The 141,413-nt window shown below is 52.8% G+C and overlaps 1 protein-coding gene and 1 pseudogene across 1 annotated transcript; one reads left to right on the top strand and one right to left on the bottom strand.

The window, feature by feature from the left end:
* Positions 1-1,655: 1,655 nt before the first annotated feature.
* LOC112305310 (large ribosomal subunit protein eL15-like) lies at positions 1,656-2,267 on the bottom strand (annotated as a pseudogene).
* A 9,020-nt stretch (positions 2,268-11,287) lies between these two features.
* Positions 11,288-117,143, top strand: COL13A1 (collagen type XIII alpha 1 chain). Its single transcript, XM_053923437.2, has 36 exons — positions 11,288-11,417; positions 36,037-36,044; positions 38,290-38,316; positions 41,090-41,125; positions 44,102-44,128; positions 45,358-45,408; positions 52,544-52,579; positions 53,367-53,393; positions 54,257-54,283; positions 58,539-58,565; positions 58,662-58,688; positions 59,553-59,579; positions 61,443-61,502; positions 66,049-66,156; positions 68,473-68,499; positions 69,262-69,297; positions 79,629-79,673; positions 80,598-80,630; positions 81,331-81,348; positions 83,834-83,887; positions 84,759-84,845; positions 86,381-86,434; positions 87,983-88,051; positions 90,700-90,762; positions 91,304-91,348; positions 91,720-91,872; positions 92,471-92,569; positions 93,888-93,932; positions 96,321-96,362; positions 97,309-97,335; positions 98,137-98,217; positions 104,141-104,194; positions 104,745-104,798; positions 105,952-105,987; positions 114,930-114,968; positions 116,620-117,143. Exons 1-36 carry the CDS (start codon positions 11,288-11,290, stop codon positions 116,620-116,622), a joined length of 1,782 nt encoding a protein of 593 aa, XP_053779412.1. The 3' UTR covers positions 116,623-117,143.
* The last annotated feature ends 24,270 nt before the right edge of the window (positions 117,144-141,413 follow it).

The raw sequence follows: 141,413 nt of genomic DNA on the forward strand, positions 1-141,413 counted from the left end.
TTAACCTCTCTGAGTTTCCATGAGCTCATCTCTTACACATAAATAAATATCTTACAGGGTTATTGCAAAAGTTCTTGGTCAACTGTGGGGTGCTATACACATGAAAGCTATCAGAGGGAGAGGACTTAGATCTGCCCACAGTCCAGCGTACAATAGAAGGTAGGCTGTGTTGAGTGCCATAGGAAATAAATAAAGGGCCATGGACCATGGCAAAGGGAGTATTAATTACAAGAGGGGCGATGGTTGACTCCTTGGAGGGGATGTTTGAGATTGCTGCTGATCCTTAGGGTCAGAGGGCTTGGCACCCTGGTTTATGAAGAAAGACTCACCCCTGCACGTCACTGTCTCCAGCCACAACCGGTAGCAGGAACCTCTGGTCAGTGGGGGTTTTCTTAAAGGTGTTTGAGCCCTGAATCCATATGGACTCAGGCAACCGGCCTTACTCTGTCCCGAAAGGGGAAGGGGCCATGCTTGTAACAGCTGCTGATGGGGTTGGGAGTGACTCTGAATTTTGCAGGAACTCCAAACAACAAGGGACAGCTGTCTGTCTGGGTGGACTCGCAGTAGATGGCCACACTCGATGTGCGTTCCTTTTCCCCCGTCAGTCCAGCCTCCAGCCTCAGAGAGGCCAGCAGAGACCAGGGGAAATAAGAGACTCCCCAAGTCCCTGGAGGACCATCACTCTTGTGACAGTGCCACACATGCATATCACACGCTTACTGCCACAGCCTCTTCCTGAGCACCTGCCTTGTGAGGGCAGAAACTGGGGCCAGAGTGAGCCCCCACTTCCCACCCCCTTGATCCCAACCCAGCAGAGGCAGGCCAGGGACCAGCAGCCAGACTCTGGGCTGGCTGTGTGCTCTTCAGGGCTCCAAGCTGCCTGGATGCTATGTTGGCATGGGACTTGGGCCATCCATGGGTTAACAGCAGCTCCAGGCCCATGCTCAGTGCTGTGGGGGTATAAGGTAAAGCAGATCAGTCTCTCCAACCAGGGCTAGGTAAACACTAAGCACAAGCAGAAGCATCGCATTTGGAAAATGCAAGAGAAGGAATGATTACTTTAGAAGGGAGAAATCAGGAAAGGCTTCCTGGAAGAAGTGGCATTTGAAGCAGGCCTTTAAAGACAAGTAAGGCATCAGGAATTGAGTATGTATATAAGGGTATTGTAAGCAAAGGAAATGATGTAATGAAAGTATAGAGACCTAAGGAATGTGCTTTTTTTACTCCCCACTCTGGAAAAGGAGAAATAATCTAGAATGGCTATAGCAAGCTCACATGGCAGGATGTTGGCAGAGATAAGTCTGGAATGAAAAGTTGGGGGTGGGAGAAACAGACCAGGGAGAGAGTGGAACACCACCCTGCAGGTTCCTCAGAAAGGGTGTGACAGCGTCCAGCTGTGCACACTGCAGTGTAGCGGATGAACTTGAGTCAAGGAGAAGACTGAGACACAGAACAGCATGTGGAAGGGGCTGAGGGAGGGGGATAATTGCGGAGGTAAAACAGGCAAGTGTTGGCCACCCGGTAGGTGGGAGCCAGGGAGGAGTCAGGGAGGGTGAGCCCGTGAGCCCAGGGAAGTGACCGTGATCATGGCATGTATCTTCTTAGGCCGAGACTGTCCTGAACAACATGTTCATTAGATAAGAATTTTACAAGCACTATGTTAGCGGTGGCAGTGGAGCTGAAGAGCATTCGTTATACCTTCTCCACGCTGCAGGGTGAGAGCCACCAATAGTGTGCTGGGACTCGTGGCCATTTCCAAGGCCGTGGCTCTTGCTGCCTGCAGATGCCAACCCTCACACCTCCCTGTGAGGGTTGTGGACTGGCTCAGTGATCACCTGGGTGCCGGGATTCCATCTGATGGCCTATGGAGCGGATCAATAAGGACAACCTCAAAGAGTTTGTACATTGAATCTTCACCAACCCAGTAAGAATGCAGGACTCTCCGAGCCCCACAGTGGCATCTGGCTTGCTCCTCGGCAGCAGGCTGGTGTCTGCAAACTGTAGCTGGTGGGTACCATGACACACAGGCTTGCTGTAGGTCACACCCTGAAGAACTGGGCATTTGCCACCACCACAACGCACACAAATCCAATGCCTTGCCTAGCCTTGTACCCCAGCCTGTGTTATTCATTGGGCACGGTGGGGGTGGGGGACATGCGGAGCACAGCGAGCTGACGGTACTGCCAGCAAAGCACCCTGAGAAGGAAGCACATTATATCAGACTGCTTCTTCCTCTGTAGCTCCTGGATGTAGTCATAAGTGCCCATCTTGGCTTACCTGCTGGCTGTGGCTGGACGGAAAGGGGCGATCAGGGCTTTTGTTTATATAAAGAGATGGCATCATCCTCATGCTTTACATACAGTATTGCTTACACTCCCATCAACCATTCTGAGATGTAGGACTGTAGTCGTCCCCATTTCAAAGATGAGAAAACTGAGGATCACAGCTGTTCAGGGGTCACCCAACGTCCATGGCAAAGACACAGAGCCAGCACTCAAGCCCAAGGGTTTTCATTTTTTTATTTTTGGCCATAGAAAATTTATTTATTTTTTTTTATATATTTTATTGATTATCTATTACAGTTGTCCCATTTTTTTCTCCCCGTTACTCCCCTCCACCCTGCACCCCCTCACTTTAGTCCATGGGTTGTACATATAAGTTCTTTGGCTTCTCAATTTCCCATACTATTCTTAACCTCCCCCTGTCCATTTTGTACTTACCATTTATGCTTCTTATTTCCTGTACCTTTTCCCCAATTCTCCCCTATCCCCTCCTTGCTGATAACCCTCCATGTGATCTCCATTTCTGTGAATCTGTTCCTGTTCTAGTTGTTTGCTTAGTTCATTTTTGTTTTTGTTTTTGTTTTTTTAAGTTTGGTTGTTGAGAGTTGTGACTTCGTTGTCATTTCACTGCTCATATTTTTGATCATCTTCTTTTTCTTAGGTAAGTCCCTTTAACATTTCATATAATAATGGCTTGGTGATGATGAACTCCTTTAACTTGACCTTATCTGGGAAGCACTTTATCTGCCCTTCCATTCTAAATGATAGCTTTGCCAGATACAGTAATCTTGGATGTAGGTCCTTGCCATTCATGACTTTGAATACTTCTCTACAGCCCCTTCTTGCCTGTAAGGTCTCTTTTGAGAAATCAGCTGACAGTCTTATGGGAACTCCTTTGTAGGTAACTGTCTCCTTTTCTCTTGCTGTTTTTAAAGTTCTCTCCTTATCTTTAATCTTGGGTAGTAATGTAATTAAGATGTGCCTTTGTGTGCTTCCTTGAGTCCGACTTCTTTGGGACTCTCTGAGCTTCCTGGACTTCCTAGAAGCCTATTTCCTTTGCCAGATTAGGGAAGTTATCCATTATTTTTTCAAATAAGTTTTCAATTTTTTGTTCTTCCTCTTCTCCTTCTGGCACCCCTATGATTCGGATGTTGGACCGTTTAAAGTTGTCTCAGAGGTTCCTCAGCCTCTCCTCATTTTTTTGAATTCTTGTTTCTTCACTCTGTTCCAGTTGAATGTTTATTTCTTCCTTCTGCTCCAAATCGTTGATATGAGTCCTGGTTTCCTTCCCTTCACTGCTGGTTCCCCGCACATTTTCTTTTATTTCACTTTTCATAGCCTTTACTCTCCCCTCTATTTTGCGACCATAATCCATCATTTCTGTGAACACTGTTTACCACTGATTACCACTGTTTGGAACTCTGCATCTGATACGTTGACTATCTCTCCCTCACTTAGTTGTATTTTTTCTGGAGCTTTGATGTGTTCTTTCATTTGGGCTGTATTTTTTTTTTTTTTTTTTTTTGTCTCGGTGAGCCTGTTAAGTAGTATGGGGCAGAACCTTAGGTGTTCACCAGGGTGGGGCAACCCACGTTGCTGGGTTTTGGCGCTATGTGGGGGAGGGGTCCGAGAGGGAACAATGTTGCTTTCTCAGCTGTCTGCCAGCTTTCATTCACTTGCTCCACTACCCACAAGCAAATTGGGCCCTTCTGGTGCTGATTCCCAGATAGGTGGGCTTCTATACATTCTAGGACCCTGTGGGTCTCTCTAGGAAACTCTCCTGTGAGGCTGGGAGTTTCTCCCGCCGCCTCAACCCCCACAGATTTTTTCAATCAGAGGTTCTGAGGCTTTATTTCCCCACACTGGAACCCTGGGTTGTGCAGTCTGTCTTACTCCCCAATTGTTCCTTCCGGTTTGTCTGCACACAAATGTGCGACTGCCCACTCCTCCAGCCACCACCTCACCTGGTCCTCCAGCTGCTGCCTTGTTGCAAGTCCTTTCCACCCCGCTGCCCATCTCCACTCCTGCTACTGGTCTGGATGAATGTTTCTTCTGTAACTCCTTGGTTGTTGGACTTCCATATAGTTTGATTTTCTGGCAGTTCTGGTTACTTTTTGTTTTTAAATTTGTTGTTGTCCTTCTTTTGGTTGTGTGAGGAGGCCAAGTGTATCTACCTGTGCCTCCACCTTGGCCAGAAGTCTGAAGCCCAAGGCTTTGAGTACCAGCACCTCTGCCCCCAAGAACGGAGCAGATGGGAGTAAGGTAGAGAAAGACAAGCTAGGGGTCGGGTGGGTGGGGTTGCAGGATGTCCCTGTGGAAGTGCTGAAGGCCCTGCAAGGGAGAGTGGGGAGAGGGAAGTGCGATGCTGTGGCCCTAGAAAAGAAAGACCTTACCTGGAGCTGGCTGCCTGCCAGACTCCTGCTCAGGGCAGAGGGAGGGCAGGGGCGCATCTTGCTGGAAAGCCTGCTCTAGGCACCCAGGCTAGGGACTCTGTTCCCAAGAGTTCCTGCCTCTCCCAGGGTGAGCCTCAGTCCCATTTGGGCTGAAGAGCTCAAGGCTTGGCCCAGGCTGCCGAGGATGGAGAATTCACTGGCCTAGTCTCTACCCACTCTACCTTGAAGGGTCCCAGAAGAACGTTCTATCACCTTAATGTTAAAGAAATGCCGGGTGATACTTGAAGGAAGGGGGCAGTAAACAGGAAGAGCCCATGACCGTTATGAGGGACTAGAAAGTGGGCACATGGACACAACTGTCAGTTCCTCCTGAGGTCACCCAGCCACCCACTCCCTTGCTGACTGCCCCACTCCTTGTCACTACCGAGCCAGCCTCTCACCTCAGTTACTTCCTGGTAGATTCCCATTCCACCATCAGGGCAGCTTGGATGGTCTCCGACAGCCGCTAGCGTGACTGCCTGCTTTGTACCGTGCAGACCTCACGTCATCCTCCAACAGCTCCCTGAGGTTAAGGCTCACATTACCGCATTTTCCAGATGAAGACCCTGAAACGCAGAGTACTTCACTCAAGGGCACAGGGTTAGGAAGTGGCGGGGGTGGCACTGAAAGCCAGGTCCAAAACTTCAGCAGATACAGTAGGAAAGACATCCTTCTGATGGACATCCTACAGTGACCGGAGTGGTGCCCTGCAGCTCGCAGGGGAGGACTTGGCAGTGGCCCTAATGCTTGTCTGGGGAGGTGGTGTCCAATAAGCCTGGAGGACACTCATTAATAGTGATAATAGCAATGGCATGTTTTGAAGGCTTACTCAGTGCCAGGAACTGTTATAAGCACTTAATTGAATTATCTCATTTAATCCTCATAATTACTTTATGTGGCAGGTACTATTATTATCTTCATTTTTCGCACTCAGAAAACTGAGGCCCAAGGAGGTTATGTAATGTGGCCAAGGTCACAGAGCTAGTGGGTGCTGGCGCCAGAAGTATTTAAATCCAAGCAGTCTGACTCAGAACAGACCAGAGCCGTGTCAGAATGCAGGCTCGCTCTCCCTCCCTCCATCTCTCTGTCTCTGTCTCTTTCGCTCACTTACCGACTCTGCCTTGTTCTCAGGAACCTAGGAGGAGCACAGAGTCCAGGTAAAGGGATATACAGGTGAAGTCATGGCTGCAGCAGAGACCAAAGACTCATGTGGGAGCAAGCCCGCAGGTGGTGGCAGGTGGATGCCTCACATGGGACAGTCCAGATGCAGTGCTGATACCCCCACCCCTGGAGTCCCAGCTCCTGTGACATGGGGTACAATCAAGGCAGGGACCAAGATGGGGACAGCAACTGAGGACCACACTAGAGTCGGTGGCCCGCACAGCTGGCGTTTGTACCTAAGGCACCAGCTCCAGGGGGCAGAGAGAGAAGCAGCAGAGACCCCCAGCACAGAGACAGTGGCCCTGCATGGCCAGCAGGGGGGCGGACTGGCAGAGGGTACTGGGGCAAGGCAGGCAGGGGAGGCAGGGGAGGGCCAGAGCGGCACAGAAGAGTCAGACCCTCAGCTAGCTGAGTGGCAGCAGGGCTGGCTAAGGACCTTCCTGTCATTGTTTTCAGCTCACTTCACAAACTCGTTTTCAGCCTGATGCTTCCTCCCACCCCCCTCCAGCCTTTGCCATCTGTCCGTGTGTGGCAGGTATGGCAGGCAAGGCATTGCGGGAATGTCTCTGCCAGGGCAGGGGTGTGGCAAAAGGAGCTGGAGGTGGCTGTGCAGGCCAGATCTTCCATCCATTGGAGACCCAGGGAGGCTCCTAGAGGCTGGGCTGAGGGTCGAGCCTGCGCAGAGGGCTCCAGCAGCCCTCTACCTGCCCAAGTGGGGAGGCGGTGCCATGAGACAGCCAGGCATGGAGCGGTAGGACATGCCCCACAGGCGGCTGGTTTTAAGTGGACACCAGCTCCCCATGTAGTTATTCAAGCTGTCACGGGGGGCCTAGCACACTGTGACAGGCCAGTAAGGAGGGGTGCAGGACCCAGACTTCCTGCGGGCAGCGTGGACAGGACAGAGGGGCTGTGTGCTGGAGGGATCTCCAAGCTGCACCTCCAGGTTCTGGAATTCCCAGGGCCCAAGGGCTTTGGCAGCCTGCATGTCCTCTTCAGTTTGTTCCCTTTGAGCTTGGGACCTGGTGCCAGTCCTTCTCTAATGAAGAATTGCCTGTCCCTCTCGGTGCTCCTGAGTCTGGACTTGGTGGCTGCATCCACATTCCATGGTGACCTGACCCATTGATCACGGCTGCTCTTGGTTCTACTGGTGGGTCTCCACGTTGTTGTAGTTCCAGATACCTGACACCGTCACTCTGGCTGGGTCGTTCATTGCTGGTTGGCCCCCAGGGGCACCGACCTGTGTGGGACGGTCCGTTTTTACCTCAGAGAACGAGCGTGACAGAGGGCGTGGCGCAGTCATTGGACTGAACAGAAACAGTGATGGAAGTGCACGGAGATGTTTTAAATCTGTTACGTTACTCTTTTGGAGTCATGCGTGTCTTTCTCCTAAAAATGTGGTATTCTGGATAAAAGAGGCTCCTTTTGCTTAGTTGAGGCCATATGTATCTCTGGTGCTCATCGTGCCTAATATTTGGCACCCACAGACCAGTCGTTCCTCCTTCCTAACTCAGCCCTTTGTTTCTTCTCCACCAAGCACGAGAGGGAACTGGGCTTGGGGAAGTCCCTTCGGCTCGGGAAGAATCCAGCTCCCATTCCTTACAATCACAATGTTGTCCCCCAACTTAGCTGAGGAAGGAGCAGGAGGAGCAAGCTAGGGATAGGGAGGGAGAGTGAGAGGCCTTTAAGCTGTGGGGGGGATGTTGGCCTAACTCTGGATCCTGACCAGAAATGAGGGGGTAGATCTGCCTCCCCAAACCCAGTCCTGCAGGGACGGAAGGGGGCACATGCCTCCTCCTCTCGGCTGCCAGATCCAGACTGCAGCACCAAAGGGAGGTCAGAGGTCACCTTGGGTGGGCGGGGGTGGGGGCAGGGCAGCAGCAAACCCTTTCTTTGAAAGGGATCTTTCATGCAGCCCGAGAAATACCTCGTGCAAATGTAAGAGCAGAGCTCCCATGTAGAACTGGTGGGATTTGGTGCCCACGTTGTGCCCTAGTGGTGTCCCCCTCCAGGCACCTCAGAACTCCAGGAGCAAGATGTAAAATTCTCTTGTGTTATCCAATCTGTTCATTTTGCTTTTGGGGAAATGAGGCCCTAAGCCAAGGGTGTCAAACTCATTGTCACCAGGGGCCCCATCAGCCTCCCGGTTGCCTTCAAAGGGCCGAATGTAATTTTGGAACTGTATGAATGTAACTACTCCTTAAGAGTTAAGCGAGAGCTCGGCACTGCCACCAGCTAGAAACAAGGTGCCGGGCCGGACAAAACAAGGTGGAGCCCAGATTCTGCCCATGGGCCTTGTGTTTGCCACCTGTGCCCTAAGAGGAAAGAAAGGAACCGGCTCCAGCCTGCACAGCCACATGGGGACAAGATGGGTTCCCTCCACCATGTCTTGTCCCCTAAATGGGTTCAAGAGCCGCTGACGTGGTCACAGGGGCAGGAGTTTTACGGAAACTGAGGTAAGGCAGAGGGATGTAAAGCAGCCCAGTGGCCAGTGTCAGCCAACGCCGCGGCCCTGACGCCTCCTGAGGCCAAGAGCTCAGGCCAGGCTGAGTGCCTGGTTCTAGATTCATCTGTTCATGAGACAGCCCGTCCTTCCTAACCGAACAGGAGATACTGCCACATCCCTAAAACTGATTGGCTCCTGAAGCCACCACCTACCACGCAGCTACCTCTGGGGATGAAGTCAGACCTGATCTTCTCTGCACCCCGGCCCCTGGGAGTCTCTCCCTCTCCTCACTTCTGTGGAGGGCGGGGCTTCCCTTGAGAGTTAGAAATCGGCCTTGACTCTTACTTCATCCTCCGTGCCCCCCTTGTGGAATGGACACCTACACAGTAGGATCATGTTTCTGTAGATCAACAGTCTCAAAGATTCTGCTAAAAAAGAAAAGGAGAAAGACAAAGAAATAGACATTCAGAAAAGGAACCGGATTTTTTTATCCAAAGGAAACTCGGGCTGGAGATGCATTTCTGATGTTCCTTTTGGCAGCTCTGCGGTGGGGCTGGGTGTCACTCGGAACACGTGCCCACCTTCACCTCCCCGTCCCCCTGTGGTTAGGAGTCACTTTCTTGGCCTTGGGAAACTTCAGGACCTCCCAGCCTGTCTTTAGTCCCATGCAACCCTGGTCTTGGTCACCTAGCCCGCACAGGAGGCCAGCGCTTTGTGGACTGGGCACCCCCAAATTAGTGACACTCCATCCATGGTGCCCTGGGCAGCATGGGGCCCGCCCTTGCTCCAAGCCACCCTGGCAGCCCTTTCCCCACTTTGCAGGGGACTGCAGGAGGGAGCAGCAGCCACACCTCTGCTTTCTTCCCTCCTCTGCTCGTATCAGAGCCAGATGGGGTCTAGTAACCTGGGCTTTACAGACAGTCTAAGACGCAGAGATAAGAGTGTCTTTCAGGGTCACCTAGCCACATCTGGAAGTGTCTCTACTAACAAGTGGCAGGATTGTCTATTGGCTGGCTGAATTTCGGAATCCTGCTGTGTTACAATGGGCAAGTGGCTTAACCTCTCTGAGCCTCAGCTGGTTTTGTCTTACGTCTTTTCACCGCAGCCCTAAGAACCTACCAATGACGTGATGCTGTTGTATGAGCACGGGCGCTCCGCTGGACACGGGCCTTGTAAAGGCTTCAGAACTGCACTGGAAGGTGACGTGAGCCCCGGCTCTGGCGCACACCGTGTGGCCCTGACTTTCTGGGGCTCAGCTCCCGCATCTGTCAAGTGCGGCTACGACAGCCTCCCTGAGTGGCTGGGAGAGGCCAGTGAGTTCATGAGTGGGAAGCTCCCTCAAAAGCTCTAAAGTGGATTGCCGTTTGCTACAAACGTGCCAATTTTTGTTTCCTATTTATGGACAAGACCTGACCCCGCCCTCTCTAAAAGCCCATCCCCTGACCAGGCCCCTGAGCAGCATCCACAGAGCTCCTCTCACCGCTTACCCTGTAATTCGTAGGGCCAGCTGTGGGGTTAGAGAGCGCGGCGGTCTGAGAGCCTCTCTGGCCGGCTGACCCGTCTGATGCATTCTCCCCGGCCGGCGTCACGCTGGGCTTTAGGAACCTGAGTCAGCCTGACAGGCGGGCCTTGCCCTCCTGGAGCATCCGGTCTAGTGGAGGGCTACGTCAAGACAGACCAAGGCATATTTCCCGTAGGGCCTATGGGGGAGCAGTGGCGCCCCTGTCATTGGTGGTGGTCAGGGGAGGCCTCCATGAGAAGGAAACATTTGAACTGGCAAGAGGAAGCCGAACATGCAAAGAGTTAAGAAATTATTTAGAAGTTGAAAAGGCAAGCCTGGCACAAAATAAAGCACTATAAATTGTCTATTAAATAAGTTAATTGAATAACTAAGCCCAGACCAGGTGGCTCAGTTGGTTGGAGCATCGTCCTGTACAACAAAAGTTCGAGCACAGTCGGGGCACAGACCTAGGCTGTGGGTTGGCTACCCGGTCGGGGTGTGTATGAGAAGCCAACTGAGCCATGTTTCTCTCTCACATCGACATGTCTTTCTCTCTCTTTCTCTCTCTAAAAGCAATGAAAAAATTGTCCTTGGGTAAGGATTAAAAAAGTTAAAAAATAACAATTAAAACAGAGGATGGGGCATGAGCATTCCAACCAGCAAAGGGTGCAAAGGCCCTGAGGTGGGAACGAGCTCAGTGTGTCAGCAGCAGAGAAAGAAGGCCCGAGTGGCCTGGTGGAATGAGGGAAAGGGAGCGAGGAAGGAAGTCACGGGGCCAGCTCTGTGGGGCCTCGCGTGACACTGGCCTGTGGGGTTTGTAAATTTTGCCCTCAGTGAACCAGGAGCCGCTGGAGGGTTTTAAGAAGGAAAGCCACATGCTCAGATTACATTATGCTTTACTCTTGGTGCTGGTTGAGAACAGATGGCTGGGTTGAGGGTGGGAGGGGGGCAGGGGGGCAGGGGGGCAGGGAGAAGAGAGCCTGTGGTGGGTGTCCAGGTGAGAGGCGATGGTGGCAGACTGGGGATGGAAGTGAAGCTGGCAGGCCTTGCAGATGGACTGCTTGTGGGGGCCAGAGACGGTGAGAAGCCACCTAGGACTTAGAGCGTTTTACCTGGAGCCCTGGCCTGGTCTGGGCTCCCAAAGGGCTGGAGCTGGAGAATGACTTCAGCCCCAGGGGCTGCTGGGGCAGGTTTCCTAGCAGGATGGAGCCAGGGCTGGAAGGAGAGGCTGGAGGGACAGCCAGTGGCATTGAAGGAGCCTGGTTACTTAGGGGTCCTGTAATTTACACCCCCCCATCTGTGGCTTCTGTTTGCTAGAGTGAGAAGTCAGCTGAATGGCCCAGTTCCACTTCTCCTTCATCAGCTCAGGCCTGTCCCAGGCGGGCACAGGCAGGGACCTGGGTTTGGGGGAGGAAGGGACAGCCCGTCGGTGCGGTTGTGGTGGGAAGACAGCTCGAGAGCTGATGTGATGCGGAGGCCCGGAGTCAAAGATGTCCTGAGTTCCCCTTCCCGCTATGGCAGCGCCTGGTGCATTGCCTTCTCCCCTCACTCCCGAAATCCTAGGGTGATGCCCCCTCCACCTTTGAAACTTGAGCGAGGTAAGTTTAGGACAAATTAAAGGAAGTCCTGCTTCTTACGGCATCTCTGGGGCTCAGGGGACTGGTTACCCCACGAGGCGGTCCAGCCTGGGAATGTCACTGGATCCCAAAGGGATCTGAGCGCAGGCAGAAAATGCGGAGCCCTAAGTGGCTCCTGAAAGCAAACCTGGGATCTGTGTGACCTTTAAGTTGACGTCAGGGAGGAAACCAGTCCCTTGAGGCTTCAGCTGGCAATGAAGTCTGCAACCTTCCTAAGCTAGCCCATGCTCCTCTGCCCTATGGGTTTCATACCCCCAGGCGCCTGAGCTGGAGGGGCCCCAGACTCTCCTTTTACCCAGGAGAACAGTCTTCTGTCTCTCTGCTGCCTGAAACCCCTCAGTGGCGCCAGTGCCTTCCCAATAAAGTCCAACTGGGGCCATCTGGCCCATCTCTTCCCACTCCCCCTGCACAGCCCTTGGCCTTGCTACAGAACAGCCTTCCTGGGGCTCCTTCCCTGCTGCACGATGCCCCGGCTCCGCCCTCTACCAAGACACCCTCCATCTTTGCCTATTAGCTCTCACTACCCTTCGGATTGGGCTTTAGTTGCAATCTCAGGAAAGTCCTCCCCAGCCCAGCCCCACCGTCACCAAATGCCTCTGCTAAAAGCTTCCTTAGAGCCAGCCTGTCCCCAGAACACAACCTTATCCTGCTGTGTTATCATGGCTTCCTTACACACCCATCTCCCCTCCAGTCCTTCAGCTCTGTGCCCTCTCCCCAGCACTTGGTGTGGAGCAGATACTCTGCAAATCATCATTTAAGGTGTCAGTCCCAGGGGACAGAGTTGCCTTGCACAAAATTACAATAGCATCCTTTTATTCGCTCATGTATGCCTGCGTTCAGCTTGTATCATTGAACACCCACTCTGAGCCAGGCTTTACTAGGTGCTAAGGACTCAAGGGTGGGCAAATCACAACACTTGCTCTGACAGAACTCACCGTTTAGTGAAGGAGGACCATCGATCTCACCAGCAAATGTAAAATTGCGATGGGGACCAACCATACCAAAGGGAAATAGATACAGAGTCCCATGAAAAACTAGAAAAAATCCCGAGGGTCAGGGCGGTCCAGGAGGGCTCCCCTGAGGAGTGATCCTTGAGGAGTGGAAACTGACCAGGAAGAGTTTAGGGAGGGAGAGCATTTCGGGCAAAGGGAACGGCACGTGCAGGACTCTGAGGTGGGAAGGTGTGTGGTGAGAACGAGGAACAGAAGGCGGGACAGTGCGGCCAGAGCAGCAGGGAGCCTGGGGGAGAGGTGGTACGGACCGGGTGCAGAAGGTCAGCAGGGACTGGAACACTTGGGGCTTTGCAGACCGTGTTAACGTTTTGTCCTCTACCTTGGAAGCAATGGGGAGCCACTCAGGTATTGAGCAGAGCCGTGACCTGATCAGACTGGTGTCATGAAAAGCTCTGTCGGTGGCAGGGCCCAGAACCAGTCCTCACACTCGGTCACCACGTGATGTCCGTCCTTATTCTGTAGCTGCCCCGTCAGGTTGCTGCATGTCTCTTAAGTACCACCCTCCCCCTCCCACTCCCTGCCCCAAACACTCATCTGCCTCTGCTTATTTGGGCACTAACATTATCCCCACTCTGAATGCTGGCTTTCCACGAGGCCATGGTCTTCTCTACACCTGTCTCCTGCAGTCAAGACAGGCTGTGGGTGCCCAGATACCGACCCCAGTGTGCCACCAGGGGGCCGGTGTCTGCTTCCCTCGGGGCTTACTCCTGTGGGGAGAAAGAGCCCAGTTCCCTGACAAGCCCGCTGGGCCCTCCTGTGTGAGGGTTTCAGACAGGGGCCCAGCGGCGGCTGGGCAGCAGCGCGCACACCAGAGTAGCAGCCCTTACAGTCCTGGGGTCTGCACACACACAAGCTGGTGCCAGGACCCGGCAAAGTTAAATCTTCCCCATTGCTCGGGCTGCAGAAATGCAGCGAGAGTAAACTGTTTATGTTGTCCAGCTGCAGAGCCTGGGACCCAAGGCCTCCTGCAAAGAAACCATGGCTGATGGTCATCTCCTCGCACTGTGCGCTGTCACAGCAGGAGAGGGGGCCCCTGGGTCTCACACTGCTCGAAATGTCAGAGGTTTCAACGGATGGTCACGGAGGTCATGGCCAACGGAGCCTTACCTACCTTAAAGGATGATTGAAACCACAAAGTACATCTGCTGGGCGAACACAGACTGGAGGGAGGGGTGGCCAGACTGTCAGCGACAGCAGCGCTGGGGAGATCAATGGAACTGAGCCTCAGCTTCTGAGCTGATGGACCGTCTGCAGTGGTTTGGCTCTGGAGGGCCTGGGCTCCACTTTGGGAATTCCAAGGGAGGTGTTTTCATAGGGATGTAGAGCAATGCATAGGAGTTTACCAGAGAGGCCTGCGAGAAAGCGATGTTGTGTTAAGGTCGAATGCCTAATTAGTTATGTGATTATCTGTCCTACATTTTCCTCATTTGCAAAACGGGACATTTGGTTAGATGACGCCCAAGGTCCTCTCTCAGGAGCAACTCTGGTTTGTTCACGGAAGGCTCTGGACTCCTCTGGAGGTCCTCTCCTGGAATGTGCCAGGCTGGGGCAGACCGCGGGCTCTCTCTAGCCTCCGTGACTTTTGTGCCCAGTGACGCGTACAGGCAGTCAGAGGACAGAGAAGTCACAGAGGGGAATCTCATTCACCTCAATGACTTGCGTTTCCATGGAGATCTGTGTGTTTTTCAAATTGCAGGTCACATTGTATCAGTGAAATCAATTTAGTGAGCTGTGACCAGCAGATTTTTTTAATTAAATAAAATCAAGTAAAGGAAAATGAGGCAGAAAATATGAAGTGCATTGCACGTAGTAAGGGAACTATCGTTTCATGAAGGTTGCCGTTTCTGTGTGTTTCTGATTGTGATTTCTAACCCCAGGTCAGTCAAAAATTTGAAAACCACAGATTCGGGTCCTGCCATCTCCCAAATCTGCATCTTTAGCTTAGTTTTCTTCCCTGTGCTCCAAGGGTCTTCCAGTTCAGTTGCCCAGTGCCCATCTCTACTGGGGATGGCCCACGGCAAGGAGCTCCGAGTGACTGGGTCCAGAACTAAGCGCCCCACTTTTCTCTCCAAGCAGCTCCTTTCTCTCGCATCCCAGCTGTAGGGAGAAGCAGCCCTCACCACGCTCTACCAAGACTAGAAGCTTCAGGGTCATCACAGCTCCCCTACCTCACTCCTCAGTCCGCTTGCCCGGCACCACACCCTGCGGACTCCGCCTCCTTGGCCAACCCCATGGCTGTCCCCTCCTCCCCGCCTCCTCCTGCCACTGTCTGACTCCCACCATCCCTCCTCTTACCACAGCCTCTTCACGACTGCCCCTCCTCCAACCTCGTCCCCTCCGCCCATCCTGCGCTATGCAGCTAGGTCTCTTAAAGCTGCCAACCCAATCAAGACCTCCCCTGGATTCTTCCTAGAGACATTTAACCCCCCTGGATTCTTCCCTAAGATCTCACTTCTTGCTCACTCTGGTCTTCTATGTTTCAGCCACACCAACAAAGGCATTCCCCAACCACTAGCCTGCTTCACCCCTTTCTCTCCCTCAGTCTGCTGCCCCTCTCTCCCCAGCAGGAATCAGCCCCATGTCACCTCCACCGGAAACCCTCTGCCTCCTGCACCCATCCCTATACCCCTTCTTGGCACTACCCCTGCTCCTTACATTTCAGCCTTCCTCCAAAAGAACTCTGACATCCACCAGCATCAGAATCATCCTCTCTGCTTAAAAATGCAAAGCCCTGGTCCCCTCACCAGACCCACAGCATTAGAATCTCCAAGGATGTGCCCTTGAAATCTGCATTTAGATAAGCCTTCCAACTCATCCTTTGCCCACTGAGCTCTGAAAGCCATTGCTATATGTTGTAGCAATCGCTTTGTTCTTTTCTCTTTCCACCACTGGACGGCGCATTTCTGAGGGCTGGTCCTGGGGCAGGGACAGGAGCAGTGTCTTGCTGTCGTCCACTGATTGCAGTGCCCGGCACAGGGCCTGGCACAGAGCCGGTGCCCAGGCAGTTCTGAATGAACCATTCCTGGACATGGAGCAGTTCCGATGCCCCCCCTCCTCCCAGCCCGTGCCGGAAATAACCTTTTATGAAGGCTTTTGCGAGTGGTTTGTGATCTCTCTGGAAGGCCATGGATGTTTCCCTTGGCTACAGGGGAAAGCTAGATGAAGAGTGGCCCAGCCCTTGGTGACAAGGGGCAGGAGGTGGCCCCAGGACATGGGAGCCTGGATGAGGTGGGGGTCTGGTGGGGCTGGAGAGGATTGGGGGAGAGTGTCCTGGTTCCTAATCAACAGGAAGGGCCTTCTTCCTCCAGGATCACTTTTCAGCCCAGCTGCTTGGACATAACCTGAGCTGGGGTTGAGGGAGTGGGGGAGGGGCGACGACAGACAGACAGGCTGATTTGGAGGCCAGAGTCAGGACAGACAGCCACAGGCCCTGCCTGACTCCTGCACACCCCCAGTGCCCGGGGCAGGCCTGTCCAGGGAGAAGGCTCAGCTGGTAAGCACATAACACCCTCCTGCTCCCCTCCCCCAGCCCTTTCCTCCCCTCCTTCTGCTCTTTCCAAGCTCAGGGACATTCAATCCTTCCTTTGATGGACAGCCAAGAAAAGACTTCTTCCACATCCTAAATTTGTTAGCACCAGCTAATCATCTTAACCTTCCTCCCTCCTGGGCTCCCAACAGGCGCCTCCTTAAAGACACATGGTGTTTTTTTGATTCTCAGCAAGGAACCGCAGGAGGGTCCAAATCCGCCGCCCCCACCCCCACCCCCACCCCCACCCCCGAGGTGCATCTTCCGTGCAGTGGCTGCTGGTGAAAGCCAGTGTGTGGGCCTTTGGGGACCGGCACCAGCTGTAGCTCTGCTGTGCCGCTTGGAACCCTCTGCTTTTCTCTCCATGGTTCTTAGCTGGGGCTTCCCCAGTGGGAGCCAGGTCCCGCTAGGGGCCACCCCCAGGGTGCTGCTAGAAAACTGAAGTGGTCAAACCCCAGCTGGAGGCAAGTAGACGAGTTCTCTTGCTCGCTCCTCCTAACTCCTCTCCTATGTTGTCATCTTTTCCGTGCCCCACCTTTTTTTATTTTCTCCCTCCCGCTCCCCGCCCCCCCCCCCCCTCAATGAGAGCCACCATCCATTGAATGCTTTGCTTTACAGCGGGCCAGGCACCGTGTTTGGGACTTTCCCTCAGCTCCTCCAGAACCGCAGGAAGCAGACATTCTTATTCCCCGCTTACAGATGAGAAACTGAGGCTGCGCATGTCTGCACTGCTCACGCGTGTACGCACACCAGAAACAAGTGACCTATTACAATCTGGTCAGCGAAGTCGCCCTGGAAACCCCTCACGCAGGACCAGGCACAGAGTGGCCTCAACACAGGAGTGCCCCTTCCTCCATCCCATCCCCTCATCTCTGCCTCCCCTTTCTTCCTCCCTCCCTGCTTACACCCAGGTGAGAAGAGCCAGGACAGAAGAGAATGTGGCCCAGACTCATCCTGGCCCTAAGCCTCCCAATAAATAACGGGTCTGTGTATAAACCTCTGGCTCTGCGGCATCTCAGTCTGTGACAACAGGCGTTTGCTGGCAGAAGGATTAGGAGCTATGGGAGGGAGGGACAGGACCTCCCGCCAAAGTCAGGGTGGGGCTCTTAATCCCTCTCTCTTTACCCTCCCCATCGATGACCCCAGAAAGCAATCAGGCAGGCCCCACAAAATCAGCCAAGAAACAAAGAAAGTTCCATAGGTTCTTCCCATCGAGGTCCTCAGTGGTCTAGTGGGAGAAAGGGAGGGAGCCCTCTCCCTGAAGAAGGCTGGATCCTGCCCCGAAGGACTGAAAGCACCTCCGAGACCCAGGGTGCTCGGAAGGGGCGTGAAGCACAGCCCTTCCTACGCCAGGTTCCCTCCGCTCTCCTTTCCCTTCCCACTTCTCTGGGTTCCTAGTCTGGGCCCAATGGACTCTAAGGTCATTTGCTCAAGTCTTGTAAATCACGGAGGTGGGGAAGCCAGTGGGACTGGCTGAGACTCTCTGGGGGAAGGGGCAGGACAAAGGAAGAGGTTGCCAATAAGACGGATCAGATGGCCACGTCAGTGTCACAGAATCAGACAGCTGAGGTTGCTGACAAAGTGTGAGCAAACTCTGGCCTGAAATGAATTAAAATCACCCTGTAGCCAGTATCCTAAACCCACATGGTACCAAGCTTAGTAACAAGAAGCAAACTGCCATTTACTGAGTGCTTTTTCAGTATACGACCCTTACATCAGTATTTCCTACTTCACAGCAATTTTACAAGCAGGTCTTATTAATTCCATTATATAAAGAAGGAGGCTGAGGCTCAGAGAAATTTAAACAAACTTGCTGGGGGCTCCATAGCTACTGAGAGTCACTGGGATTTGAACCCACGTCTGTTTGGCTCCAAAGTTCAGGCACAGCAGTACTTTTGAGCAAACCTCTGATTCAGTGTTATAAGGAATGCTGGGAGTGTAAACAAACCCCACTCAGTGAAAGAAAGAACAGCCCGGTGGGGATGGGCAGATTTCTCTCTCTCTCTCTCTCTCTCTCTCTCTCTCTCTCTCTCTCGGATGGCATCTGATTCGCTGGTCTTCCCTACCCTAGACTTCTGTTGTCTTTCTGGAGTTAGAGGGACAGGACATTTCATTGGACCAGAAAGGGATCCCCTCCCCGTTATGCAAATAGAATGAAGCGTCTTGCAGGAAAGAAACACTGGCGCCAGGATGGGGCTTTCGGACAAGCAAGGCTATGCCATCACCCTGACCATCCATCTCCAACAGCTCACCTTCTCAGTACCTGTCACAGGCAGTGGGGACATTTGTACAGCCAGGGGCTGCCGTGTCCAGCTGGCACATGCTCTTGTGACTTCGTCCCCAAGGGATTTTCTGCTATCGCCACTGTCCCTCATCACTGAAGGTACTCTGACCCCCTTCTCTGCCTAAGCTATTCAAATCATTTATCTCCTTATTTCCCTCCACATCAAATGGACTGGAATTGCCTTAAGAATTTTACCAAAAACAAAGAAAAATATCAAAACAACTTTTAAAGGTGTCTTAAACTTTTTAAAGATTCTTAAAGTACAGTGCTTACAAAAAACAGGCTTTTGATCCTAAACTGATGGATGGAAAGTCACTCCAGGCCTCAGCCGCACGCTGGTCACACTGCCCTCTCCTCAAATCCTTTTCCCACTTCCTCCGGGAGGGCAGCAGGGGCCTGTGGTGTGGCAGGCCAGGGGGGCCTGGTGCCCTGGCCAGACCTTGCTCCTGGTCCCCTCAGGCAGCAGCTCATCTCCCTCTTCTCCCTCCGCCCTCCCCAGAGGCCACAGCCAGCACCCAGCTCTGCAGCCCTGCGCTCTGCCACTGGGGAGGGGTGCAGGGTGATCCCTCATGAAGACGAGTTTCTCTTCGCACTTTATTTTTAATAAGAGGAGAGGCGTTGTTTCTCTCTCTCTCTCTCTCTCTCTCTTTTTAATATCTCTTTTTGATCTTGACCCCAAGCCCTCCCCTGGCCCCGATTCGACAAGACTTTCTGACCCTAGTAGCCTGGGGGACCCGTTTCTTTAGAAGCCCACTGTGTAGTCTTAGGTAGTATTTGGGGGCTGGCAACGAGGATGGTATCTCCTGACATCTTCCCAGGCTGCTTCAACCTGTCCCCAGGACAGGTCACGGTTGTCATCCCCAATGACTCTTTTATGGGTGTTTGGTCCCATCTGTTGAAGCCACAATGTTTCTGGCCTCTTTCCAAGCCGTATCCACTGTGAGCTGCCTGGGGGATTTGAGATTCCCTGAATTGTCCCATTCCAGTGCCTGGGAGATACAGTGGTCCCCCAGCCAGCTCCTGAGTGAGTCACAGGTCAGGACAGTAGCTGGGTTGACTATTCTGGGCTCCACTAAATGACCTGTTAGCACTGCCAGCCTCCCCCCACCCCACCCCACCGTCTCCTTAGGGGCTGTTCGCAGGTCAAAAGGTATCTGTAGAGCGGGATAGAGGAATGGCTATGACAGACAGACATTCGCAGCTATACCACACTCCTAAAGGCCTACCGGGTGAGGGAGTAAGGTGGGGGGAAGAATGTGTCGCTTTGGTCCTTGACTACCAAAGATGAGATGAGATCCAAATGCCCACATTCCTTAGAAAGAACTCGTGCAGTAACTCCTAAAATCCTTGGGTTTGGAACTCTGCGTGTTTAGGCTGCACAGCCCAGTACAGGCGAAAGGAGTGGGTTCTAGAATCAATGAGATGGGGGCTTAAATCTCAGTTTCAGCCTCTGGGAGCTCTGAGAAGTTGGATTTTCGCAAAGCCTGGGCTCTGCTTCCAGTGGAATGAGAATTATAATTTAAAATCCTGCTTTCAAAGGCCTGGTAAGAGGACCAGGACCACATGTATAAACTGTGTGTCAGAATGGGATGCTCAGTAAATGATTTCTTAGCCTATGGGGCATGTCCATGGGAGGGCCCTCTGGGGAACCTCCCGGTGGTCCCCACTCAGAGGAAGCTGCCTCTGGTCGGGGCGGTGCTTGCCTTAGTGCTGCCACATGGTGACTACTTGATCCCTGACTCCTTGGCCATCTCCTGTCCATGGCCAAAAGGACAGGCTGCTCTGCGACACTGAGGGGCGGAGGCAGACTGGGGGGCCCTGGAAAGATGACATTGAAATGTGGGAAGGGAAGGAAGCATGTTTGGGCAAAGGAGGAGTTGAGCTGTGCTGTGGTTTCAAGGAAAGCCTCAGCCACACCTACAGGTAGCTCTGGCACTGAAGTGGCCGTGCAGACCTGTCCCGAGTGAGGCGGGGCCAAACCACTAACGGGGCCTTAGACAGGGTGGTCGTCTTCACAGCAATTCCTCACGAGAACTGAGTGAGGGCTGTGTGTCGTCGGCACTTTCAGCATCTGGGGGATTATGTCCTTCATCCCTTGAAAGGGGAATCTGGCAGGCAGAGCAGCGTACCCAGCACCGGGGTCTTTCTACAGCTGCTAGGATGGGGCCCATGGCCTCAGGACCAGGAGGTCCACCTCTGCATTCATTCAGGGGAACCACGTGTTCCTTGGGGCAATTCCAGGGCCCAGGAAGTTTCTGAGGCCTTCCTGTATACTCTTCAGAACTTCTGGGTTTGTCAGACTCAGGGAATACAGCTGTTCTCCTTCAGCTCTGACTTCTGAGGAGCCCTCAGGCTCAGAGTGCGGGACAACCAAAGGAGTTTCTCTTCCAACTCTAAGCCAAGTGATTTCGCCAGGTCTGGACACCCCAAATGTTTCCTGGTGCACTTGGGACAGATGACAAGCTCCCAGTTCCTGCCTTCAAGACCCTTTGAGGTCTGGCCCCTGCCTGCCTTTCCTGCCTCATCTCATGCCAACCCCTTCTTTTCTCACAAAGCTTTAGGGAATGGCCACTTAAGAGAACTCTCTATAGTTATGAAAATATTTTATACCTGTGCCATACAATACAGCAGCCACTGACCATATGTGGTTCTAGTGGATTGAAAGGTAGATAGTGAGACTGAGGAACTAAATTTCTTATTTAACTGACATTTAAATTTAAATGGCTTAGGAGCTAGTGGCCACTGCATTGGACACCACAGCTCCAGCCACATAGGCCTTTCTTCCCGTTTCCCAGACACCCGAGCTTGTTCCGACCTCGGGGCCTTTGCGTTTGCTGTTTCTGGTGGAGAACGATGGTCCCTGGCGTCCTCTCGCACTGCCCTTTCTCATTCCCTAAGTTCTGACTCCAACATCATCCCCTCAAAAACGGCCTTCCTCTGCCTGCCAAGCTAAAGCATTTTTGCGTTTTCCTAAATCTCAGCTTCCTTCTTTCTACTTTCACATTTGAGCCTCTTCATAGCAGTTATCAATGCCTGAATTTTTCTCTTTATTTCTGTTTATTGTCTACCACCTGCAGCTAGAAACAATAATAGCAATGTAAAAGCTGGTACTGACACAGCACTCACTGCTGGCAGGTGCCAGTTTAAGCACTTCACATAGGCAGGCACTGCTTTCTCTCCTTTCACAGGTAAGGATGCTGAAGTTCAGAGGTCAGCACACACTCTGTCTTTTTTACCTCTGTAGCCCCAGCCCCAATTTAGGAAAGTGCCAGACGCAGAGAGCAAGGGCTCCATAAGTAACCATCGACTATCTAGGACTTGGCTTTGCAGGCCCAGCTGCAGAGGCTGAGCTGGTGTGGGCCCAGGGAGGCCGCCAGCCCTGGGTGTGAGCACTGGCCTTGCTGTTCCATGGAACCCCAGGCTGGAAAGGTGGGCTGGGGGCAAGGCTGAGATGACAGAGCGTGGCCTGCAGTCACACCCACCCGATCCCAGGAGACCCCAGTGGGTGAGGTGAGGGAGAGAAGTGGGCCTGACTGGGCTAACTGACAAACCTTTCCCCTGGGCAGTGAAGTGATCTCTTAGGCCAAGGTAGACTCTCCACAGCCCAGACTGAGGCTGGGGCTGGGGCTGGGGCCGGGCTGGGGCTAAAGAGGGGCTGGGGCTGCTAGGCCTATGTTTATTGTGCTTTCCTGGTGCTTCAAGCAGAAAGGCAGCAGAGTTTTGGAGACCACCCAGCCTTTTCCTCTGTGGAGAGCTCTCACACCCCGCCACCCCCACCCTGCCTGGGGCTGTCCAGCTGGAGGTGGGTGGGGTGGAGGGGCCCTGTGCGGAGTTGCAGTGCAGAGAGGCTTCTCTGCTGTGAGCTCCATCAGGGGAATCAGCACCTGATAACACCCTCTAGTCTCCCCAGGGTGCCCCGCCCCTCTAAACAGCATCTTCTCTTAATTAAAACCAAGCAGGGCCTCCTGTCAGGAAGGGATGCCCCATGAGGAGGTGTAGCTAGCAGATGCTTTGCTGTCTTCTTGCTGCTGCTGCCCCATTTCCTACGGGCTCTGCACCCACCCCCTTCCAGCGCGCAGTCCCCAAACTCTCAGCCCTGAACCCCGGGCTTATAGGTGTGAAGGAGATTTGGACAAGCAGCCTGAAATGCAAGTGCTATTTCCACAGAGGCCTCTTCTGTCGGGTGATCTGGAGCAACCTTCTTAACCTCCAAGCTTAAGTACAGTGCTCTGAAAACTCTCAAGAGTTTACTCATGTGAGGTCAAAAACAAGTGCAAAAAGTCATAACCATCTTCAGACGTTTCAGATTGACTCAGTAGTCCACTTCTTTAGCCTAAGAAAATAATTCATCAAAAGAATTATTTTATACTGTGCTAAATGCACAGTATAAAATATAAAAATCATGGAACCTTCCAGGTCTAGTCATCAACAAATAGGTAAAATCATGGTCCGCTGTGCAGCCATTTAAAAAATGTCCTTTGGAAGGCCGCACAAATGCACGCTACGTCAGCTCTGCAGCCGCAGGTAGGCATGTGGCCCGGGCTCAGAGGGAAGGAGGGAAATGGAAACAGTCGTGTGAGAGCAGGGGGCTGGGGGGCGAGGGATGATGATTGTCTTTCACAAAATGTCCTTTAATGTTCTTAAAGAGCTGTTTTAACAATAAATAAATGTCAGAAAAACAAACTCTTTTTAGAAAGCAAAGCCAAATATAAGATCCAGAGTGTTTTCACTAGTCTCAGCTCAGATGTATCCAGTTCCTTGGCTCCTTGTTCACCCCAGGACCCCACAGCCCCAACACGTACACATGAGGTCACACAGCAGCCATGCAAGTCGGGCCCCGCCCCTGCCTCTCTGGGCTGGTGTTTAAACTACGGAGCCTAACTGCATCCTTTCCTTGTCCTTCTGCTCCTCCTCCTGTCACATGCCTCAGGCCCTCTCAGGTCAAAAGACAGTGGTTTCCATCTCGCTCGCTGCTTGCGACCAGACTCTGGTTAGCATTTCTGCATTCTCAGTTTGAAAGTTCTTTCACTTGTGGTTATGCTAAGACCTTGGCCATGGATGGCAAATATGTTTCCTCAGAGGTGCCAGCTCTGATGGATTTGTTGTGCGTGCCAAAAAGTACAAGCAGCAGCACTGAAATAGATTAGTTATGTCTGCCAGGGGCCCTGGAGAGAGGAGTAGTGGTCCATGTCTCAGGTGTTTGCCATCCCAGAGTAGTCTGGTTCTAAAAGTAGGGCTCAGACGTCTGGGCTTTCATCTCAACCCTGCCAGTGCTTCCCTAGAGAATCTCAGGTACTGGGCAACTCTGTTCTTTGTAAGGAAGCGTGGATGCGCCCAGCTCTCCAGGCAGCGTGCTGGTGTGGAAAGAGGGTGGACTTTGCAGGCTGATGGACCCAGGTGAGGATCCCAGCTCCATCATTTATCAGCTATTTGACCTTGGAAAATGTATTTAACCTCAGACAATGTATTTAACCTCATTGAGCCTTGGAGTTTTCATCTGTAAATTAGAATACTTGCAGAAAACGTGTGTTACAAAGATTAGAAATACTGAATAAAAAGTGCCCAGTCTGCTGCTTGTACGGGCAGCTGTTATCCTGGTCACAGTGGTGCCATTCAGGCAGGTGGCGTGGAAGAAGGCCCGTGAGGAGTTGCTAGGCTGCTGTCTATGAGACTGTGTGTTCCCTTACGGCTCCCTGGCCCACAGTTACATATGCACGCCTTCACCTTGGCTTTGTGGGCAGATAACACAGCTGCTTGAGACATGATTAATTGAGAGACAGAGATAAGCAAAATTTTCACTTGATTATCCTATGTTATGGCCAAGAATTAGCACTTTGTTACTAATTATGGTATATATTTTTAATTGTGTATACTTTAAGATTTAAGAAAAACAGATATACCCAAGGATAATGAAGTACCTCACATATTATTAATTAATCCCAATTACTGCTCAACACAACCCTCCTTACCTCCAGGCCTGAGTGAAGTTCATTTTTCTAACTCACCTGTCATCCAAAGGTGTGGGCCTTATTCAGTGCGCATCTTTACCTCTGGGCTTCCATGCCCAGAGGAAGGAGGGAGGCAAAAACAGAAGGATATAAACATGCTTGATGATGGCAAAACCAGGTCCTGGCGGGGTAGCTCAATTGGTTAGAGCGTTGTGCCAATACACCAAAGTTGTGGGTTTGATCCCTAGTCAGGGACATAGAAGAATCAACCAGTGAATGCATACGTAAGTGGAACAATAAGTCAATGTTTTTCTCTCTCTCTGTCTCTCTCTCCCTGTCTCTACCCCCACCTTTGTCTCTTTCTTTCTCAAAATTAACTTTTTTAAAAAACCATTTAAAAAACAGATGTCATAACCAAACAACTCCATACTCAATGAAAGCTAACTCTCAAACACAGGTTCAGTCTCAAACACTGTTAGGATATTGTTTCCGCACAGATCCTTAATTCAGGTGATACGGCGCACCCACCCCTGCCCTCCTTCGCGTGGTCAGCGAGGGTTTTCTGAGCACACGTTCTGGGCCCGCAGTTCTGGGCTGTGGAATTGGAACAGACTGGGCCTGGAAGGTCCCCAGACATTGTGAATTAGCGGCTGGAGGCCCAAACGCAGCTTTGTTTGGCTTGTTTTTCAAATTTTCTTAAATTAGTATCAACATTTAAAAATCAGAAGATTTTACATAAATATCCAGTTGGGGCTTTTCTTGAATATTTTCAAGATCTGACAATAGTGAGTCTATCTCCACCTGGCAGTATTTGGTTAGAGCTGGTGGGTGGTTAACTCCATTATCGAAACACAAACAAGCCCTTAGCACTTTGCCACAGTCTCTACCACTCCCTATTACACCATTCCTGGCCTGCTTCATTTGTTTATGTTACTTGCCTGGCTCGTGTAAGCACCGGAATTTGTAGCATCTAACTTTTTTTAACTCCTCTTGGAGCAGTGGCTAAAGAATAAATGACCACATCCAGTAGAAATCTTACAAGCTAACAGAAAAGACAGGTCGAAAAACATGGAATGGGCATCTGCATGTAGGAATAAGAATGATAACTAACTGAATATTTGGAGGGCACGGGCGAGAATTCGGCAGGGTACCATAGGGTTGTGATAAATCAAAGCCAAGTGCCTGGCGGAGGTGGTATGGAGTGGCAGAGTACATGCTGAGACTTTTGCCAGAGAACTATTTGTGCCTTTTGGATGTGACAAGGAAGTATCACTTGCTCAACCACTGACTTCCTGGGAAGAACCGAGAGGGGATGGGGGTGGGGCAGGAAGTAACTCTCCATAGGAGATGTGTCCAGGACATATGGGAGAATCTCACTGCTTCTTGAAGATTCAGTCAAAGGTGACAAGTTTTAGTGAGACTCAGGATCCTTATCAGAACAGAGTGGAGGTCCTGATCGATTTCCACCTTGACCACCCAGGGGGCGACTCGACAGAAAACCTCTCCACATTCCCCAGACCCACTTTCCCCATCTGTGCGAGCAGCCCTGCCCCTCTGTCCTGTGCCGGGGGCTGTTCCAGGAAACTGGAGGCCAGAGAACAATGCTTGCCCTTGGCCCGAATCTGCAGGACTGGGCCTGTAATCTCCACCAGCAAGACCTACCCCCGAGATTTCCTCCCCAGGACTCCTGACTCTGGCCCCTTCTGGAAATGTCAGGGGCCCAAGGAAGCAAGAAAATACGTAATTTGTCCTGCCAGTTCAAAGCTCGTGTCTTCCATTTGTACTGTTTTTGTTCAGTGGCCACACAGCCCATCCATCCCGCTCTGCTTATCTCAGCTCACCCGGCCCCTGCCTGTGTGTTTTCCGTGGAATCCAGGTTTTCAGGGACTCATCTGGATGCAGCGCAGGAGAGGAGCGAATTGCCTGGGCCCTAGAGTCAGCCTGTCCCTCCCCAGCCTGTGACCCCAAGCAGGAGACAGCAGCTCTCTGTGTCTCACTTTCCTCATCTGTAAGAGGAGGATAACAAAAGAGCCCATCTTACAAGGCTTGCACGGAGTGAATTTGGTCATATCTGTGAAACTTTAAGAATGGTGCTTGGCACATGGAAAGAGCTCCCTGTTGCTCCCTATGTGTTAACCATTCTTCTGTTAGAACACAGAGGAAGGTATCCTACCCTTCCGGGGCAGGACGTCATTATTTCCAACTTCATAACCGTGAGAGTTGTCCTAGCAATCATTTATTGAGTGCTTACTGAAGCCAGCTATGGTTTTAAACCCTTTACCTGTATTCTCTCATTTATTCCTCAAAATCCAATGAGGTAGGTATATCATTGCCCCCATTTTACAGAAAAGGCCACTGGAACTCAGAGAGGTTAAACAACTTGCCCAAGGTCACATAGCTAGTAAGTAGCAAAGTCAGGATTTGACTGTGGCTGTTTGGCTCCAAAGCCCATGTTCTTACCTTCGATTCTGGGCAGGAGCCCAATTTGATAAGCAAAAGGCCCAGGTTGTCAAGTTAGGTTTCTATTCCGTCAGTTCTAAGTACAGGGAGCAACGACGAGACCATGTTTACACGTGGCGAGTTACAGTTCTTGCTTAGACAGGCAGCGTCTGGGTGGCGTTAGCAATTAGCCCTCTTTGAGGGAGCTCAGGGAGCCCTCTTTAAGAAAGAGATAGGCTGTGGCTGGTGTGGCTCAGTGGTTGAGCGTTGTCCTGTGAACCAAACAGTCGCAGGTTCAGTTCCCAGTCTAGAGCACATACCTGGGTTGCGGGCCAGGCCCCCAGTAGGGGGCATTAGAGGGGTAACCACACATTGATGTTTCCCTCTCTCCCTCCCTTCCCCTCTCTAAAAATAAATTAATGAAATATTTTTAAAAAAGAAAGAAATAAGAGTGGTTTGAAGTTAGCCCGTGAGTAAGGCCTTGCAGTCCTCAAAGGAACTAAAAAGGACTCACTGCAGATTTGCTTTCTCAGCAGTCTAACTGACCCTCTCCCCCGCCACATAAGTTTTGTTGACTCTTATTTGCTTTCACAGCTGAAGCAATCAGTGTAAGGGGAAAAGAAGAAAAGCTGTAGAGTGCATCTGATTCCAAATGGCGGCTCTGCCACCCGCCAGCCAAGTGACCTTAGACAAATTACTTAACTTCTCTGTGCCTCGAGAGCTCCATCTGTAAAATGGAACAATAACAGCATCACACCTGCCTGTCAGGGTTGTCGTGGCTATTTAGTGAGATAATGCTTAGTTTTGGGTCCAAGGGGTTGCCTGGGTTCTAGCTGTACAACCATGGGCCAGGACCCTGACCTCTCTGCCTCAGTTTTCTCATCTCTTAGGTGTGAATAATAGTAGTGTTGCCTTTTAGGACTACTGTGAAGAGTGAATGAGTTGAGCCCTGGCCGGGTGGCTCAGTCGGTCGGAGCATCATCCCGTTCACCAAAAGGTTTTGGGTATGATCCCTGGTCACAGGAGGCAAACAATCAATATTTCTTTCTCACATCAATGTTTCTCTTCCTCTCTCTCCCCCTTTATCTTCCTCTCTCAAATCAACAAATACATCCTTGGGTGAGAATTTAAATTAAAAGAGTAAAGGAGTTGATGTGTAACATGCTTGCTCTTGGTGGTGGCTCAATCAACATTAGCGTTTATGGCAATGATGAGACAAAAGATTCAGCATGCCAGCCACATAATGGGCTGTCCAAAACTCTTGATTTTAAAATTAAAAGCCCCTCCTTGAGAGATACAGGCCTGGTTATAAAGATAAGATCTGCTTGTGAAGCCTGCGGCCTTGGCCAGGCCTCTGAGAGGTAATGTCCCATGCGGGTCTGACTAGGGCCACGACCCTTGCCTCTCCTCCGCTCCCAGCAGCTGCATGGCGGGGCCCTGCCAGCAGAGCTGTGACGTTTGAGCTGCCCCAAGTAGGGCCTTCCACAGGAACACCAGATACGGTGGCAAGATCCGGTGTCAGGAAGAAGGTCCAGGGTCAGAGGTGTGGTGCCTTAGAGGCTCGTCCTCCTGCTGGGACCCATGGGACACCCAAGGGAAGAAAGCAAACGCTGGCTCAGGGCTGGAGTGCTGGGGGTGGCAGTCAAAGGCCCTGCTAAGACCACTTGCAGTGTCATCGCTGTCACTGGGACCATGTCCTGTGGCAGGGAGCTGGTCAAAGGGAGGAGCTGGCTGGGCGTTCCCTGGAAGGTTCTGGATACCTTTATCCCTGCCTGTATCTCCTCCCCCCAACTGTAAAATGGGGCTGTTGATACCTGCTCCCACCCTTCAGGGGGTTTTGTGGATCAAACGAGGAAAGGTAAAATAAGAGCCTTGAGAAGGCTGGATGTCGATGGGATGGGCCCATCCAGCCATACAGCACCCCAGGCAGGAGCTCCCTGGGGAGTGGGGTTGCAGGTGGCTGGAGGCCGTGAGAGGGAAAGATGGCATCACTCTAAGACCCGCAGCTCTAATGTGGATTCCTGATGGGTGAGAAAAATAACCCAGAGCAACCTGGCCACTTCCTGTTTAATACTTGGGCCTGTAACCTGAGGGCCAAAGCCTGATCCTGGGGGTTCCTGGCCTCAGTGTGCAGGTCTGGGGGCGGCAGTAGGCAGGGTGACCAGCAGGTGAGACTTGTTCGAGGGAGAAGTTGGCCAGAAGCTCAAACCTGTGGACAGAGTGCCGGGTCACTCGGGGAGTGACAGATGGAGGGGTGGGGAGGCGCCTCCTGATTTCGGGAAGAAGCCCCCAAGAACAGGACGGTGTCTGAGTTTGACAGCCTCCAGCGGCCCACACATGGCTGGCATTGAGCAGGTGTTCATGATAATAAATACTGTGAAGTGAGCAGGATGGGGACACTGCTCGTGTGCAAAGAAGCAATTTTCTTCACCCTCCTAACAGGCGCTCAGCTTTGCTTTCAAGCTCCTGCCTCTGCTGTAACTCAGCCACTTCCTGTTTAATCCTTGGCCCTTCAGGCTGATTCTCGGTCGGTTCAGGACACCCTCCCTTTCTCTCTTATGCTCCAACTGTTGCGTGCTGTTGGGGAGGGGACACAGTGTGACCTGTGGGCTCTTTAGTCTGAGGTGTTCTCCATCCTGCCAGGGGCTGAGCATTGCCCTCTGTCCTAGGCAGGGCCCCTGGAGCCAGGTGCCCACACAGCCAGGTCCCCAGGCCCAGCTTCCTCCTCCTGTCTGTGGTCTCCGGCCCTCCAGTCCAGTGGGCCTCACAGCCACTTCCCGGAGCTTCAGGACTGCTTCCACCATAACAGGGTGTGTGGGAATCTGGGTTACTGGGAACTGTGGTCATTGGAATGGGATCCCTTGTCCTTCAGTGTCTGTGGCTGTGGGAGTTACCTTTTGACTCTAACCGACCACACCAGAGCCATCTTCACACAAGGGTCCTGGGCCCCAGGCACTTCCCCTCACTCCGTCCTAGCTAGGCCTGCGATCTCCTTCCCTGGAGACATAGGGCTATGTGGAGATTGGGTAGGGACCACAATAAAACCAGGGTTCTGTTAGGAAGAAGGAAGGGAAAGGGGTGCTGGGGAGGCAACCAAGACAGTCTGCTACCCAGGCGCCCCCTCCATGTCCAGAAGTGAAGGCAAGGCATCTGAACATCTCCCCACCCCACCACTACCGACTGCCCCCAAGCAATTGCCAAATAAGATGGAAGGCAAGGGCATGAAGGGGACAACCCTCAGATTGAAGGGAGGGGCTTGCTAAGGGCAGAGTGGTCCAGGAGCCCCTTGAGCTGGCCCGACCAGCCTGGACAGCAGCTCCATGGTATCTGCAGAATGGTGGCCACCGAAGTTGCTCTCTGCTGGCTCAGGATGTGGTTGCAGTAGGTCCTCTGGGGACCTCTTGGGGCCAGGGATTGAACTAAACTGGAGAGGATCTTGCTGGCTTCTGCCCCTTCCACATGCACACTTCCCAGTCCCTGTGCTAATCTTAATACTGGATGGGAGACAGGGGAGACAGCTGCAATTAATGGTAGTCTCTACCCATGGTCTGAGGTATGTCTGGGAGGTCCTGAGCACCCAGCCTCTCCACCTCCATCTCTACTGCCCCCCAAGGCTAGAGTCAAGCCCTGCCTATTAACTCAGAGAAAGGACCCTCATGCTTTGCCTACTTGCTTCCCTGTGTCTCACCCCCAAGATAGTTCTAGTTCTTAGATGACTAATACATTCCATCTCATGTGCCAGTTCCTGCTGATTGATAGTGGCTGTATTTAAAAGAATTGTGAAGCCTTGTCAAGGTTCATTGGAGGTACACTAACTGTGATTGATTAGTAATGTCTGCCATGAGTGCAGCAGCAGAGAGCATGGTGTGTGTGATTTTAACTGCTGTTCATTCCTCTCAGGACCTGTTACTGTCCATCAGCCCAAGTTCTGGGGATATCTTGTGGCTGAGAGATATCATCATGGGAAAGATCTGAGCTTTAGTGTGCTGGGAAATGTTTAAAAATTAGCTCTTGGAGTTGGGGCAGGGCTGCTTTGCAGCCTTGTCCAATTTCTGTGGTGTGAATGCTCCCACCGTGGCCGATTCCAGCTGCCACAGTGAAGTCACTGACCACACACAGTAGGATGAGATGACTCTGGCACACCACCTCTAAGTAGGTGTGTATTTCTTCTAAATGATGTAAAGCCTCCTGCGTCCCTTCAACGCTCTGGGAAGAGCACTCGATTAGGATTCCGGATCACTTGTCGGTGATAAACCACAGGCCAGCTCTGTCCCTTCTGAGCCTCAGGGTCCTCCCCTGTATAATGGGAGTGGGGTTGTTCTGAAGCTCAGTGAGCTATGACTTGAGGAACCGCTCTGTCAGTCGAACATGGTTTGTCAGACATGCTCCTGGGGCACCAGATCCAGACGGTCTGCCCCAGAAATCGTCCCTGGACCTTTCTGTAAAGTCAGTATTCCTGCAGCAGGGCTGTAAGAGAGATGGGCTTGTTCTCTTTGATGGCAGCCTCAGAGGGCAGAGGCTGCCTTCACGCTCATTCGGTTTCCCTTAACTGATCATCATGCCTTGTCACTGACGAAGTTCTCTCAATGGTTTTGAAAACTCCTTCAAATTTCCCTCCTGCAGCTCTCCTTAAGTCAGAAGATCCTCCTTTATTTTTCCCACATGTGCCTCCTTTAAGCTTTGGGTAGCTGTGGTGCTGGGAGGTTGTGTCAAGCTGTGTCCACGTTCGGGGGCATCAGGCAGATCTGGATTCTAGCACCACACATGAGCTCTGTGACCGTGAACACATGCTTGAGCTCCCTGGGCCTCAGCTTTTTCACCTGTGCACTGGGAATAATAATAATAATAGCAGCTACTCACTGGTTCATTGGGCAGACTGAGTGAAATAGGGCACATAAAGTCCTTTGCATAGTGTCAGGCACAGAATAAATGCTCAATAAATGAATTATTATCTGTCCTAACAAGGTCTTGTATGGAGGTAGAAAAGGCCAACCCATAGAAGAATGGGATCCTAAAAGTTGGCAAACCACAGTGTTGAGTGAGAGCTAGGGCTTCAACCAGGGGCACAGGTGGGACCGTAGGCACGAGGGGAGCCCGGAGGCAGGACTGGCACCATTAGTCCAGTGCAGGGCTTCTCATCCTCAGCATCATTGACATTTGGGGCCAGACGATGCTGTTATAGGAAGTTGCTGAGCATGGTGGGATGTTTAGCAGTATGCCTGGCCTCTGCCCACTAGAGACCAGAAGCAGCCTGTCAGTTGTAACCATCAAAAATGCCTCCAGATATTGCCAACTATCCCCTGGGGGGCAGAATCACCTCCAGTTGAGAACACCTGCTCCAGCAGACAGAGTGTGACAGGCACTGTTAGTCACCCTGCTCAAAGGAGAGCCCTGGATGCAGAGCATTTGTTCTGGCAGGATGGGTGGGTCGGCACGTGGCAGAGCCAAAGGGGAAGTGGTCAGCTGCAGGCAGCCTGGCAGCAAGCACCAGGAGGCGTGGGTCAGGACTGGGACCCCAGCTGCTGGGAGCCCAGCAGTCAAGCAGGGTGAAATCACAGCTCAAATGACGTTGAACTTGGGCGCACCCTGCCACTCTTTACTTTCCTATGCAGGACCAGAACTGGATCCAGGGTGTGGGCAGGGCCAAGCCTTTGGGAAGAGAGTAAGCACATACTTAGAAGGTCGTCCCACCTCTGATGAGCTTCGTGACCTCTAGATGGAGAGCACAGGCTTCTGAGTGAGAGAGACCGGGTTCAAATGCAGGCTTTGCTATATGGACATTAAACTGGAAAAGAAAGAATAGGAAGGGGAAGGGAAGGGGAGGGGAGGGGAGGGGAGGGAAGGGAAGGGAAGGGAAGGGAAGGGAAGGGAAGGGAATGAACAAAGAAAAGAGAAGGGAAGAGAAGAAAAAAAAGAAAAACCCCAGATATTGCCATTTAAAACAGGGGCACCACCTTCAGCAGGTTGCTAACCCTCTAAGCCTCAGGTTTCTCATCTGCGATATGAAGATGAGAATGCCAGCCTCACCTGGTTGTTGTAAGTATTAAATGTTCTGTTCTAATGACCATACTCAGCATTACACTTTCCACATAATGGGCACTCAGTAAATGTTGTTAGTTGAATGAATGAATCCTTCTGCAGAAAACCTTTTCCCTTAAATCCTTCCATTAGTTTTAGTTCTCTTGGCTGGATTACAGGAGGAAATGAGTTATTCATCTCTGCATCACTAGAGTTTAGCAGCAGGCCTGGAAAGTATTAGGTGCTTACAAAGTGAAGTTTTCCTTCCTCAAAGGGCAATGGCTGTGCCTTATTCATCTCTACGTAGTCATAGCCCAGCCCACAAACCGACACGGTAGGTGATCATTAAATGTTTGTTGAATGAATGAATATACAAAAAATGATTAAGGAAAGTCAAGACCCAGAATGCTACCCCAGGATTCTCCCTAGGAAGCCATTCCTACATATCCATTTAGAAGGGACATTGCTGCTTACTGGGAGGAGGTCAGCCAACCCCTGTGACGGACAGCAGTGTCCTCACCAAGGCAGTGGGTGACAGAGGAAGATCTCAGGCAGCACTTCTGTGCCTTTCCCTGGGGGCCTGCTGCAGGCTGCTCTGCTCCCCCCCAGGGGACTGGGACAGATTTTTCGATTCTCCCTGTGGCAGCAGGCATGGGGTAGGGTCCTCCTCCCTCAGGATGTGGCAGTGTGGGCTCTACCTCTGCAGGGTCAACTGCACAGGCATAAGGGATAGTACGGTTTGTCAGGAAGACCCACGGCTAGGGAGTCAGGAGACCTGGGTTCTGCTCCTATCTAGGTCACCCACCCCGCCTGGTCACTACCCTCCCTGGACCTCTGTTTTCCCATCTGTACAATGGGGACTTGGCGATGCTTGGGACAATTATATCCTTTGGTGCCTGGCTAGAGAGACAGGTCAGTCAACAGCCATATTACCAAGCAAGTGGCTCACCTGGGAGACCAAACAGTGACACGTAGGCACTGCTGGACTTCACAGAGCCATCTTATGCGTCGGGGCGCTGAGCACGGTGTTGGGAGAAGCGTCTGCTCTGAAGTCTAGGCATCTGGTGAAAGCTGGCAGGGGCAGGGCAACAGTTAGATTTCCCAAGGGGGCTAAAGATTTCCTGGGGGACCTTTCAGGATCATCACTGACAGGGGGAGGGGGATGTTTGTGATAGCAAAAGTGTTTTTCATAACTCTCTCTCTTTTCCCCTTCCTATGGTACAGAATTAACTGACAAATAGGTTCTTTCCTCTTGCTGAAGCATACTTTCTTGTAAGGACGGGTGGGGGAATGCTAGCCTGGAAGAGCTCGACAGGGCCCTTGCATCAGAAAAAGGAGCCCAAAAAGGGAGATGAGAGGGCTGGGTCTAGAGAGAGGAGCCGCGGAGAGGTCTGGAGAGGGAACGGCTCTGTGCACAATTTGGGGTGAGGTGAGTTACTTTTTGACTGAGAGGCCTGGAGAGAGGTAGCCCAGTGAAGGGCCTTGAAGGAGCAACGCAGCATTTCTGTGCCTCAGTTTCTTCATCTGAAAGGTTGGGACAATAGGACCTTTTCCCTAAAGGAAAGCACTTAAAATCACGCCTGGCACATAGTAAGGACCACAGAGTTGCGTATAGTGATGATGGTGGTGGTAATATAAAAACCCTTGAAATCTTCAGGAGAATTTACATCACTCAGGGGTGGACTGAGCAAGTTGCTTTCCTGGGACCTGGCGGAGCGCCAAATCCCCTATCGGTTGCCCCGCTACATCTGGTAATATTCGTGCAGCCGAGGCTGCTAACAGCAGGCAGGGCTGTCCCCGGAGCTCTGCTACATCACCAGGGACTCCCCCAGAGCCTGCAGCACTGAGAGCCAGGGCCTGTCAGGGCCAGAGGGTGTGGGGCATCTGCCCTCCATGTGGCTAAACCATCCAAAAATTGCCGTGGGCTGAACTTCGTCCCCAGCCTGCTTCCCATAAGGACATTTCCCTCTGCCAGGAGGTGCAGGCTTCCCAGCAGGGCTGGCCCCTCTGGCAAGCTGTACTAGGGGGATATTTTCAGATTCTGGGTGACATTTCCCTGCCCCTCAGCCTAATAGGTCCCAGGTGCTCCCCTCCACCTCACCCCTGCCGCTATTCTGTAAGCCTGTGAGCTGGTGGCTAGGGCCCCCTCACCCAATCACTGCACCTCTTGGCCTTTTTTTGTTCCCCCTTAATATAATGGCTTGACAGAGGCCAGCATCAAAGAGGCTGTTTCCTCCTGGATGGGGACCAGGACAGAGAAGCTGGCACATAAAGGTGGAGAGAAGGAAGCCGGCTTTGGGAACGTGAGGAGCAAGGGGAAACATAAGGAGTCTTTATTGGCCAAGCATAAAAGAAGCAACTGAAGTAGCAGCTGTGTTAACGCAGCCAGGTCGCCAGGGGTTGGGCAGGCTCACCAGGCCCAGCTGGGAATCCCACAGGCCCCAGGGATTTCATGACTCATGTTCTGCAGAAATGCCTTCAAGTTCACTATCTTTCCATGGATGCTTTTCTCTACCTTCCTTCCCCACCCATCCTTCTGCCCGCTTTGGCGGAGGATTTGAATTTGTAATTCTTGGCCTTTGTCAGTAATGAGATAGGGCTATTGCTGAGGCCTGTGGGAGGGAGGGAGGCAAGTGGGCACAACTAGGAGAAAAGAGAAGAGAAGGAAAGGGGAGGGGAGGGGAGGGAAAAGGAAAGGAAAGAGAGGGGTGTGGAGGGAGGGTGGGGCCGGAGCACAGAGGTGGGTGGTGAGAAAAAGGTAGTGGGCAGTAGAACCAGGAGGGCAGAAAAGCAACGTCTGGCTCACATCTTAACAGAAACTAGGACAGGCCGATAGACGTCAAGCAGGGAACCGAATGAGAAGCCTCCTTCCACCCCTGCTGCTTCCCTCTTGTTTTCCGTTGTGTTTAGTGGGAGCGTGGAGAGGAGGATGAGCGAGCTAATAATTGTAATCGCTTTAGGTTCCCTTATGCTTTTGACCTTTTGCAATGGCCCTTGGTGCCCACTGCCCCATGTCCCGCCAAGCAACTGTGTACCCGAGCTCAGGCACATCCCGTGGAACCCATTTCGTGGGTCGGGCAGCTGAGGCGTGGAAGGGGCTGTTCAGGAAGTCGGGGTCTCAGCAGGGCTGCACCTGGGGCCCAGACCTCTGGATTTCTCATCCAATAATGAAAATTTGGAGATGAAATAAAGGGAGAAGAGATTACATTGGTGAAAGTGGGCCAGGAAAATACAAACTTTGAAGACCAGATGGAAACCCCTCCGCCGAAGAATTCTTGGACGCTGCTTCTAAGGCAGCCCTCCCCAAACTTTCACCAGCGACACTGACCCTGGCACTTTCTCTCTTTTCCAGGACCTCCTGTAAGTAACTCCAGCCGCAGCCTGGTCTCACACATCTGAAAGGCCTTGCTCCCTGCTGGTAACTGGGCCCTGGGAGGGGGGACTGACCACTGTCTTCCAGGGGAGCCCCTACACCCTGCAGAGCCTGCAGGGTCCCTGCAGATCCTTGGCGTGAGGAACTGGACTGCTTGCTTTCCACGCAGCTCTGCCCCCCTCCAGGGCCAGACGATGGCTGCCCCTAAAGCAGGCCCCAATTTCAATCTGAAAGGCTGCCATGCCCCATTGTTAGTCCAGCTCCTTTGTCCCTCAAAGAACTGGAGTGAAAGGAGCACCAGGTATTAAAAAGAAGAAAGAGATAATGTCAACTCAGGTTTGGTCCTTGGAAAGCCTCCTGCCCATTCAGCAAGCAGGTCAGTGACGGCTCTGAGTGTGGACTGGCCCCAAGGACGTGATGCCCACACAGCCGTGCTGGCAGCTCCATTCTAGCCAAGTCGCTTTGGGCCAGTGATGGTGGCGTGACTGTTGTTGTTGTTGTTGTTGTTGTTGTTGTTAAGACAATGGTGTTGGCCTGTTCGATTAGGAGACAACACAAATTATAGGCAGTGCTCCGCCGCTCCTTCCCCTGGCCTCACCCTAAGGCCCGGGGCGGGGCAGGGAGCCAAGTCATTGCCAGAGAACCTGAGAAGCATTCAGGGAGACTGGCCCCGTAGTAATAGATCCAGAGAACAGGAGCGTGTCTTCTTGAGGACAGCATTTGATATCCCAACAAAAGCCCCAGAGGTTGCAGGGGCAGCTGCAGACTGAAGTTGAAAGAGCCCAGCCCTCGGCATCAGATCTTTCTCAAGGTTGCTGAAAGCAGCCGGGTTTCATCCCTGCCCCGAGGAGGCAGCTCCATAGCTGTTCCCTCCTGACCCGTACCTGCGAGAGCAGTCGGCCCAATCTGCAGGAAGACGTTGTTTACTCTTCCCCGTGTGTTGGGAGCAGCGCACCGAGCCGCTGACGGTGCTGCCCAGCTCCCTGCCTGCTGAGTTACAGAAAGGGAGGAAACTCCCTGGAAGGAGGGGGATGATTTATCATGACATGTCTTGGATGTCAGATCTCAATTCCTGTCATCAATCTTCCAAAATAAACTCCGCCATAGGAAACTTCGACAGACCACCTGCTGGAAATGGGCTGGTTTTTCCTTCTTTTTTTGACAAAGCCAAAAAGAGCCCTCACCTCCCCCACTCCTGGAACCTCCCCCACACACTTCTGCCCACAGCTGGGCTGCTGGGCCACCCCAGCAGCTCAGCTCTGGGTCCCTGCAGCGTCCTGAGAGCTTCTGCTGACCTCTCCTCGGGACTGTTCCCAGCCAGAGCGGGTGCTGCCACTCCCGTGGGCTCTGCAGTGCAGGAGCAGATGAGAGGGGTTGCAGCTGAGTCTCTCCTTACAACCCCTGCCCACCTGGCCACCGCCAGAGTCATCAAGTGACACGGAGGAGCCCAAGTAGCTTTCCCACATGCTCAGTCCTGAACCTTTTAACTGTGGCTGAGACCACAAGGCAGGAGGAGGAGGAAATGGGAAGCTGACAACGTTGGGAAGCACCCTCTAGCCCTGTTCTCTCTGCTTCTGCAAAGAAAGAACGCCGTTGGCCAGAGGTGAGGGACAAGGAGATGGCAACGCGTCGCAATGCCTGTCTGCTGCCCTCCGGTTGTGTCTCAGGAACCACCTCCTGCGGCGGCTCTGTCCTCCAGTTGGAAGTCCCAGGCTCCTGAGAGCACAAGGACTGCTGGTGCCTAGAGCACACAGCCGTGGAGCGTGGCTTTAAGTAGCAGCAGGAATCACTTAAGTGGTACAAAACGTGTAGCCACCACTGCCCAGCTCCTCTCGCCCATGGCAGACATTGCTAATCGATTCGGAGGCTTTTTAACATACTGCTTTGGGTAGTCCATTGGGGCCCACACTCACACTGACATCTGTTGGCCATGCCTGTGCTAGATGTAAGAGAGCATTTCTTAATTATGGAAACTGTGAGACTGGAACAGATGACTAAGGGAAGTAGGGATGTCTTTTTCTCTGGAGGGATATAGGGGAGTACATGATGTCCAGCTGTCAGCACTGGTTGAATGTGACCCTTGAATGTGACCGAGGCCCTCCCTGCACTGTGTTCATGACATAACAGACCCATGGAGCACACATGGGTCACGTCGCCGGCTGGGTGGTGTGGCACCGTCGGGCGTTACAGTACTCGTACCTTTGTAAGCTTCCTTCTCCCCCTTCATTTCAGGGTCCTATGGGAAGACCTGGCCTCCCGGTAAGTAGCTTTTATTTCTTCTTCCTTCCCAATCTCTCTCACATGCTCGTTCCCAGTCCAAGGACTGGCAAGTTTGGGTGGCTGCTTTCCCCCAGGTGTACTTGGGTGAGAGGCCTCTCTCTAGCTTCTCTAACCCACAGCTGAGGGGCAGGCTCCTGCATACCTTCCCAGGGCCTCAGGCAGGCAGATGACAGCATGCAGGCCCCTCCAATGCTGGACCGACTTCAGACAGATGGCCCTATAATGGAGGCCCGGAAGGGGCATCCTTCTGCACACTAACTTAGATTTAGACCACTGTCTCTGCTTTACCCTATGCCCTCTGGGGAGAGCAAGCTCAAAAACTTTGTTTCCCCCCAGTTACCATTTCTGAAAGCTAGAGAGGCCATACCAAGTAACCACGGGGGCTTTGAAATAAAAGTAGAAGCAATAGTAATAGCCACCTCTTATGGAGACCTTAATCCGTGCCAGGCACTATGCCAGTCACTCTTCATACATGTGATTTGTTCAATGACTCAGTGAAATGGGTATCATTGTGCCCATTTTATAGACGAGAAAACTGAGACCCAGAGAGGTAAAATACCTTGTCCAATTGTCCATGCTTCCATTGTAAACCTCTTGGAAGCCCGTGTTATACCCCATCCCATACTGCTGTTTCCTGTGGTTTGTTCTCCGAGAACCATCTTTAAAGTCTTTGAAGACATTGGTTGCTCTGTGAGGTACAGCCTGGGGCAAATATGCATTGAATGCTGGATACTGTGGGCCCTGGGATGGGGAGGGACTCAGGCAGGATGCTGTAGCCTGCCAGAGGGCCGAGGTGAGGTGTGGCCTGTGATCCAGGGCTGGCACCAGCAGTCCTTCTCTCCCTGTGTCGTGTGCCCTGAATCACACATCCTTTGTGCACCCCCTCCTACCCCAGATACCCCTCTTTGGACATGAATTCTACTGTAACCTCGTGACTAATCCAACAGCTTCTAGAATTCATGTCTAGCAGTGACTTTCTTAATGAAATGCATGTGGGAGAATATTTAGCCTTGGAAATGGGAATGCTCCCAGTAAGCCCAAGCCCCAAGCCAGAGGAGGGTGGGTGAGTGGGACCCATGAAACCCAAGGAGGGAAAAAAATCAGATGACTGGGGGGAAACGTGGGCAGACTTTGTTTTTTTCTGACAACATCCATCTTTAAAAAGCATTTGGGGGCAAGTCACAGAGCAAGGACTGCTGCACACAGTTTCCAGTCTTCGGCCGTCCACGCCCGGCCCAAACCTGAGCATTTTATGGCCGGGACTGCAAAGAACATTAGTTTTTCAAACGAAATGAGAAGAAACCCAAACACACATCCTGCAATATCATTCAAAAGCCCAGGAGTGAGTGGGCCGTAGGCATGTCACACCCGACGTTCAGTGGGCCTGGTGTCCGCAGCAGCAAGGGCCGCGGATCCGCAGGCCATGGTCCCGCTCATGCTTCTGCATGAAGGGACCTGGGAGTGACCGCGAAGGATTTGCTGATGCTGGCCCCTTGTTGGGAAATTCAAAGTGTGTGAAGTACAAACACACTTACAGGATTCACTTGCCCGCTGGGCTTGCTACCTGTAGATGCCATTTACACAACACGCCCCAGGAGGCAGGCGCCGGGAATAAGCGCTCCAGAGACGTCACCTCAGGGCAGCCTCCCCGCGGCCCCACGACAGAGGTGCAGGTGCTCAGGGAGGTTAAGGAAACACATCCAGTCTTATAGCCAATGCTGCTACCCTGCCACACAGCCAAGAACGTTTTACTAAAGACACCCTTGGTCTTGACAAGGTACATGTCACAAGAGCCTAATTTCAGAGCCAGTTGCCACTTGCTGGTGCACCCACATCTTTCTTGGGATGCTAATTGTCCCTCCAGACTTTGTCTCAGTAAGGTCAGCAGACACAGAGTCACCCCAGAAATGCCCACACCCTTCAAGAGAGTCCACAAGCCCAGCTCTCACCTGCCCAGCAGGAAAAACAGTCTCTGATTTTCAGCCCCCACTGCTTTCCAGCCTTCCAGGCTCTCAGTAAACCCCAGGCCCACCCCAGAATTTATGATGTCTGCACATGTATAATTGCAAAAAAATATTTTCTACCAAAAGGGGAGGAACAAAACTTAATAAGCGGATTTCCAGAGTGAGAAGATGTAACCCCTGGCTACAAAACAAAGCTTTCCCTCTGAGCAGCTGAAACTCGTGATGCGGCTGCATCCACATGGGTCACGGTCCTTCCTGTTGGTACTGGGGGTGGCTGTGAGGAGGGGTGTGTGGAAGGGCTCTGTCTGTAGCCACCTCAGCCAGGGAGTGTGGGCACTGCTCCCCGGCTTTGGCAAAGACAGACCTAGGGAAGTGATTCACCTGTCACACGGGAGCTGCCACTCACCTGACTCTGTGCCTTAAAGTTGAGCGTGACAAGGATGTGGTACATTCTGGCTGTAGCTGGAATGGATTGCAACAACAGAAGTCTGAGGGAGGAAGAGCCTTAGGCCCCTATGGAACCCGTAGGGAAACTGAGGCCCCAGCTGGGGACCAGACTCCCACATTTGAGCTCTTACCGCAGCACCATGCCCGAGTGCAGACAGCAATAGGGGTGGCTGCCCGCCAAACAGTCTGTGGGGCCCAATGGGCAAGTTCACTCACACGATGCCTGGGCATTGGCCCCACTGCCCGTGCAAAACAGTCTTGGGTGCTCAGCCAGCCCATGGGACCCTTCCCATGCTGGCCCTACTCCAGCCACATCTAATTGTCTCTGCCTCCTTCATCAGGGGGACAAAGGTGCCATTGGGATGCCTGGACGTGTGGTGAGTTGGTACATTTTTCCCTGCTTGGGTGGCCATTGCTTGCTTCTCCATGCTAGCCTGTCCTCCAAGCCATGTCAAGGTGTTGTCTACCCCCACCAGGGAAAGAGGGAAAATGGGGGATTTGGCCCTCCCTCTTCCCTCACTGAAGTCAGCTTCAGAGAGGCACAGGCCAGGAGAAGAGAAGATGTTTTATTTCAACCCTTCCGATCTTGCCATATGGCTTTGCCCTCCAGAAAGCTGCCATGTCAAAGGAAAAATCCAAGAAAAAGCATGAATAAAGCTCTTTGCCAATCACCTACTGGGAGGGCAGGGTGAGGCCCGAATTCTTCTTGACATTGAGAGGGCTCACACCCACTCCTTCCCTGAGGCTGGCTGCTCACCATCAGATTTATAGCTGCCCCTGCGGCCACCCCATGCCCCCACCCAGCCCCCACCCAGCCCCCCTACAACCCCAGCAAGAGCAGCAAAAGATGGTGAGAACTGCAGCCGCTGACGCTCTGTGGAAACCGTGGTAGAGCCAGCTTCTGGAGGCATCTTCCTTAGACAGAAACTAGAAGGGGATGGAGGCGGGGTTCACCCCAGGTAGCACTTTCAGATCCTCACCAGGAGGCTGGGAGTCCAAACATTTAACATCTCTTGCTGAAAAATTAAGATGGCTAAAGAGAAACAAGAATGTTGGACAGGGCATGGGTCTGTCAGGAATGGGAAGGCTGACACTGGGCCTGGGGGTCCTGTGCTAGGAATTGTCCTGGAGGCTCCCAGCCTCTGAGGGGCTAGAAAGGGCAGGAGAGACACAGGCTGGCAGCCTAAGGCAGTGATGGCCATACGCCAGCCTCACCACCACCCTGTCTGACCCCTAACTCCCCACCTGCCATCAGCCTCGACCTTTGTCCTGGCTCCCAGGTACCCCCCGGTTACCCCTATGCCATCTTTTCATGTCACTCACATGCTTTTCCTCATAACCTCACCTCCCGGGCTGCTTGGCTTTAGGCCTGGGCACGGCATCCTTGTGTGAGTTTGCTTGCGCGTGTGAGCCTGGTGTCAGGGAAAAGGCATCCAGACCATAGCTAACACTTGAGAGTGCTAACTGCGTGCTGGCATTGTGCTAAGAGCCTTACACACATCAGCTCATTCGGCCTCACAAGAACTGCAGGAGGTGGGCACAGTTCCCACCCCATCTTTCAGATGAGAAAATGGAGGCTCACATGTTAAGTGTCTTTCCGGCGGTCACATGGCCAGGGAGTGGCTGATCGAGGACTCGAATCCAGGCATCCTGACTCCAGACCTATGCCCTTGACCCTGCAAAGCTGCTTCCCCTCCCCAACACTGGCTTCATGGCTCTGTAGAGGGTCTGATCCTTACGGTGAAGCCACAGTACCTGGTCAGGACCTGGGACATTGCAGAGGGTCAGAGCAAGTGTTCCGTGTCACAGAGCTTTGAGCTCCCCAGGGCCCACCCAAGGGCTATCTGTCAAGACACGGAGGCTGGAAGCCCTGCGCCACTCCACGTGAGGCTGTCCCACCAGTTCCAAGGCCACAGTGCCGTGGAATTCCTGCCTGACCCTGTCTCTGTCCTGCAGTTCTCCGACTCCAAACACAGAGTCCCCCAAACTGTCACTGGGTCCCTCTCTGTGTAGAGCAAGGAAACAGCATTCAGCCAGCCTTTCTCGGGGGCTGGCCGTGGGCGGGCCTGAGCCCTGCACGTTCTCCACTGTAGCCCTCCACGATCCCGCCATATTGCTGGGCATGTTGAAACTCAGTCAGCCCAAGTTTGGGGTGGAGTTGGGTTTTCTACCCAAGCTGACTGTCAGACTCCAGACTCTTTGCCCCTAACAGGTAAGCTTCGGGAAACTCTACTCTGAGTGCAGCTACCAGGCTGAAGGCAGGTTGAAAAATGCAAAGCAGCCCCTCCAGGCCTGCCCCCCACTGCTGCCCCTCCTGCCCTCCTTCTCGGGCCCTGTGGACTGTTTCGCCCAGCAAGTATCCGTCTGAGCCTAGCTCGGGCCCACAGCGGTGGGACAGGAGGGCGAGCCACGGGAGGTCTCCCTTTTCCTTCCACACAAAGCAGTTTTCAAGCTGCGGGTTTCATGCTGCTTGTGCTATCTCAGATGTGGCAATGCACCCATTTGGCTGCCCAGTAGTAGTCCTGACATAAGCCACCCGATAAGAACTGGGGTGGCCAGTGGGTGTGAAATGCCTGAGTTGTTCCTGTGGTTCACCAGGGGTGGCGCCACTGGCTTCTGTGGATTAGGGTTGATTGGGGCGGTCTGTCCACTGGTCACTATGGTTACAGGGACCCTGGGCAATTACCCATTTTCCTCTGCATCCCAGATCCATCCTCCATCTTCCATCCTCCCAGATGTGTGTGTCCTACTATCTGTCCCTCCACATTCCTCCAGCCCCTCTCCCGCCTGGCCAGCCCTAAGGACTCCTGGTGTGTCTAGCTTGGCAAAGCTTTGTGCTTGGTGCTCAGCTGGACCTTCGTACCAACTAGATCCCACCTTATAATGCAGTGCTTGGGAAAGTCTCCCCATGCCTGCCTCCACCTTGGATGGCCCCCTAGCGGCGGCCATGGCTTTCGGGCAGATTTTCTGACCTGGGTGGGTTCCCCTTCTCTCTCTGTCTCTCTCCCTCTCTCTCACGCACACATGCATACACACACACACACACACCACACACACACTTGGAGAAGGCCTCGTAAGGCCCCTGCCACTGTTCTCTCGGTTACCTGGAGTGGCTGGCTGGGTCCAGACCGAAGGGTGAGGCGACAGCCATCCACACCCTATGCTTGCTGGATGTGGGACCTGTCATGTGTCAGCATCTGTGTTTTGTTTTGTTTCTTGTTTCACGGTGATTCCTTTTGTTTGGTGGTTGTGCCGCCAACACAGATTCTTGTGTGTGCGCCTCTCTCTCATCCTTTCTTTTTTCTCTCCCTCTCTCACTTCCCTGCACCCCGTGTTGCATGTGGCTGCCCCAGGGAATAAAGGGCCAACCAGGTGAGAAGGTGAGTCCACACTTTCCCCTCTGTCCTTCCGCCCCAGCCTTCGCTTCCACCCCTGTGGACTCCTGGGGGCCTTTCCGAGGCCCCCAGCTCAGCCCTCCTGCTGGCGTACGGGCTAAGCAGAGCTGCCAGCTAGGCCTGCTGTGTGCTCCCAGCCTCTCATGGCCCAGTTTCCTAATAGCTTCCACACCATCAGGCAGGGTCTTGGGGTTCCTGGGCTAAGGCTCTGGCCTTGCTGGCTGAGTGGGTCTTCCTGGCCTGCTGAGGCTGCCTATGTCCTCGGAGCTCTGATTCTGAGCCTTAGGCAGTCACCCTTCCCTGAGGCAAGGAGCGTGCCAGTCGCTGTTTTGTGTGGGACACAGCATGCTGCCTTCCTCCCAGCAGGGCACAGGCTGGGCCCTTCTGTCAGAGTGTCACCTCTCACCTCCATCTCTATTCCATGCACCCTTCATCCTCCTCCATTTCCCCTCCCCACCAAATTCTGGCCCAAACCTAACCCCTCAGTATCACTCTGAAACCAGGACGAGGAAGTTCCCGGCAGCTCCAGCCTTCAGGCTCAGGGTTGCTGGGCCCACACAGCACACGTGTGTCTCGTCCCCACCCTCTATTTTCAGCAGCTCCGTCCATGGGGCAGGCCACTCGCTGTTCACCAGGTGCAGGGAGTGCAACCACATGGGTATTTGAGGATGGGGGTGGGGAAGAAGACCTAGGGGGCTGAAACTTGGCTGGGGCTGGGGCTGGGGCAGGTTCGAGAGTGTCCTGGGCAGGGCTGTGGGGAGAGGCCTCTGGAGCCTGAGCAGCCATGGCTGAGCTGTGTCCCCACCTCTGTCCCTCCCTCCCCCGCCCCCCGCCCTGTGCCACCCTCTCACCCATCACTGCGCTGAATCCTCTTCTTCCTGCTTCCCGGTCCGAGGTCCCCCCACTCTCTTTCCTTCATCTCCACATCTGCTTTTGCTATATCTCTTCTTGCTTTATTCCTCCTGCTTCCCTGCTGCCCTTCTCAATCTTTTCTGGATGTCTCATTCATCTCCCATGTGCCTCCTGTCCCTTGATCTTCCCTCCTCCTCTGCATCCCCTGGCCCCTCTGTCCTCCACCTCTGCCTTGCACCCCACCTTCTCATGCCTCTCCTTCCCCACCTGCCAGCCCCTCCCTTTGATTCTTCTTTTCCCGCCCCTCTCCCCTCCTGCCCCTGCCCCTCGCTCCCTATCCCTCTCCTCTCTCTCTTCCATAGGGGGCCCCAGGAGATTCCGGGATGTCCATCATCGGTCCCCGCGGCCCCCCTGTAAGTGGTTTTTGCTCTTCTGGGGGGGTAGGTGGGATGGGTGAGTTACTGAAAAGGGCTTGGGGTGGAAGCTTCGCCTCTGGGTGTGGCAGATACCACATGTGATGTGGTTGCCAGGCCAGGCCTCAGTGCTGTGTTGATGTTAACGAGAGTGACCCGACTAAATATACCTAAATTACAGCCTGCTGGGAGGGTGTGCAAGGGCCTACCCTCTAGCCACGAAGCTGCAGCAGCTTCAAGGTGGCCCTACTGCTTACAGGCAGAGGGAAGCAAGTGCCCACTCCCGTCTAGAGGGATTGCTCCAGCTTTCCAGGGGACAAGCCATGTTTCTGGAAGCCCATGGAGCAAATACCCAGGTCCAGACTCCCTGATCCGACACCCACTCCCGGTCCTGGCAGACGCCAGATCCACCACTCACCCTCAAAGGCTCCTTTTGTGCTCAGCCTGGGTCCTATGTCTTAGTTCCTCCTCCCAGTGGCTGGGGGGCTTGGGAAAATCAGAGATGATTCCATCAGATATGCATTTTAGGGACCGGAAGGGTGACGTGGGTGATGATGGGGGAAGATACTGTGACTGTGGGAAGGAGGACTGGCTGTTTTTCTCAGAGTGCCTGAACCACAGGGCTTCAATAAAATCACCAAATGTCAGTGTGCAAAGGACCTCCACAATGGTCTAGCATAGCCCTTTGAGAAAGGGAAACTGAGGTCCCAAGAGGGGAAAGGATTTGGCCAGGGTCCCACACATAGAGGCTAGGGCAGGATCAGAACCCAGGCCCCTGGCATTCGGGGCTTCCACCACAGCAGCAGGCCACCATCGCAATGTTTTGCGATGTGCTTTTCCTGACCTGCTATTTATGACGAGAGAGTGAGGGGAGCACCACCTTCTTTCCAGGTAACAGCTTCTGGGAGACTGAGGCTAGCCCAATGGGTGGATGAAGCTCTGCCTGCCATTCTTCTCCTTCAGTGGAGAGAGCCAATGGGAAGCCACAGTCTTAGACTGCCCACCCTCTAAGGAGAGGGATCAGAGAGGGAATTGCTAAGTCCAATGGAGGGTGTCGTGAGGAACTAGCCAGGGAGGGGCTATGGTGAGAGCTGAGAGGTGGAGCCAATTTCCCTGCTTGAAGACTGAGGAAGTTCAGACAGGGGAGCCAAAGGCTGGCAGTCAGGTCAGGGTTCGGGCTGGAGTCAGGGCTTGAAGGGTCCTGGGCCGTGTAGACACACCTTCTCAGCAAGGCTTCCTCTAGCCCAGCCCACAAGGATAATGCTAAGGGCTGATACTTGGCGCTTACTTTGGGGCAGGCAGTCTCCTAAGACCCGTTCCATGTAGTAACCCAATCTTCACAGGAGTCCCACAGGCAGGTACCATTTCCATCTCTACTTTATAGAGGAGAAAAGCGAGGCACAGAGAAGTTGAGTAACTGGCCCCAGGTCAAACTCTGGAATGTAGTCACGCTGGGATTTGATCTCTTCGCCGGGCTGCGTGGCTCAGAGTCTTCACTTGGGGCCCTGCTGCTATAGCAGCCCACCAGATAGCATAGGTAGGGTCCCTGTGACTCTAGGCTCACATGGCCACAGCCTGCACAGGGCTGGAAGCCTCTTTGTGTATTGGGGGAGCCACAGCATGGATGCCCTGCGCCCAACTGTTCCTGACAAAGGTGGTGCTCAGTCAGGGAGTGACCAGGATATGGGAAGGTTACAGAGAAGGACAGACCTCCAGGTTATAACCGTAAGGTGCCTGGGACGGGCCTATTAGGAGGACATGGAGTGACACAAAGGTGACCACCATCTCTGTCTGCCTCCTGATCTCACCACAGACATCCCATTGGGTCGACCGAGTTGTTGCTCTGACACTCTCTGAGCAGCATCTTTCAGCAGCATCTTGTCAACGGGCCGCCTACAAGTCGTAGAAAAGGCCTCACTTCTGGAGAACATGCTCGGGGCAGTGGCCTGCCTCAGCATCATAAGCCTAATCAGGAACACAACTCCCATAGTGGATTTGATTCCAATGGTGAAAGTACCTTCAGTCCAGGTAACAGCGATGATTTCTGTCTCCTGGGCACCTAGCACCCGCCTCACGGAGCTTTCCCATGCACCAGTCTCCTTCATCCCTCCCAACAAAGCTGGGAGGCAGGCCCGGCAGTCCGTTTCACAGGGATGGAAACAGTTTCATAGCCTGCCTGTGGTCTCCTCGCTGGTCGGTGCTGGAGTTTGGGTCAGACCAGGTCAGTCCACAGCCAGCATTCTTTCCCCAACACTGCCTTCTATGTTTTAAGCTCTATTGTTTAAAAGGTTATTTGCCTTAACAGGAGAAAAAAAGGTTCTCCTTATTGGTGCTGTGTGGTGCTAGGTGAGGCACAAGGAAGCTTGACCAAGCCCAGCGTCCTCCGACTTTGGCCTGTGCGGGTGACCATCACCCAGATGGCATCACCCATCCCTGCTGAGTACTCACTAGGTAGCAGGGCAACCCCATCAGCTCCTTCCCAGAAGCTACCTGGAGTTGGTGAGAGCAGGGCAGGGGAAGGCAAAGGGGTCGTTTTTCATTAAAAGGTAGAGGTCAAGTGGGCAAGCCCTCTGTGGCAGGGGATGATGGGACCATGTGACTTTCAGCTCAGCCCAGAAGGGCCCAGCATACATTCTGCTGATAAGAACCAGCCTAGCTGCTCTCAGGGGCCACCTGCCTCCTCTCTTAGAGTTTCATAAGTGGTCTGAGCAAAAGGAGAACCAACTAGGCACTTCTGAGAAGGATGGTTCATGTCGTAATGAGGCAAGATGCTGGAGCGGTTGTCCCTTTAAACTGAGGGGGAGGCTGGGGCCTCGAGAGGCTGGCTGGCCCAGCAGGCACTGGAAAGGCCACCTGCCAGCCTTGGAAATGCCCCCATCACAAAGGGAGCTCAGTCCCTCCCTGAGGCCCCCAGCTTCTGTACAGGGGCCAGGAGGAGATCCCTGAGCTTGCAGCCCTTGTTTACAAGGGGACAGCCCCATCAAGTTGATACATGTGGTGAGTGTTTCTTGGTATACTTATTCCATTAGTATTTGTTAGGCACCTCCTGCATGCTAGGTACTAGGAGAAGAGGAAAATCTGACTGCAGCTTGCTTACCTCTTGGCAAAGAGACCAGCAATGCAGCAGTGATTACAATGGCAGCCGTCAGTGCTCAGCCTGGGGCGGTGAAGGAGCTATGGGGACAGGAGGAGGCACCAGACCTGGGGTGGAGGCAGGCACGGAAGGCTTCTGGGAGGAAGGCATAACTAAATTGTGATCAAGGGTGAGCAGAGGTTACTCAGGTACCAGACTGGGGGGGAGCACTGATTCTCTGAGGCAGGAAGGCTTCCTGTAAACTACTGGGGAAATGGGGAAGTTCTTTACAGAGCCAAGCAGGGGCGAGACTGGTGAGGCAGCAAGGATCTGATCATGAAGGACCTGGACACAACGTTCATTCGGGAGTCCCGACTTTCTCCTGAGGACAGTGGAGAGCCCTTGGGTTGTGTTTGGTGGAGGAGGGACAAGATCAGACTGGCAGTGTAAAAAGGTGCCCTGATTGCCCTGCTCTAGCATGGAGAATGTATAGAAGAGGCTGCAGGTGGGGGCCTAGCTGGAAGGCACCTGCAATAATCAAACCGTGGCCTGGAGCACAGCCACTGGGGCCGGTGGGAGTGCAGGGCTGGCGAGCTGTTTTGAAGGTGGAATTGATGGAAAGTAGTGGTGATAAAAATGGGGGTCAAGGGAGAAGGAGTCCAAGACGATCTCATATTTCTGACTTGGTAACAGAGTGGATGGGGGTGCCTTCCCCAGAGGGAAGAGCAGATTTTCCTGGGGGAGGTGAGTTCAATCTGAACATAATGAATTTAATATGTCCTTGTAACATCCAAGGGGAGTGGGCCTCTGTTTGCTGCTGGAGTTCAGGGGGTGTGTACTGAGCTGGTCACCCTGGCTCTCGGGGGCCAGTTGCTCATACCCCTCCCAACTTTGTGTTCAACGATGTCACATTTGTAGCTTGAAATCAGCCATGGTGGGAGTATTTACACCACAGAAATTGGCAAACGCTGTACAAAGCAGGCCTCTCCCCCACCCCCACCCCAGCCAGTGATTAAACACTTAGCAGCACAGAGTCTTCTGAGAAAGATAGCACTGACTTGGAGAGAGGGAGGTAGAACGAGGCAGGGTCTGGGCAGAGACGTGGCTGAGCCTCTCTCTGGAGTCAGCTAGCAGGGAAGGCAGGGTTTCCAGTAGGCTCGCTCCAGCCAGAACATTCTGTCTGTCCATGTTGTTACCCTGCACCAGCAGTAGGCAGGAAGAAGGTAGGGGAGAGTAGACAGATACAGGGCTCACTTCCAAATATCAGGGGTCCACGGGGCCCCCTCTCCACCCTGGCTTTGAGTTAAGGGAAGAGATTTCAGAGAGCAGTGTAAAGCTTATTTCCCTCATTCTCCTTCAGAAGGATATCATATTAATCTACAAATCTACAATCCATAATTTTAATATGATCTTAATTCAAGTGAACTTGGAAAAGATGTTTGTGAGGATGTCAGGGAAATTCTGAAAAATAGTGTAAGGGGAATAGTGAAGAGGGGACTAGTTGTTGTATTATTTATCATTATGTGTCATAAAAACAGAGCAATTATAACAGCACATAAAACAGAATGGGGAGGCCAGAAATAAAGCCAAATGCATCTTGGAAATTGGTCTGTGATAAAGGCTTGATTTCACAATAAAAAGAGAAAAATAGATTGATGAATATCTACCTCACTTGCTATATCAGAATAAATTTCAAATAAGTAAAATACTTAGATATAAAACATGAAACCCTAAAATACAAGAACAAAGCATGAGCAAACATTTTATATTTTTTAACTTGGGAAGGCCCTTAAAACACAGCATTAAACCCAGAAGCCATGGGAAAAGATTGATAGGTTTGTCAACATAAATGTAAAACTTCCACATGGCACAAAATACATCACAAACAAGACAGCCAATTGGACAGAATGTCTGCAACACACATGATTATCCGAGAGTTACTGTGCTTGACAGAGAGCTTTGCTCAAATCCATAGGAAAAAGGCAAACAACCGAGTAGAAAATATTGCTAAAGAATACAAACAGGCTGTTCACAAATAAATAGGACCGGCAGTAAACATTGGAAAGGATGTCCAACCTCAGCGTAGAATTTGTTGTAAATTAAAATCCAGTTCCAAGCCTCTCCAAGTGCCTTACCCAGGCCCAAACTCTCCAGGAGGTAGAGTCCGAGTTTCCATTTGGTCAATGACAACATTCTTGCCAAGATCCCTGAAAAAGTCTTAGTTAGCCCTGCATTCGGCTTTGGGCTGGAGAGATGCCTCCTGCTACCAGGGCAGGCTCTGTAATTAGCAAACCGTATGATTACCTCTACCATGGAAACATGAGCCCGAGTGGGACTTGAAGACGCTTCTTGGAGTCCTCTCCTCCTGACCTTTCCTCCAGGCATCTCAGTGTTCAGAGAAGTCGAAAGTTTACAGTAGCAGGTTTCAGAGGTTACATTGCACTGTTTCTGGGTTTTCTCCTTGGTGCTATTCTTAGCATCACTTATCCTTGGCAGGAGAGAAGCTGGGGGCCCTTCTGATATACTAGCGGCATCTCTTCCCTCTGGCCCTTTTGGATGCCTGCCACAAGCCCATCCTGAGCCAGCAGGATACTACCCGCCTGGCCAGTGCGCCCACCCTGGCAGCAGGGTCCACATCTCAGCCAGCCATGTCCCCTGAGCACTGTGGCCACAGCTTTTGGTCCTGAGAAGGACTAAACCAGCCCAGAGATGTTTGAGGTGCACAGCAGATGGATCCAGAGAAATCTTCCTCTGGTTAGGGTTGGATTCTGAAACTATTGCTTGGCAAGGACAAGCCTCCTTGAGTCCTAAGAGATATTGGGCCCCAAAGCAATCTTGCTTTATTTTGGTGCTCCTAGGTTCTGTTCAACCCAACAGACATCTGATGAGGGCGGCTACCTTTTCAAAGGGCTTTGCAAGCATAACGGAATGTAATTCAATGACCCTATGAGGCTGTCCAGTTGTCCCCATCCTCTAGATGAGGCAGTTGAGGCAGAGAGAGATCGGACAACTTGTTCAGAGTCACATAGCCATTGTTGGTAGAGGCAGCCAGATCAAAAAGCCCACGTCTGGGAAGAGGCTGGGCCATCTCCAGCCGGGGGCGACTCCAAGCTGAGCCAAACGGGTGAAAGATGTGGTGTGTCTGGGGAAAGGCCCCTGAGCCAGTGTGCCGGAGCCAAGAGGACACGGGAAGATGAGGCAGGAAAGGGCCTGAAACGGCAGATCAGGACGCTACTGAGGATGACCATGAAGGAGTGTGAGTAAAAGAGAGCCAGTACTGGTTCTTGAGAAGGAGAGGGACAGGACTCACGCTTCTTAGCTCTCCATTGCCCTTGACCTCCTGCTCAGCCCTCCCCAGTCCGGACCTGCACAGCGTCATGCTGCTTCCAACCCGAGCACGTCTCTTTTGCCTAAATATTGACCATAAACCAGCGAACCTGCTTGTAGTCCACCGCCTGAATACCTTATACGTGGCCCTTTGCACCCCCAGGAAAATGGGCATGAATTGATCTGTCCCACAAAGATGGGGGGATCCAAAAATTGCCCAACTCAGAGAGGCCTGCTGAGAGGAAAGTGAGCAACCTCATTCTGACCCAAAAACACACACCTCGAAGGTCAAATTTTGATAGCCACTGATATCCAAACTGTCCTTAGATAAGCGGCCATGAGTAATGACTGTGTAAATAAAAACCACGGTTCAGGAGTTCAGTGTGCTGCGGGCTGGGTCCCCGACGTCCTCGCTCTCCATCCCCTGTTTACATGCCGAGGTTCCGAGTGTCCACTGAAACAAGGAGCTCTGAGGGGCCACTTCCCAGCAAGACCCAAAGGATGCTGGCCATCTCCGTTCCCCTCCCCAACCCCCAGTCCGGGGAGGAGATGCCTTATGCTCCACTTGCGCCTTCACCCTCCCTCACAACCGGCTCACGCTGGGGAGTGTCTTCCCTGGATGATCACAGAGGAGTGGGAGGGAGACCAGGCCCCTCTGGCAACAAAGGTGAACCAGGGCACTAAGGATTAGTTTCAGCTCCTCGCACCCTCCTCACTCCTCTCCGTTCTTTTCAGGGTCAGCCGGGCACTCGAGGTTTTCCTGGATTTCCGGTAAGTGGGGAGAGCTGAGGTTAGCTGTGGCTGTCTTGACCCCTGGGCCTGGCGGGTAAACTTCATGTGGGGCCACCCTGAGGCTGCTCTTGCCCTTCCAAACCCCGGTCAGCAAGGACCCTCTCACACAACCTTTCATGGGGAGGAGAGGAGCTCAGTGTTGGGCTCACAGTGCAAGTGAGGATGGGGAAATAAAGGGACAGCAGGACAGGAGCAGGTGAGTGAAGTCACAGGCTGGTAAACCTTGGTAGGACCCTGGAATGCGGAACAGATGACTCACTGCAGGGAAGCAACCTCCACCGACCTGGCCTTAAGAGGAGCTCTGCCTGGAGGAGGCAGTGAGGTGTCTGGGAGGTGGCTCTCTGGATGTCCTGGGACCCCTGGGTGGGAGCCCAAGACAGGTTCTAAGAGGGAGGGCAGAGGAGCAGCTGGTACTCCTTTCTGCAGGCCTGGGTGCTGGCCAGCTCTCACTTCTAGGAGCACACTGTCCACTCTCTGCCCAGGGTGAGACAGAGGCCTGTGGCAGCAATGGTGACAGCCCCCACCAGGTCCTCCTCATGCGGAGCATCTCGTAGATGACATATCCCTCACTCCTCACAAGGACCCTTTGAGGAAGGTCTATTATTCTCATCCCCATTTTAGGGTGGGAAACTGGCTTCCTTGTGATCACATAACCAGCAGACACTTGAACCCTAGCTGTTGGACACTTACCCTTGACCCCAGGCTGCCTCTTCGGCAGGAGACCTGGGAGGCTTGGCTTTTACATCTCTCTTCTTTCTGCTTTCAGGGTCCCATTGGGCTAGATGGAAAACCGGTGAGTAGACCCTCTTGGGCCAGGACTCCACCCTCCCACTTGGTCCAGGTCACTAACCTGGGGTCTCTCAGTCCTTTTGCAAGACCCCAAGTCCTTGGAAGAAGCTTTAGGTAGAATGACCATTGTGGGAGCAGAAAGTCGTTGCCAGTGGGAAAGGAGGAGGGCCATTAGGCTGGGTTGCCCTGGCCCCAGTGGGCCTCCGCGGGGCACACGCCCACAGCCTCCAGGGTGGGCCTTCAACATCGGGAGCAAGAGCCATCCTAGAACTGGGCGATGCTGGGGCGCTCCTGGAAGGCGGTTGGGTAGAGAGGGCTCAACAACCAATTCTGAAAGGAGCCCGGGCACTCTCCCCCACTGTTGCTCCTGCACCTCCCATTCTCCTGGGGTCTCACATCCTGGTTGAGACCCCACACACATGTTCCAGTCTGTACGGAGGCTGCTTCCCCACCCTGAACTTCTCTCTCTGTTCATTTCAATTCTTGTGACTTGGCCCCAGACACAAATGTTCATGGGGGAAAGGAGACCACCCCCCACTCTTGGGAAGGAGTGAGCTGGGGGAGAGCTCAACCTTCCAGTGCGCTCAGAGCTGCCCCCCACAGTGGAAGTGCCAAGTGGTGAGTGCCAAGTCCAGTCCCACCCATTCTCTTCTCCCCTGAGCAGCTGACATCCTCTCACATGAGGGGCCTGGCCACCACCTGGTCACCCCCTCTGCAGACCAGAGCTAAGCACAGTGAATCGGCTGTGGTGATCACGTCCACTCCCCTCACAGGACCTGGTGGTGGAAGGAGGGGCCACACATGGCAGGACAGGGGGCTTCCGGCTTGCACACAGTGTGCCTGGCACTCACGCTCTTTTCCTTCCAGGGCTACCCCGGACCAAAAGGGGAGATGGTAAGATCCCAGCTTTCCTGTCTTCCCTCAAGGGGTGGGGGATCAGCTTGGACCTCACGGGCCACAGCCAAGCACTGCCCAGCAAACAGGCCCAGCAGGGGCAGCGGAAGTAGCTGCCCCAAAGCGCTCCCCAGCTGTGCACAATGCACGCCCCTAGGTCCTCACATCAATGAAGGGAGGAGAGGTGGGCAGGGGGCTTCTCCACATGAAAAACGAGGCAAGGGGGTCCAGAGAGAATTCACGCTTGGCCAATGTCACGGAGTCAGAGGCTAGTGCTCCCTCAGGGATGCACTCACATCTAGCACTCACACTGGGGGCGTAGGGAGCCTGTCCAGCACTCTGTCCTCGGCCTGGTTTCCTGATGCCCTCCCTCCTCTGGGCTGGCCCAGGACTCCTGGTGATGCTGCCCCACCAGGCACCAAGCAGCCTTGGAGAAGCAGACAGGCCTTCATCTTCCTCCAGCCCCTTCTTGCCTCTGCAGAACCTTTTAAAGGAATTTCCTCTCTCTGCAGTCTCCCCCAGGCCACTTCTTCCAGAAAGCAAAGGTCTGCCCTTGTCAGAGACTAGCCACTCCAGGGGAGGGGCCTGTTCTCAGAGGGACTGAGGGGCCATTAAGAGCAGATAGGCCAGCCCTGGCTGAGATGCTGTCCTGCCTCCCAGGTTGGTCACATCTACATTGTGAGCAGCCACCTCCTGTGGGCAAGCCTGGTTCATGCCAGGTGTGAGAGCACTGAGGGAGGCAGATAACCACTTGCCGGGGACCCTTGGTGACTCAGCTCCCTCTGGACCTCAGCCGGGCCACTTGACTCAGACTCAGCTGACACTTATGAAGGCTTTCTGTCTGGTGGGCATGGGGCTAAGCACTGTACATAGATTAGCTCACTGAATCCTCAGCATGACCCCGTGTTCCAGGTCCCATTGGTGTCCCTTTGACAGCTGTGGAGATTGAAGCTCAGAGAGGCTGAGTGATTTGCCTAAAGTCACCTAGCTAGGGGCCATCCAAAACAGGATCCAAAGTATTCTCGAATTCCTCCCCTCCACATTTTATTGCCTTTCTCTCTCCTGAATTCCCTTTCTCCTTCCCTGTTCCCTGCCTCCTTCCTTCCTGTAACACATTTTTGTGGAGTACCTACAATACGCTGGCACAGTGCCAGGTGCTAGGGGTACAGACAGGAGTAAGGAAGACACTGTCCTCGCCATCCCACAGCTCCCAGTGTAGTGGGGGAGACACACATGTAAATATTCACTCGCATATTAACAAATCGCCTTTGTAATCAGTGCTATGAAAAGGCAGTGCTTGTTACCCTGAGAAACCTCAGTATAGCAGCACTTCACCCAGGCTGAGGGTCAGAGAGGCATTCCGGAGAATGAAACTTGAACTAGGGTCTGAAGGATGAGGATTTAACTAAGAGAAAATGGGATGGGAGGGACATGGGAGAACATCTTGTGCAAAGGCCCTGAGGCAGGCACGTCTTTCAAATATCCACAGAACCAGAAGAAAGGCAGTGAGGCACTGGAGGTAGTGGGTGGAAGAGCTGGTGTTGGAATCCAGGTCCCCAGCCAGCTTTCCTCTCCATCCCAACAAGTAGATTGCAAATGTATTTCTTGTTGCCCCTACCCTGCTCCTAAGTATGTTGTGCCCGTGCCTGAAGTAATGTAGACCAAGGCAGGAATAAAATTCCGTGTTACCATCATGGTCGAGGCATAAGGGGTTTGGATGCAAGGAGTTTGGGGCATCCCCTTCCTGGTGTCGTGATGCTACCACGTTCAGTCTTGGCACTTCACAAGTAGCAGTGATGGTTATCAACTAACACTGTTCCATAATCCTCATAATGACTCGTTACTCCCACCGCACAAAAGGTGGGAGCGAGGCACAGAGTGTTTGAGTGAGCGTATTGCCCAAGTCTACATACACAGCTCCTAAGTAACGGAGCTGGGATTGGGACCCACGTGCTGAGATCCTACCCCTCACCACACTTCCTTTCTGCTGCCAGGGCCTTTTATCTTGGAAGAAAGGACCCTTCTTCTATGGGGCTCTTCTTCCTATAGTCCCTCTGCCCCAGCCCACTTAACCACCCATGAGTCTCCCATCTGTCAGGGGTCAGAGCTAATTCAGGGGAAGGGTGGGGCCGTCCCGTCTCTCATGAGCCCACTCAGTGTGATCTCACAGCGTGAGGCAGTGGGATCCCATATCTGCCTCATAGTCATCCATCAAAATCCGACGGCTACAGAGCTGTTAGACTCCTGTTTGACTTGGCTCGGGGGCCCCGAGCTATTAATTCAACACTCTGTCTGGCGTAATTATCTTGGCCTGCTTATCATCTGTCTGTCTCCTACTCTCTTCTCCCCAGATGGACATCCAATATGGGGGGCTGGGGCTCACCCTCATATGCTAAACCCGTGTCCTCACTTGTCAAAAGGGGGTTATCTCTGTCCCACCCACCTCACAGGAGCCCTGAGAACTTGATGTAGGATGTAGACAAGATAGGGGTCTCACAAATGCTGTAAAGGAGAGTGGGAAGTCCACCCACAATTTAGCCCACTACTTACAAGGCTGCCCTAAAGGTTGGAAGAGTTAATTCACACCAAGTGCTTAGAACCATGCGTGGCACACCAGAAGCAGGACAAGCTCCTTAGCCAGCACATCACCCATGACCTGCATTAATTAAGGGGCAACTGCCTTTCAGCTAGCGCTAATTGTTGCCATGTGTTATTGGGCCTTGAAATACTGAAAAGGGACTTAAATTCCAGCTTTTTGTTGTGCTTCCCTTGCTCTTAAATGCTGGCAATTAAACAAAATAAAACTGTGTATGTTCTACCAAATACCTCTGGGGACCACGAGTGTCCCACCCGCCACCATTCGGAATGCCTGGACTCACTCCTGCACGTCTGTGTAATCCAGGCCTTTGTTGGTTTCTTGGCCCCTGGCCCTCCCTCCCTCATCTAGCTCCTCTCTCTGCCCAAGAGAGCGTGGCCTGTTCACCTGCAGTCTTGTACCAGATGCATCATATTCTGCTGAACTTGATACTAAACACTTGGTCAGCCACATGGACTGGGGTGCCACATGGTCACTTGTCTCAAAGGTCCCTTGTCTCCTCTTATGAACCTTCTGGGACTTTCCCAGTTGGGTGGCGTGTCCGGTTGGCCAGTCATGGTCAAGGGAAGGCTCATCTCCCACTCAGAAGGACTGTCCTGCAGATCCTGAGTTCTCCAAGCCCCAAAGAGACGGGTCCAGTAGGTGGGTCCTCACAGGCCCTCAGGAGGGTGGCTGGAGGGGCCCTTAGGCCCCCATGGCTAGGGCACTGCCTGTGGTTCTAGCCAAGTCTAGAAGCCCAAGCCCTGTCTCCCAACGTCTAGCCCAGTTCAGAGAATGTGGCAGACTGGACACAGCTGGACCCTACGGTCAGACAAACTTGGGCTCACGTCCCAATGCTACCCCTTGCTGAGTCTTGTCTCCCTTACCTTGCCTGCAAGATGGAGCTGACGTGAGCACCTTTCTCATGGGCCAGGGCAGGTGTGAGCTCAGCACATACTGAATGCCAGCCTCAGAGTGGGTCCTCAAAACAGGAAGTGCTTGTCCTCCCCCACTTCACTCCACACCAGCCAGGAAGCCTCCCTGACGGGGCCTCAGCTCAGGCTTCTGAGAGCCAGCTGGACGCTGTGTCCTCCTCAGAGAACATGAGTCCACCCTGAACTCAGGCTCCTTTCTCAGCCCTGTAAGTTTGACAAGGCATCCTGGAAGGAAATCCCAAGAACTCTTATGTTCCTCCAAGGGGCCCAAGACATGGCTTAAGTCATTAGCTTCCTGCTCCCTCTCTTTCACCAAAGGTGTCTCCAAAGCCACAGGGAGGTAGATGGGTGTGAGTGAGGTAGGCTGTCCACAGAGGCGGGGCCCCACCAGACATGTAAATGCAGCCCCTTCCTGGCTGCATTTGAAGGATGGTGGATGGAGGGATGAACAAAGGACGGCATCTACTCTTCATCACGGCCATGCACGTGGGGACAGGGCACAGTAATGCAGCTAGTACTGCCCACTGACATGAAGACGCTGAGACATGGTGTACAGACCACACCCCCTGGAACACCTCGAGCACAGGAAAGCCAGGCGTTGGTGTTGGAGCCCAGCCTTCGCAACTGCGGGCATTCTGAAAGCACCTGGAGGCCTGGCTTCTGCCACAACCCCTACCGAGGCCTACGTCTCTGGTCTGCCTGCCTTCTGTACACCCACTGACCAGTGTGCGTTTCCTCCCCACAGGGCCTGACGGGTCCCCGAGGACAGCCGGTTGGTACCTCCCCCTAATGTCCCACAGCAGAGAGGCTTTGGGCCACTGTGTGTGTAGCTTTAGTTTCTGACACTCTCATTTTCATCTCTTCACAGGGACCTCAAGGAGAAAAAGGAGAAAAGGTAGGCCCGATGGCAGGTTTCTAGAATTTTCATCTCAGGTAGAGCACATTTTTTTAAAAAACCAGGTGGAAGGGGTCCAGAGTGGCTATTTTCAAACTTTAGTTCTTAGCAGCAGAACCATGGAGTCCTCCCTCCATGGTGCCGAGGTGTGTTGGAGAAAAGGGAAGCTGCTCGGGCTCACGTTCTGTTCTTGAGGCAGATGGGCCAGAGGCCGGGACGACGCCCTGAGGTCTGGCCCTCCTCAGTCTCTTTCTCAGCCCCTCCCACCTGCCACCCCCCGCCTCCCAGTATTTCCTGACCCCCCTCCATGAGCCTCTAGGATTTTTGAGGTATCAGTGTGTAAACCACTAGCCTGGCCCCCTTCTTGGCCCCCATTCTCTGTCTCTCTGAATTTCTAATGGAGATTCTGCACTGGGCTTGCCCCAGGTAGATGGTATAGGGACCTGGCACCCCCAGCTCAGAGAGGGTGTCTCTGGGGGCCTCGTTGCCCACGTCTGCCCCGCTGTCTGCCGTTGCCATCCAAGGGCTCCTTTTCAGGTACGCTGGGTGGAGCCTCAATCTTTCCACGGCAGGCATGGAGCGTAACTCCTGACCTTGTGGTCATGGCAAGCGGGGCACCGCACAGAGCCCTGCCCCAAGCTCCAGGGGGCCACGCCCAGGCAGGCCTTGGGAGTTTCTTCCCTGCGGCCAGCCAGGGTGGGGGAGGAAATTAGTTCCCCTGCCTCAGAGAGCTCAGTCCAGGCCCAGAGCGGGGCTGGTAGGGTGACGAATGTACGTGGTGCGTCTCCAAGTCCTGAGTGCTCCCCTGACGGACTGCCCACCAACAAGTGCCTAATACCCCCTTTCTTTCCCTTTCTTATCCAGGGTCAGTGTGGAGAGTACCCACACCGGGTAAGTGAACCTCTAAAACTGATCCGTCCTGAGGCACAGACCCCAGCTCAGCCTCATCTCCCTGGAGCTCCCAGCACCTACAGAGCTTGGGAGCAGGAGTGTACAGCCCCTCTGTGCTCAGCAGCCAGAGCAGGGGCTGTGGGGGTGGCGGTGCGTGTGCCGGCCCGGGAGTGTGCCTTGTGGTCAGTCTGTGTTTGTGCAGAGCCGGTCTCCAGCACTCGTGTTCACCCGCCACTCGTGTCTGTGTCTCTGCCCTGCGCTGTCTGGGCTGCGAGTCTCCCAGCAGGTGTGTATATGCGACTTCGAGTGCCGGCTGCTTCTCCTCCGTACGTCGCCTTCTCTGTAAGGCCAGGTGGCTTTTGTGAGTCTGTGACAGAATCCCTACCTTGTGTGCGTGTGTGAGTGTGTGTGACTGTGTGTGCATGTTTGGCTGCCTTCCCTGGCTGATTCAGAGGAACTTTCGGGTTAGTTGTTATTACAGATGACCCAACCTCAATGGTAGGGGTAACTGGGGGCAGATCATATCAATCGAAGGGTGAAGTCTCTGCTTTGTTTCTTGGAGGATAGAAGACACTTTTCAGACAGGGCTAAGATGGTCTCCCACTCCCCCCAGCCCCCTCCCAGCCCCTTCCCTTGCCTGGCTCTACCCCAGGCTGCAAGCCCAAAGCCTGCTGGCAGCCCGTGAGGGCCCTGCACACAGTGCACCAACAGCACAGCCGTCCTCCAGACAGGGAGGGCTGCGGCGCGCACTGCTTCCTCCAGCGAGAGGCCCAGAGAGCCCGGACCTGGAAAATCCCCCTCGTTGTGCGGATCGGCCTTGCCACTCTCAGACCTGGGCATCTAAAGATACCCATCCCCCTTTCATGGACCTCATTGTGCCCAGAAACACACCCATGGCATGGCCCACTGGCCGTGCACCCCTGCCAGGCAGGGGGATGAGGGAATGGAGACAAGCCAGGCTCAGAGTCCACCAGGCTCCGGAAGGCCACCAGGAGGGCCTTGCTACAGGGTCCTGCCAGTCAGCCTCTGATCCCTGGGTTCCTGGGTCAGGGAGGGGCCTCAGGGAGCCTTGAACATGAGTAGCTGGATTGGCATTGAGGCCAAGGCTGGGCTGGGCCCGGGCAGGGGGCGCAGTCCGGCAGCGGCGCAGGCAGAGCCGGCCTGTCAGTGTCATGTGCTCCAGGGACGTAGGGGCCCTGGTGTTCCGGCCAGCCTGATCCTGATACAATAATAGAAGGTCAGCTGTGTTTATTTGAAACGATGGGCTCACAGGATTGTTATGTTGCCCAAAAGAATGACAGCTTCCCCCAGTGCAAAAGACAACACAACCACAGACACTCCGGCAGTGTCATCAGTCCTGAGTAAACGGAGGAGGAGGAGGGGAGGAGAAGGCTCTCTGCCCCTAAGCCCAGCATAAGAAGAGGGAGAGGGAGGGGAGAGAAGGCTCCAGAAGCACCTTTGCCACAGGGTGCAGCAAAACACGGCATTGTGACCATGGCAGTGTGGGTCAGGCAGGGGTATGAGTGGGTTTAGGGACCCAGCTGGTGGGCGGGGCAAAGCATCTGGCACTTTCTGTTTATTTGGAAGTGAGTAGGGAAGCAGGGGAGTTCTAGCGCAAGTGAGCTATTGGCTTTCTGGGGGGGTTTGCGGGCATGGTGGGGTGGCAGGTCTCTAGGTTTACAAGACGCCAAGAGAGCCAGGCTGGTCCCTGCATCTGGTGCAGCCTGCAGCACCTCCAGGGAGGGAAGAAGGGGTGGGGGTGGAGTCCCCTGGGAGTGGGGCAGGGGAGCTGGTGCCTGTGGCTCTGGTACTCACTCCCCTCATTGGCCTGTCTCACCACCTCCATTCCCCCTCCCGCACCAGGAGTGCCTAAGCAGCAGCTCGCTGGCAGCCCTGCACTCCACCCAGATCATTGCCCTGAAGGTTTGTGGGCCCTGTTCCGGAAGGCCTCAGGCCGCTCTGCGGAGAGGCTCCCTGGACGCAGAGCCCAACATTGCACATCCTCACGCCCCGAGTGGGAGGCGGTGGGGCTCTCTGCGTAGCAGCTGCACGTGAGGGCAGCAGTGACCTAGAAAGGCCATGATTGGGCCCCCATGTCCCCAGCTGGGCACATTCTCAGCCCGGGTGGCCCCTGATCCTTAACGCTCATCCCAGGGGCCTCCTGTGAATTGAAATGCTTTCAAAAACAAGAGGTTGATTATATGCCATCTTTGTTTTGACATGGGCTTTAACCACTTCCTAGAGCCATGCTTCATGGGTCTAGGGATTGAAAATGGCAAGAATTTCCAGAAATGAAAATCACATTCAATAATGTGATTGCAAGTTGCCTCTCCCAAACAAGTGGTTGAACACGCCAGAGACATCCTTGCCCAGCCTCTATTTTCCAAGCCCTGCAGCCCCAGGGTGAGACCTCAGCAGCACTTATCTGGTGCCCACACTGGCCACACCCTCAGTCGGCTCAGCCCCCGGGAGCCCAGCTTGGCACAGCCCCTGACCACCTCCGCAGATTCGCTGACATAGGCCTTTCGCATTCAACCAAAAAAAGAACCCAGAGGTCGCCACACACCAGCCTGGCTTCCAGTACCAATTTAGCTGGTCCTGTGGCTCCCTACCTAGCTAGAGCCTCTGAGTCTTCTGCCCCAGCCCGGCAGCCTTTGTCCACGACCAGGAGTGGGTGGGGCCCACAGTGCAATGTTGGGCCTCGTGTCAGGCGGCCTTTTCAGCCCAGCATGGCCACAGAGGGCAGGCCCAGGCAAAGACGACCACTCTCCCAGTTGGGGGCTGCTGCTGGCCCACACCCCAAGGGCACTCCTCCTTCCAGGGACAGTGCACCGTCCAATGGCAAGCTCAGCGCTGCGCCCCACAAGCCATGAGAATGCCCCGTCCAGGCCTCCCCTGCCCGTGCCTCATGCTCGCTAATTTCTCTTCTCTCTATCTCTTTTCCATTCCCTCTTGGCCACCCTGCCTTCCTGGCGACTTCGGGCATCCTCCTGAACACCTGCGACCTTTGGCCTTTGCCTTCTGGCCTTCCAACTCATCTTTCTCCTCAGCTGCTGCCTCTCCTCAATTCAGTGCGACTGGCTCCACCCCCAGTCATAAAAAGGCGGACCTTCCAGGTAGACCCTTCCTGTTGCCCAGACCTCGTGTGGCGTCCACAGGGGCTCAGCAAGTCTCTGCACCCTGACAGGCCAGCTGGGGCTGTCGACAAAGACGGAACTCACTCTACTTTGGTTAAATTAAATTAGACAGAAATGGTACCCATGAGTGCCACAGACCTGGAAATACACAACACCCAAGCCCGGGAGATCCCCAGCTTCCAGCACCCATTACTACCCATGAGAGCCACCAACAACAGCCACCACTGGCTTACGTTTCGCCCTGTAACCCACCGTGTTACACATTTCACAGGCCTGATCCCATTCAATTCTCTCAACAGTGTCGTGAATTAGGCTTGTCATCCTTACTTCACAGATGGGGAAATCAAGGCTCAGAGACGTTAAGTTGCCCAGGGTTACACAGTAAATTGCAGGGCGCCCAGGTCCTCTGCCTCTTACTAGCTGTGCGATTTGGGACAAGTCACTTAACCTGTCTGTACCTCAGCCTTCCCATTTGTGAGATAAGGACATAACAGTTCCTAGTGCGTGGGGTCGCTGTGCAGGCAGAGCACTTAGGACAGTCCCTGGGCGGTTCGAGTGCCATCATTAAATTGAGGCTCAGAGAGAAGTGAGTTTGTGCCCGAGCTTGCACAAACTGCAAGAGGCAGAATGGGCACCGGCAGCCAGGCCTTCAGACCCCACACCCAGGGCTCTCCCACTTGGCCCTGTACCCTTTATATTGAGACATGCAGGTTGCTTAGCATCTGTCACTTGTAACCTGAGTTTGAGGAGTGAGGAAATTTGCAGAGGGGTGTAGCCCACAGGCGACAGGAGTAATCACTGTGAGCAACTGCTTCCTTCTTCCTGCCGTTCTAGCCCAAGGAGGCTGGTATAGGACCAGGTCACCAAGAATAAGAGAGCTCAGACCCAGAGATCAGGCTGAGGTCCTGATTCCAGGCCAGGCAGCCTGTGGCTGCCTCTAGCCTCCCTTACACTGCGCGGGGAGGACCCCCAAGGCCACAGGGATGCCAGAAGTGACATGGATCTTGGATGCTCTCTGAAAGCCTGCAAGCATGGCCTGGAGCCACCATCTGGCCTGACTCAGGAGTCCAGAGGCCTGCATGTCAGGCCCCTGATTGTACAAGGCTGAAAAAAATCAGTCCAATTAACAGCTAAAAATACAGAAGGACATGTGATACGCGTGTCACCCGAGCCTGCATATCCCATTACACCAGCCAAATCCTCGAGAGCCTCCATGTGCTCTGAGCGCCTGCCCCGAGCATGGCTCTTCAGAGGGCCTGGCCTCAGCTCAGAGAAGCACCAAGCGCGCCCCACGGTCACCCACTCCTACGCGTGCCAGACCCCATGCCGGGAGAGCTGAGTCCTTGCTCTCAGAGCGGCCATTCGCCTCAACCCCCGCAGCCACCTCCTGGCCTCAGCTGTACTAGCTGCTGTTTGTTGAGCCCTCCCTGGCCCTAGGCACTGTTGTATGAATTCTGCATGGATTATCTCACGTAACCCCACGCCAGCCACCGGCAGTGGTGGTGCCACCATCATCGTCCCCACCTTACAGATGAAGAAACTGAGAGGGGTGGGTGAGCCAGAACTTTCTGTGCTGCCCTGGCCTGGTTTCTAAAGCAGAGACGGAAGTGCAGGGGCCCCTCGTCTGCCTGCTGCCGCTTCTGCCTGGAGAATGAGGTTTTTATGCTGTCGGCCATCGTGGAACATAAAAAAGTTTACCCATTTCCTATCAATAAACCAATATTGATTTTATAGGCTCTGTAAGACCCTTAAACACTGGGTCTCGTATTAGTTGAAACAGGAAACTTTATAAGTGATATGATGTACTTAGCAGATGGTGTTGGAGGTCACTTCCAAAGTGCAGTAAGTGGGACTGCGAGCAATTTTTGCGAGGGGCTTGGTTGGAATGAATAAGAATAGTCTGGGGGTCTGAGCTGGCATCTTGGCTCCCCACTGCCGAATTCTCCATGTGACCTCAGTCAGGGAACTCACCTTCTCTGAGCCTATTTTCTCTTCTGTAAAATGGGACTTGGGACCCACTTCTACACCTGCTTCCTCCACCACCATGAATGCCCCTGGCCCGCAGGCAGCCCCTCAGAGGGTGCGGTGGGACGAAGCCCAGGCCTGGAGGAGCACTTCTGGGCGCCATCTGCCCTCAGAGGTCCCAGCCAAGAGATGGTTCGCGCAGGTGCTGCTAAGCTCTTACCGGCCTCGTTCTGAAGCTGTGCAGTCCTGTTTATAACCATCGCTTCCCTCCGCAGAGTTTTCAGGAAGCAGCCTCCGCTCCCTCTTTTACACAGGGAGGCAGGAGTCAAAGAGGCCTGCTGAGATTACCCTGAGTGGGGTGGGCTGGCCTGGACCTCAAGCTGCCTGCGTCCCCCCGCATCCCAGCCTGAGGCTCTCACACCGGCCAGGCTGTTCTGTGTCAGTCTGTCTGTAGGGATGGGCCCCTTGTCACAAGAACTGAGCCCAGATCATCCCTGGGAAGCTCACTTTGAAACTAATATAATGGCATCGGGGTGTAGATCTAGCATAACTCTGACTGGCCCCCAGCCCAAGATCTGGGTCACATGAACCGGGCTCCCTCCCCCTCCTGAGGGAACCGGATGCTGACCCTGCCTCCCAAGCCCTGCGTCCATCCTGATGCACCTGGAGAACTCATGCCCCACCCGAAGGGGGCGCCACTCCCCAGCCCAGGAATTGCCCCCAGGAATGTGGTCCTAGCTGCCAGGGCCCCCAGTTTTTCCTTAGGAGCCACCAGTGCAAATTTTTTACTTAAAATCTCTTGCTGAATTATTTAGTGAGCCAAACAAAATTCTATAACCTCTGACCTAAGGATCTGATTTGATCCCTTGGGCCAGGTCACCAAAAACGGTAAAGAGGTGCATTAGGAAAGGAGGAACTGCTCTTCTCATTTGGTGGCTGAGAGGCCAGGGCGTAGAGGGAAGGTGTGACTCGCCACAGGGAGGGAATTGAGGAAGGCCCTGGTCTCAGACCACATGGGCTGGATCCCGGCGCTCTGCCCAGGCTTGGAACAGACCTTCTGAGCTGGGGGTCGCCTCACTCACACCTCTGCCTCTGCCACGCACAGCAGGGCTCTCACCCCGGCACCAGCTGCTCTGGCAGCAAGTCCTCTCTGGAAGAACCTCCTCTTGGGGGCCTAGTGTCTTGGCCATCACCTTGCTGCCACCAGCCCCTGCATGTAGTCACCACTGCAGCATCATCGCCATCACGCCTCCAGCGCCTCCCCACCAGAGCCCACACAAGGCCCTCACCGGGTGCATGGCACTGGGGCGGGAACCGCTCTACAGCCCTGGGGGTCTCTCTCTAACTCTTGTTTCCATGATCCTCAGGGTGAACAGGGCCAGGCTAGTATCCAAGGCCCACCAGGGCCACCAGGCCCCCCTGGACCGAGTGGACCTCTGGGGCATCCAGGACTGCCAGGGCCCATGGGGCCACGTGTAAGTACCCCCTCCCTCTCTCCCCTGCCACCTCTTCTAAGGCTTGTCCTAAGAACTCTCTGGAAGTGTCCAAACTGTGCATAACCAACAGAAACCAGTATCCCAGCTGAATGGCAAAAGCACCTTGGCAAAGCCATTGAACATGGGTGGCCCATGCAAGGAGCTGCCCACCCCTGCCACACTCGCCTGTTGCCCTCTGGTTCTGAAAACACACCTCTTGGGGCCGTGTCCTCAGCTCTGATCACTGCCTTCTCAGGAGGAAATCACTAACAGGCTGTCCACAACCTCAGCAAGAGGGAAGAGAGTTTCCAGAACCACCTCTGATGGCTGCCCCCTGACCCCTGGGCTTAGGAGAACCTGAGTCGGGGCAGTGAGTTCTGACAGAGGTAGCAGAGGGTTGTCCCACTAGCTGGCACCCCTAGCAAACATGCCTTTTCTGGTGCGTGCAGGTTTCATACTGCTAGGCCACCAGATGGATGCCCGGTCAGCCGGGGGCGGGGGGGAGGTCCCTGCACTGAGCCTGAGGATTGGCAGGGACCCAGGGAGGCCAGCAGGCACCCCACCTCCAGGCAAGACCGCACGCAGCTGGGGCCGCCAAGTCACCCACCTCCAAGCCCTAGCCAAGACCCAACTCTTTCTCAGCCCGGTTTTGTGCAAGGAAGCACCAGGGCAGGAGTGCAGCTCAGCACACCCCTGGGCTGCTTTGGAGAAGACAGGTTCCCTACCCGGGGCTGAGACTAATGTTGCCTGTTGTGACATTAGGAGGGAGAAGGTTAAGGACAAACATTGTTTAATAATGTTTCCCCCACGTGGCTAAAAAACAAACAAACCTAGTTTTCTTTCTCATGACTGGAACATCATACATTCATTATGAAGAAGTTGAAATATAGACGGAGTTTTAAATTGTCAGATTTCCCATATCCATCGTTCACCGTTGTTCACGTTTTGGAGAGGCCTTCCCTTTTTCTCCTTAGATACAGCAGCACCTAAACCTTTCCAGGTTCTGAAATCTATATACCAGTTTGTATCCTGTTACTTTTTCATTTACCAGCCTGAGCCACGCCCTTTCCCTCGTCGGGAGTCTCCTGCGGTGTGGATTTTAAGGGCTCCTGGCCCTGTTGAGAACGTAGTCAGAGTTCCCGTCTGTGATCTGTATCCTTGGACATGAAGGCCTGCACATCTCCGGGACAGAGTCCCCGAGGTGAAATTGCTGGGTTACACTGTCCCTGCCAAATAGCCCTCAGTGAGTACAGTCACATTCCAGGCCACTGGGCTCCACATCTGGCCCCTCAGCTGCCCCAGTTGCCAATGCTGAGGCTCCGTGCGGGGTCCCTCCAGGCTGGGCGACCGCCCTGGCTGACCAGCACCCAGCTGGGCCGGAAGGTGGCACAGCGGTGTGAAAACCTAGCTTGCTGGGGGTCTTGGCTGCCCTGCCCAGCTTGACCCTCACAATGGATGTTAATATTTCCATGATTTCTCCCCAGGACCCCAGTGAGGGAGATTAGTCTCACTTTCATAGGTTGCTAGATGGGAAAACGGAAAGTCTGAAAGGAACTGAAATTCAGGGAATTGAACTAAAACAAGCTGAGGAAACCAAAAAAGTGCTCAACACCCACCTCTTCGCTGACTGCCCTTCCCCAGATATGCTGGGCTCCCACTCACTGAACCCGAGCCAGATGGTTTTCTTTGTTAGGTTTTTATAAAGAAAAAAACCCAGAAAGTGTGTTTTTAAACCCACTGAAACAGACCAGACTGAGGCAGCACGTTTTTCCGCAGCCTGTGTCTGCCAGCCAGACCCACCCCCCCACCGCGGCCAGGGGAGCCTCTTCTCGCCTCTCCCTCGGGCTGCACAGGCCCTGGGCCCATGCCGCCTCCCGCTGCTGGCTGCCATGGTCTCGGCGCCCTGGGAAAGGAGGCAGAGGGCTCCCCCGCGGACTGGCAAGACCAAAGGCAAAATCATAACTCTTCTGGGCAAGGTCGGCTTTCCAGGGAGGGGTCCCAATTAGGAGGTGGGCGGGTGGGGATCTGGACCAAACCACACTCTCAATTTCACAGGATGCCACTGACCTATTTTCCAGTGGGCAAGCACAGAGGCGATGCCCACGGCGCCCACATGGCTCTGGAGAGGGACATGTTGTCCCCACGTGCCCTCAGCAGGTTTCAGACACCCTCCCAGGGTCCTCTGGTCTGTTCGCAGGCAAACCCAGTGCGGCTCTTCAAGCACTGCTCTGCCCCCAGCCTCCACTGCAAACACGACTCACCTCAACTGTTCACCAGTGGGCTTCACCTCCACTCACCTTTCTCTTGCTTCCGCAGGGCTTTCCTGGGCCTCCTGGACCAAAGGTGAGGGCCGGTCTGGGTGACACACTGAGCGGGTGGGGGAGGCCCCTGCCAGAGGAGGGGCAGGCAGCACTGAAGGGCACTGCGTGAGGAGCTGAGAGGGAGCTCAGCTGAGAGACGGGTCATGCTTGGCTCATTCCCAAAATGCCGCCCTCTTGGGCACTGATTGGGTCTCACAAGGATTGAACTTTTATGTACTCAGCCACCCAAGTCCCCTGACTGGTGGAAGGTGTGGTGCCACCTCCAAGGGTCTTACATCTAGTTTGAAGCTGAAGGTGGATGCTCAGGCTGCTGTTACAACCTCCCAATAAAAGGGTGTTTCATGAGGGGTCAAGACTGGAAGGGACATTTGGGGTCATCTGGTCTCTTCTGAAACCCTATCCAGAAGCTCTTTATGTCAAACCAACCTCCCTTTGAAGCTCAGGGACCCTCGGGCTCTGAGGACAAGTTGCAAAGCCCAACCATTTTACAAATGTGGAAGCTGAGGGTCCTGGGGCAAAGTGCTGCACGGAAAGTCAGCGGTAGAACCAAATGGAAACTCAGGCCTCCTGCCAAATTGAGCCTTCCCACCATCGCTCTGCCTCTGCAAGGCAGGAGCTTGTTCTGAGCAGGAACAGACTCCGTCGTGGTGCTGGGGGTGCTGGGGTGGAGGTCAGGAGGATATAGACATGGGGAGGAAGAGGGATGGGAACATGAGGAGAACAGCGGGAGCTGGGGCTTGGCATTAGGGAAAATCCTCTCAGTGTCCTCTCTTTGTTCCCCCAGGGAGACCCGGGCATCCAGGGCTACCATGGCCGGAAGGTAAGCAGCGGGGAGGGGAAGACCTCCCCCCGTGGTAATCTAAGTGGGGTCTCACTGTGGTACATACAGACTTAGTCATGCACACGATATTTTGCATACACACTCATCAGATTGAGCCTCATAGTGCTTGTGAAGGTGGGTGGACGGGGGTCATGTCTCCACTTGGGGGAGCAGAAGGCTGAGGGGGACAGGGCCTTGGGCAAATCAGCAGTCCAGCCGGACCTCTGTGGCTGTATCTGTAGCGAGGCACCTCAGCTCTGCCAGGCAGAGCTCTGTGCTGAGCATGGTTGGGAAAACGGGGGTAGGGTTCCAGCCCTTCTCTCTGGCAGCTCACAGACCAGAGAGACGGAACTCCTGCATAAATAACCCTGGTGAAGGCAGGCTGTGCTCGCTGCTACCATCACAAAGCACTGTGTGCATACGGGGTGGGGGAGAGATTAATTCCAGGCTGGCAGGAGTTTGGGAAATCTTCTGGGAGGTGAGAGCCTATGAACTCAGGTCTGGTGAATGGGAAGGTGTATCAGTTATCTATTGCTGTCTAACAAACCATCCCAAAGTCACTGACTTGAAATGACAGTTTGTTTCTCACGATTCTGTGGCTTGACCATCTGGGAGTACCACTGGAGTCCCCTGGGCTCACTCACGCAGTCACATTGGATGATGGATGGAAAGGCCAGAGGGGCCAAGACAGCTGCAACCATGCATCTGGTGACCAGTGCTGGCTGCGGGCTGGGTGGGTCTGTTCTCCTCCCCTCGGCCTCCACGCCCCCAGTGGACTAGACAGGGTCCTTACAGCATGGTGGGCCCGGGCAGCGTTCAAAATGGGCAAGTCTCAGTGCACTTGCATCACATTTTCTGAGGCCCCATTGGTCAAAGCAAGTCACATGGCCAAGTCACGTGGGGTGGGGGAAGGGATTCAGCCTCCACTTGTTTTTGCGGAAGGGGCAACAAAGCGTTTGTGGCCATTTTTAACCCACCACAGTGGTCCTTCCAACAGCGACGTCAAGGGAAACGGCGTTTTAGACGGGAACAATGTGCACCAAGGCCCAGGGGTGGTCATTACAGTAACTACAGTAACATAACAATGGTCTTAATAAAAGTCACCCCTTGATGAATGCTGCCAGGCTGCCCTTCAAAGTGACCTGCATTATTTCTGATCCTGAGACCATCCTAAGAGGCTGGTACTATTCTTCTCCTTACAAATGAGGAAACTGAGGCATGCCCACAGTCCCTTGGCTCATAAGTGACAGGGCAGGAATGCATGTCCAGGCCTGGGCCCTTCCCATGGTACCACCTGCTACAGGCAGGGAAGGCCCTGGAGCCTTGCTTCCAGGAGAGGACAGGAGGCAGGAAGGAAAGAAGGACACAGAGGGGAGCGGTGTGGAAAGGGAAGAGTCACTCCTGAGAAGCACGTTACTGCACGTACTCTAATCCAGTGGCTGCCGTGACCGCGTTGTTTTATGGGTGCTTGGTGGGTGAAATGGCGAGACCTGAGAGTTCTGTAATTAGTTCTGCATAAACTGAGAAGTTTGTATTGTGTCAGGAAGTGGAAATTATAGCCCCCGCGGCTGCCTCCATCCACTCACACAGACTCACAAAATTTACTGCCTCCTGGTGCGGAGCAGGGTCGGTTTTCCCATTAGCAGCCACACCAGCTCTTTCAAGCTGTGAAAAAGCTACAGGGCCGGCAGAGGTTTCCCTGGGATCGTGGCAATGCCCAAAACTAGCATCCACACCACGGTGGTGTCTGCGTTCTCCTGCCACCTGGGGGGTCTGGTTTTCCATCCGGAAAGAGCTTCGGCTCCATTGTCCTCAGAGGGCTCAGCTTGGGGCCGGAGTGTCGTGAGGACAGAGGCCCTGGTCCCATTAGTGTGGCAATCCTGGGCTCAGACTTGGGACAAATCATTCAACCCTGACTGTGATGAATTTGCAGAGAAAACCAGTGTGGTCTTGCTGACAGAGAGGCAGCTCCCGACCTCCAGGAAGCCTGCTCTGGGGAGAACAGGCCTGGTCTTCTAGAGAAGGCTCCAGCCGGGAAGGGCCAGCGCGCTTCTTCTGCATGACGAAGGGCAGAGCAAGTGCTGATGGGTACCTCTGGAGGAAGGGAGCTCCCTGTTTCCGGAGGTGTTCCAGGAGAGGCTGGATGACTATGGGTCTGGCACGTGTTGAGAAGCTTCTGTATTTGATGATGGAAGACTGGATTAAAATCCCTTCCAGCTCAAGGAAGCTCCACCTTCCCGCAGACAAGAGTTGGCTTCACACTCCCTAGAGAAGAGCAGCCCTGGCTTTGTAAGGAGTCTTGGTCCCCTTGAGTCTTGTCCAGGTCTCCCTTCCCCCACAGCCAGTCTTGTCACAAGCATCACCACTTCCAGGTTCACGAGGAACTGAAAAGGCCCTTCTTCTTCGTGTTCGGCTCTTGCTCCCCACCCTTCCTTTCTCTGCCTGCCCACCGACTCTGCCTTTCCCCAGCAGCCTCTCATGGGATCTGCAGGGGCTGTGCAGCTGCCAGCTCTCTCTCGCCACCTCTCAGGGTTTCTGGAAGGCTCTCATTGCCTCCACTTCTCCCGGCCTGTCCTTGAGTCTTGTCAGTAGGTGCTCCTGGAGCCACCAAGTGGCCTCAGTAACCTCATCTCCATGCCGGTCCTCACTCTGCTGGGACCCTTGTCTGTCATCACCTCAGCCACAGCCTCCTCATCCAACCAAGCCCAGAGGGTGTGCCCTGGGCACTGGTGGCCAGCAGCAGAGGGCTGGCCCTACTGACTTGGGGTCATTCCTCCGGGTCAGGCAACTCTCAGGAGGCTCCACGTGCCCGTCCCATGGCCCCAGGTCCAGTGGAGCCCTGGGCCTCAGCTTCAGAAATCACCACACCCAGGCAGAAGTCTGCTTCCCATGAGAACTCTGAGATGAAGAGACTAGTGCCCAAGGACAAGTGCAGTGATACTTTACATCTCTGGTTTAGCCAAAGATCATTCATTCCCTACTTCATCAGTCCTCACCATGGCCCAGCTCATTACCTTCACTGCCCAGAGCAGCTCAGAGAGGTTAGTACTTTGTCCAAGGTTGCACAGCTGGTGAACAATCCTCTGGAAGTGGAAGCTAGGGCACATGAGTCCAAGCCCAGAGGCCAGCCTGCTGGCCCTGGTACAGAAGCGCATGTCTCCTCAGGGGCTCTCACCCAGGCTGAGGTCACTGTGCACCAGCCGCTGTCTTCTGTGTTCTCTGGGATGTGGAGGGATCTCCCACAAGCACCCTTCCTTGGTCCATCATTTCTGTCCTTTTCTCTCTTCCCTCCTGTCTGTCTCTGCTTGGAGTAAGGCATGGCAAGGAGGCTCCGACAGGAAGGGTGGCCAGATTACAGGAGCTGAGATGAGTTTGCTCCCACCCCAGGGAGGAGCAAGCGCTGGCAGGTGGGAACACAGAGCTGGGACAGGGGTCAGGCTGTGAGGGGGACCCTCCACATCTGCTTCAACTGCTGTGCACCAGCAACGTGACACGCGTGCTGGGAGCCTTTCTTTCAGCATGGGGCGCAATTTACCGTATTTTTTGGACTATAAGACTCACCAGACCATAAGACGCACCTAGGTTTCAGAGGAGGAAAATAGGAAAAAAAAAAACCCTCTTCGCCACCACCTCCCCCACCCCCCAGGGAGCCAGGTAAGCTACATTTGGACTATAAGACATACCCCCATTTTCCTCCCAAATTTGGGGCGCGCGTCTTATAGTCCGAAAAATTCTGTAACCTCAGCAAAGATGTTTCTCAGCCTATGAACTTTGCTAATGATTAGCTCCACCCACCAACCACCACCACCCCAGCAACCAGACCCAACCTGGCAGCCTCCCAGAGGCCAGCCCGGCCAGCAGGGCAGGCTTCTCCACCAGCTCCTCAGCATCTAAGCCCAGCGAGCCCCAGCCCCACGCAGGGCCAGCCCCACTGCCTGGGCACTGCGAGCAGTGTCGTGGACCCGTGTGGTGCCTATTTGATCCAAATTTGTGACACCAATCCACTTTAAATATATTGCAAGACGCAAAATGTGTTTAAAACATTGCAACCTTGGCTTTCTTTCAAGAGGATTGACGAGTATTGTCAGATTATATGCGAACACAAATCTGGTGAGAGCTTATCTCTGAGCAGGTCAGAGCTGGTCCGTCTGTGTCAGCCGTAGGGGGTGCGTTTGATGCTTGTGGCGGTCCGGGTGTCAAGCCTCTGGGTTTGTGTGGAGGACTGTGGCTCGGCACACATTCCCTTCCTGCTCAGGGCTGTGTTTTCAGACCAGAAGAGGCAGGATGTGAGAACTTCATGCTAGAGCAGCTAGAGCTGCAGTGACCCCTCCTGGAGGCTGCAGGGCTCCCCAGAAACAAGGGAGAAGGTCCAATGGGCCCTGTGCTTGGACGGGTGGGGCCCTGGGGTGAGGGTGTAAGGAGCAGGAGCTCAGCCAGCCAGCCCCTCTTTATCCTCATTTCCTGGCCATGCCAGCCTTCCTCCTCACCGCTCCTCAGCCCTTCTGTGTAAGGGCGTGTTCATTCTGATCCGCCAATCAGGGCAGGGGACCACGTGGATGGACACACTTCTATAGAATGATAATTAGTATTATTATAGCTAACTTATGGGACCTCTTCAACATGCCAATTGGATCATGTGGCACTTTGCCTGCATCGCCTTACTGGATCTTTATAACAACTCTATGCACTAGATTTTGTTCTTATCCCTGATGGGCGGATGAGCAAAGTGAGGTTCACAGAGGTGAGCCCCCGAAGGTTCACAGCTGGGAAGTAGTGAAGTCAGGTCTGTCTGACCCTAAAGCCTTGCTCTGAATGACTACCATCCGGGTCTTCAGAGCCCTGGGGGTCCCCGTGATTTCTGGTAAGCAGCACCACCTCCACTAGAAGGAAAGGAAGTTAATATCAAGCTGTTTTCCTCCTTGTGAGAAAAAGATTATAACTGGATTCGGGCCTTTCTCTGGGCCTCCAAGGCTCTCTGTGGGCAGTGCTTGGAGCACCTGAGGCAGAGGACAGGGGGTACTTGGTGTATTTTAGTCAGAGAATCAGGGAAGTGTAGTGTTTTCCCCATTGGCACTGATTTCACCTGAGTGATCCCTGCAGGGAGCTGGCATGGGCCCGGGACTTCCAATAAAGCCAGGAGAAGGCAGCTTGTCTCAGCCCAACACCACAGCTCTTCCCAAAATGTTCCCGCACCCCTCTGGCTCCCAGAGGGCTGAGCAGCCCCAGGCTTCTCTCAGGCCCACAGGCAGAGTACTTCACACAGATGGAAACCATAGATCAGGAGCCCGATATGGGGACAGCACCCTTTCAAAGCCACGAAATCCCAGCGGGGACAGCCACACCATTTCAGCTGAAGCAGATCAGGGGGCTGAGACATGGGCTCCAGATCTGAGGCCTCACTGGGGCTCACGGGACTCCCACTCTGCCGATTTCCAGCCCCCAGCCTCTGCTCTCTGGCCCCCAATTCTCCTGCACTCCAAAGTCCACAGATTAATTAGAGCTGACTTTTCTTTTTGGAACTAACTACAACATCAACCAATCTCAAATTGAGATTACAAGCCAGCCGCCCTTCCAAAGCCCTGGCCTTCAATGGGGCGGCTGACCCCGGTCATTCCCCAGATCGCTTCCTGCCAGCCCCAATTACCGGAGGACCTGGCATTTCCGTGGTTCCAGGCCTCTGTGTCGGGAGCTGGCTAGAGTAAGAGCAGGGAGCTGCCTTTTTCCCGGAAGGGAGTCCTGGGAACTCTTTAGGTGAGAGAAAGACATTGGCCCTCTTTGCCCAGATTTTCCAGCCCAGGAAAGGACTCTGGCCCAGGCCTGAGCCGCCTGCTAGCCTAACCCCCAGCCCTCCACTGCCACACTCGGACAGGCCTTCCTCCTCCCTGCAGGGAACAAAGGGTCTGTGTGTGGAGTTGCTTTGGCCCAGGCCTCTCCCCCACCCCCACCCAGTGGTGGGCTGCAGCAGGAGCCTCACATTCGGGGGATCCATTCATCTCCCCATGTTTCTCTGGCCTGACCTTTCCTTGGCTGGGGAGCTGACCCTGAAGCCCCCACCTCCTTCCAGACTACGTCTTCTTGCCAAGTCCCCGCTCCGCTTGTTCCGCAAACAGTAAATCACCAATTAAGAGGCCACTCCTCCCTTACGGGAGTAGGGCCAGCTTGTGCACCGAGGAGCTCGCTTCGTCCTGCCATCTCAGTAAAGGATGGGTCCTCACGCCTGGAAGCGAGGACCGGCATAGAGGACCTATTGATACGGCAGCCTGAGCATGCGCAGGCCCAGTGGGAGAGTCAGGGCCATGGTAAAAGTCTCAAGACAGGCCCTTGGGGTCGTTTGGGGCAGCCCCTCCCTGCCCACCTATGCTCATCCAGAACTTTCCTAGCCACAGTGAATGGAACGCACCCCTTCCAGGCTGGCACCCAGGCATTGGTTCTTGGCACCACAGTTAAAGAGCCAGTCTCCCAGCCCGGTGGGTCAGCCCGGCCTGGGGGGTCACAAGCCTGCTTCCACAGCAGCTTGTGCCACCCACACTCTGTGCTCCTGGACCAAGATGCTTTGTATGCTCAGACACCCACTTCCCCAGCTGCAGGGGGGCCCAGCTTGGGTGGTTGAGAGCCACTAGGGGAGCCTCTGTGGCCCCACGGAGCAGACAGGGGATGGACACGGTAGAGGGGATGAAATGAGAGCTCCTCCCCCACCTAAATGAAGACATTAGTGATTTAGTGGATCTGAAGTCAGCACAATTACAAACTTAAACCATTTAAACAGGAGCACTTTTAAGAAGGAAAACAGGACAGAAGGTGCCTCTAGATAAGCTCTCAGAAAGAGGAACCACGAGGAAAAGCCCCAGGAACAGCCGCCGCCTCTTGCTCCCTACAGACATCCACTTGGGTGTCCTTGGCAATGACTCTCACCCCTCTTTCACCTCTCCCACTGTCCAGGAATCACTTTTCTGGCCAGGACCAGCACAGTCCCTGGTTCAGAGGTCAGGCTGAGGAAAGCCCAGGGAGACAAGCCCTGGAGAAAGGAGACTGATGAGAATGGACTGAGCCTGCAGGGTGGGGTCAGCGGAGGGCACCCCTGCTTCCTGCCCAGCAAACGGCTGGAAGTGAGGGAGGCCCTGAGGTGCAGATCGCGGGAGCCTGAGTCATTTGCAGAATTAAGAGACCTGACCCAGAGGGAGGGAAGGGGCAAAGGTCAGTGACACTAATGAGGAAGGCTGCCTCCTTAGGAGGCTCCAAGGGGCCCAGATGTCCCAGGAGGGAGTGGTTGTGTCTTTATATACAAACCAATGTGGGCGGAAGACAAGCCCAATTAGCCGGAAACCCTCATTCCCAGGTTCTGCTCTGCGTGGCTTCTGTGAAGAATGGAGACAGAAGCCCAGAGACAAGGATGAGCAGACCCCACCCTCCTCACTGCTGAAGCACAGGAAGCTCTGTGTCTCTTGGGGGCAGGAGGAGGAGAAAGCAGAGACGCCTCCTAGAGCTGCAGTTTTACCCAGAGCTAAACTCTGCACCAGGCAGCCTTGTTCTGGAGCTGCCAGAAGACCCATTGTCCCTCCCGGCCGTGGCCTCTCTCCCTCCTAAGGGTCTCATGTAGGCAGGGCTGGGAGGGATGGAGAAAGACAGAGGAGCAGGGGTGGGTAGAAGGTATCTAGTCTGATCCCACTTTGCAGGCAGGGATCCTGGGCCCAGAGAGGAAGAGTGGACTCTCTGGAGTCACACAGCCAGCCAGCCTTCTGACTCCCAGGCAGCTCCCCAGAACTCAGGTGGGAAGGGGAGGCACAGGCATTGAAGGAAAGACAGGAAAGGTAAGGGCAGGGCAAATGGGAAATCCCTAAATAGTCAGGGACCCCCAAACTGAACTCCCACCTGCAGCGCAGGGGACTCTATCTGGTGTCCGCAGGGCTGAGTCAACCCAGTTGGGCTGGTTGACATGTTAGTAGACCACCCTGGTCCTTTAGAGGAAACAGTGACAGGGGCTCTCAGCTGGTTCTCCTGAGGAAGGGCTTGAGGGCTGCTTGGATGCAGTTGCCAGACTTCTGGCAAGGTCCTGTGGTGCCCTCTGCTGGCCACATGGCAGACCTGTGCTGGCAGGCAGGGCCCTGCCCAGCTCTTTTCTCTGGGTGCCTACGGTTAAAGACCCAGCTCTGGGGCCAGGAGAGGGGGTGGGACTCAGGACGGAGCTGCCCTCACAAGCTGACCCCTTCGTGCCTATGGGACACAGACTCAAGGGCCCTCCAGCAGAGAAGGGCTTTCCCTCCCTTTCAGCTTACAGAGGGTATTGAACGAGGGCAAGTAGAACATCAGCCCATTGCGTGCTGGGCTTGGCCTAGAGAAATGGGTACCTGGGCTTTAGCAGACAAAAGACCTATGTTCAAATCCCTGCTCCGCATGACCTTGACACTTATGCCTGGCCTCTCTGAGCTACAGTTTATTCACCTGTGAGGCTAGAATAATACCCACTCCCCTGTTGGAGTGGATTCTTGGAGATCGAATAGAAGGATGTAAAGCCTTTCCCCCAGTGCCAGATGCATGGCAGATGCAGGAAATGGCCACCCCTCTCTCTGCTCTTTCTCACGGAGAAGTTTCTCAGAATTTAGCAGCTAGGGCAGACCCGGGCTCTGGCTTGTCTGCTGAGGTCACTTCCTGAGTCCACACCTCTGCCTGTGGCTCACGGGTCTTGGTGGGTCAGGATGAGGAAGGGCTCCTGGGTTTGGAGCTAAAGATGCTGAGCCTTTTGCAGAATTCGGGGACTCGGTCCAAAGAGAATGGAGATGGACTCTCCCAGGCCGACGGGAATTGTGCGCACAGCTTACAAACGCACAGGGCCCTTGCTGCACTGAGCAACCAGCAGTGGGCTTGGGGCACAGCAAGAGGCTTCGCCGAGGAGATGGCATTTGACCAGGGCCCCCGACAATGAGCAGGGTATTGAGGAAATAGCAGAGAATCGTGAAAATTGGTGGTGTAACATAACAGGTGTCAGGGTGTGAGGTGATGAGGCTGGGAAGGAAGCGAGGATGGAAGTAGGGAGTGTCGTTGTCCAGTGTGTGTCCTGAGGAGCATGAAGGCCGATCACAGAGGAGAGAGTTAAAAGTAGCTCCATTCCTGGTGAGTGTGTGCGTGGACCAGGACTGCCTGTAAGAGGGCAGAGAAGGGGTGAGGACAGCTGAAAGGATGGAGACAGGTGGGACCAGGTCCCCCTCTGCCTGTAGGCCTATGGGGTTGCAGCATGGCCTGAGAGAGGAAGCTGGGTCTGGGCCAGGGCCAGGGCCTGTCAGCGTTCTGTATCGCCCTGCACAGTGATGACCTCCATGTGCAGGAGGCTTCTGCAGGTGGCATTTGTCACCTGTAGCTGCACAGCATTCTGGGCCCTGGCTGGAACTGCATTTGGGGCTCAGCTCATGGAGACAGAAATTGTCCTCTTTCCTCCCTGTTCACCCCTCCCCCAACACAGCAGGTTAATCTTGATTCACCTACTCTCTGCCCCCATTCGCCCCTAGCTGTCATCTCCGCGCCATCTCCTCCTGGTATGTCCTTCTGAGGACAGAAGAGTCCATTGTCTGTCCTTCCTGTGCTCTGCCCCCTCCCATAGATTTGGCATTTTCACGGGAGGTAAGAGAGGCTGATGAAAAAGACGGGACACTGCTGAGGTGGTGGAGAGCACTTCACCGCATCTGGGAGAAGTGACACTGTCCCGGTGCCTCTGTACAGGTTCCAGGCAGCGCCCTGACTCATCTGCGGTCCCCCACCACCCACAGCACAGGCAGACCCTCTGCTGCATGGGCCCTTGGCAAGAGTTAGACCCAAGGAACCTAGGAGTAAAAGGAGCCCCAGAGGAAGGTGGAATGCAGGAGCCCCTCTGGCTCAGCCAGCAGGTTCCCCCGGAACGAGCCTGCTGGGATGAAAAGAGCGCAAGAAGTACTAGGCGGGGATGGGAGGGCAGGTGCGCAGTAGGTGAGTGGCCGAGTGGGCCACTTCCACCACCCCGGCACCGAGCTCCAGGCCCGCTGGGCCCATGGCTGGCGTAGATCTTGAACAGCTCCCTCTGTCCCCGCCCCTCAGCACTCAGGCTCCTCTGGTGGGCCTCTCTCTGGGGGCCCGTCCCACAATGTGCTGCGGGACTTGGACGCCTCTACAAGTTTGCATAGCTGAGAGGAGTGGTCCATGGCGGCTGCCAGAGATGACAGGTCCTCAAAGCTCATCCTGAGCAGGACAACTGTCCCCAGCTTCCAGATCAGCTACTCTCAATGACATCCTAGCCTGCCATGCTTCAAGGGCTGAGGCCCCAGGGCCCTGAGTCATCTTCTCATCGTTTCTGTTTCTTCCTTCAGGGAGAACGGGGCATGCCAGGGATGCCAGGAAAACACGGAGCGAAGGTACCTGCCCCTCGCCACACCCCAGGCAGCCCCGCCCCGCCCTCACCTCTCTGTCACATTCCCCCTTTCCACCTCCCTCTCCGAAGACAGGGCACGCATTTCCTCCCAGGCCCCTCCCCTCCCTGCGCCAGCCTGCCCTTCCAGGCAGGGCTGCTCCTTGTTGGCCCATGAGCCCTCACTCACCAGTATCTTTCTAACATAGCCGAGCCTCCTTCTGGGCACTTTTGGGTCATAAAAGTCTTCTCAGTGACCCCAGCTCTGGCTGCAGTCCTGAGACCCAAGTGGGGAGTGGGCGCCCCCTAAAAATCACCTTCACTTGGTGATTTTCTTGTCTAAACGCTGTGCTTGGAAGCCTGTTCACTCCCAGAGTAGATAGGGGGTCTTGGCCCGATGTGGAAATGGGGTGCGCTGCCAGCTGCTCCCCAGTCCTTGAGGGTGGAGGTCAGATGGTCCTGTGAGGAGAATTCCGCTGACACACCCTGGGGTGGGCTGTATGGGGACATCATTACCCACTCCTCTCCCCTTCCCCTCCCTCCTCCCTTCTTCTTTCCCTCCCCTCCCTTCCCATCTCCTCCTCCTTCTCCTCTATCCCCATGTGTCCCTCCTCCCCTTACCCCCGGGGATGCCCCAACCTAGCTCACCTGTGGGCATCCAGCCACGGTGCCCACTGTGTCTTCCAGAACAGCTTGGGTGCCAAGCAGGTGGGTGGGAAGCCCGGGAACCCAGCTGTGCTGCACAGAGCCTCCTCCTTGGGGCCGCTCTCCCTGTGCCAAGCTCAGCACCCCCCTTTCCCATGGGTCTGAGCAGCAGGCAAGAGTGAGCAGTCCGCCTTCGCATCTCCCCAAGGGGAGGCTGGGAGGCTAGCCACCTCCTCGTGCTTCCCCAGCCTGCAGAAGCCTCCATGCCTTTTCCTCTCTCTGCCAGGGTGCTCCTGGCATTGCCGTGGCTGGGATGAAGGTCAGTGGAACGCTGTAACTCGACAGAGGGGCGGGATGGGAGAGATGGGGAGAGGAGGGCAGTGCTGGGGCTCTGAGGGCTTTGAACCAAGGAAGGGGCAGGCAGGATTGGGAAACATTTCTCTGAAAGCAGCCGTTTTTGCCAGATGCATGTATAACTTGAACAACTGATGTTTACCTAAGCCTTGCAAGGAAGTAGCAAAGGGTTCCCAGCCTCAGCTGCTGGTCTCACCCTCCTGTGATGTGCAGTGGGGGCAGAGCTTTCCTTCACACTCCGAAATTTAGCAGCTACATGCTCGCAAAGCTTCGGGGAGAAGAGGGTTCCCCTCCTGAACCCCACCCTAACCGCCCCTCTGGCGGCCGGGCAGAGGGGTGGAGACACCCAGCTGCACACGCGCTCAGCGTGGCTGTCCCACAGGGCCACTTACGGGGGCGCCATGTGCAAAGCAAAAGCCCATTTCATCCTCTTCCTCCTCCTGGGGCGCCTCACTGACACCCACGCCAGCCACACCTACCGCCTAGGAGAATAAGGAATGGTCCAGGCGGCCTCTTCGGCCTGGAGCTTGAGGTCTAAGCATGGGGGAGCCCTGAGCTCATTTGTTCCTGCTCGCTCTATCACTCTTGCTCTCTGGCTCTCGCTCTATCGCTCTCTCTCTCCCTACCTCTCAATCACTTACCTGAGTCTTCTTTTTCCCACACAGGGTGAACCAGGAGCCAAGGTAGGGGTGCAGAGGAAATACTGTGGGCTGCATGGAGCATCAGTCTTTGGGGGTGAGGGGGATGCTGGTTCACTCTCGGTCCCCCCGAGGCTGGCCTGGGGCTGGGACCTGACTGAGCAGAGGAAGGCCTGCCAGGGAGTGGCCTGCCAGTCAGGGGTGCACTGGGAGCGCCTCCCTGCCGCCAGGCCCTGCCGGGCAGCTCCGCCAGTCTGCCCGTCGCCCGCACACCTGCTCCAGGAGGCAGGGACTACGGTCCCTGTGCGTCCAGGGCTCGGGCTCTCTCATCTAGTGCATTAAATGACGTAGCATGGAAAGAAGTTTCCATAGTCAAATACGTTTGAGAAATACGGGGTTAAAAAACGCATACCACACAGGTTTCTTCACTGCAGACCTTCTCAGAGCCTTTAATTTGCTAAATGGTTTGCGAAGCTCTAAAAGGTAATATCTTGTGAAGAATTCTCAAACTTTTTGGACCAGGGCATCTTTTTTTCAGAGGAGCATCTCATGGGACTAGTATTCTGGAAACACTGGTCTGTGATCACTGTCCCTTATACCTCTAACCACCCCCCAGCTCCGTCCTCTTAGGAGTGACTTTCTCTTCTTACCCCAAAGGGAGGCCCAGGAGCATCAGGGAAGCCGGGGCCCCCAGGTTTGCTGGGAAAGAGGGGGCAGAGGGTAGGACATTGTGTCTTTTAGCCTGTGGGCCGCGTCTCGACCTCCGCTGCCCCCCCCCGCCCCGCCCCCGTGCCTGGCGTGCTGCCTGCAGTGTGCTCTGGGTGCATGTGTCCCCAGGAGGAGGGGGTGCTGGGACAGGCTGCGAAGCTTCAGAGCAACCCTCCCTCCCTGAAAGTCATTGGCTACCCAGGAGGAAAGCCCAGCAGGATGAGGGCCCTTCCTCCTTCTGTCCCCCCCCCCCGCCCCCCCCCGGGACCGTGGTAAGACAGCACTGCGTCCTTTCTTCACCTATTCCGGGGCAGGCCCAGCTAAGGCACAGCCCAGGCAAAGCAAAGCCTGCTGGGGCCCCAAGACTTGTTGTCCTCCCGTCACCTGGGCCCTTACCCAACTCCTCCCCTTCCTTGGCCAGCTTCAGGCCACTTTGCCATTCAGCTTCTACCCAAGGGCAGGGAACAAGGGGATGACCCTCAATGACGTGGTGTGGCTTCTTTTGTGGCTCCAGCTGCACAGGTCATTGAGACATCTGAACAACTTATGGCCCAGGGGCCTCAATTTATGTTATTACACATGTGAACCACCAGCCACCAGGCTATGGAGAGGGGAGCTTCTCATGCTGACCTGGTGGGGTGCTTTTGGGTGCAAGGGGGTCTTCTGGTATGAGATGCTCTGTGAATGGACAGTGAGGCCTTGGTGGCAGAGGAGGTGGAGCATCAGGAGGCAGCACAGGAGACAGGCCAGCTCTGCCGCGGGCGCGGGGAGGGGTTGCTCGCAGGAACGGAGCCTCTTCACCTGCCCTGAGAGGGGCCCTGGGACTCAGCCAGGGGGAAAGAGTTCTTCAGGGGAGGAAGACGCCGGCTGGGGAGTGGTGTTTGTTTGCCGCCCGACAAAGGACCACAAACTGTGTGGCTTAAACTATAGGCATTTGTAGTCCCACAGTCTGGAGGCCAGAAGTCTGAGGGGAAGCTGTCCACAGGGTTGGCTCCCTCTGCGGGTGGTGACGGACGGTCTATTCCGGGCCGTCTCCCCGTTTCTGGCGGTTTGCCACCCTCCTTCCTGTCCCTCGGCTTGTAGCAGCCTCACCCCCATCTCTGCCTTCACCCTCACGTGGCCTTCTCCCCGAATGCACATCTGTGGCCAAGCTTCCCCTGCGTGTAAGGACACCAGTCGCATTGGGTTAGGGGCCCACCCTTCTCCAGTATAACATTGCTAATTATTCCTTCAATGTCCCTATTTCCAAATCAGGTCACGTGCTGAGGTGCTGGGAATTAGGACTTCAACATACAAATTTTGAGGGGGACATAATTCAACCCATAACAGGAGGCAAGCTTCTCAAAGTGTTCCTCCAAAGACAAATTCTGCTTAGGTGGTTCTTGTCTTCTCTAGAGGCAGGGAGGAGGCGGGCAGAAAGCTCTCCCTGGGGACCAGGGGCCCCAGACTGCTGGACTTGGGGATGTGAAAAGAGCAAAGGGGTTGAAGGAAGAGCTTCCCCAACTACCGGCGTTCCAAACTGCTCACTGCTCCCCAGGAGACCCCCAAAAGGGCCTGAATGCTCTTGGCTCCTCTCCCTGTGTGAGTGATGAGGGCCCAGCCCATACGGGGCCAGGAGAACACTGACGTGGGCTGTCACCGGTGTGAAGTGGCCTGCGGAAGGAGTTGGGCCCAGATGGGGTCCTTCAGGAAGTGGAGTCCTTCAGAAAACAGAGGAGCAGGGAGGCAGGAGAGAGGAAAGCCCGGCACTGGCGGGGTGGCGCCTTCACCGACCCCCGGAGAAAGAGTTTCTAACCCTGTGCTGTCTGCACCTCCTCTGCAGGGTGAGAAGGGGGCTGCGGGCTCCCCTGGGCTACTTGGCCTCCTGGGGCAGAAGGTGAGTATTGAGGGGCTCTGGATGGTGAGTTCTGTGTAGAGGCCTCAATGATTATCCCCTCCAACATTCCCAGCCCTGCACGTTCACATGGGCCCCGCATTCGAGGTGTCCCTCCCAGATTTGGGGGGAAGCAGCTGGAACACAGTCTGATTCCGTGTTAGAGGAGCAGGGTACGAGGTACCAATGGGAGGCCCTGATTGGCAAAAATTGCTCAAATTCGAATAATTCAATAGCTGTCACCTGGTCAGATTCCTCTGCACCAGCTCTGCAAATGTGCTCAATAGCACATGGGCTCCGTAAGCCATTCCACTGGAGAAAAGGCTAGAGGTCAAGCGAGTCTGGGGAGAGCTGTCTCGGGTAGGCCCCTCGGGCCGTCCCAGGACACCTTGGCCTGTCAGAGCTCCGAACTTCCTGCTGTGAGGGAGCCTGCAAGGCCTCATTTCACTCGCCTCTCCTGACGCTGGCCACCAGACCCGCCCCCCCATTTTTTTTCACATTTCAAATATTGTCAACCGCCTGGAAAAAGTGTTCCGCGGAACACACTTTGAGAAACACTGCTCCAGATCCAGCTTCTGATGGGTCTGTTGTTTCAGCTCTAAGCCTTGTCCCCTTCAGCAGCCAGCCCCATTCTCCCCTAAAACCCACGGCTGGATCAGACCAGGCCGGACTTCTGAACGCTTCTGGTTCCCAGCCATCCTGGAGCCCACAGACCCCTAATGCCCACCCTCACCCCCCACCAAGTTTAGCCTAGACTGAGGGGTGCTTGACCACCTCTACACCTTTGAGCTGTGAGGGGAGACACACAGGCTTCAACCAACCCCCTCCGAGCTAGGTGGGCCCGGTGATGATAACTCTTGCTTCCCATCCCCAGGGAGAGAAAGGTGATGCTGGCAACTCCATTGGAGGAGGCAGAGGGGAGCCCGGCCCCCCAGGGCTCCCCGGGCCCCCAGGGCTGAAGGTGAGTCTTCCCCTCGAGGCAGATGTCAGCCTGAGGCCTGTGTCCTCAGCCCCTTCTTGGGTGACTCTGTGTCCTGGGCACCTGGCCTTCTCTAGTCTTCTGCCCCAGAAGTGTGGTTTTGCCAGCAGACTCTGGAAAGGTCATTTGGTCTGAGCTCCTACTCCCAAGCAGTGACAGTGTGACCACCAGGAGAGATGTCCAGGCAGGACAGAGGGACGGTCCCACTGATTCAAATGGCTATGATGGAACTGGGCCAGGGACTGACTGCAGAGCCTTCAGACAGCCAGAAAGGCCCCTAGCCCAGGCTCTGGACAGCTGTCAGGTCAGCGAGCTGCTGGGCCCCGCCGGGGGCCGGCACGCTTCAGGGAGCAGGGATGGTGGCAGTGGGGACAGCTGCCCGTGGCACTGCCCGCACTTCCCTCGCTCTCTGGGAACTGCAGTGGTAGGGTTTGGGTTTCCCGAAGCAGGTGCCCCCTGTGGTGCTTGCTTTATTTCAGTGGCACAGGGGAGGAGGGGGCCTGTTCCTTAATTTAGGAGGAAAAGATTAATTACCCTCATGACCGGCAGCCCTCCATGCACTAATTCCTCTGACCTTTGTCAAGGGCCTGCTATGGGGGGTTGGGGGACCCGCAAAGGCCGTGGGGCGGCGGAGAACCTGCCGTCGGCCAGCCCACAGTCTAGCAGGACAGACTAACCCACAGGTCACAGGGACACAGTGTGGGGAGCCACGAGGGGCCCCATACACAGGGGAGGGGAAATGGCTTCCCCTCCCCCATACCCATGCCCGTGCCCCCTGACTGCAGCAGGAACAGGGCCTCCGGCATGAGCACCAACTTTGCCAAAGGTGGCCCTGCCTCCTGGGCTCTCAGACATCCCCAGTGTTGGAGTTCCTCCCGCTGACCCCACAGGGCATGGATACCTGGCACATTTGGGGTCTTGCTTGGGGTTGGAGAACCCCGGTCACTGCTGTCCCCGCACCCTGGGACAAGAGAAAGGGAAGCTAGAAGCCTGCTCCCAAAATCATGTCCCCTTTCCAAGACAAATGTTTAATAAGTGACGTATTTGGGATGGGCCTCCTTTTACCTCCCTGGCCCCCTCATCCGAGGTCTCCTGGACCCACTGCATCCCCCCCTACACACACACAGGCCCAGGGCTTTCACTCACCCCCTTCTCCTGGGCGGGGTCAGGTGTGCCTCACAAGGGTTTCAGCTCCAAGATGACCCACCGTGGGCTGCTGTCAGCCCACAGTTGGGGCCAAGACAGAACTGGGCTAGCGTGTGCTGACAGAACTGAGGAGGCCTGGCTGGGGGAGGGGAGGCGGGTGCGGAGCAGAAGGCAGGGAGTAGATGAAGGGGGGGGGAGGTGCAGAGGGAGGGGAGGCCCAGGCTGGGCCCAAGCACGGGTAGGAGTCAGATAGGAGATGAAGGTGCAAACCCTTAATACCTAGAACATTAACACCAAGACCATCTTTTGTCCCCCTGAGCAACGACCCCAGCTGCCCTGCACACCCTCATCCCATCCCTCTCCCTCCCCAGGGAGAAGCTGGTGTCGATGGCCGGGCCGGCCCCCCTGGACAGCAGGGAGACAAGGTACAGAGGCCCCCAGACCTGAAAGCTGTAGGATGAGGGTCAGCTTGGGAGTTCAAGCCCCAGCTCAGAGATTAGGAGGCTGGCCTTCCCTGCGGCTGGACCTCCCAGGCACAGGGCTGAGCTGCCGTGACTCCTGCCTGCTGCCTCTCCACTGAGACAGCCATCATGCAAAGGCCAGCCCAGGGGCAGGACGCTTGGCCTTCGGGGTGACCCAGATCCCCTGCTCTGTTAGCTTTCAAGCCACCGGTAGAGATGGACTCCCACTTCTCCCCAGCTGCGCACTGTGGAAGGGCCAGGGGTGCTGCCATGCGCCTCACAGGTGCACGCTGACCGGAGTGCTGTGGGGCAGGAGGCAGGGGCAGGGGACCTGGAGGTGGCAGTGGCTAGAGCTGGCCAGCTGCAGTGTCAGCAGGAGTGGAGTCATATTAAAGGGTTCGTTTTCCCCTTTATTTGTACTTTCTATCTTAGTTTTGAAGTTGTCATTAACGTTAACATCATCGCAGACCAACTGAACTGCAGTTACACCACTGCTCCGTCCGTCTGTCCCCGTCGTCTGTCCTGTGTCCCACAAGAGGAAATCCCCTCACTTCACCCTGCCCGCTCAGGGAGGCCAGGGGTCCTAACACCTCTCGGCCCCCAGCCCCTCCTGTGTTCTACCCAGTAGTTTGGGTCTTTCACAAACGAAGGGCGCCTAAAAGAACCGTGTGGGCTCTTCATGGCAAATGTTGACCCAGGCAATGGGCAAAAATGTCTGAGCCCTCGCTACCTGAGCAGCGTGGAAATGAAGAGAATCACAGGGCCTAGTCTCCGCTCCCAAGGAGGCGGCTGATTACGGGGCTGGGGAGAGGTGACCAGATGGACACAGGTGGAGTCACTAACAACTAACGCAGGACAGAAAGAATATCTTTCAGGGCAAAGCTGGGGGAGCTCGAGGGGGACAGCAGATGGGTAGGTGCCCCTGACGGAGCAGAGCCTGCACTCGGTGAACGGGGGCTCTGCGTCCTCGTGCGCTGAGCTCGGTGAGCCTCCTGCCCCTCCGTGGCCACTGACGCATGGCCCATCTGGGGACATTGGGTTCTCTCATCCCAGCTCTGCCCCCATTTCACTCCAATTTTGTCATGTAATTGGGGGACCCTGGAGCACCTGGAGAACAGGGACCAGCTGGCCCCCAGGTAGGTGCACCTCTCGCCAGAGTCACAGCACGACATCTCACGTCCCGGGGTCACGGAGTGAAGTGACTTATGTCTGGGGTGCTGAGGGGAAGAGAGGGCAAGAGCTTGCTGGTCCCTGATAGGAGGTCTGGCATTGCAGCCACGACTGGACTCGGCCTTCTCCAGGTCGGTCTAGTTCAGCGCTCCCACGGAGTCCAACTCCCAAGCACCCTCTGAGAGCGTTTGCAGTCCCCGATAGGCTCCCCCTCTAGCTGCTCTGGATCCTCCTGTGTGTAGCCAGGCACAGCCCGTGTTGGCTGCCGTCCTGTTTGATAGGCAGCAGGCAGCAGGTCCCTGCCGGCCCAGGCCCTGGGTTGAGACCTCATTTGTCTTGTAGGGCTCCAAGGGGGAACCAGGGAAAGGAGAGATGTTGGATTGCAATGCCAGTATCAGCGAGGCTCTCCAGGTGAGTGCAGGCCGGCCTGCGGGCGCACGGGCCTCAGGCTCTGCATCGAGGCCTAGAGAAGGGAGCGCTGCAACACCTGGGTCGGAGTTCCTGAGCCCAGGCCATTGCGCAGGCTTCCCGGAGAGTCGCTCCCTTGTTTTCTCTCCTTTGGCCTCCCACTGTGCAGCCTCCAGGCAAATGGCCCCCTCACTTGGCATTCAGGTAGCCTGGCTTTCCGTCTGGGCCCATCTGGCCCATTACCCTGGCTCTGAGTAACTGAGAACCATAACTGGAGCATCCTGGCACCCTGCAGGTGTCGGCCCATCCAAGGTTTGGGGGCCTCGTTTCTTTGGTGCACACACTCCCCGGTCACATGTTAGCATCTGTCTTCCCAGAATACATCTCCCTTTTGTATCAATTTTACCATATTTCAAGTTCATATGGTACCTACCCTTGGACTCAATTTCACAGCCTTGGCACTGCTGATATTTGGGCTGGATCACCTTTGCTGTGGGTCTGTGGGGGAAGGTGTCTTGCGTGTTGTCAGATGTTCCGCAGTATGCCTGGTCTCCCCCCACCAGACGCCAGAGGCACCCCCTTCCGGTTGTTGTCACCTGACGTTGCCACAAGTCCGCTGGGGACAAAACTGACCCAGGTTGAGAACCACTTTTTTAAGGAAACTTTCTCACTGTGTGAATCCATTTATGAGGTGTACAATTCTTGTTTAATGCCAACAATCATCCATTTAATTATTTTTCAAGTGATTCCATATCTTGCTGTGCTGCGTCTGTTGGTTTAAAGGGTGGTGCATCAGAACCTTGAACTCTAGATACTGGACAACCGGGAGCAGCAAGGGAGGGCCCCAGGCAGCGACTAGAAAGAATAAGGGATGTGGCTTCCTCCCGCTTTGGCAAAGTGAAAGACCGTTCGCAGGCCACTTGTCCGAGTCCATTGTAGGGCAGCCTTGCAGCAGCGTTCAGTGAGATGTGGGGTGTTCCCCGCCCAGGGATTACATACCTCTGGGAGCAGTGGGGGTGCTGTGGGGCTGGGAGGCACGAAGCCCAGTCCTCAGAGGGCCCAGCTCCCACACTCCATGACTGGGCTGAGGGGCCCCGACAGGTGGCTTTTGACTTGCTCTTCACCTGATTGCACGGTGTTGGTTTTTTAGGATATCCCGACGCTGACCTTGATCGTAAGTCTTCCTCTCCCGTCACTTTGGCTGGGCACCAGGCTGGGGCCAGGCGTAAGGCAGTGTGGAAGCGAGGACTGGAGGGCTTGTGTCGAGAAGGCAGCCGCTGGGCTTTCTGGGTTAGGGTTGACCTCGCAGTGCGGGGGCAGGGGGCGATCTGAGGCTGAGCAGGGGGTCTCGGAGCCGTGCCCACTCTGGTCAAGGCCCGTCTGCCAGAGTGGCTCTTCGCCGATTCAGTGGTGCACACTCGTCACAGTGTAAAGGCTGCGCTCTCGTTGCAGCTCTGTCAAGGAAACAGAGGGATGGAGGAGGAAGTTTTTATGTTTCTCCTCTTTCTCAACCTTCAGCTGATAAAGTGCATGATCCTAAAACATCAGTAGCGACCCTTGGCATTTAAGTCAATTTCATTGCCTACACCTGGAAAACCAGTGAATTCCAGCCTGGATCTTGCACACGCCCACCAGGGACAGCCTTCTGTGAATGCTGTTTTTAACTCACTGGCACCAGGTGGAGCGGGGAGGGGAGATCGCCGAGCTCTCAAGCTGCTGGCATCTTGTCTCACTTAGTATTTTCAGTGGCCATGTGCCACAGGACACACCTAGGGTGCCCCAATCCCAGAAACTGGTGTTAATTAACCACACGATTCCGGAGTCAATGGGCTTCATTTGGAAACATTGAAATACATCATTTAAAATAGCTTTTGAAAGCAAAACTTTCCTGGAAACACTTTTTTTTTCCTTTTAAAATCAATCTTGAGGTGGAATGTACATGCAATAAAATGTACCCGTTAGGCGTAGAGTTTGCTGAGTTTTGACAAACGTGTCTGTGCACATGGATCCACCACCCCAGTCGCTCCAGCAAGTTCCTTCATGGGCCCGAGGAGTCAGTCCCACCCCCACCCCCAGCCCTGAGACACCACTGATCTGCTTCCTGTCACCGGGGATTAGATGAGTCTCTTCTAGCGTTTCCTGGGAGTGCAGTCACACGGTCTGCAGGGTCCGGGGCTGGCTTCTGTGCTCAGCTCAGTGTGTCTGGCTTTCGTCCGTGGCGTGGCAGGCACCGTCCTTGCTGCTTGTCCACTGCTGAGCAGCATTCCATTGTACTGATGTATCAGACCACCTGTCGATGGACAATTGGGTTGTTTCCTGGGGACAGTGTTCAGTCACTTCCAGGGAAGGTCAGATCTGTCTTCTTAGAGCCCGGGAGCCCCCAGCGGTGCCCGAGAGGAAAGAGGAGGGAGAGGCTGTTGGGCGTGGCTCCGGGGTCCCCACCCCCTACTGTAACCCAGACACACTCAGCGCTTATCTGCTTTGTACCTACGAGTCCCCATGTTATTTCCTTTGCAAAGAAAGTGCTCCTGCCGCTGATGAAGTGTTGGAAAATGACTGATCTCTGTAAACCAGCCCCTGTACACACCCCTCTGGTGACAGGCCACTCTCAATCAGGAAGTTCTTCCTTGAGTCTTTCTTTTCTTCCCTAGGGGCCCCCGGGTCCTCCTGGACAAATCGGCCCACCTGGAGCTCCCGGGACCCCAGGCCAGAAGGTAACTCTTGTCTTGACAACGGGGATACAGACCCTGCAGGGGGAATGCGCGTGTCTGTCTTTGTGCACAGCCTCCAGCCGCCCCTCGTCCAGTGACTCTCATCTTCCCAGAGCCACGGCCTCACTCGGGCCTGTACTTCCTCCCAGTGCATAAGGCACCACCCCCATCTAGCTGCCATCACTCCTCCCGCCCTTGGCTCTGCCACTCTTGCCCAGCTGCCCGTCTCGGGCACCTATAACCCACAAGCCCTTCTAATGTGGCGACCCTGCCTCACCAGACCCTGCCCCAGCTGCACCCCCCCCCCCCCGTGATGACCCCAACGCGCCAACAGGTTATGTGGCCCTTGAGCCCAACCCCAATCTCACCCCTCCCTCACTCCCTTCTATACTCCGCCCCCAGCCCTGTGATTTTCTCCTATGGCAAGTCCTCAGTGCAAGTCCCTGCCTCCCGGGGGCTCCAGGCACACGGCCGTGCTGCCTAAATGGCAGCTGTCATTCTTCCCTGCTCTGGAGTAACCTTTAATTATTTATTCTGGCTGCAGGGGGAGATTGGACTGCCGGGCCCTCCAGGACACGATGGAGAAAAGGTAAGAACAGACACTCCCTGATAAACCTCGGAAGATGGTCCTTGCCCTGGGGGTGATGGAGCAGAGGCTCTGGAAGAAGCCCAAGTGTGGGCCTTGTGGGGAAGGGAGAAGAGGGAGGGAGGGGAGGCCCACCCTGCAGAAGCCCCGCCGAACCCCACACTGCTGGCCTCGGAGAAGCCGGCAGACCCACACTGGGATGGGCTGGGGCTGGCGGCTGAGGCCCCCTGGATCCCCCGTAGGAGTTGGACAGGCTCCCTGCCTGGTCCAGCCGAGCACGGAAGAGCAAGGCCTCCAGGCCGCCCATCCTTTCGTGTTCCTCTCCTGTTTTCTCCACTAGTGTGTCTAATAAGTGTTGTCCATATTTTCTAAAGGGGCCTCGAGGCAAACCAGGAGACATGGGCCCTCCTGGCCCCCAAGGCCCTCCGGGAAAGCCAGGGCCTGCAGGAATAAAGGGAGACGACGGACACCCGGGGAGCCCAGGAGAGAAGGGGGAGAAAGGGGAGACGGGGCAGGCCGGCCCACCGGTGAGTGCCAGGGCCGGGTGGACCCAACCTCGCCCTTCTGCATGCGCCACCCCCAGCACGGCACTGGCCCGGTGGCCTGGGCTGCCAACCCGGAGCCAGGGGTGTGGGGCAGGGGCTTCACCTGGTTTCCCCTCAAGCCACTTGCTTTAGGAAGGCCTGTGTCCCACCTGAAGAGACCTGGGTCCTGTTCTGTCATCCCCTGTGTGTGTCCTCATGGAAGTCCCTGAGCCTGGCAGAGCCTCAGTCCCCGCGTCTCTCTAATGCAGATCATAATGCTTTCCCTGGATGCCATGCTAGGCTGCTGGGAAAGAAAGAAAGTCACAGGTCTAAAACCGCCTCTTGGGAGAGCGTGCAGAAGCCCTCTCTCTACCCAGGAGAGCTTGCTTGTACAAAAAAGGGGCCGCAGCCCACTCCAGCTAGGCCGCTGCCTTGACTTGGGAGCCTTCTCAGCACGTCAGCAGTTTTCGTCTGTGAATGGTCACCACGCTAGACACCTGCCCTTGGAGGAAGGGAGCCATGTGTGCATGCCACTTCTGGTCACAGGTGCTCAGCATGATGACCTTGTGCTTGACTAACAGAGATCTTTGTCGGTCCTTAGGGTCTAGATGGCCCAACTGGGGAGAAAGGAGAACCAGGTGGCCAAGGGAGACCCGGAGCGACAGGATTGCCTGGCCCAACCGGGCTCCCGGGATTTACAGTAAGGCGAGAGGGCTGGGTGTGCAGGCCATCCGCAGGCAGCGGCAGGCAAGGGCCCGTGGGCAGGGGCACCCCTCACCGCAGGCCACGGCCCAGCAGGCGCCTGCGCTGCAATGAGGCTGCGCTAACCCCAGCCCTCCCGGCCTGGGAAGGGGCACCCTCTTCATGAGCAGATACTGTCCAAGGGGCAGTTGTGTGTGAACGAGGGTCTCAGCTCCCTCAGCCCACAGCATGGTGACCTCCGACTTCAGGCGCCAACATAGTTCAAAGGTGCTAAGAGCTTAGACCCAGAATCCTCCTCTTACGAGTGAGGAGAACCTCAGACGTCAACTAGTCCCCCCTGTGACTGGCTGTGGCTGCCTCACTCAGCTAGGATGGAAGGTAGCTCACTGCCTCCTGGCATGCCCCCTTCCTCGTGGGGCAGCCCCAAGCTGGAGGGGGTGCCCCTGGGCGTGGTGTGCCAGCTCCCTCATCAACATCCCCCCTCTGCCCACCCTCACCCACCTCTGAAGCCTTACTCATTTCTGTAGCTGCCTAAGAAACCACCACGAGTTTAGCAGCTTAAAACAACACACACTGATGCTGTCACAGCTTCTGTGGGTCAGGAGTCCAGGCACATCCCCGCTGGACCTCTGCCCAGGGCCTCACAAGGCTGCAGCCAGGGTGTCGGCGAGCCGCATTCCCCTCCAGAGCTGGGCTCCTCTTCCAAGCTCGCTGCTGTTGGCACAATTCAGTTCCTTCCTATCGCAGGACCGAGCCCTCAGCTCCGAGAGGCTGCCTGCAGTTCCGGGCCACACAGCCTTCCCTGGAGCAGGCAGTTCACATTATAGCAGCTTGCTTCTCCAAGGCCAAGGCCAACAGGAGTCTCTCCATGTTTCCTAGCAAGACAGAGTTCTGTATGTGTTTGTGTCTGTATGTAACATATTTGTCACAATCTTAACATGTGTTTGTATACTGTTGTATAAGTATGTTACAATTTGTAAAATAATCTTGTCACAGAATCACTGGGTGACATTCCATCAACTTTGCCATATGCCACATTCCATTGGTCCACCCTGGGGCCTATGCCCTGCGGGACCCATACAGAACATCACCCTCTCCTCCCACATGCTGGCAACTCAGATTCTTAAAGGCCGTGACCACAGGCCACCTGCCCCACCTTTGTCCTTCAGGCTGACCACCCCCATAGCCTCTGAGGTGTTCCTTGCCCACGCCCGGGCCTAGCGTTGTGCCGGTCTGGTTTGTCACAGATGTGAGGGTGTGTCTGCCCCAGGCCCCCTGCGTGCTGGCATCCATGCCGTGGTGTTTTGTGCCCACAGGGAGAGAAAGGAGAGCCTGGGGAAAAGGGTGATCCAGGAGTAGAGGTAGGTGGCACCTGCTCTGCCTTCTGTGTCACAGGGGTAATGGCGGGGACCGCAGCACACCACAGTCTCTCCAGTGTGCCCAGAATTTCTGCACCTAGAATGAAACCCTCGACTGCCTGATTCAGGAAGGGCGCAAGAGCGTTTGCTGGGCACCGCGGTGGGTTGGCCGTGGAGCCCCCAGTCTGCCCCAGGCTCTCCCCCCAGACCCAGTCCCTCAGTGGCATTTCCCTCCTGGGGCTGGAGCCTGCAGATAAAGCAGTGAACAGAGCTCTGTGCCGCAGACAGTCCCCATGGTGGGCACTAGCGTGGCAGCAGCTCGGGCAGTCAGGTGAGCACCCCCAACGACGGGTCATCTGAGCAGAGCCTTGAAGACTCTGTGGGAGTTTGCCTAGAGCTCCAGAGGTAGGCTTTCCAGAGAGAGAGGCATTATTCTCTGAGAGGCACGGTGGTGACGGGAAGAGGAGAGAACAGTGCAGGAAGACGGAGTCGGGAGAGAAGCCATGTTCCCGTAAAGTGGGAGGGAATCGGCAAATGTGTAGGTTCAGGGGAAAGAGCCAGGAAAGCAAGAGGTCAAGGAAACGTGAGGACAAGGGGGGTTTGGTGGGAAGGCCTGGGCCACCCAGACGCCGCTGCAGAGCTCAGGGAGAGACCGCCAAGCCTTCCCAGTCCCCAAAGAGGTCCCCCGGCTCCTGTCAACTTCAATGTCACCAAGTCCTGTCTGCATTTAGTGAAACAGAGCTGATTATGCAGCATATGTGTTACTGATTTGGAGATGGACTGCCTCCTAGAGAAACGCTGTGAGATTCAGGAAGAGCATTGTACCCAAAAGTGTTCCTTCCAGATGTGTTTAAAGTAACAATTGGAAACATCCCACATTTCTAACAAGAGGGAAATGATTAAGTAACTTATGGTAATAGTACTGGTAACAACAGTCCCGCGTCGAAGGCCGTTCCCTGTGCCAAGCCCGCCGCCCCAGCCCTGGCTACGTAGTAACTCACTTTCCTCTCACTCGGTGAGTCACACATTGCCGTTTAAAGGGAGGCTTGTGAGCAACATACCAAAAAATGGAAAAACGGGGTTCATGTTAAATGAAAAAGAGCAGAGAATCAAAGTATCTATATAATATCATAAGACGCCCATATACTCAAATATCTTTTATGCATCAAAAGAGTGGAAGGAAATAAAGCAAAATATTAGCAGTACTCAGATATTTGTTCCTTTTCCTACTATCAATTGTTTTTAATTTATAAAATATTTTAACGGGTCTGTATTACTGTAATTTTTTTATCTTTTAATTATCATATAGTACAAGTCGACTTTTGAGGGAGTGTGTGTACACATCTGTGAATTTTAACACACATATGGATTTGTATCACCACTACCACCATCAGGAGACATGAATTATTTATAACAAGCAGTAATTTTTTTTTAGAGTTTCCAAAGACCGTGCAAGGAGTTCCCTGCAAGGAGACTGTGTATTGTGAAGCTGGAAAGTCCACAGGTTCAAGGGGTTTTAAGGGCCTCACTCTGTGGTGGCCTGGCAGAGGGTCCCCACCCAGGTCACACCCAAGGGATCCCATCCCTGGGAAGGTGAGAAGAGCCCCAAAGCCGAAGTGGAGTGACTAGTTCAGAGAGGAGCAGACAGGTCTCCTTCCCACCTCTTGGGCGGCTGCTGTAGACACATCGGTGTCCATCTTCATCAGAGACAGACCCCGCGATGAATACCGCCCTGCAGAGAGAGGAAGACCGCCCCGGGCTCCCCATCTTCCCTGTCCAATCCGAATCTCTTCCACTTCAACCTGCCTTCAAGGGAAATGGGGTCCAGCAGTCTCTGTTATAAACTTGGGGGCACTTGAGGAATATTCTTCAGCAATATCTCAGCCCCCTCCCATTTCAGATAACCAAACTTCGCTCCTCTAAGCCAAAGGTCTCAAATTCAAATGCCTCCAATGGCCAGGCATGCAACAAACACAAAGGTCCAGGTTAAAGACAATAGGGAGTGGTAGGGCCTGGGGCAAACTGAAGATCTCAGGAGCTTCCGGAGGGAAAACTCATTGAGCTCCAGCCCTTTGTTGCCGTGCATAAACAATAAACAGGTTTTCTGTATTGTTTTGGTTTTGGTTTTAAGCCTGGGAGGATAGATGTTTCAAGGGCATTTGCCAGCAATAGTTTTATCTGTTTGTTTCATTGGTTTTGTTTTTGCAACATTGTAAAGGTTAATGAGTTGCTATTAGTTTGACAGGTTCTAAGCCTTCGTTTGGGAGACTGTGCACTGGGCAGTTCTGTCTTTGGCTGTGGAGTCCCCAGCCGGCCCCCAGGCCAGGTCAGGAGGCAGGGCTACCTGGAGCATAATAGGGGCGGGCTAACGGGTCTGCCTCTGACTTCTAGGTTCCTGGGCCACCAGGGCCAGAGGGGCCTCCCGGACCTCCGGTAAGCTTGGAGGGCTCATCAGGGTTTCAGTCTACTGTGACTGGGTCCCTAATGTCCCCTCCACATGGGAGTCACTGGGCTCAGCCTTAGCACTGGGTCACTCTGACCTCCTCCTCCCAGGGTGGAGTTTTCTCATCCCCCCTACCCCCCATGTTAAACAGGCAGTATTCCGGTGACACTGAGGAGCTTGGGCATTGCCTGGTTTCTTGGAAACAGCTGACTGGCATGCGGCCCTGGGGTCTAGTCCCACTGCCCGGCAGGAGTCGCTCTGACACCAAGCCCTGACCTTTGCCATTAGACATCTGCTCCTTTCCTTCCTTCTTTCTGCTGACCACCAGCAAGAAGACCAGGATTAAAATAGAAAGCAACCCATTTAAAACCTGTCCCACTGGATGGGCTTTTCCATGGTTACAGATGATAAGACACGGCCTTTAAAAAGCCCCCTTGGCATTGCACCTAGAGGACCCCCAAGCACCCTAAACCCACAGATGCTAGTTCTTGCCCCTGTGGGGTTCATGTTCCCATGGCACTCTGTCACCCGCGGCCACAGGTAGAAGTAGTAGCAGTGATAATGACAGTAACCACCATTTATTGTAACAAGTTTCTGTGTGCCTGACACTGCTCTGAGCCCTTCGCGTACATCCATTTATTCAACTTCTGCTGTGCTTCCTCCTGGTCTTCCTTCCCTGAGACTCCGGGTCAGCCGTGGGGGGCACTGAAAGATTCTTTCAGTCCCTGGCTGGGGAAGCCTGGCTCAGGGAGCCCAAGGGAGCCCCCAGCACAACCTCCTCTTAGCATACCCTTCTGCCTCCCCTGGGCAGGGCCCCAGCCAGGCTCTGCGCCCTAAACCCCTGCACATTTGTGGTCCCAATTGTGGACAAGGATTTTCTTGTCCACTTAACCCGAAATGCAATTCTGAGGCACCTTGTTTTCATTCCAAATGCAGGGGCCCCAAGGCATTCCTGGACCAAAGGTAAGAAGAGGTCGTGGGCAGGTATGGGGTGAGGGGCGGGGGAAAGGGCTTCATCAGTGAGGGCAGAAAAAAAGGGAAAGTTCTTCAGAGGGGGGCAGCCCAGCCGACCCCTTCCCTGGGTGGAGTCACGTGACACTCAGCCGAGGGGTATGATCGGGACAGAATGAAGTCCTGTGGCCCTTTATGCATCCGTCACTGACACTGGGCAGGCTTCAGAATTAAAAGTTTCCCATCCATCAATTGGCCCTCTGGAGTGACAGGTTCGATTCTTGACAAATGATAAAAGCCTTTTCCCATGTAACCTGCCCCAGACTCTCCACTGCCCCTGGAGTACGGGGAGGGGGTGGGGAGACAAAGAGCAGCGTGGTAGGGGACCCGTCTCTTGCCCTCACGTTTTTCAGAGGGCTATTGGGCAGTTTTTCTCCCAATTAGTTTGGGAGCCTTGGAGCTCCAGCGGTGATTTCAGGCATCTGCCAGCCAGCCTCTGAAGGGTCCAAGTGTTCCTGCCATGGAAAGTGTCACCCATGCCAAGGCCATGAGTTTGTGTCCCCTCCACCATCTCTTTTGGGGGACCTCCAAGGTTCTACAGGGATACAGGGGGCTCTAGCTGGGCAGAGACAGGCTAAGTCAGGGATCCTTGAAGTGCCCAGCCTGCCACCCCCGGCCCAGGCACCCCCACCTCCTCCGTCCTCTACTGCCCCCCTGCCCTGTACCCACTCCGATCTGCGGGACCTCAGAATGCGAGAATGACTCGTCTGAGACATGCCCTTCTGTGATCTCCCCCATCTCCCTTTCCTTCAGGGGGGAGCAGGCCTAGATGGAGCAAAAGGAGAAAAGGGTGTCCAGGGAGAAAAAGGAGACCGAGGTCCTCTGGGATTGCCGGTAAGTGTCACGGACCCAGCAAGCCTGCTGAGAGGAGCCCAGCCAGGCGGCGCTGACCGGCACTGGGCACCCCAGAGCTCAGTGTGGTTTTGCTCTCCCACCTGGGCAAGACCACAGGCTCTGATTCTCTTACTGAGGCCTCCTCTGGGCCAGGCCCTGGCCTCGGTGTGGGGAGATGTGAAGCTGAGTAAGCCAGGATCCCCTACCCCAAACAGTACCTAGCTGGAGAGCCAGAGATGGCTTGAGAACAGGCTCAGGCCCTGTGTGTGCCTGATTCAGAGGCAATGAAGGTCCGCCCTTACCGGGGCTGTGCTTGGAGAACTTGATAGCAGTGGGACCATGGAGTCTGCTCCATCACTCCTCTGTTTTCCCAGAGGGGCCCCAAGAACACCCCTGACCTCTTCTCTTAAGCACTGGCCACAGGAGAAAAGCTTGTAAAAAGTCAGATTCTCTGGTCCCTGCTGGCTAAGGCCAATAAGGTCCCGGTTCCCTGAGATCTCTAATCTCAGCCTGCCCAGGGTAAAGGGCTGCTCAGAAGGCCCTTCCAGATGTGGGACCTGGGCTGGGCACACCAGGCTCCAATGGGCTGATGACCTGCTCACCTTGTCCAGGTGAGCACATCCCACCACGCTGGACTCCATCCTCCCTCACGCTCCAATGAAGATGGCACTCCTTTTGGTTTGCTTTTCCAGAGCTGGAACGGGTTTCAGTGACCCATCTAATAATTTTACTGATGGGCCCGGAGAAGAAAGTGGACCACTCAAGGCCACATGCTACGTGGTGGCCAGGCTGGGCCAGAGGCTGCTCTTCCTCTGAGGCCACAGCCTTGCTAGGGCCTCTTTCCAGCCACTGGGGCTTCCTCTGCCCCAGGCACTAGGCCAGTTCCCACCCCAGGAAGCCATAAAGAGCAGGGGAACAATGGGAAGCCCAATTACCCCAGCTTGGCAGAGCTTGAAGGTCTGGTTAGTATAATCACAGCAACCAAAAAGCAAGAGGAAAGATGTAACTACACCCTCATTAGTGCATCCAAAGTAGGAACATTTAAGGAGCCGATTTGCTTGGCAGACTCCAGAAAACCGATGAGTTTGGCAGGCATTTTCCCACGTCGTCAGCTGTGTCTGGGATGATTAAGTACTCCTTACTCAACCAGGAGTCTCTCCTTGTCCACTGTCATAGCCCCAACAACCCTCGTGAACATGGAGAATTCAGTCAAAATGATAATGGCACGGAGACTGAACAAGTAATATCGACAAAGAAAATGCCAGGGGAAAGATAAAGTACCCAGTCCACCTTTAATTGCTCTACTTTGAAAAGAGATATGGGTACAGGGAAATACTTTTGCTAGCTTTAAAACATGACAGAGCAAACATATTCATAAATGCAATTAACATGGGCTTCAGAGACAACAGGGAGTGGCGGGGACTGCGGCCCCCAGAGACCATGTGTCCCTTCTTAGGAGATCAGGCCCTTCTCCGTTCAGCTGACTATGTTGCCTTAGGAAAGTGAAGGGCCAATATTTTTGGATTTCCTAATTTTTTTCAAAGGAAGCTGGACATCTGGCATTTTATGTGAAATATCCCTATTTTCTTACATTAAATCAAAATTACTTACAACACTACCGACCATACAAAGTATGGCAGTGGCCCACATAGGGCCTGAAAACCTCCAGTTCACGAGCTGGGCTCCAGACCTCTCGAGATAACTCAGTGTTAATATGAACAGGCAAAGTTTGTGGATATTTAGTCCTGTGTTTAGGCCTCGTCTCTCTATTCTATTCCACATACTAGCAGCTTGTGTTTCCCGGCTTACCCCATGACTCCTTCCTATTTGCCCTACAGAAGTGCTTCCGTAATTACGGAGGTCCTCCAACTGAGCAGGGAGGCCCCGTAGGCTCCTACAGCCGACACCCCTTCCCCAGGGGGGAGCAGCTCCCTGCCCTTCTTTCCCGGGGGCATTCCCCCACCTCTAAAATCCTAAGGCCTAGGCTCATGTTTGAGGCTCCTTTGGGAGCAGTTTTCAAGAACTCAGGCCTCACTGAGTTCGAGTGTCCCACTCCCGTCTCTCTGGCTTGTCGCATTGGAATCATTAGGCAATGTGCCCCCGGTTCTCCAAGGTGGGTCTCAGGTAGCTTTATAGCCCAAGGATGGAGAAAAGCTCCCACTCCCCCTGCACAAAACACCAGATAGGGGCTGGATCTTAACAGCTTCCCACCTTCTAGCCAGTTTACTCCGGGGCATACATGGCCTTGACCTCTGTGCCAGTCACCTGCCCCCAAAGCCCTTTTCTGTAAAGGAGCCCCTGGCCAGGGTAACACGAGTGGCTTGAGCTTGTGTTGAGATCTGCAAACTGTGAAGGTCCAGAGGAATGTCAGGCGTCATTAATGCTATCATTTAACTCCTCCCACCTGGCTGAAGTAGAAGCATCAACCAGATTTTAAAGCCAGGTATTATAACTCAGTGCCACGCCTCTCAGGGTCCCCAGCACAGCCTAATCTCAACAGACCGCCCTCACCAGGTCCCCACCCTCCAAGCAGGCTTGTCTCTCCCCAGGGAGACTGGTCCTGGGAAGGATGCACTAGCTCAGGCTCCAGACACCTCCCCACAAATTCCCCTTCTATGTCCCTTTGCCTGGCATGCTACTGCCCTGTGGGGAGGGGTTTCTGGGAGGGGATGTAAGGAGAGAGGGGAGCAGGGCACCGAGGATCAGAACCGTCTTCTGCGCTGGTCGCCGCCCCGCCCGCTCAGCAGTCGGCCACACCGCATTCAGTTTCTCCATGTTTTTGTTGGTTTCCATGTGAATACCATTCCCTGTCCTCCCAAGCTTACTTCTCCCGTTTGTTTGATTACCAGCATTTATGTCTGTCCAGAGTCACTGCTTCACTCACCTCTTCCCTCCCTGGTCCCTTTTTCTCCCTCCCATTCCTCCCTTACCCTTCCTCTGGTCAAACTGTTCCCTTTGTCCAGGGAGCTTCAGGTTTGGACGGCAGGCCTGGGCCACCGGTGAGTGTCGCTTCCCCATTACCCTTCACCCCCCCCCCGCCCCCACCCCACCCCACCCCCAGCCTGTGATCCCTCTCGTCTGTCCCACTCTGGCCTCGTTTCCCCAGTGAGTCATGCCTTACCCCACCGCTGACACCAGAAAGGCGCGCTGGGTGCTCACCTCAGAGGTGCTCATTCTGGCCTCTTGACCAAAGATGGCCGGCCTTCATCTAAATGTCCCTGCTCATGGTACGCACCCAGGGCCCTGCAATCCGAGTTTCCAGACCACTGGGTGTGCAGTGGGAGTCCCTCTCCAGCAGCACATCTCTTCCTACATGCATGCTGAGTTCAGGCTGGGAGCCCAGCCCTGGGGATCTGGGCCGTGGCGCGTCCCTGTCAGACAGGACAGTGTCTGTGTGTGCCCGTCGTGCCGTGTTGTCGTCACACTGTGAGCTCTGTCCACCTCCTGTCTGCCCACAGGGGCTTCCCAGGCCTGCACAGCCGCCGGGCCGGAGTGAGCGGGGCGGGGCAGCATTTAGGAGCCCACCTGCCAGTCCCAGCCCAGTGTCCTGTGGGCACGGCACCGCCCCCCCTTCCCGTCCCGTCCACCATGTTCGTCCATCCCAACGCGGGGGGTTACGCAGAGCAAACTGATGGACGCTTGGTCCCCTCTTTCTTTGTTTTTCTCGATTCCAGAAAACACACCTCACCTACTCATAACTAGAAAGCACCTGGGCTTTCTTTTTTTTTTAATATTTTTTTATTTTTTTCATTTTTAGAGAGAGAGGAATAGGGGGAGAAAGAGAGGGAGAGAAACACTGATGGGAGGTAAAAACACCGACTGGTTGCCTGCCATACGTGCTTTGGCTGGGGACCGAACCCACAGCCCAGCCACGTGCCCCCACGGGGAGTTGAACTGGCAACCTTTCAGTCTGTGGGACAACGCCCAACCAACTGAGCCACACAGGCCTGGGCTCCTTCTTCTTCTTTTCTTTTCTTTTTTTTCTTTTTTGACAAACAACTGAAGCATCAGAATAAAAGGTCCTCCTCTCCACTTCTTTCCAGTCCTCCTCCCAGAACACTCCATGAAGTCTTCAGGGCAGCGGCCCTCCCAGTTGAAGCCTGTCCCTTCCCTTGGTGTTGGGCTCACAGGCACCAAGGGCCAGGAGGCCGGACACAGCTGTAACCAGAGCTGTGCCCAGCCCTTCCCGCCCGTGAACCTCAGCTCCGCCCTTGCAGGGCACTTCTGAGACAGGCGCTTGCCCTGCCCGAAAGACAAGGTTCTGATTAGCTGGCTGGAGTGACACTTGGGAGAAAAAGAGAACTCGCAGGGTTCCCTTGGGGAGGGGACATGCACTCAGGGTAGAGGGAGATGTTGTAGCACAACAGCAGCAGGCCAACCGGGGCCTCTCCCGCCTCGTGTTTAGGGAGTTAAAACTACAGACTCTCATCAATGGAGCGTACACAGTTTTGTGAGCACTATTACGGCTCCTGCTCCTCCACCACAGTCCCTCCATTTCCATCCGCCTCGCAGCTTGCGCGGTCAGAGCCGGGGAGGTGATCTGCGGCTGGAGTCAGAGAAACCAAAACTCCGTTCATGAAGGACAGAGGGGGGCAGTGCAGGTTCATGTATTCCGTCCCCTTGGACCTGGGGGTGTACTTTTTAATAAAATTGATATCAAAACCTTCAAGGAAAATTCTTATGGGAAAAATAATCCCACCCTGCCAACACTAACAGTTATTAAGCATCAAATGTGGCTTGAGGGGCAGACACGTGTTACCACCCCCATTTTACAGGTGGGAAAACTGACCCTCAGAGAGGCCAGGAAACGTCTGCAGTATCACAGAGTCCGGGGCCTGAAGCCAGTCAGAGACTCTGGAGTCCTGGTCCGACCCATTGCTCTCATCTGGCCTCTCATGGTTGACGCGTTTTTGTCACGGAGGCCCACAGCTTCCCTCCGGCCCTCGTAGCTGCAAAGGAAGCACCGAGGATGTCTTTTTGCTCCCCCCCCCCACTGTGTAGAGTAAATCAGTCCTTCCCCACGTGTTCCTGCCCTGCCTTTCACAACCCCGAGAACTGCACACAGGCCCAGCCGCACATGCTCCTGCCTGAGCAGGAGACACAAACGCGGAGGCAGAGCAACAGGAAGCTCGGAAACAGAGACTCCATCTAGCCGAGCTGTGATTGGGAACCTGGGGAAGATGTTTAATTACACCCTGGCCAGCCCAGCTCTGTCTCTAAGCAACACAGCTCCAGTAGCTCTGGCCGCCCTGACTCCCCCACCCCTCAGCCCCGAGTGAGGAGGGCTGGTGACACAGCTCCCTCCCAGGCCAGTGCCAGCAAACCTCGAGGCATTCTGATCCACTCTCCACCCCAGCCTGTGCCACTGGGCCTGGGAGTGGCAACAGACGGTCCGGTCCAGCCAGAGGCTGAAGGCCAGGCCTTGGCCGAAGCGGAGGTTGGGGGGGGGGGGGGCGTTGGCTGAATGACCCTCCCACGCCTGCCTCTGTGTGTGCGTCTGCATCGGTCTCTGTGGCATGAAGACCCTCCCGCTGCATGTGGAGCTGTGACAGCAAGGGGGTGCCAGCCCCTGGCCCCCACCCCTGGGGTGGTGTCAACTCCCTCCCAAGCGCTTCTGGGAGCAAACTAAGCAACCATTTTCCTACCGTTTTCAGCCTTGGCAAGCTTGGCTGTGAAGTGAAAGGGTTTCCTCCTCCAATCTGGCCCTGAGGCAGGGGAGGCTGTCTCTCCCTGAGGCCCCCAAACCCGAACAGCCAGTCCCGGCTGAGGAGCACAGCTCAGTCAGGTGACCACCCTGACCGCGCCTGGCCTCGCCAACCCTGAAAACTGGCCACTGGACCTTGCTGCTCTCCAGGCTCGGGCGGGGCTCCCAGGGCTCCCCCAGCATCTTGACCCTCACCTGTGCTTCCTTTCACCTCCCCAGGGTACCCCAGGACCAATTGGAGTTCCAGGCCCCGCAGGACCAAAGGGTGAGAGGGTGAGTGTTCAGGAGCTGGGAGCCTGAGCCACCCACCTCAGCCTCAGGTCCTCAGCCCTGCCACCTGCGGCCCACAGGGTCCCCACATCAGACCCGGCAGTCTCAGCCTTACCCATCCCTCCTAGGTGGACCAAGTACTGTCCCTCAGCCTGGCTGGTTGCTCTGAGGGGCGACACGTAGAGCTTCAAAAAACGAAATTACAGCTCTTTCTCTCCCTCTTTTCTTTTCCCTGCCTCTGTACTCATGCCTGTTTGCTCCCTCATTCTCCTCTCCTGCTTCTGCCTCTGGCCAGCCAGTGCCCCCAGCACAGTTCCCTGTCCTCCCAGAGGCCTTTGGGGAATAGGCTGTGCTGGGGGGAGGAGGAGGGGCCTCCAAGCCACCTCCCAGGACAGGGTCCACACCAGTTACCCCAACCTTCCGCTCAGACCTTGCTTCCTAGAGGGCTGCTGGAGGGAACTGGAGAGGAGTCTCAAGGTGAAAACAGAACATAGTGGAGGGAAGGTTGTCACTACATCCAGAAGGGTTCATGGGCTTCTTTCTCCTGTTGCAGGGCAGCAAAGGCGACCCTGGAATGACAGGACCAACGGGAGCAGCTGGGCTTCCTGTAAGTTCCATGGGGTCAGAGGTTCTCTTCACCTACCCCTGGCCACCACCAGAAACACTGTCAGAACTGAGTACCCAGCCCGGGCCAGTGGCTCAGCTGGTTAGGGCATCGTCCCGATGTGCCAAGGTTGTGGGCTCAATCCCCGGTCAGTGCACATACAAGAATCAACCAATGAGTGCGTGCATAAGTGGAACAACAAATTGATGTCTGTCTGTCTGTCTCTCAAATCAATAAGTAAAAAAATAAAAAATAATTAAAAAATACCCAGAGCTTACAACAAAAATCTAGAGCCAGACAAGAATTCTCATTTCTGTGGCAGAGAAGTTAGAATGCTGCCGAGCACTGCTCAGCTGTCCCTGTCGGGAACCAGGTCCTCAGCTGCGTGGACGATCTGATGGGATGTAGCAAACACATCATGAGCCCCGTCCACTGCAAGCCTCTGTGTTCAATGCAGTGGGGCCTCACAGATGGCCCCTGCCCTCAAGGGGGGGTGGGGTGGGGGCGGGGTGCAGAATCAAATCCAAATCACTATCATGCAAGAAGGAGAGGGGCAGCTTTCCCAAGGGATGGTGTTCCCATTGCATTTTTTAAAAAGTTGATTGAGAGAACCAGGCTTTTGTTTCCCATCCACTTGAAGGCTGTGCATCTGTTCACCGGTGCCATGCATGGCCGCCCGGGCAGCTCTGCTCTGGCTAAGTTGGCAGTGCCCGCCAGCCTTGGCCTCTGCTCCTTCCCCTCTCTGAAGACATGCAGAGCAGCGTGCTCCTCACAGAGGGTCTGAGGAGCTCTTGTTCTAGCGAGAGCCTGGCCGAGGAGCCGTGCAGACACCTCCTCTGCCTGGAGAGTTCTCTGCCCAGGCTGTGTCCTCAGCGCCCAGTGCTCCTCAGCTTGAGTGGGTTGAGAAACACAGCAAGATGCTGGCTGCGGAGCAAAAACACCAGAGCCACATTCTTGGCTTTGCCCATAATTCATTATTTGTCCCGAGGTTAAGTTCCTTGAGCCCCTTTTTTCCTCTTCTGTAAAATGGGGATAATTAAATCTGTCTTTGATAAATTAGGCATCAGGGAAGAACTTTATGAGCCTGGAAGGAAGGACTGTACAGCCATCCTGTGTTTTCTCATTAACGTGTTTCCATTTCTCTGATTTATTGCAGGGTTTACACGGACCACCCGGGGACAAAGGAAACCGGGTGAGTCTGACCCCTGCACACTTTGGCTCCGGCTACTAATGTCTTCATGATGCGGTGGAATGACCAATTGGGGATTCCTGACCCAACGTGGCAAATAGTTTTTCCTGATAAATCATTGCAAATTAAAAGGCTTTATAGCGAGGGGCTTAGTCTGTGGCATGCAGGGAGCCTGGAGCCCGGTTCTGCAATTGAAGGGTGTATTTTTCTGCCTGACGAGGGGAGACTGAACCCCTCGGTGGCTGTCAGATTAGCATTGCCACTCAGTGACGGGAGTCGCGTGCCCAGCTCTCTCCATGGTGCCCCGATAACGGGCCCCTAAATGATATTTTTAAAGCCATCGCTACCTAGTCCTGGCCTCTGAAACTCAGTTTTGCCCAGCATCCCAGACCATGGTGAGAGAGAAAATAAACTCCAGCCCCAAGAACGAGAAGACCGCTATTGTAAGCAACCAGCACTGCCACAGCCACCACTTCTCTCGGAAAGTCAGCCGGACTCTGAAGTGGCTGTGCCTTCGAGGCCCCTCGCTCCCCCTTCAGTTTCTACCATCCTCACGAGGACACAATTATTAAATGTCCACGACACCCACAGCCATGTCGTGGTGTATGACGCATGCTATGTATGTGACACATGACATACTTGGTCCCAGCAGGGACCATTTCATTCCATTGACCAAGAGATGGCCTTTGGGCTACTTTCCAGAAGGTCTCAGCGGCTGCTGCATCACAGTGATCCTTAGGGTGTCACACACGCCCCCTTTTCTAGAGGGCCATATATCCAAGGCTCTTAGAGGCCGAAGGAGTGGAAGACCAGGTGGAGAAACGGGCCCAGAATGATGATGAAATGTACTGAATTAGCACAAGTTAAGGGCAGAGCAGGTGGGTTCTAGGACCCAAATCTCCCAGCTGATCTCTGAACACTGATGGCCATGACCGTGAGCAGAAAGTGCCAGAATATGTACCCTTATATCTAGCACCCATTCTAGTCTCTTCAATGTAAGACGTATTTATTGAGCATGTCTGTAGCCCTAAATTCTCCTTTCTGGCAGCTGGTCAAAAGCATCAGTTTGTCCCATATACCGCCCACAGCAGACTGTCCGCGGGAAGGCCAAGTCTAGAAACCACTGGAATAAACAGACCCACCTCCAGAAATGCACCAGCCTGTTGAGGCAGGCTGGGAAGCCCGCTTTCATCGCTGTGGCACCAAAGAATTCAGGCCACTAAAAAAATTGATCATTCCACCTTCCTGTTGGCATACTAACCTCCTTTCTAATTTATTTCTAAAGTGTTCTGGTTTTCTTTATTATATTCAATTAGTACTTTGTAAACTAATTTCGTAAGGCGTTTTCAGTTGGCTTGAGGCACTAAGCCATTTGAGGGCTGCAAAACCAGCCCAAGTGGTGAATGTGTTGCGTTCGAGGTGGAGGCAGGGCAGGCAGACGACCTTGTCACAGATGGAGGGGGTGTGGGAGGCTGGGGGCTCTGATGTTAAGGGACTAAGGCCAATGAATGAGCCAGTATGGCCCCCGAAATTAATGGGGAAATATTTCTTCTCCACTCTCCCCTTCTAAGGCTTTACAAACTTTCCCCCATCCCGTATACAAATGAGCAATATGTCACTCGGGGAAGTCCTGAAAGCGGTCAAGTTGCGTGGACCTTCTTTTGAGTATGGCCAAGAACCAAATGACTTACTCCCCAGAGCAGGTTGCCGAATCAAGGAAGGGCTTATTCTCTCCTTCCGAGAGATTCGACTCACAGGAAGCCAGGGTGTCCTGGAAGGGTTTCTCTACACCTCACCCCCTCCGTCAGACCTCTTCCCACCACTGGCCTGTTAGGACTTTGTGGGGAGATGTGAGGACTTGGCAACAAAGCCTCCAAAACAAAGAAAGGTCCAAGAAGAGTCAGCACCTTGCCACGGACATGTTTTTTCTGGTGCCTGGAAGCTCAGAATATTGACACTTTGGCCAAGGTGAGAGGCCAGGAGGGCTTAGATGAGAGTCTGGTTACAAGTTTCTCTGTTGCTTGTGACAGAGAAGCTTGAGATGCTAGAAGCCCCCTCCCCACTGGGTGCGGAGGGTGGCGGCCGGCTGGGCAGCTCCAAACTTCACCACACATCACGCCGGGGACCCCGTCAGAGAGGCCCCAGCAGGGGCACCACGGGCCTGGTGGTACATCGAACAGTGGCCTGAGATGCAATCTTAAAACTCTGATCCTCCGTGTCCCACCGGAGGACAGTCTTGTGGCCTCTTTCCTGCTCACGGAAGGAGGAATGTCCTCGTTGTGGGGGACAAGGCTCAGAGCCTCACACAGGCAGTTTTCCGAGGGGACACATAAGCCAGTGAAAGGAATGTTCTGTCCTTGTCACTAAGGACACTCCTCTTGTCCCTTCATAGCCCTGTGAATTTGGCCCAGGAGCCACTTTTAGGATGAAAAAGTCTATCAAATGATAAACGGGGGTGTGGATTTGGCAATTTGGGCATCGGAAAAATTGGTGTTAAGGTGGACCTGCCTGCAAGCCCCAGCCAACTGGAAGGTCTGCGTGCATGTCGTGAGGCCCCTGTCACTCTCCAAAGAGTGCCACCGGGGGGAGGGGGGTGCATGTGTGTGCATGTGTGTGCAGGCGTGAGTGCGTGCATGTGCACATGCCTGTGTGCACGCGTGAGTGCCTTGCTCCCCCAGGCCCCCTTGCCTCCTTAGCAGTCCTCCCTCTATTTTGGCCTGGACCTGCCTCTTCCTTCCTTTACCTGTTCAGTATTTATTTCTCCCCTATATCGTTCACTATGTTATAACAATGCCGTATCCCTCATCCTATCCCTTTCACTCCCCCAGCTTCAATTTATTTCCTCTAAAACCAATTTTTAAGCATTCATCTATTTTGTTTAAAGAAACCTCAGCAGCTTGACTTTATCTGCCCCTTCCCCTGTGCCAGCTAGAATTCTCTCTGTGTCTGGGCCTCTTCGGGAGCAGGGAGGATGCAGGTAAAGCTACTACTCTAATGTCTTCAAAGGGCACCCGATTTAAAGCCATTTCCTGTGCCCTTAGAATATGATGCCACATAATGCAAGTTACCTGTCCTGGAAGTCAGGACCAGGCCGACCCTCTGCCACCCACAGGCAAACCACCTGAGACCTGGAGTCCCCCAGTCTGCAGGAGCTTTTCCCGCCTCTGAACTCAGGAACCCGTGCTCACTTTCACCCTGGCCTGACCCAAAGAGAATGAGGGGCCACATTCCTGAGGAAGTCTCCCGTGGTGGGGCTTCCCACCCAAACAGCGAGGTACCGAGCACTTTTGCTTACCCACTGTTTGAGGGATGTTCACGCCATGATGCTCTCACTGGTGGGAGTATCTCAACGCCAACGCACTTAGGCCTAACAGGCATATACATGTTTCCTCTTAAACACGTATCATTTTCTAAGTAGGCATTTGCATTTTAGAAAACTCAGAACAATGCATTGGCAATTCAGGGACCTCAGGAATCAAGAAATTTGATTCATTTCCAAAGACCCTGGGAAACATCAAAAACATTCTTATCCTTGGCCTCCCTTTAACAAACCCTTGGCCTTCCACCACGGGAACACAGCAGCCGCGGCACAGCCGTACCTCTGGCAGCAGCCTGCACCCTTATACTAGCTAAAAAGAAACAGTAAATGTTGCTGTTATCAATATGAAGCAGCTATCACTTACTGAGCACATACTATGTGCCAATACTAAGCACTTAATAAACACAAAGACCTCACGACAAAGTTTCGAGGCAAGTGTTATTATCCCCATTTTACAAGTAAAGAAACTGAGGCTCAGAGAGGCTAAGTAACTTTGCAAAGTCACACTGCTGCTAATGGGCAGGACCTGCTTTGGCTTTAAGCTTTTGGTCCAATCAGTAGGCTTCCCTCCTTCAAGGTCTTGTGACCCCGGAGTAACGCTACCAGAGCATCAGACGATGGCCTTCTGCTGCGGAGGACGGGAGTTCCCAGGAAGACTCCCCAGGGGCACCTTGGCTCCTTCATAAGGATTCCCAACCTGTGCAAATCCAAACTCAAATTCATTGCAAAGAATTCCCCACAGCCTGTCTTCACACGGAGAGCAACTCTGACACGTGCAAAACAGGCTTCAGTCCAGAAAGACGATGTTAACTGGAGCTTTTCAGAAACAAATGGATTCCTTGAACCACCTGTCCATACATGAATAGCTGTGTATGGCTTCAGACCAGACCGAGCAGAGACACATGGAATGGAAGGACCCGGCTGAGAACCAGGGGCCACACATGAGCCCTGGACACACAAGTGCACGCTCAAACATGCTCACTCTCGTATGCACGTGCCCAAGCACACACATTTATGTGTGCACACATACACACATGCACAAGCACATACGTATTTGTGCAAACATATCATGTGCCCGACCGTGTGTGTGCACATGCTCATGCATGTTGTGTTCACACACACACACACACACACACACATCCAGGGCTCTAAATAAAAATCACCTTGCCACCTAACAGAACATCAAAGGGATGAAAACTATGAGGGACAAAAATCGTCAAGCGAAAATCTCTCAAAAATGGACGCTCAAATAAAAGGCAGCGAGTCCCTGTTTACCAGAGACCCACTCTGGGCTCAGTGTTAATGAAACTGGCCCCCAGTGCCTTCCATCTGCCCCTCAGAGCCCTACTGCTCCCTGCTCCCAGGCCTCGCTCTCCGCCCTGCCCCTCCCGACCTGCCTCAGCCAAATCCCTGGGGTTCCTGGAGGGGCGGCAGTGAGTACCGACCCCAAATCCTGCTGGGGAGAGACTGCCCTAACTGAAAGAAGCTATTTTTCCCCTCTTTAATTTCTCTATTTTTCTGTCTCTAACCTTCACACATGAATGATCCTAAAGTTTTGATGTTTTTTTTCCTCGGACTAAACTATCATTTACAGGGGGAGAGGGGGAAGAAAGGCTCTAGAGGGCCTAAAGGGGATAAGGGAGACCAAGGAGCGCCTGGATTAGATGCCCCCTGTCCATTGGTACGTTTCCATTTACCACTTGCCTCGTTCTGGTTTTTTCCTTGAGGTTTGCACGCTGGAAACAAAGAAGGCAAATAAACTAAGACGAGAACCGAATGACTACACTGATGCTACCCAACCTCTCCGGGCACTTGGCCGCCGAAATGCTGCCTGCTGCTGGTTTTGCCTTAAAGCCACAGCTGCAAGTCATTCTGGTTAAATCCCTTTCCTTTGAAGCAGAACAATTGATGTGTGGAAGTGGAGAGACCCTGAGGAAAGGGATTCTGGAGGGCTTAGCTCTCCGCCCCAGGATGGCTTTGGAAGCCAGGGTAGCATTTGTGAGCCATGCGTTTGCCTTCTTCGTTTTGTGGCCACCTCTGTAGCCAGCAGTTCAAGCTGTTGGCATCCTCACTCAGTCCGGATGCAGGACACCCAGGTTAGCGCCTCCCGAGGGCCATCTATGCCCCAACTGGGCAAATCAAGGCCAGAAAGCGGGCTTTTAATAGACAGTCTCCCAACACCCACCAGCCGCCCAGCTAAAATTTGCAGACCAAAATCAGTAAACAAACATCCCCCAGGAAGCCTTCCCAATGAGCCAATAAGGAATGCTTCGTGGCACATCCGCTGGGCTTCTCAAGTGCCTTCTCAGTCCGTTTGAAGGTTCTGAAAATTATGATGCACTAACATGGAAATTCATCTGTGTTTACTCCAGGGGGGTCTGTCAAGGGAGAGGGGGCTGGCTGTACATGTTTCAAAGCTAAACTCCCCCAGAGGCCAAAGAAACTGTTAAGGTTGAATTTAGAAGATGGGATGCAACTGTTTGGGGTCCTACCTCTAAATGCCTCAGAGGTCCTGCATCCTGGCTGGGCTAGGACTGGGCCGCTGTGCTCCACAGCTGGAGCTGGCCAGCCTTGACCTAAATAATCACCGTGGTTGGTTTTGTGAACAGGGACACCGAGGTTTTAAAGGAGAGAAAGGGGAGCCAGGGTTACCAGGGCTGGACGGACTGGATGCCCCGTGCCCATTGGTATGGCATCACACTTCCTTGCCTGCATGGCCAGTCTGGGCTTCCCCACGTGTGTGGTCCATGCCTGAGCGCTCTCCAGCCACCCTCCACCTCCTCCTGCTCCGTCAATCCAGTCTCCACTTCCTGCCTCTTCCCTCTGTAGACGCCCAGGGTCACCTGCCTTGGCTGGTCCTCAGGGGCTCCCACCACACTTATCTCTCGCATGCAAAGTTGGCCAGATTTTTTCTTGGCTTTCTCCTGCGGCTTCTTGGAAAGCACATCACCTTAATGTGAGCTGTCCCTGCCCACCTGAGGCCAGCACTGGCTGTACCTGATCCTCCTTTCAGAACTGCCTCTAGACAATCTGCCGCCACAGAGAAAACTAGGAAAGTGGATTCTCTGGACAGGTGCTTAGGAGCTGTGACTTCTCTTCCCTCACACACTGCAGTTAGCTCAGCAAGCACGGGCCGAGCACCTGGCACAGCGTTTGAATCGGATGCCCTCGTCAGCCCCACATCCCTTCCTGCTCCAGCATCTCATGACTTGGCACAGGACGGATGGGCACAGTTACAAACACAGGGTACACAGAGACGTTCTAGAGCCAAGGTAGAGAAGGAGGCCACCCTGGACAATCTATCAGGCTGGGGCTGGGGTTGCTGCCCTGGTAATTCTGCCTGAACTAGAGGATTTTAGACCCTAAAGGGTTCACCCTTTTTTTGCTTAAGTCCCAAAAGACATTGCAAGACCCTCCCTTGGTCTCCCTTTCTTTCATCTTTAGCTGGCTCACTACTGAGAAGTCTCAAAGAGCAGGACAGGTTGAGAATGTATTTAAGGAAGTGAAGAGAGGAGACAGGGGAGGCAGGGAGGGAGGGAGACACTTAGGACCCCTCTCCCACGCATGTCCCAGACTGGGGCAGCAGGTCTGATCCCACCTGGCCCAGTCCTGTCTAGGCGGGGACATACAAGACCTCCACAGTGATCCTTTCAACTTACTGCAAAGGAAGTAGAAGACACCACTTCATTCCAAGGCAATCGGCTCAAAAGCTCCCTGTCCTAAATTTCCCTAGGAGGTCTGGAGTTCAGGGGGCTATGTTCATACAAGCAACAGTCAGGTGAGAATTCCAGGCCCCAAATCCCCACCCTGGGGTCACATAGGAATTATCTTTGAACAGAAGAGAAAACACTATTTTAAAAAATATGCTGTTTGACTCCAAAAGATGACCATAGAGTCCCTTCGGAAGAATTTCCAGGGGCTTTTTCAGACTGACAAGAGAAGAGAACAAGCAGGCAGAGTAGCATGTCTCCGGTCCCTCCCTTCCGAAACCCCTGCCTGCCGCCTGCACGCACCCCCGGCCCTCAGCATGCCGCACGCACAGATGCCTTTCCCGCGAGGAGTTTCCCTGTGCCTCCAGAGCACCTTGGTGAATCATCAGCCACGTGTCCCCTCTGCCACATCCCTGCCACAATCTGAGCCCCTTGAGTTCTGCCAGCTGCAGCTCTGGCCTCTCTGCTCCTCTCTCACACATCACCATTATCCTCACCTGTCCCCTCCTCCTCTGTCACCCCTGCCACCCTCCACGTGCCAATGGGAATGCCGCTGTGGCCAGCGGAGGCTCCTCTCCCTTCCAGAGCCTGTGTGAAATGGAGCCCCATGGTGGGCTGGGGACAGGGGCGTAAGGTCTTTGGGAAGCTCTGGAATGTACCATCTACCTCACCCAGAGGGACAATGAAGGTCATGTGTATTTGACCCTTAATGCAAACAAGTATATTCTCCAATAACATCCCGTATTGGTGTGTGATCCACTAATTTTGCTGTGGAAGTGCACTTACCTTCCCTCTGTTTCTGGTTGCTGTTTTCCCCATCTTTTGCATTTTGTGATTGTGGGCATGGGGGCGGGGCTGCTATTGATAATGATTTTTAGTACAAGATAACCAGACTCCTTTGGCCCTCTGTGTGGGGCTGGCTGCCTGCCGGATGCCAGGTGAGAGGATTAGGTGCCTGTCATGGGTACATGAAAATGGTCTGGGGCTCAGAGGGCTCCCATCCAACCTCCTTGGGGCTGACCACTTGTTCTGGTCCCCTGAAACCCTGTGTCCATCTCTTCCTCTGCCCTGGAGCTTGGAATTCTAGAATCTGGCCTGCAATTCTCGTAGACGTGGACCAAGAACCCAATCTTGGCCCTGGTTCAGCCTTCCCCTTCCACCTTGTCTCCCAAAGACTCCTAGGTTCCCCCGGGGCACGCCAGGGAGGCAGGACTTCAGGGCCCGAGGACACAGGACAGTCTGAGGCTGCACGGGCTCCATGGGTGCCAACAGCAAAGGGGACAGTGGCATAGAGTTAATTCCCATCCTGCCACTGCATCTTCTTCCCAAATCCCCAACAAGCCCCTGTCACTTTGCCGAAGACACCTCAGGGCCATGTCCCTTTGCACCCCCTCCTCCCTCTTATTGATCATCAGATGGGAACTGCCTCGATCTCCTTCTACTGCTAAGGAAGAGAAAAAAATAAGAGAATGGGAGAACTGGGGGGCACCTTAGCAGTGGTTTTGTGCAGCCACACCCTCCCCAGGTTTCACAGAGGAGGAAACTGAGGCGGCCGAGTGCGCTGTGACTCGCCCACGAGCGCACAACACTCAGTGCAGCTCAAGCAGGGACCAGGCGGCTCTCTCCATAGCACTCACGTGGCCTCTGCCCGCTGAGCCCTCAGGCAGGACAGTCCCTCTGAGCCGTGCACTGTCACTTCATGTGACCCAGGCCAACGGGAAAGCAGATGGGCTTGCTTCCTGCGTCCTCCCAAGGCCCTGATCTGGAAGAAATAGAATAGAAAAGAAACAGACTGTGGCGGGTGGGCCACATCCTGATCAGATGCCACAGTGTTTGTGGCCCTTGTCGCCCTGTCCTGCCTGCGTGGTGGGTCGTCCTGGAGAGTCTGAGCCGTGTGCTTTCCTTCCTCACTGCAGGGCGAAGACGGCTTACCAGTCCAGGGCTGCTGGAACAAGGTCAGTCTTCCCAGCGGTGTGCTGTGCCTCAGGGGCACAGGCGTGGTTGGGGCTCTGTCCTCAGCAGTGTGGCAAGCACGCACAATCTCCACCCTGGGCCTTTCTGCAGATGAGGCAGCGAGACATGGGTCCAAACAGGCACGATCCCCAAGGGAGTTTGCCCGCTCCACATCCCATGCACAGCACACAGTTGCAGAACATGTAAAAATGCTTTCTAAGGCATCAGCAAACCCAGCGTCTGGAATTTCCACGTAGCCACACAGATGAGCTGTAGGCTTTGTGTGGTTAATGTATACAGGGCCTTTCCTCCAATGAGCTCTAGACCTTGTTTTAAAATTAGTCATCACCAGCTATTCTCATAGTGTCCATCTGAGGTCATTGAAGCCATATGATGACATTTATCCAGATGTAAGAAATCTAAAATTCTTAAACTATAAACCCATAATGGGCTCTATCGCCCCACACAGAGACAGGCCAGCCCACCACCCCACCTCCCCTTGAACGGATGCTGTCGGAGCATCCTGCTTCCACCCGTGAGACCTGCAGCCCTGAATTGCTAACGAGTTTCCATTTATTCACACTTGCCACGGTGATTGCCATCATGAAAGCCCTCTGGCCCCAATGGCTGTCTGTGCCCTTGCACACAAGCACCCCACTCGGCCACGGCCCCCAAAGCACAGGGCTCCCAGCCTGACCAGGGCCGTCAGGTTGCTAACCCAGAAGCCCAGCGCGGTCCCCGGCAGAGGAGTCAGCTGCCATGCCGTGCCGCCACAGCCTGCCCCCAGTCGCCCCCACCGAAGACTTTTCAGAGCCCTCTGCCTCGTGGGCTGGGAGTGTTGTTTCTTCCTCACAGCAGGGCTGGAGGCCCCAGCCTGTCCCAGAGTCTGTGCGTAGCTAGGCCAGGCCTGCCCCAGCGGCAGCAGAGGCATGCCGACAATGGACGAACACACTCCTCTACACTATGTAAGCTCAGAACCCCATCAGTTCATAGGACTGGGGAAAAGCATGAAACCACCAAGACCTCAGGCCCTCAGTGGAGCAGCTACTCACCCAGGCACCTAAAGTGCCCCTCACCAGAGAAAGGAAAGCTCAGCACCCAAGGCAGATGCCTCCCCAAGCATCTGTCCCTCTGGCCGTGCCTTGTCCTCCGGCGAGTTCCCCCACACCTAGTAAAAGCTCCACAGAAGCAGGTAAGAGGTGCGTAAAATGACACCCCTTGCCCGCTAAGAACAAGATTTTCAAGATTGCTGCTGATGGTTAGGGAATGGAGCTGGTTGCACTTTGCAGGGGAAGAACAGCCACTCTCTAGAGCTACAAGGTTTTGCAGAAGCAACTAGACAGACTCATGTGTCTATTGGTTCACAACATAAATTCAGTCTGGGATGCTCAATCATTCAACTGCTGGACATCCAAAAGCAGCCTAGACAGAGAGTGCCCTCTGGTGGCCAGGAAGGGAAGTGACTGGAAGGTGAAAGTTTTCCCACCCTCAGGGTGCAGACTGTCAGCCCCAGGGTCTTCCACCCCAGCTGCCCACCCTGAACTCCCCCCCAAGCCAGGACAAGATCTGTCTCCTTTCACACGAGGGAAAGAAACACCCAGAGACCCACTGGCACTAACTCTGTGCTGTTTTGTGTTTGTTTTTGTTTTGCAGTGATGCCTCTAACTCGGGATCGGCCTGTGTGTGTGTTTGTACATAGCATATTTATTTTTACACAGTTTTTACTTTTTGAAAATGCCAGAAGTCTGATGCATCTCACAGATTATTAAAAAGTAAAAACCGGCATATTTTGTACAGAAATACCAACCTCTCCTCTCTCGTTTACAAGATGTTTTGTGTAGGTCTACGACTCTAATACGCTTTTTGTTTCTGATGTGGTCGTATGTTTGCATGATATTTGTGCACACTTATGAAGTGTTGAAACTTCATAAATTATTGTCTTCTGGTGCCAAAGGGAGCCAACCAGCACTAAGGTACTGGCTTTTGCAGTGCGAATCCTCAAAAACATGAAGGCCTGTGGTGTTTACCAAACCAGCTGTGTCTAAGAATATTTTAAACTCTTATGGATTTTCATTATTAAAAAAATGAAACATAGCAGTTCATGATCTTGATTAATCGTTCAGTGGAATACATCATTTCTCATGAAAGCGGGACGTCCCAGAAGCAGGCTTCCCAGAAGGAGAGAGCAATGTTGTGAAATGTGAAGTCCAACAGAAGGCGGGAGGGGACTCCGTTAAGCTACGTCTCCTGTGCCATGTTTCAAGTTCATTACGGTGTCGTTTGAGCGCTTAGGGTTCAGCTGTGCCGGACCGCAAGCAGTCCCCAGCCCCCAGACCTACAGAGGGCCATTTGCTACTACGTTTGCTCTTGGCGGTGTTCAGGTGTTCTTCCTTTGAGCGGCAGCCACCCCATCAGCTGTCGGCGCTGCCCTTGGCCAGGCCCCCCGACAACTCGCCGCTGGGAGGTTTGCCTCATCAGCCACTTCACCCCAACAAAGACCAGTCAGAAAACAGTGGCGAATCAGGGCCAGGTCAGGTCAATCTGAAGTCGTTTTCACTGTTTAAGACAGTTTTACTGCTGTCTCTTCATGGTGCCCTGCTTAGTAGAGGTCTCAGGGAACCTATTCTAAATACGAAAGAAGTAACTATGGTATAGCACACAAATTTATTGTTAGATGCTTTACAACATAAATTGGTGCCTCTAAAGGTCTTGAAAATAACAAATTACATATTTCAGTGGTTTAAACACCCTCCTCATTGTGCTTCCATTGTAGTTCTCCTCTCTTCGTAAGCAGTGCACAGGCAAGCTCACACTCAGGCTCAGTCCGCACACAGCCACAGGCGTGCTAAATCAGCGGGCTTCACACCCCGAGCCCCACCCCATGGCAGAGCGAGGCCTCCCTCACAAACTCTTGTGTTAATGCTGCCCGACCCCAGGGGACTGAGCCAGCAGTCCACTTACTCTGAACGTCCACTCAGATGTTTTGGAAATAGATGATTTCCTCCTCTGAGTCTTGGCTTCCCATTGAAAAGTGGAGCACTTGAACTAGAGCTGACCTCCGTGGTCTTTGAATGGAGCTCATCTGCCCCCTCTCCCTGTGACAGAAGCATGAGGGACCCAGACCCAAGCCGCCAGCTGGCAGAAGTTGCTTTTCCTACCGAGGGAGAGTGCCAGGAGGCAGCGCCTTCCAAATAACACCCCGTCCAGGGCCTCCACCAGGCATGGCCTAGCCCCACGGTACCTTCAGGGGCTGGGGAAATATTTTAAATTTCATTTCTTTTAAACTCAAAAGAGAAAATGAATATATAATCATAAATCCAGGCAGAGTGAGATTCACCTTTCTGCCAACGCAGTCATAAAACATAACTTCTCATCTGTGTGGAGGAAGGGCCCACAGAGGCCCCGCCCACGTCCTCTGCACCGGGAGCACTGCCACCTCCCATGGTACCCTCCTCACCCTTCGTTTTGCTTCCTGCCCCACCTGAGATCCTGAGCAGTCAGAGTGTAACCTGGTTCTTCTGGACCCGCTGCCTCATTCCCCTCAGGCTCTCGTTGGAGTAATCGGAACCCACCGATGATCTGAAAATAGAGCCTAACGTTCACTGGAAAATCCCAGAAGCAGAGGCTCCGTGTTAGCTGACCGCCCCGGATAACTGCGGGCCACCAGGAGTCTCTCTTCCTGTGTTTCAGTGTGCGGCGATTCATTCGCTTATTACACCGCAGCCAGGGTCTGAAGTCCCTCACAATCATATAAATAATAAAATAGAAATGTGTGCAAAGAAAAGCTGAAAATTCAGAGTCAAGGAAAATAAGTACAGAGGAGATGGCAGGAGAACCCCAGATGAGGGGGAGGGGGTGGGAAGGCCCTGGGCACACTTCACTGTAAACTGTCTGGCGCTCAGAGAAATACAGGCACCGTTCGCCTGGCTTCCGCGCCCACACGGCCCTCCCTAGTGCGGAGCAGTCCACAGAGGCTTGGCCTCGTTTGTGCGAGCACATGTCTCCCCACGTAGTCTGGTGCCTCGAGCATCCTCAGCTAGGACCTCCGCCCGTCGCAGGTGCCAGCCACACACACCCACACCCCACCCACCTGGGGCTCCTGACCCCAGGCCCCCCCACCCCCCGACCCGGGCCTTTCCACTTGGACCTTAACTCTGCAGCAAATGTGGTGCAGGGAGATTAGAAGCAGGGGAACAAATGGTCAGGAAGTTGGTAGAGAGGCCGGGGATCAGTACTCACACCAGCAGACCAGTGCAGATGCTAGGAGAGGCACAGGTGAGTGGCGGAAAGAAAGTCTTGGGGAAGGGCCGCTCAAGGGGCTGGTGGCCAGAGAAGGCTCAGGGAGGCTAAAGACACTCAGCCCCCCCTGTGGAGAACTGCCAGCCCAAGGAGAGAGCAATGCACCCAGTGGGGCACAGTACGCCCTATTGGTGACTGTTCTCTGTGAACTGACTGGTCAGCTCCTGCGAGCATGGGAGTGCTGGCACCTTCCATGCCTCTCACCTGGAGTCATTGGCTGTGATAGTGTTATGCATGGAGTTGGCATTGCAAAACTGTGGCATGCGTGTGCTTCGTAACTCTGAATAACAGCCGTCCAAGGGGACCTGACCACACAGGAGGAGGCGATGGGGTCAGGTCCCCTACGGCAGTCGTGGTGGCAGAGGGTGCTTCTCACATTGGTGTCTAGTTGCTGAATTCACCAGGGACTGAGCAGTACAGGTCTAACCGCTTGGCTTGCAGGGGTGTCCCCAAAGCCCCACAAATGTCAGGGACACTGCTGCCATGGTTTGTTCGCCCAGCTCTCTGCACCCCTCCCCATCACCACCCCACACTGCACACGTTTGGCCTGGCTCCTGCCCAGCACCCGGACACAGTCTCAGGCAACCTCAGACATCGAGCACGTAAGAGTCCAGGCCCCTGCAAAGGAAAAGGAGGACAGGCTTCTGGCGTGTGGATCAGAAAGGAGGAGGAGTCACCCATGCAGATGGAGAGCAGAGAAGGCAGGCAGGACTGGGGGAACCGCCGCTCATTTCTCCAAAGAGAATTCTCGAGCGTGGAGCTGCCTTGAAGCTGCAGGCTCCTCACTCCGGTGGAGGGAGGCGGAGGGGGATGCAGGGAAGGAAGCTGGATTGTATACACTAAGGCAGAATTCTTCACACCAACGGGCCCTCTGGTTTCTAGAAAAGCCCTGCCCCTGGAGAACAGCCAACGTCTGCTCAGAACTAAGCCAAGGACAGGCTTCAGCACCATCCAGGCCTTCCCCGGTAGGGGAGCAGGGTGCCGGGAGGAGCGGGCTTCCAGGGTCTATTCACTGACCCCTCTGTACCTCCTCTGCTTTCCCACGCCCTACACCTTAGCCCATGCAGGGCCTTGGCCTGGAATGCCCTTCTTACCACAAAATTCTACCCTCCTTTCAAGTCCCTGCTGAGATGCCGTGGCCCCAGGGAGACTTTTCTGGGCTCGTCAGTTGGATGAGTTCCCTCCTTGGAACAACCAGGAACCCTGAGTTCTTTGCTTCCTCCGCAGTCCGTTAGAGTAGGAAGGCCAGTCTTCCACATTAGATAAGGGACCCTGAGAGCAGAAGGGCTTTCTTATTCACTAGGCTTCCGATGGACCCAGCTCAAGTCTCCCCCAGCACAATGGTCCAGGCTCGTAAACATCCATAACCTGCTGAATTATCGACCTACCTTACTGAGCAACTACTACGTGCAGGCAGCGAGAAGGGAGGGAGGGGCTACTAAGGGCTGCAAGGCACAGGAGCTGACAGGGATGCCCAGTTGTGCATGGACTGTGTGCTTGGGGAGGACACGGGCGGCCAGCAAAACCAGAGTGAAGAGAGAACCCAGTTGGCCAGAAGGGACTACAAAACAGAGAGGGAGGAGCTGGCTGACACCCTCAGGGGGTCCCCTGCCTTGCCTCATCCTCCTTTCCTGATAGAACCATCAGTGAGCAGGATTCTGGGCCACACCTGCTTCTTGAATCAGGGGATGGAGAACGGAATTGTGCTGGAAGAAATGGGGCAGAGAGGACAGGTCCAAACTGGGAGGGTGCTGGACTTCGGTCAAGGTCAGCCGGGTCTGTGGGATCGCCCAGCCCAGGGGGCACCCACAGGGCTCTGGCATAAACACCCCCTTCTTTGTACCTCCTCAAGGGCCAGAGTCCATGGTTAGTCGCCAAGAAGTGAAACCAGACAGCCAGAGCCTTGGGGAAAGTGCCTCGTCCTGGAGAAGGGAGAAGACGGAGCTAACCCTGGACAGAGGGTCGCTGGCCAAACCTTTCCTGGGGGCCTGGCTTGAGGGGGTGACCAGAGGACCACAGGAGAGCATGACCTTCTGCCCCTTCCGAGAGCCAGAGTCCAGCTGGAAGAGGGAGGCTCGTGCAACCGACTCCTCCAGTTCCCTGATGGGGTTTCTGCGCGCCCACAGCTGGCCCCCTGCTGTTGCCACAGTTTCCATGGCTCTGGGATCCCCTTTTTTCATGGAGAATTGCATTTCTTTGGGCAAACCCTCTGCAGGAGGGGCTGCCAGCATGTGATGGTCTGACCTTGGAAAGTCTCCCAGGAGGCTGCGGCCAGAGGCCTGCTAACTCCTTCTCAACAGATTTCCTTTAACCCCCTTTGGTGCTGCCACCGACAACCCTCTGACTTCCTGGGCTTTTTTCACATGTCATAAGCGGATGACTGTACCAAGCTGGTGAAGCTGAGGACATTCATCTGAGAGAGGAAGACACCCCAACATTGTAGAGGAAAGAAGCCCACACCTGGGGGATGAGGTTGGACCCTGGGCTGGTCCTCAGAGCCAAGGGCCTCATGCCTCTGCCCAGTGCCCTGAGATGCCCAAGCCAGTGCTGAGCTGACCAGGATAGAGACAGGCAGCAGCCTATGTTTTTTCAAGAGGATCTGGAGTAAGCCGACTTTCTTTAGCAAGATGGTTGAAGGGACAGTGCTTGGAAATTAGCTGCCCGCTGCCTTCCCTCTCCCGTGGTCACCACGGGCCGACCCCCCTGCTGCCTGCTTCTTCCACGGGGGTGGCCATGTTCTCTTGTTGGGTCCAGGACACTTTGCAGGTGAAGAAGGGCAGTGGTAATAACTATGCCCTGACAACAGAAGGCAGCCCTGCAAACCGGGAGGTGGGTCACATTAACCATTACCCAGCACCCCCGTCACCCCCCCGCCCAGGTCACGCTCTGGCAATGACTCAACACCTTCTTAGAGCTACAACCATTTACCGAGGGCCTGAGAAGTCAAGGCCAGGTGGACGTTGTTGGGGGGCAAAAGTAAACACCCCCAGTCAAGATCAGAACTCGAATGCATCAGCATCGAAAGGGAAGGTGGGTCAGAGGGGGCAGAAACACGGGGTGGTGGGTGGGCAGAGGAAAGCCAGGCCTGGGGCAGACTAACATCTGGGAGGAATTGCTCTCTAAGACGGTTCCAGGTAGGAGAGGCTGTGTCGCCAGGGCCTACATTCTGACTTCAAATCCAGAACATCCTTTCTCAGCCCTGTAGGTTACAGAAAATGCATTAGAACATGTTTATCATTTTTCCCATTCATAGTGTCTGGTTCAGAAAGCTTGTCAATCACGGCCCCACCCTCACTGACAACTCCACCTCTTTGCCTCTTTGGACATGTGCTGTAAGTAAGAACAGCAGCCTCTTCACCCCAGCAGGGGTAGCCCCTTCACCCGAGCAGGGCTGCTCAACCGGGCTGCAGACAAATGGCATGAGTCTGTCTCAGCCCTCTTTGGGGTGAAGGTCACGTGTGCATAACTGGACATGACAAAAGGCGTAGCTAATGGACCCAGACGATGATCCAGACGTGACGTGGGGTTCAATGGGTGCCGCTCGGCTTTCACAGCCCAGCCTGCCAGCTGCCCCGCTCTCCTTGCTGCCCCAAGGGGCGGGGCGTGGGAGAAATGAACACCACCCTCCTCCGACGTGACACACGAGTGAGTGGGTTCGAGGACTTCCGGTGGCACACAGGACCCTGGACGTTTATACAGTCAAGTGGTTTTCATCACCTGCCAGCAAGCTACCCGCTCTGAACCAACAACCATCGAGGACGACGGATCCATCACGGCCACCGAGTAGGAGAGGACACTGCCGGTACCTGGGCTCACTTCACTGTGAGAAAGGCAGTGAAAGCACCTAAGAGACACTTTTTCTTGCACTCCACTCATTCCAAAGACAAAGTGTTTTGTTGCAAACGCTGGCCAAAATAATTGCACCTGCAATGCCCACGGCCAGTGGGAAAGCTCTGTGGCCTGGAGGAAGGAGGCCTGAGGGCTGCCCCTGCTGCCCCTCCCCCACGGAGCCACCTGGGGCAGGGCCTCGCTTCCCAGCTCGGCCCCGGGGCAGGTCTGCCAGCCCCACAGGTGACCAGAACATCTCTGTGAAATGCCGGGCACAGCGCAGAGAGCTGTACAAAGGTTAGCCGATGTGAGGGTTAGTGTTCGCTGTTCAGGAAAAAACCAAAAATCAAAAAACTTGCTTTTCATAGTCAAACCTCAATTAACTGGAGTAACTTGAAAACGGTTCATTAAAATTTCTGGCAAAATTAGGTTCAAAGGAGGCTCTCTTGTGTCCACACGGAGGGCCGGGTTGGCCTGCGCTGTGGACGCTGAATAATGAAGTAGGACTGGCGGCTGGCCAGGAGTGGGGCATGTGGGTGCGTGAGGACCGCCCGGGGATGCTGCGTTTTAAAACTAAATTCCACAAACATTCACAGGGACTTTTTCCCTCTTCCGTAAAAGAGAAAAATCAGCAATTCTTTAAATCTTGCTTTAAAAACTCTGTTACCCATATTCCTGGTTGAACGAGGATCTTTTCCCTTTTTGGCTCCAACATGAGAGGTTTTCCGTTTTGAGACTGGGCCTGCCGCCCTCTCCCCAGCAGCCTCCTGCCTTCCTTGTGCGTCCCACCTGCGCCTTCGTGGACACGTGGGCAGGACGCCCCACGTGTCAGTCTTTGGCCTTCAGTTTAACAATCATTACATCAGTGTCTCAGCAGAAAAGGTCCTATTTATTGCATCATGCAGGAAACTTCGGTGCAGTTCATTGAGGTTCAAATGTATTTTTTTAAGTCAGAACCTAATTTTCAGAATTGACTAGGGAAGGTCAACAGCTTATCTGATTGTATAGATTAGGTAGTAGAAAAAAGGTTTTCCAGAGTAATCCTTAGGTGATAAAAACACTAATTAATTACCTTTCTCCTTGTGATAATTATTTTGGTCAGGACCTATTTCTACTGCCGGCGGTGGGTCTTTTATATGGAAGAAAACACTTACCTGCATATACTTTGCTAGTGGTTTAAGTTTTTCTATCACTTTTGTTTTAACGTTATGCAAGATACCTTCTTTTTACCAACTGTTACATTTTTCCTATGACTTTTAAAAAGTTATTTCCCTCGAGCTCTCCTTTGGGTCAGAAGTGCCTCCCATGAAGGCAAACTGGTGCTAAGCCCCGCCCCCTCCCCTCAGGCGTCCCCAACAACACGTGTGGCTGTCCCATCCTGACTCCCTCTGAGCCCCTTTCACCCTGGTGCCATTTACCAAAGAGGTCATTTTTTCAACACAGGACCTTTCCTGGGCTATAGGTCTGTCACTGGTCTCCAGGGGGCCTCCTCATGTTTCCGTCGCACACCATATCAAACAGATGGGAAGCTGTTGGAAGGTGTCTACTTTCTTGCTGCCTTAGTGACCTCTGACCCTGGAGGGAAGACCCCCAGCCCAGCAGCTCAGATGGTCTTCCTGGCTCTCGCTTTTCCTAGCTCAGTCCCCTTTCCCTTCTGGTGAGCCCTGAGAACTTCTCACCTCCTTGTCTTGCATTGGCCCTTGTTCTGTTTCTTATTTATTTTTCAGTTCTCCATTCAATTCTCACCCCCAGGCCACTTGGCCCCCCCTCTGTCCTTGTCCCCATCTCTGAGTTCGGGCCACTGAGCATGCATATAGCTCGCTCCCCCAAACAAGTCCCCTGGGGAGAAAGATCTGCAATCTTGTCAACCTGTGTGTAGCTTGGTTTTCCTACCAAACACTCCCGGTGACTTTCATTCAAATATCCTTAAATAGGAGAGGCCATTTCTCTTATTATGTCCCCCGTAAGAAGAGCACTGCACACTTTTATTTTAGCTTCTATTCTAAGTCTGATAAGACATGGTTGTCAAGACCTACTGGTGAAGAAACCCTTTGTTTTCTTTGTGTTTTGGTTTCAAGGTCATAAGCAAGTCTCTCTAGAGGGTTTCCTACCAGTTTCAAGGTCAATAAGTCCCAGCAAACTTCTTAGTACAGACCTGTGAAAAGCTGCATCTCAGAGAAGGCAGAGGCTATAGTGCCAAGAGTATCTTTAAAATGAAAGGGTAAGACTCGGTGTAATATTTTGTGATTCTAGAATTCAGTAACCTTTTTGTTGATTTTGGTGGGTTAAGTGCATTTTTCCTTATACCTACCAGGGGTATGTTTGGTTTGGTTTTAACCACACAGGTATCTATTGTTTTTTATAATTTGAAGATACGTTCTGGCACAGGCCTGAGTTGATCCCCACCAAATCTGGATAGAAAGCCGCAGTGAACACGGAAGAGCTGAAACTCCCTGTGCAGTCCTTCCCTTGTCCTTTGGAAATCCATGTGGTTCTATTCTGTTCATGGCTCGCTGGAATCTGGGATGGCACCTCCAACATGTGACGGACCTTCAGAGACACCCAGTGCCAGATATTGGGGGCGTAAAATAGAGAAGCTAATCTTTTTCTCAAAAAGCAACTCTTTGGCCCTGGCCAGGTAGCTCAGTGTGTTGGAACATCATCCCATGCATCAAAAGGTTGCAGGTTCAATTCCTGGTCAGGGCACATGCCTAGACTGCAGGTCCCATCCCTAGTCAGGGCACATATGGTAGACAACCAGTTGATGTTTCTCACATCACTGTTTCTCTCTCTCTCCCTCATCCTCCCTCTCTCAAATTAATAAATATATCCTCAAATGAGGATAAAAAATTTAAAAAATAACTAATGATTTGATTTACAGCTTAGCCAGAACACAAGCAAGCCAGTTCCGTGGCCACCCGAGACCCCCCATGGAAGACGCCCAGCACTTCCCACGAATGAGCAAAGGCCTACAGGGTTCCTGCCAGCTGTGGCCGTCCGAGTTCAGTGTGCGTGCTCCACAACGCACAATTGTAAGAACGCAGTTATCTGAGTGGTTCTGTTGCTGTCATACGGCCAAAAGGGTTTATGAGAACTGTGTTAAAGAGGAAATCAACACTGTGTTTTATGTGCTCCTGAAAGGCATTACCGCAGGTTCATGCGAGAGGAAGTGTTGTCTCTAAGAATGCCATTGTGCGTGAACTGTAGAAACACAGTAAGTAAGTGTGGAGGCAGAACAGAGCAACATTCCACTATACCAGTGGCCAAGAAATATGCTACTATCTAGCACACACACTCAGAGGAACTGACTGGTTCCATGTTGGGGCACAGCCCTCTGTCCCCAGTTCAAACATTAACCTAACCGTAGACTGAGGCGTCCCCACTTTGAAAGGGGGCCTGGAGGAAGTCTGGGGTCTCCAGCTTAAGCTTTCTTTTCTGAAGTGGCCACTCCGGCGAGTGTGCCTCACCAAGTCCTGAAGCACTCGCGTCGGGTTCTTCACAATGAGTGTGGCTCTGCCCACCAGCGCTCACAGCGCTCAGCCTGCCCACACCAGAGCGGGGGCCTGGGAGGAAAACACCTTTCAGGAGGCCCTGCAGACCTGGGGCCTCTTGGGCTTCTACTACCAAGGTCACGATAGCTGCCGTGGGCTTCCCAAGGTCCTGCCCTCAACCTTGGTCTCTCAGTGCCGACCAAAGGGATCCCTTCTGGGCAGAACCCCTGTGCCTCATGCCATGGCTTGTTCCCCCAACAACCCCTGTTACCCCAGACTCCTCGGGGTGCGCGGCCTCTTCCACTGATGATCTAAAGACAGGCTTCAAGGCATTTCAACAACTCCAGAAGTTTGCGAGCTCCCTTCATAAGACAGATTATAGAATTTTGTATCATATTTCAGTGATTCAGTAATACTGCCATTTACCAGAAAAAAGACAACAACACTGGGGGCAAGGTACCTGATGCCCTTACTCCCAACACTTCCCATCTGCCCAGGTGCACTTTGCAAACTTCCATGGCAATTCCAGGCTGATCTTTCCAGCCAGTTTACTGAAGCAACTGGATTTTATGCATTTGTTACCCTTACACTTTCATGTAAGCTTTCTTCTCTTGTTATTTTGGGCATTTGATACACAGTGTTTAAATGCACAGTACTTTATTTCCATGGTAAGTTTGATAGAGGAAGTTCTCTTGCTTCTTAGGGCCTTCAGATAGTTTCAGGAATGTTTAAATCTTGCACACCCATTTTACATATGTTGTACCGTTGCTAACTATATGTGGAAATAGCCTTTGACAAATGGTGGTGTTTTAAGTACTGTCTCTTTTTATTGTGATCATTATCGCTATTATTCTATCATCATTCTTAATTGTGAATATTTTGGGTGCACTCAATTTATTTTTCTATTCACCTTTAATATTTTGGAAGTATGTTAGTTACTTATGTAAACAGAAAAGTGCTTTGCTTAAGCAGTGAGCAAGCTCTTTGATAAATAGATAATAACATTAAAAGATTGGTTCTTTTAAATGCTACTTATATGCTTTTCTTCACATTATCAGGTGCTATTTCAACAAAACCTGTTTCTCTGCGGGCTTATTCTGTACTTCCCATTTCTGACTTTGATTTTTAACTACCCATGATTCAAGTTGCCAATGCCTGAACATATCAGGTCAAGGACAGCTTTTTTCTCTCGATGAGTAGGGTCTGATTTCATTTCGATAACTTCCAAGCTAAAAGTGAACCACAGGGAAAACATCCCAGGTTGTCATGTTTGCTAAGGACCTGTGACTAGCAGGCTTCTCAAGTGGCAAGTGTTTTTGAAGCAGAGAGCAGAGCCCCCAGCTAGCCCATACCAACGTCTGTCTGAAACTCTTTGCCTCCCACTTCGATGCATCTAGGTAGACTTGCAACCTGGAACTCTGAACAACTCCATCCCATCCAGTGTGGCACCAGGGCGAGGGCCCAGCCTGGGGGTCAGAAGACCCAGGTCCCCGTCTCAGTTCTGCTGCTGATGCACTAAATGACAGCACATTCTGGGCCTTGGCACATAAGGGTAGTGCTAGCTATTCTTCACAGCAGGAATAATTTGCATTGATGTAGCTGAACAAATCAGCCTATTCCTTAAAACGTAGTTTTGCTATTCCAAGTGGGGAGAGTGTTAGCGAGTGAGTACAACGGCTCCTTCAGTGGAAGGCCCTACCGTCTGGAAACCCACAAGGGCCAAGGGCCTGAACCACAGTGATGGAATAAGTACCCTAAGGATCAAAGGCGAACCCCAGAGAGTGGTGTGGAAAGATTAATTACTAATTACGCTAAACAAGGGCTCTTTGGGAGAGACCATCAGGCTAAAAAGATGAAAGAGTAACTGGTTCAATTAGCAAAATGGTTAGGCAACACTTTGCCTAATACACTTTGACTTGTGAGGAAAAAGTAACCAGAAAACTCCGCTGAAATTGTGGCCCTTACTGTCCGCGTCGTCCTAGAGTTGTATATGCTGTTTTGTACTTAATATCTACGGTGTAAATACTCTCCGATGTAAATAATGTAAATATGAATTATATATTTTGTTTCTGTCTTTTCTAAAATGGAAGTTGATCTAAGTAATAAATTCAAATCATCTACATCTTGGTTTGGGAAGTGTGTGTGTGTGTGTTTTTTAAAAGAAATTATATACCTTTGCTTTAATATCCTTCAGAAGGGAAAGAGAGTTTCCTGATTAAAGGGAACCTTCATTCCTAACTAATGGAAGTAAGATGGTGCCATAGAAAACGGAAAAGATTAGGGGTCAGGAAAGTGGAGTTTAGTTCTGGCTCTTTCTTTTCGCTAACAGATGTGGGACTGAGTAAGTCACTTAACCTCTTGGAGCTTCATCCAAAAATGAAAACAGCTGTCACAGTTGTTTTGAAATCCAAAAGATAACAGATGCAAAAATACTTTGAAAGTAAAAGAACTGTACTCAAAGGCATGGAATTCATCTTCATTTTCATTATGTCATTTGGTTGGAAGATGGACATTTTTATATACGGGAGATTGTATTTTGCTTGAAGAAATTGGGTGTGAAGTGAACTGGTCCTGTTGGTACATATAAGACCTATGATTAATAATCATAATTATTTTGTTAGCTTTAAGAACATTGAGGGAAGAAATAAGTTTCAAGAATTTTTAACAAAATATTCACATTTTGAATATGTTCTTGGTTAGACACCAAAATTTCTTCATTGGTATCTAACATCGTGTGAAGAAGACTTTTATCAAGGCAGAAATATAATTAAATGACTTGGAATTGACGATCCATCTAAAGTGGGCGGAAACCACAGGGAATACCCCAGGCAGACTCCACTGTGGAGGCAAGGAAACCCTGCTTCCAACTGCGTCACACTGAGAAGTGCCGGCATATCCTTTGTGGATGACCAAACTGAAGTTATATAATTTGAAAGAAAGCCATGATGAATAAGAAATTGCTCCCCACTTCGACAGACCAAAAGGCTTGACCTACTTCCCACCATGTCAAAATCACCTGTGCCCCTCTCATCTTGTATAGAAGAGACTGAGAACTTCTGTGATTCGCCCGAGGTCACTCAACGTCACGTTTCCTCCAGCTCAAGAGAAAAACAACTAGGGATAAAGGGAGGGAGGGCCCTTTATCCAAGGCCCTTCTGTGGAGCTGTGGCCCCTCCCTCTCTTCCTGCTGTTGAAGATGTTGCATATGGAGGGCGGGTGAAAGGGAACATGCTGCATTCATCTTTCAGCCACCTGTGGCCTCCGTCTTCAGATTAAGGCATCAGAAATGCAGTCACTGTGCCCTGACCAGTGTGGCTCAGTTGGTTGGAGCATCAGCCCATAAACCGAAAGGTCACTGGCTTGATTCCCAGTCAGGGCACATGCCTGGGTTGCAGGTTGAGTCTCCAGTTGGGGCGTGTGCAGGAGGCAACTGACGGATGTTTCTCTCTTACACAGATGTTTCCCTCTCCCTCCCTTGCCCTCTCTCTAGGATCAGCGAGCATGTCCCCAGGTGAGGGTAAGAAAACCACAGTCATTGCATTGTACAGTTTGGAAGTCTGAGTAGGGGGTACAGAGCGAGAGCACAGCAGACTTTCTGGACACCTTTGACGACCCAGTGTGGAGTCATTGTTAGCCATGATGAGTATATCAAGCGCTATGTCGAGACTGAGGTTATGGGCCCTGGCCGGGTAGCTCAGTTGATTGGAGTGTCGTCCCATACACCAAGAAGTTCCTGGTCAGGGCACAGACCTAGGCTGCCAATTCCATCCCCGGTCAGGGCACAAATGGGAGACAATTGATGGATGTTTCTCTCTCACAACAATATTTCTCTCTCTCTCCCTCTCTCTCTCTCTCTCCCCCCCCACCTCTCTAAAATCAATAAAAACACATCTTTGTGTGAAGATTAAATTTTTTTTTTAAATTTTAAAAAGAGCCTGAGGTCATGGGGTATAATGGTAACACCCTTAAAAGGGGCTCAGAACACCCAAAACCACAGGTCTGGACACTTGGATAAGGACTCCATCCAGAACCGATGTGCGTGGGACCTCCAGCCCTGCGCTGTAAGAACTCAGAGCTCTGACCGCCTAGTGCTCAAGCTGGGCTGCACCCCAGGTCACGCTGAGAGGCCTGCCAGACTTCCACTCCCCCGGACACATGCCACCACTGTAGCCGTCTGGCTTGAGACCCACACCCTCCTCTCCATCTGCGGACCCACCCCTGACCGGGACTTCATGCCCCGTGCTCGCTCTGCTGATTTCTATCCCATAAGCTCCTCCTCTCTGTGTGTGACCTGCAGGTGACTCCACTGGCTCACTGAGGAGGTCTTCCCTAATAAACCTGGCATTGTGGAAAGACACAAACCTGTGTGAGGGACTCCTTTACGGATGCTCCCTTGCTCACAACAGGGGGGTTTCTAAAATTTAAGGCTTCTACCTCTCCTCCTTTTCTGAAGAAAAGGGCAGACTTTCAAACCAGGAAGTGTGGGTTTCAGGTCTGGGTCTGCAGTGAAATGTGGCCACCAGCCCTTCCTGCTCTGAAATGCCAGTGCTGGGGTGAAGCGTATGGAGTGCCGCTCCTGTTTTCTGTTTCCTGACGTTTTCTTTCCCACCGCCCTCTCCCACCACCCACCAACTTCCATCAGCTCCTTCACGCAAAATTGGTTCAACAGGTAAGTACTTTCGATTCGTAGTCCTGTGATTTTGACTTAGTAAACCCAGCAGTGCCAAAAACAGCATCAAAAAAAGAAAAAATAAAGCTTTCAGCTGTGTTTTGTTTTAAATGACTGATGTTTAAAAGTTCCAGTGGAGAAATCTCCAGAGAGATGATCGGCAGAACCAAACCTCAAAAAGACGGGCAAGAGGAGAGCAGCTCAGCTTTTTCCCAGGCAATCAAGCTACAGAAGGATTTTGTGTTAAAAGGTACTAGTCAGAAAAAGGTAAAATCATGACTCTCATATAGATGTAAAGATGAACACATTTTAAATATTTTGTTTGACTCATATGATGAGGGAACCAGACAGATGTTTTACCCAGCCCAGGGAAAACGTCAAGGAAGCACAAATCTATATGGAGTACAGGAGTGTTTAGAGAACTGCAAATAGAACCAAGTCAGTAATAACTATCACGCAGGACAGGACTTACATACCTGCCACTTACCTGCAACTTACAAAGTGTTGTGAAACCGCTCAGAGACAGCGAACAGATCCAGAATCTGACAACCCAGAAGGGTATGCTATAGGGGAGGTATAGTTTTCCATTAAAACACAGGAATATTGTCTATGATTGTAAAGCAATGCTCTGCTTTGTTTACTTCCCAGACCTATCCCACAGACATTAAAGCCCATTGTCATTTTCAACTCATACATTATTCTAGTTAATGTGTAATCAGGAAAACCCTCGAGCAGATATTGATGGAGCCCTGTGTCTGAGTATTAACCTTCTGACCCCTGGGAGCTCTGTCCCCTTCCCCTCTCTCTGTTCACTGTCTCTCCACCCCACCCCACCCCCACTGTGCTTGGGGCTAAGAACTCTTGGCATAAATAACTTAGTCTGCAGAGCTTATCAAAAGCAGATGTAGTGAAGGATGTTGACCCTGGATCTCATAACACTCATCGCTGGATGAGCAATAAATCTCTACAATTATATGGCTAGAGTCTTTCCTCTGAATTAAAGACCCCTGACCCTTCACATTTGTGACTGTTAACTGGGAAAGACCTCTTTGCTACTGGCCCCTTAATTTAATGTGCTGACAGTTAAGATGCTCTTAGAATAATGAATTGTGGTCTCTCTTTCTTTGACCTCATAGAGCCCCCTTCAATAATACTTAATGCATATCACCTACCTGGCCTTTCTAATGCTAAAAAATTCACAGAATTTTAGTCATAGGGACATGAACTATGCCCCTCCCCCTTTTTCCAGTATGTATTTAATTAATGTGGCCACTACATTCTTGCCACTGCTGAATGGTGGTTTCCTTAGGATTGCTGGATCATTTCAAGTTTAAATAATAAATCAGAATATTAATTCAAGATGTGGCTGTGGCACTAACAAGTGTTGTGGCCTTCATTAGCTCTTCATCTCCCAGGGCTTCTACTTTTTCATGAAAGGAAGTCATTGAACTCTGAATCTCCTCTGATACTATTGTGGCCTACAGTGATAACTGGAGATACATTGTGCCCACTGATATTTGCTGTATGATATGCCCATAGGTGCTGTTGACAGCTATAAGTGGTCGAAAAAAGTCAGTGCATAGCCTCTCCGAGAATTGCGAAGAGGTTGGTTGAGATAGCACCAACACACAGAGGTCCCTTTCCCAGCTAGTGTTCCATCTGAAAGAGCAGTAAATTCCTTTAAATGAGCTGTTAAGTGGTATCTCCCGGGATTCTCAGTTTGAACAGGCCTTGAGGAGTTTGGGTACTGGTTATTCCAAAAATAGATTGTCTCGCTCCCTGGCTTTTTAAGAGTGAGGCTGGGTTGTGCTGAGTTAGGTGCCTCCTGTTCAGTCCCTCTAGCTCCAAATTCTGACAGCAACATTGGATGTAAGTCTACAATGTGATGGAGGGAGAGTCAACCAGAACACTGGCCTGTACTCTTCAAAAACATCAATGTCGTGTAAGACAAAGAAAGACTGAGGACCTGATTCAGATGAATGAAGAATAAAGATTAAAGAGATATAAGAATAAAATGGATCCTGGTCCAAAAAGAAAAATGCCATAAATTTCACTACAGGGCAATTGGGAACACTTGAAAATGGTCTGAGTATTAGATAGTAGTATTGTATCAATATTAAATTTCCTGATTTTGTAACCATATTGTGGTTATATAAAGAATATTCTTGCCCTTAGAAAATACACATGGAAGGAATTCCGGTCAAGATGGCAGAATGGGGAACGCGGCTTGCCTCCTCACACAACCACAGCAAAATTACAGCTAAACTACAGAACAAATGTCACTCAGAACTATCAGAAAATCAAGCTGTATGCAAGTCCAACAACTAAGGAATTAAAGAAAGCACATTCATCCAGACGGGCAGAAGGGACAGAGGGGCAGAGACACAGAGGTGTGGAACCAGCTGGTCCCAAACGGATATGTAGTAGATATAAAACAGGGGGATATCTCAGGAGTGAGTGATCCCGGCCCCACACCAGACCACCCAGCCCAGAGTTCCAGTGCCAGGAATGTAAGTCCCCACAATTTCTGGTTGTAAAATCCAGTGGGGGGTGGGTCAGCAGAAGAAACTGTGGGATTCTCAGTCCTCTCCTATTAAAGGGCCTCACACCACCATGGACCTACTCAGATTCACCCCCTCTGGGCTCCAGCACTGTGGCAGCACCTTGAAAGGCACTAGTGACATATAGGAAGTAACTGAAGTGTCTGGCATCAGGACGAGAGCTGGGGGACAGCTTCCTCCCAGATAGAACTGCAGACATCAGCCATTGTACTTTTCTGAGCCCTCCCCCACACAGAGTCACAGTGCAGCAGCACCATACCTGAGTCTCCATCAACCTGGCTCACACAGTAAGCCCCACCTTGATGATTACCTAAGAGTCCACCACACCCAACTTATGGGCCCACTCAAGCTGGTAGCAGTGGCTTTCCTTGTGACGTGTTGGGGTAGGCCAAGCTTCAGACCTTCCTAAATCCGCTCAAACAAACAACAGCTGAGCCCAGCCCCCAGACCTCTCGCTGAGTGGTCCCAAACCCACCACTAGCAGCAGCCATCTGCAGATTGCTTTATATAGCTTACCCCAAAGGGTCCCAGACAGAACACGGGTGGAGGCTGACCTTGGCGTGCACCACCCTGGAAACCCCAGAACATACAAGCCTAGCAGACAGTTACAGACCACATCAGAGCACCACCCAACCACCTCCACAAATCATGGAGGAAGGTGGTTGCTAGCCAGGGGTCACAGCCAGTATGACCAGCTGTCTGGACTGGGTAAATCCCTCCCATTAACCAGCTGACTGCACTCAAGACTCACCTACAAGAGGAGTAGTCAGCCTACATGGGTGTACCTCAAATATACAGCTTGGAAGATAAGGGAGGCTGTGCCACTGGACCCTATAGGACACCTTTATATTAGGCTATGCTACTAAAACACAAAATCAAAGTAGCTCTACCTAATACATAGAAACAAACACAGGGAGGCTGCCAAAATGAGGAGACAAAGAAATATGGCCCAAATGAAAGAACAGAATAAAACTCCAGAAAAAGAACTAAACAAAATGGAGATAAGCAATCTATCAGATGCAGAGTTCAAAACACTGGTTATAAGGATGCTCAAGACCTCAGTCTTGAGTGGGTATTTCAACAACATTAAAAAGACCCAGGGAGAAATGAAGACTATACTAAGTGAATTTTTTTAAAAAAAATTACAGGGAATCAACAATGAAGTGGTTGAAACCGAGAATCAAATCAATGATTTGGAACACAAGAAAGAAAAGATATCAGAACAGCAAGAAGAAAAAAGAATCCCAAAAAAATGAGGCTAGGGTAAGGAGCCTCTGGGACAACTTCAAATGCACTAACATTCGAATCATAAGGATGCCAGAAGGAAAAGAGAAAGAGCAAAAAATTGAAAACTTATTTGAAAAAAAAAAGAAAAGAAACTTCCTTAATTTGATAAAGAAAATAAACATACAAGTCTAGGAAGCACAGAGAGTCCCACACGAGATGGATGCAAAGAGGCCCACTCCAAGATACATCATGATTAAAATGCCAAAGGTTAAAGATAAAGAGAGAATCTTAAAAGCAGCAAGAGAAAAGCAGATAGTTGCCTACAAAGGCGTTCCCATAAGACTGTCAACTGATTTCTCAAAAGAAACTTTGCAGGCAAGAAGGGACTGGCAAGAAGTAATCAAAGTGATGAAAAGCAAGGAAGGACCTACAACCTAGATTACTCTGTCCAGCAAAGCTATCATTTAGAATTGAAAGACAGATAAAGTGCTTCCCAGACAAGGTAAAGCTAAAGGATTTCATCATCACCAAACCATTATTATACGAAATGTTAAAGGGATTTATTTAAGAAAAAGAGGAAGATAAAAACTATGAACTTTAAAATGGCAATAAATACATAACTACCAATAATTGAATCTAAAAACCAAATTAAGCAAACAAGCAGAACAGAAACAGAATCATAGATATGGAGATCATTGGGATGGTGGCCGGTGGGGAGGGGGATATGGAGGAATGAGTGAAAAGGTGAAGGAATTAAGAACTATAAATTGGTAGTTACAGAATAGGCAAGGGAATGTTAAGAGCAAGTATAGGACACAGAATTGCCAAAGAACTTATATGCATGACCCATGGACATGAACAAAGGAGGGGGGATTGCTGGAAGGAGTGGTGGGGTGCTGAGTGGGGGGATGAGGGGGGGAAATTACAACTGTAAAAGTATAAACAATAAAAATACACACTGAAGAATTTAGAAGTAAAGGGTATAAATATCTACAACCTGTTCTCAAATAGCTTTTTTTTTAAGGAAGAAATAAAGACAAATAAAATAACAAATTTGGGAAAATGTGAAAATGTGGTAAATCCGGGTGAAGGGTATCCAGGAGTTCTTTATATTACTGTAATTTTTCTTCATTTGTAATTATTCCAAAAATATATTTTAAAAGAAGATAGTTAGAAATCATTTCAAAGATCTCAGACAAAATAATTTTGAACTTAATTCCATACCCAAACTATTATTCAAGTATTAGAACAAAATACAGACATGTTCAGATATCCAGAACTCAGAATACTTGATAGACTATAAACTCTTATTGAAATTATTACTAGAAAGTGTACTCCAGCAAAAAAAGGCAGCATAGGATATAAGAAACTGGTATGTGCACAGAAATTAGTAAAACATACAAGTTAAGCCTAAATAATTGTTGTCATTTTATTGACAGCAATCAAAGAAACAGAATTACCAATTTTGAGGATTTTTTTTCTCAACCAAGAAAATGGCAGAGACCTAGGGAAAGAGAAAGTAAAACCATCCCCAGGTTATTCCTTATTCTGAACAGGAGGACGATAAACCTACTGATTAACTGTGGACATAGACAGGAGATGCTGTGTGCCAAAAATTTAAAGACATCCACAGTCTCAGCAGTTAAGAATGGTGGGCTAAGGAGTTCTAAAATCCTCTCCCCTATAAAAGCAATAAAAACAATGGCAAAAATGGTCAGAATCAACTTTTTCAGAACTCCAAAAATTAATTACAAATTTACAGCAACCCAGAGAGCATTAATTAAAGAAAACTGGATGATGCTTGGCTTGTTTATTTCCATACCTCCATCCCCAGTTCAGAGGTGGCCTTGAAAATGAACAGCCTAGAATCACAACGAAAATCAGCAGCCTAGTAACCATTTGGGAGGCGGGTGGAGAGAGTGGGAGGCAGAACCAGACTAGGATTCATTTGAGTCCACATTTGCAGAGAATGGTCATTACCTGACCTCTCTGGCCATTCCCTGGAATGCCTGATTCACAGATTTATCTTTATTTGACCTGACTCAGAGTTATCCCAATATAAACAGCTTCTTCTGCAGGAGAGTTTGTGAAAAATCTTCAGCAGTGGTTGTTTAACATAGTGGCTACCTGGGTGGTGGATAACAGTTGAAACAACAGTCTAACCAAAAAGTTCTGAAGAGTAAAACTGGGAAATGAAACATCCATAGGAGACTTTTAAAAGCTTCAACATATTCCTGGTAATGTAGAAGGCCACACACACACATAGGCTGTTCACATGCTCAAGAAAAAGCTGATGAGGCCCTAGGCTATCACCTTTGGCTGACCTTGAGGCCCTTTACAACAAGTTATGGATAAGGCAGAGTTGTCACCTACCTGGCTGAGTGGTGAAGACATGTCCCAACACATACACAGAGACACTTGGCAAAGAATGAAAAACTCATTGGTTCCAGCCATTTGAGGAAATTCCTGTCTAATCATCAGTTGTTGTCTAAGCTAACTGAGCCGAGACCAGTCGACACACATGACAAAGAATACCGACTTTATGGAATTATTCATAAAAGTTAATTTAAAAAGAGTTATCCCAATATAAACAGCTTCTTCTGCAGGAGAGTTTGTGAAAAATCTCACAAAATAGCAATAAGGAACAGCAACAACAGCAAATTCTGGGGAGGAGGGAGAATCTGGTTTCTAGAGATGACATAATATTAAAGTATTCTGTTTCAATAAAAAATTAAAAGATGAAAGAAAAGAAAGGAAAAACACACAGGAAAATATAAGTGGGCAATAGAAACTATCCTTGTGGAAGCCCAGACATTGGACTTACTAGACAAAGACATTAAAGTCACTGTATTAGATATGTTTAAAGAATTAAAGCAAAACATAGCTAAAGACCAAATGAAAATATGAAACACTATCTTAATCTTAAAAATATGAAAAAATAATAGAAATTATAAAGCAGAACAAATAGATATTCTGGAAGTAAAAAATACAACTGAAATGAAAAATTTATTAGAGAGATTCAATAGCAGATTTGAGCATATAGAAAACAGAGTCAGAAAAAATGAAGATAGGTCAGCTGAAATTATCCAGCCTCAGGGAAAGAGAGAAAAAAACAATGAATAAACTAAACAAGCCTCAGGGACATGTGCAACGTCATCGAGCAAGTCGACGTGCATAGTAGAAGTCTCAGAAAGAGAAGAGAGAGTTAAAGGGGCGGAAAAATTATTTAAAGAAATATGTGCAAAAGGGAAGATGGAAATAGTACCTTATTAATAATTGCATTAAATGTAAAGAAATTAAACTTGCCAATCAAAACACAGAGATTGTTAGCACGGGCAAAAAATATAATCTAAATATATGCTATCTACAAGAAACACATTTTTAAAAATTTATTTATTTATTTTTATTCAGTTACAATTGTTTGCATTTTCTCCCCTTCCCTCCACCCCACCCCAGCCAGTCCCACCTCCCTTCCCCACCTCTACCCTCCCCCTTGATTTTGTCCTTGTGTCCTTTATAGTAGCTCCTATAGACCCCTCTCACCACTATCCCCTCCCCACTCCCCTCTGGCTATTGTTACAATGTTCTTAATTTCAATGTCTCTGGTTATATTTTGTTTGCTTTTTTCTTTTGCTGATTATGTTCCAGTTAAAGGTGAGATCATATGGTATTTGTCCCTCACCACCTGGCTTATTTCACTTAGCATAATGCTCTCCAGTTCCATCCATGCCATTGCAAAGGGTATAAGCTCCTTCTTTCTCTCTGCTGCGTAGAATTCCATTGTGTAAATGTACCATAGTTTTTGGATCCACTCATTTGCTGATGGGCACTTAGATTGCTTCCAGTACTTGGCTATTGTAAATTGTGCTGCAATGAACATTGTGGTGCATAGGTTCTTTTGGATTGGTGTTTCAGGGTTCTTAGGGTATAATCCCAGCAGCGGAATTGCTGGGTCAAAGGGCAGTTCCATTTTTAGTTTTCTGAGGAAATTCCATACTGTTTTCCAAAGTGGCTGCACCAGTCTGCATTCCCACCAACAGTGCACTAGGGTTCCCTTTTCTCCGCATCCTCTCCAACATTTGTTTGTTGATTTGTTTATGTTGGCCACTCTGACTGGTGTGAGATGGTACCTCATTGTGGTTTTAATTTGCATCTCTCTGATGGCTAGTGATGCTGAGCATCTTTTCATATATCTCTGGGTCCTCTGTATGTCTTCCTTGGAGAAGGGTCTGTTCAAGTCCTTGGCCCATTTTTTAATTGGGTTGTTGGTCTTCCTGGAGTGGAGTCGTGTGAGTTCTTTATATATTTTGGAGATCAGGCCCTTGTCTGAGGTATCATTGGCAAATATGTTTTCCCATACTGTTGGTTCTCTTTGTATTTTAATGCTGTTTTCTTTAGCCCTGCAGAAGGTTTTTATTTTGATGAGGTCCCATTTGTTTATTCTTTCCTTTATGTCCCTTGCTTTAGGGGACGTGTCTGTGAAGATGTTGCTGCGTGGAATGTCTGAGATCTTCCTGCCAATGTTTTCCTCTAGGACTTTTATGGTGTTATGACTTATATTTAAGTCTTTTATCCATCTTGAATTTATTTTTATGTATGATGTAAGTTGGTGATCGAATTTCATTTTTTTGCATGTAACTGTCCAGATCTCCCAACACCATTTGTTGAAGAGGCTATTTTTGCTCCATTTTATGCTCCTGCCTCCTTTGTCAAATATTAATTGACCATAAAGACTTGGGTTTATTTCTGGGCTCTCTGTTCTGTTCCATTGGTCTATGTGCCTGTTTTTATGCCAGTACCAGGCTGTTTTGATTACAGTGGACTTGTAGTACAGTTTGATATCATGTATTGTGATCCCTCCTGCTTTGTTCTTTTTCCTCAAAATTGCTGCAGCTATTCGGGGTCGTTTATGGTTCCATATAAATTTCTGAAATGTTTGTTCTATATCTGTGAAATATGTCACAGGTACTTTAATAGGGATTGCATTGAATCTATAAATCGCTTTGGGTAGTATGGCCATTTTGATAATGTTAATTCTTCCAATCAATGAGCATGGTACATGCTTCCATTTGTTTGTGTCTTCCTTAATTTCTTTCTTCAGTGTTGTGTAGTTTTCTGAGTACAGGTCTTTTACCTCCTTGGTTAGGTTTATTCCTAGGTACTTTATTTTTCTTATTGCTATATCAAATGGGATTTTTTTCCTGATTTCTGTTTCTGCAGTTTCATTGTTGGTATACAGGAATGCCTTTGATTTCTGAGTATTGACTTTGTATCCAGCTGTTTTGCCAAATTCATTTATTAGGTCAAGTAGTTTTTTGGTGGAGTCTATAAGATTTTCCGTGTACACTATCATGTCATCTGCAAACAGTGAGTTTCATTTCCTCCTTTCCAATTGGATGGCTTTTATTTCTTTTTCCTGTCTGATTGCTGTGGCTAGGACTTCCAGTACTATGTTGAATAGGAGTGGTGAGAGAGGGCATCCTTGTCTCGTTCCTGATCTTAGTGGGAAAGCTCTAAGTTTTTGTCCATTGAGTGTGAAGTTGGCTGTAGGTCTCTCATATATGGCCTTTATTATGTTGAGGAATGCTCCCTCTATTCCCACTTTGTTGAGGGTTTTTTATCATAAATGGGTGCTGTACCTTATCAAATGCTTTTTCCGCATCTATTGATATGATCAAGTGTTTTTTGTCTTTGCTTTGTTTATGTGGTGTATTATGTTTATTGATTTACGAATATTGTACCATCCTTGCATCCCTGGGATGAATTCCACTTGATCATGGTGTATGATCTTTTTAATGTATTGCTGGATGCGGTTTGCCAATACTTTGTTGAGGATTTTAGCATCTATGTTCATCAGTGATATTGGCCTGAAGTTTTCTGTCTTTATCTGGTTTTGGGATTAGGATGATGTTGGCTTCGTAAAACGAGTTTGGGAGCCTTCCATCTTCTTGAATTTTCTGAAATAATCTGTGGAGGATGGGGGTTAGCTCCCCCTTAAATGCTCTGTAGAATTCTCTTGTGAAACCATCTGGTCCAGGGCTTTTGTGTGTCGGAAGCTTTTTGATTACTGTTTCAATTTCATCAGGCATTACTGGTCTGTTCAGGCTTTATGCTCCTTCCTCATTGAGTTTTGGAAGGTTATATTTTTCTAGAAATTTGTCCATTTCATCTAGGTTTTCAAATTTTCTGGCATACAGTTCTTCATAGTAATTTCTTACAATCCTTTGTATCTTTGTGGTATCTGTTGTAGTCTCTCCTCTTTCATTTCTGATTGTGTTTATTTGGGTCCTCTCTCTTTTTTTCTTGATGAGCCTGCTTAAGGGCTTGTCGATTTTGTTTATCTTTTCAAAGAACCAGCTCCTGGATTCGTTG

This window comes from Desmodus rotundus, chromosome 4 (assembly GCF_022682495.2).
Source record: "Desmodus rotundus isolate HL8 chromosome 4, HLdesRot8A.1, whole genome shotgun sequence".
Classification (NCBI taxonomy): domain Eukaryota; kingdom Metazoa; phylum Chordata; class Mammalia; order Chiroptera; family Phyllostomidae; genus Desmodus; species Desmodus rotundus.

What these genes read in the sequence shown, in the direction of transcription:
- COL13A1 (XM_053923437.2), top strand. Translation starts at nt 11,288, where the DNA reads ATGCGGAGGCCCGGAGTCAAAGATGTCCTGAGTTCCCCTTCCCGCTAT. An exon ending in CCGGACCAAAAGGGGAGATG is followed by an intron (nt 54,284 to 58,538) that starts GTAAGATCCCAG and finishes TCCTCCCCACAG; the next exon opens with GGCCTGACGGGTCCCCGAGG. An exon ending in CGGGGCAGGCCGGCCCACCG is followed by an intron (nt 91,873 to 92,470) that starts GTGAGTGCCAGG and finishes GTCGGTCCTTAG; the next exon opens with GGTCTAGATGGCCCAACTGG.